This window comes from Stenella coeruleoalba (assembly GCF_951394435.1).
Source record: "Stenella coeruleoalba genome assembly, chromosome: 10".
NCBI lineage: Eukaryota > Metazoa > Chordata > Mammalia > Artiodactyla > Delphinidae > Stenella > Stenella coeruleoalba.
Window position 1 is genome coordinate 1,981,797 of NC_137156.1, and position 140,446 is coordinate 2,122,242.

The window sequence follows — 140,446 nt, forward strand, 5'->3', positions numbered from 1 at the left end:
TACGAGCCGCAGGTGGCTGAGGACTTAACCAAGTGTCCTGCAGTGACGCTCAGTCACCCGCAGAGCATAAGCGGTGACGGACAGGCAGGCAGCTTGAGACCTGCAACCAAATTTTTCTTTACACTATTTGTGAAAATAAAGATTATATTAACATTAACAACGACAACAACAAAATTAAAGTGAAGATTGTTCTGGGGCTTCCCTGGTGGCGCAGTGGTTGAGAGTCCACCTGCCATGCAGGGGACACGGGCTCGTGCCCCGGTCCGGGAGGATCCCACATACCGCGGAGCGGCTGGGCCCGTGAGCCATGGCCGCTGAGCCTGCGCGTCCGGAGCCTGTGCTCCGCAACGGGAGAGGCCACAGCAGTGAGAGGCCCGCATACAGCAAAAAAAAAGATTGTTCTGGAAGAGGTGCACCAAACATTGATGAGGAGAGGGAAAAAGCTAGAGAAAATAATTATACACTGATTGTATTTCAAAAGTAGATTTTTAAAGTTTACAGTTATTCAGAGAAAAAAAATCATTCCTGTTTACATTTGATGCTCTTGTGAAGGAACTGACAATAAGATTAATTAAAATACTATGAAAACATCTCCTGTACAGCAGAGGGAACTCGACTGAATACTCTGTAATGACCTATATGGGAAAAGAATCTAAAAAAGAGTGGATCTATGTATAGGTATAACTGATTCGCTTTGCTGTACACCTGAAACTACCACCACGCTGTAAATCAACTCTACTCCAATAAAATTAATTAGAAAATAGCAGGAAAGCAGAAATAACAACGTATCTTCACCTTCTGTCCTTTGGGCCACCCAGGTGTTTATGTGTTTCCTGGATTCCTCCGCAGCGCTGATAAAGTCCAGCTCTTCCATCTCCGCTTGGTAGAACTTGCGGCAGGCATCTTTGAAAGACTAGGAGACACAGAGCAACATAGTCGCGTGGCTACAAAAACAATCGACGCCAAGAGCCTACTTCCTCACCACCCCAAACCAGAACGCTGATAATTTTATGGTTTACATAGGAATGTACAAATGAACGCGAGGAATTAACCTCAAATCCTTTCTCAGTCTTCAGCTCCACTTAATAATAAATACAAACTAAGAAAAGTCATGGTCTGGATGCCAAATAAACGCCATGGACGCCGCACCAGCGAGGTCAGGACGCTGGCACTGAGACGCAGCAACTGCAGGGCCACGGCCGTGCCCAGTGGGCTCCTACCGTGGTGAGGGCCACTGCTCCCTCGGTGTTTCGGAACCGCCGGCCGTGAACCAGGGCCCGTTGTCCCACAGTAACATGGGAAACCTGCACCCCACGCCACCACTTCCTCAGCGCTCGTGGTGAGGTCCTAAATGCACACCGTTCAGAAGGGCGCCACCTGCGGCCACGGGCACCTGAACTGCAGCCGGTGCCACTGGGGGACTGAATACTTCACTTCACCTGCATTGAATTAACGACACTGGGACATAGTAGCTGCGTGTCCAGTGGCTGCCATCGCGGACGGCAGTGCGCGGGGTCCTGCGTCACCCCACCCGTGTGCGTCTCAGCCCACAGGCCCTCTGCTGCACCACAAGGTCCCCCCAGCCACCTCCCCGCCGCCTTGGTCTCTACCTTCTTAGTAAAAGCAGCGAGTATGACTTACTGGGAGGAAATCATAAGTCTTCTCTCCAAAGAGCCTGTTGGCGGTTCTGAGCAAGTACTGTGTGCCGGTCCTGTTAACTTCGGTGAGGAGGTTCTGGAAATCCTGGTGGACGTCTCCACCTCCGCCGCTGCTTCTGCTTAGAGAAAGTGCCTGAAATCAAAAACAGATAAAAATACACAACTTCCGTGTGCCCTGACTACAGGAAATGGATACAACACTAAAGTCAGCCTAAGGGCCACACTGATCCTCACTGCAGCTTAAAACGAGATTCACCCAGTTAAAGACACAATGCTTCCTGGAAGCCACCCGGCCTCCCTCCCGCAGGGAGTCCGAGCAGTGAGGGCAGGAGCAGAAATGCCCCTTTGCAAGCTCAGTTCCGTGCGCCCACTCCTGTGGTCTGTCTGCAGACAAGGCTGCCCGCCAGGCCTCCCGTCTCCGCACACACACGCCGCGTCCTCGGGTCTGGGCTGGCCCTGGGACGTGCTCTGACCAGCAGAACACAGCAGAGGTGACTCTTCCAGGCCTGGGCCGAAAACGGCCCGGCAGCTCCACGTTCGCTGTCTCGTCCCCCAGCCCTCACGGTCTAGGAAAGTCCCCGCTACCCGTTGGGGGCGTCGCGGACAGCCCTGGGGAGCTGACACTGCTCGGGGAGAGCTCCTTGTGGGAGGACGGAGGCCCCAGCCAACAGCCAGCACCAGGGCCCTTCCTAGATCACGAGTGAGCCCAGCGGGCACCATGGGGCCAGGCCAGAGGCTGAAAAGCTACCGTCGTCATTCGCAGCCACTCAGCTGCGGGGCTGTTTCTTTTGCAGCCATAGAAGGTCCAGGCAGCCGTCCAGGCATGGTTCTCCTGTAACACAAAGCTAGAACGTGGGCGCTGGCTTTGGACCCAGCAGCTGGCCGAGGCTGGGAGGACAGTGCAGACACCACTGCCACCTGCAGCCGCGGGAAGGCTGGCCCTCTCCCCGGGGAACCGTAAGGAGATGCCCGGGAAGAATGCGGCGTCGGTAGCCGCCTGGGAAAGCGTGAGGGAAGAGAAAGACGAGCTGAAGAGGGAGCTATTTCTTTGTCAAGCAGAATTGAAGGAAATATTTGCAACCCAGGACTTGCTGGGTGGAAAGAGAGAATGCTTCTCCCTCCCAGCCTCTCCAGCCAGCAAATGATTCTGAAAGTAAGTGACGGCCTCAGGGCAAAGGTCAAACGCAAAGCACAGGCCTCGGGCAGGATCAGGACACTTGGTTAAACCTTGGAGATTGAGGCAGGGCCCCGAGAGCCTCTCAGCCAGACAACGGGCTTCAGGACATCGTCCCCCAGCCCAACGGAGCCCTGCCTCACGAGCTTGTGCCCGTGCCCCTGCTCAGGGAAGCAGAATTTAAGCTGCTGTTAGAGACCCACACGGTTCAGAAGCAGCCTGGATCCCAGACACCCAGCCTCCAGAGCTGTGAGGAAGGAAACGGCTCCTGCTTAGGCCACTCAGTGTGGGCCTCGTCAGCCTGAGCACGCTGGCACCTCCCCACGGCGCAGGGTGGTCCCTCCCTGTCTCTCCAGGGTGTGCCAGGAGTGGGGCGGCCTTTAGTTCACAGAGCTCTGCACCCAGGAGCCTCAACAGCCCTGTTCCTCCTGGACTTGGAGCCCAAGCCCGGCCCCAAGAAGGGATGAGACCCTGGGCCTTGGGCGGGCTGTGAATGCTGGGCGGGGCCAGAGGACACACTGTGGCTGCCATCGGTGGCCGCAGGAGCTGGACCTTCACGCCCCGCGCAGCCTGCCTCGGGCTGGTCCGGGCTTCACTGCAGGACTGGCCTCGCCAGCCGGGCCTTGGCCAGCGCGTCAGAGCAGAGGCTGGATGAGCGCTTGCTCATTCAAGCGTGTCCTCCTGGAAGTCAGGTACTGAGCTGTCAGGAAGGCCCGGCCACCTGCCAAAGAGACATGGTGCGGGAGGCCCAGGGGACGGGGCAGCACAGAGGGGGTTATGTGTCAAGAGCAAGACCTCTGGGATTTGAAACACGGAGGACCAACTCAACTGACAAAGTAACAGCATTTGCCATCGCCCGGAACTGGTTTCAGGTACGTACCTGGGACATCTGGGCCGCGGTGTCTCCCTGTGCCCCCATGAGGACCATGGCCAGGGCAGAGGAGATGCTGATGGGTGAGATAAACACATTTTGCGAGCTGTCTTCACCCAGATGTTTCAGAAGGGTCAAGGCAAACGTGCCGTTCGCTTCCAACAGAGCATCCATGGCGGCGAGTCTGAAACGATGGATTTAAAATCAGCGTCGCGTAAATCTAGGCTACGCGTCGGCCGTGTCTCACCTGCTGTTAAAAGTTACCGCTGACACTGGTTCAGCGAGCAAATAGGTACAGGCACAAAACTCGATGTCTCTTGCGGGGGCCCTCCGCATTATTTTGTGGGTTTCTAACACTTAGTGAACAGTGACGCGGATAGCACAGCGAGGGAGCGGGAGGGCCCACATCCTGGGTACCTGCTGGGGGCGGGATCGGGGAAGGCGCTATTCGCCTTTGCTTTCATTTCTGTATTGTCTGGTGTGTTGAAGGGCCTATATGTATTATTTCATAATTTAAAAGTCATTCAAAATGATAATCCAACGACACAGTTACACAAGAAAAGATGGTTGAACGCTTCTGTAATGCGGGAGCAAGGCCCCCATTTAGGATAACCGGAAACCTTAAGGTAAAAGACAGATCAAACCACATGCAAAGAGGCACGAAAGCCTTAAAAACAAACACCTCTGACGTGCAGTTCTCCTTCTATGAGGCCTCAGCTCGTGCCAAAGCCCAAATCAAAGGCCCTGTCCCCAGGCCCTTGCTGCCCCCCAGGCCCAGGCCCTCCTTGCCCAGCTCTGGACGAGGGCACTTGGGGACTCACGCAAGAAGCACAGCCTCCAGCATCCCTGATGCAGTCAGACGTCACGACTCAGCCCCCCCCCCAACACACACACACCGCACAGGTCATCCTCTGGCCTGGGGACAGGGCCACCAAGACGGCCAGTCTACCAGGAGACGCTGCAGCCCCAGGGCCCTCCATGAACTGAGGAAGGACAGGGTTGTAGGGCCCTGTGTGTGTTAGGTCTGCTGCAAGGTCACCTGGCCAAGGAGATGTCCCACGAGCCCCTCCCCACCCATCCAGGACTCTATTTCGCCATCTGCACGCATTTCTCCCTCAGATGTCGAAGGAGTGTTGATTCAAACGGAAATGCCAACCTGAGAGACGCCATTAGTAAAGCACCCTGTCTCTGGTAACGTCCAGCAAATCTGCTTCAGGCTCTGACTTTTCTGTCACTGATGTCGAAAAGCACACCTGCCCTCATCGCCGCCCCCCCCCCCCCCCCCCGCCCAGGAAAGCACTGGCCTGGCCAGCCCACGGCATCTACTGGGGCCGCGGAGAAATCAGTGTACTTCTGTGTATTGTGTGAAGGGAACTGGAGGTGAAAGATCAATAGTTCTTCCACAGAAAGCAGCTTTGGTCTTAAACACTGAACTGGGAGAAACAAAGCAGGAGACTCAGAGGAAAAGGCACGGAGACCAGGCTCACAGTCCCAGCTCTGGTGCCCTGGGTCAGTTACCTGATTTCTGCTCCCTCCATGAGGAAGGGGATATACCAGATAATCTGTGTTCTGATGGGGTTGGGGCTGGCCACCCCAAAATACTGAAACAGGACTGAAGCTCTCTTGTGCCTTTTTAAGCTCACCTTGTTTGCCTCACCTGAGCTTATTAATAGACTCATGATCTTTTACAAACAAGGTATTTCAATGAGTCGATGTCTGTTTTCTTCCTGGTGCTCAAATCGTCACAAGTGGGGGCTAGTGGGCTTCTCTTTCATCTACTTTATTTTGAGATGTTGATCTCCAACACCCTCCCTTTACAGCAACAACAAGGTCTTACATCCATTTTGAATTTTTTTCCCAGTCCAAAGACACCAAGTGTCAGGCCCTCTCTTGGCTTCATGGAAAAGTTGTAAAGCACAAAACCGAACCCTTGACTCCTCAAGGAGCGCGTGAGTCTTGGTGCTGCTGCGGCGAAGCTGGGCAGATGCTTCCTCCCAAGCCCCTCACGCACCGCGCTGTGAAGGGGAGACAGCACGTCATCTTTTCCTCCACCACCCCGCCCCCGACTTTCCTCAAACACAGCTGAGCTCAGAGACGCCCACCCGGGCTGCAGTGGTCCCAGCCTCCTATTCGGTTGTACCGACATGTGGATCCCACCGTCTGCCAGCCACGCCGTCCCCACGGTTCCACTGCGGACTCACTGCCCTTCAGCCTGAGCACTGCTGAGCCCCAGACACTCCTTTGGGCCCCGTGTCTTCCTGCTTCACCGTTTACTCCCTTCTTTGATGAAGCGAATCGTCCAGTAGCTTTCTAAGACAGAATACACACGATTTGACTTCTCGCATGTCTGAAAACGTCTTTATCCTCCCATCCCATATGATTGCCGGCTTGGCAGCCAACATCGATGGGCCCCGTTCACTCATTTTGCCGTGCACTTGGTGGGCCCTTTCAATCTAGCAAATCAAGAAAATTTCCCTTCCTCTCTGGGAACTGAACTTTTTTTTTTCCCCATCTTTTGGCCACACTGTGAGGTATGTGGGAATCTTAGCTCCCCAGCCAGGGATCGAACCTGGGCCCCCTGCATTGGAAGCGCAGAGTCTTAACCGCTGGACTGCCAGGGAAGTCCCTCTCTGGGAACTTTCAAGGCGCTTGTCAGTTCCCTTGCAGACCGACTGTTCTCTTTTTCTGGGCCTCATACCTGCACACGTGGCAGGCACAGGTGATATCTGTCGGGCACTTGGGATCGCACGGCTGCTCTCTGCTCTCTGCGTGCAGGAGAGAGCTCTGCTCTCATCTACCCCCCTCTCTTGCATTTTCCATCACAATGACGTTCTGTTCCATTTTCTGGAAGATACTCATGATTTTCTCTTGCAATCTTTCTACTGATTTTTTCCAGTCTCAGCCATCGTATCTTTAATTCCTAAACACTCCTTGTTCTCTGCTGTTCCTTCTTTACTGCCTCCCCCCCACCCCCGCCAGTTCCCTGGAGAACGTCAATCACAGTCTGTGGTGTTGTCTTCTGCTCCCTGTATCGTCTCTCTTCTCCTGGGGTCTTCTGCTATTGTGCTGGTGTTTATATTATTTGGGTCTCTTTCATACACAGGCTTTCCACAAATGCTTGACAATCCTGGGATATCAGTCATATTTAAGAGGGAAACACAAAACGAGGTTGGAAACTGCTCACATGGCAGGATGTGTGCGATAAAGGGGTCAGTAGCTTTTTTTTTACTGAGCAACCAGCAAATGGAGGAGCCCCCTGGTCTGGCTGCAGGCAGGGTAGGGGCTGGGGGGTTTCTACGGGACCCATAATCCCCTCCTCTCAGTCCAATGCCTGGGGGTCCCTGAGTTTGCGCATCAGATCCTGCAGGGGTGAGACCTGATCTCCTACTGGGCTCTGGGTAAGGCAGGGAGGGTGGCTGTCCGCTGCAGAGTAGATGGCCTGTGGGGGTCACATCAGTCTGTGGACACGCTTTCTACCCAGGCCCCATTTGCAGCCCTGCACTCCACCCCTGCCTTTGCTGGCGCTCGGGCCCCAACGTTGAGCCTGTCCGCCCCTTCTGGTCTGTTTCCCCTCCTCGGCACTCAGCCCCTCCCCTGGTCACTCTCCTCCTCCAAAACCTCTGACCTCTCTTGTCCACTCTTTGTCTCCTCTCTCCCTTCTCTGTCCTTGTGTTTTTCATGCTTCACAAGGCCCCTTCATTGTCGTTTTAGCACGGTTTTATGAAAAGAAGATGCTAACCACATGGTCACAAACCCACAAACTATTTTTGTGAGCAAGAGAAAAACATGAAAAGCCATTTCTTCGCCCATTACCCGGTTCCTCTGTTAATTGTGAAATAAATGTCCAAACTCCGAGTCCCATTTATCAAGATCCTTCTTGTCTGTTTGATAATAACCTGCCACATAATCATAAGCTGATTCTCATTATCACTTTGCGATAATATAGAAATCCTTAATAATTAATCATAAAAAGATTAAAGAGGTCTGAATCCTAAAAAAGAAAGAAAAATAGGACCAAATTCAAACAGTTTACCACGAAGACACTCCAGATATCAAAGAAAATTATAGACAATCTAGTGGGGTTTTTATATGGAGGGATAGCTCTTCCCCATTCAATGCACATACCAGTAACAACGATACACGTTTCACAGGATCACACAGCAAACACAACACCTATCAACAGCTTTCCAAGCCCCTACATTTTAGCTTCCGTAGATAAGACAGCCAAGAGTGTCCTTCATATACACACATGCACACACACACTTGCTAAATTCATCATCTATTTCAAAATTATTTACAGCTTCAATAACAATATGCCTTTTAAAATATACTTAATCATGAACATAAAAACCAGCATTAAGGTTTCATTAATGAACTATGCCGTGTGTGTGTGTGTGTGTGTGTGTGTGTGTGTGTGTGTAAAACAAGTCTAACCAATCTACCTTTGGCACCATTTTTTCCCTGTGGCACCATCAGTAACCTTCGGCAGTTAATGTACATAATTGGTTTAATTCAACTGATCAAGTCTTAATAATTTTTTAAGGTGTCACTATTTAATTGTGCTTCTTGTCTTAGGATGCCTTAATTTCCTAGAGGATTTACTATTAAAGATTGGTTTAATGGAGAGCTGGGCTCCTGCTTTGTCCCCACCTGGTCTCTGGGGCAGTGTGTGTGTGTGTGTGTGTGTGCGCGTGTGCGTGTGCGTGTGTGTGTGTTGCCTAATACATAAACGGGATGATTCCTTCCACTTTACAGGTTTACTGTGAGGCACAAGCGGGTATATTCAATAAATGGTGGTAGAACTACACGTTCCTTTCTCTCTGCTGATGTCCAGGCCTGATCTCAGGTCCAGCAAGCTTGTTAGTGTAAGGTGTGTGGCCTTCCCTGGGGTCTAACGACAAACACTGGGTGCGACGGAGGCCACTCTTTGTATAAACAGAAAAGAATGGTGATTCCATTCACTCTAATTTCACTCTATGGTTGCTGGCTGGAGTTACCCACAATAAGCTCAACTGTAACAAAATGCCGTGGATTGGAACTGGCCTCATATATTGCTTTTAAATACTCAGCTTACATGACCAAGTATGACTAAAACTGTGGTCCTTCTCTGGGGGTGGCCTAACGCCGGGGATGCAGCACTCACGAGCCGTGGGGAAGAGCCGGACACGCCGAGAACCCTGAGAACCACAGCCCTTCCTGCTGATGCCGGGGCACATCTCTGAGCCTCGCAGTCCAGAGGCTACTTTTCACACTCCCCCTCCCCACTCGGCCGTAAGGTACACCAGCTGGGCCGGGAGGGGCCGTGCCAACGCTGACCCAGCTTCCCCCAGCACCCGCGTATTCCTGGCGGCACGTGAGGACTAATTTTCCATACTCTCTCCCTCAAAACTGAGCTTTATGGGGGGGGGGGGGGAAGGGGAAGAAAGCAACTGAAGAGCCGACCTCACCCAGCACGCGCAACCCCAGGTATGACTAAAACCTCTCCCCGGTGGTCCTCTTAGCCGTGAAGATGCCGAACCTTGCAACACCGTGCCTGCAGCGAGTTTAACAAACAACACACGTGCCAGGATCCGGAATGGTCCTCACTGAGGCCCCCGAAAGCGCCTGAGCGCCGGCCACCCGGTGGGCGGGAGACCGCTGGGCAGCCGGGCCGCCTGGGCAGCCACCCGGGCTTCTCTCGGGCCCCAGCCCCACCCACGCCCGGGCTCCCAACGCCCGGCGCCCTGCGGCGCCCGCCCGCGGGGGGTCACCTGTGCGCGCGGGGCCCGGAGTGGCCCCCGGGGAGGCTCGGCGCCGCCCCCATGCGAGCGTGCCCGTGACCGAGGGTCCTCTGCCTCCCGGGCGGCGGCGGCCGCCACACTCACCACGCCGTCACTTCCGCCGGATCCGAAAGGAAACCCCAGCTGGACCCGCGCCCCCGTCCACCCCTCCGGTCCTCAGCGGTCACGACCCGGCCGCCCGCCCGCCCGCCTCCCCGCCTCCCCGCCTCGCGCGCAGGCCCAACGCCACAGTCCGAGCAACCCGGACACTCACCGGGCGCGCGGCCGGGGCAGGCGGGGCGGCAGCGGAGGTGACAACGGCCCCGGGGGCCCCAAATACCGCGGCCAGGAGGCGGGGCCGCGCGGGAGGGGCCGCGCGGGGCGGGGCCGCGCGGGGCGCCAGGTGCGTCAGGTGCGCCGCCGAGTCCTTTCCGCTCCCAGGGTGGTGACTGCGTACCCGGGGCCGCCTGGGGCGTGGATGGAACGAAGGCCCGGCTCTCCGGAGGCTTTCAGTGGGGCGACCAGGGTGTCGCTGTGTCTTAGTCCAGAAAAGTGCCCCCCCTGGCACGTGGGCTTGAGTCGCACAGCGCAGAGCAGAGCGCGCTCTTCCTGGGTGTGCAGAGGGCCCAGTTATCCGACCCGTGTGAATCGGACTCCAGGGAACCGACAGATTACACAAATGCTATGGAATCCTGGTCTGCCACCTCGGAGCAGTCTTGGAGAACGGAAAGGGCTCGGGTGACTGCAGTGGGGAAAATGCTATCCTCGTCTTCAAAATGATAAGTTCAATTTTGTAAACCTCAGGTAGTTTAGTGCCTCTTCTGCCCTTAGCCTAAGCCAAGGGCTCTCAATATCGACACTATATTTACCTCTGAGCCGGATAAGTCTTTGCAGGAGGGCTGTCCTGGCCCCTCTACCCACTAGATGCCGGCAGCAAACCCTGCCATCCCTCCCCAGAGTGACTGTTTTAATTTTATTTCTGGAGTAGTAAACATTGACGAAGGTTCGAGATATCTCGCTTCTACCCTTATCTTCTCCAGTCCTTTTCACCCCAAGTTTATTAGCTGAGCTTTATCCTTCCAGCTTATCTTCTTGCAGAAATAAGCAACATAAATATATTGTGACATGAGAAATAAAATTGAGTCACTATGTCACCGGGTTTTAAATGGAGCTGGAAAGCCATCACGGAGGTGGACTTATGCACGGCCTCACCAGGTAGAACGACAAACCTTTGAACTGGGCGGAACCACAAAAGCTCCAAGGAGTCTGCAAGAACAACCTGCAACTTGTCACAGTAAGACCTTTCCCTCCCTCTAGTGATGGCCTTAGCGATCAGTAAGGGTCAGCCAAGACTAGCTACTGCCACCATCGGCAGCTGAAATTCTTAGTACGGCAACCTGCCTTCCGTGCCTTTAAAAGCCCCTGACTCCTTTTACTACTCCCAGCGTGACTCGGTTTGGGTTCCTACCCGAATCTGCGTGCTCCAAATTGCAATACTGTGATCTCAGATTATCACTTTTGGTTTGGTTCTTGCCTCCAAGGTTTCTTCAGGTTAAAAAAAAAAAAAAGTATATGTATATATATTCCACTCCTTTCTTATCAAAAGGGTAGCATTCTGTCTCTCCATCTGTCCATCCGTTATCTGTCGATAGTTCTGCAACTTGCTTTTTTCACTTAACACTCAATTTTGGAGCTCTTTTTAATTTGGCACATAGAGATCATCCTTATTCTTTTTCAAGGCTGCACTGTATTTCATTGTGTGCCGCTGATGGCCATTTGGGTTGTTTCCAGTCTTACGTCATTGCAAATAACGCTGCCATATAAAACCTAGTGCGGGGCTTCTCAAACTGTAATGCACGTGCAAACGGTCTGAGGGTGTTATTGAAATGCAGCTTCCACTATTTACAATAGCCAGGACATGGAAGCAACCTAAGTGTCCATCGCCAGATGAATGGATAAAGAAGATGTGGCACATTTATACAATGGAATATTAGCCATAAAAAGAAACAAAATTGAGTTATTTGTAGATAATGATTGTAAGAGACTGTCATACAGAGCGAAGTAAGTCAGAAAGAGAAAAACAAATACCGTATGCTAACACGTATATATGGAATCTAAAAAAAAATGGTTCTGAAGAACCTAGGGGCAGGACGGGAACAAAGACGCAGACCTACTAGAGAACGGACTTGAGGACACGGGGAGGGGGAAGGGTAAGCTGTGACAAAGCGAGAGAGTGGCATGGACATATATACGCTACCAAACGTAAAATAGATAGCTAGTGGGAAGCAGCTGCATAGCACAGGGAGATCAGCTCGGTGCTTTGTGACTGCCTAGAGGGGTGGGATGGGGAGGGTGGGAGGGAGATGCAAGAGGGAGGAGATATGGGGACATATGTATATGTATAACTGATTCACTTTGTTATACAGCAGCAACTAACACAACAATGTAAAGCAATTATACTCCAATAAAGATGTTAAAAGAAAATGCAGCTTCCAGTTCACTAGATCCTGAGGTGCTGCATTTCTAACACGCTCTCTGGTAGCTGATGCTGCTGGGTCACAGACCACACGTTCAGTAGCAAGAACTTGGTGTGAATATTGTTTTGTATGATTCCTAGATTCTTAGGAATGGGATTGCTAGATCAGAAGTTAAATACAGATATATTTTTATTAGTTATTGTCAAATTGGAATTGTTAGGAATTGTTTCCTCTCACCAGCTATATCCGAGTGCTTCTTCACAGGCTTACTAACAGTGATGCCTGGATATCTTCGGATTTTTACCAATCTGATAGGTCAGAAAAATATTGTCTCAGGTAGTTTAATTAGCATTTCCCTTACTGTGAGTGAGGTTGAACATCATATTCTTTTCATATGTTTAAAAGCCATTGCCTCTTTCTGATTTATTTTTTACCCTGTGACCTGCTCATGACTTCTGTTCGTTTTTAAAAATTGTTTGGTCTTATTCTTCTTGGTTCTTAAGTGCTCTTTATATATTAGCATAATTAGTCTTTGTGATATGTCACACATATTTTCTCCCAGCTTCTCATCTGTCTTCTGACATTGCTTCTGGTGATTTTAGCATATATCTTTTTTATGTAGTCAAATTTAATGATTTTTCCTTTATGGCCTATAGATTTTTGCATCATAATTAAAAGTCTTTCTCCAGATTATAGAGTTCACCAGTGTTTTCTTGCAGTATTTGTATGGTTTTTTTTGTTTTTCTGTTTTTTATTTTAAGGCTTTTTTTTTTTTTTGGATGTTGCGGGTAGGAGTTTATTAATTAATTAATTTATTTTTGCTGTGTTGGGTCTTCGTTTCTGTGCGAGGGCTTTCTCTAGTTGTGGCAAGCGGGGGCCACTCTTCATCGCGGTGCGCGGGCCTCTCACTATCGCGGCCTCTCTTGTTGTGGAGCACAGGCTCCAGACGCGCAGGCTCAGTAGTTGTGGCTCACGGGCCTAGTTGCTCCGCGGCATGTGGGATCCTCCCAGACCAGGGCTCGAACCCGTGTCCCCTGCATTAGCAGGCAGATTCTCAACCACTGCGCCACCAGGGAAGCCCCTGTTTTTCTGGTTTGTTTTGTTTTTTACATTTAGACTGCTGATCCATTTAGAGTTGATCCTGGTGTTTGGGAAATGTAGATCCAACTTTTACTCTTTCACATGGCTTTCCGGTTGTTCCAACTCCATTTGTTACAAAGGCTGTATTTTCACTGACGATTTGACAGGCCACCTTTATTACACACCAAGTAGCTGTCTGCACGTTTCTGGACCCATATCCTGTTTCTGTATATGCCTGGCTCTGAACGTTATATCCAGCCACATCTGTCACTCTTTCAACTACAGAGCTTTCCTGATGCGAGTCGCTACCTGGTGCGGGGCAGTCTCCTCATCGCTCCTCTCTTTCAGGGTTTTCCTGGCTTTCTCTGCTTCTTTATTTTCCCCTATGAACTTGAGAGTCAACTTGTCTAACTCTAAAAAAAAAAAAAGTGTTGGTATATTTGTTAGAATCATACTGAATTTACCTGTGCTGAATTAACATTGCTTCCTGATTTAGCTATCCTCTCTGAAGGGGAGCAGAACATGCCACCCCAAAATGTGCCCCCCTGGCATGTGGATTATTTTGAGCAGAAGGCAACCAAGACCCAGCAGACTCAGGAAAACCTTTACCTCTCCCTTAACTGCCTAAAAGAATGTAGATAGGGGGCCTAGCCCAGAAAGAGAGCTGTGACCAGAGATAACTTTTCACCTGAAAGACTTACCTGCACAGCGGGGCAGACATCTGCTCTCCTTACTGTCCAGTGAATGCCCCCACGCCCCGCCCCGTGAAGCCCCGCCCCACCCCATTCCTTAGCTCAGGATGGCATATAAGCCTCAACTGCCTGCCTGTCTTTGGGTCTTATATTTTCATGGGACTCCCATATATGAAACTAAATTTGTCTTTCTTCTGTTAATCTATCTTATGTCAATTCAACTATTAGACCAGCCAAAGGACCCAGACAAGTAGAAGGGAAACTCTGACGGTCCCCTGCACAGCCGAGAACAGGCTCTGTCTGTTTGCTCAAATATATTTTTTTGTTTTTCAGGACTGTTGAAGGTTTCTTCATAGAAGATTGGCACATTTATTATTTAGTTTATTCCTAGTTATTTTATCTTTCCGGTGATATTATAAGTAAGCACGTTTCTTCCATTATGTTTTACAGCTGGCTTCTGTTTGAATAGGAGAACATTGTTTTTATGTGTGAACTTTATAACTTGCTGCCTTACTGAATTTTCTTACTATTTGGATGAGTTTTTTTTTTAATTGATTCTTTTGAGTCCTTGAGTCCTACAGCTATATTATATCACCTGCAAATAGAGATAGTTGTATTTCTTCCTCCGATTTTCATGTCTCTGACTGTTTTCTCCTGTTTGATTGCAGTGGCTAATACCTCTGATAGAGTAAATTACTTAACCTACCTACATTTTAGTATGCTAATACCTAGAAAATAAAAAAATAAGCACAGGAAGCCAGCATGACTCCACAAAAGAACAAGCCATTCCTAACCTCATTTGCTTTTTCTAAAAATAGGTTTGGGCTTCCCTGGTGGAGCAGTGGTTGAGAGTCTGCCTGCCGATGCAGGGGACGCGGGTTCGTGCCCCGCTCCGGGAGGATCCCACGTGCTGCGGAACGGCTGGGCCCGTGAGCCGTGGCCGCTGAGCCTGCGCGTCCGGAGCCTGTGTTCCGCAGTGGGAGAGACCGCAGCGGTGAGAGGCCCGCGTACCGCAAAAAGATAAAAAATAAAAAAAATAAAAAATAAATAAAAATAGGTTTACTTGGCAGGGAGACCTAGGCAGGGGTTCTGTAGACCAGTATTCTCTACCACCCTGTCTGGATTCAAATTAGGTTGGAGAACTGTTTCCAAATTATGTAGGCTAATAATTCTAGGCTCAGTATCCTTCTAGAAAGATTTCTCTTAGCATAAAGTTGTTGAATGCATATTTATCACATTTCATAACTTAATATCTTAACAGGCTTTTAATGAAAAACAGAATCAAACCCAAAAGTAATCAGATATTTAAAAATAGATGATATGAGTACACAATTGAAGAACTACTCCGATCACAGGTCGTGTGTGACAAAGGCCTGGGTCTCCATTGTCTCTAACCAAGCATGAAACACCAGCTTGATGTGGTATCACTGGAAATGCTTGTGGGATTTCCACCCCACCCCCCCATTAGCCACTGATTTACAGAGGGAAGAGGTTGCTGGCATTCTTTAAACAAGACCCCTGGCAAACAGTCTCCAGAGCCTCACGGCTGAGATCTAAAGGTCATCACTCCACCGTTCCTCAGAGCTCTTCCGTGCTTTTTCTCCGCTCTTCCTGATTCCTGTTGTTCAGTCATTAACTCGCCGATGGAGAGTGTCACACTCTCTCTGGACCACAGGCCACGAGGAGGATGGAAAGGCAAGGAACTCCTGCGTCTCACCCACATCTTCGTTTCCCTCAAGGCTTTTCCGTGTTTGGACCTTCACTCACAGAATGAGCCATGGTAATTGTCTTGGAAGCTGAGTTTGGGGGGGTCAATGGTGAGGAAAGAGCACCCCAGCCTGTTTGCAGAAGGACGCACACAGTTATTGCTCAGTAGGACTTGGTGATTAACTGGTGTCTAATGTTTACAGAATTCACCTCAGATATAACAATGATGTCAACAAAAATGACTCCAGAGAATGCCGTTTTCTTTCTGATCCCAGCTAATTGGTCCCTGCTGCCAACGCTGACAGAACATCTGGCCTTCACTCAGCAATAAAATGGCATTTTCTTTCCCCAAATGTCCCTGGATTGGGAACTGGTTTGAAGTCCATTTCAAAGGACTTCAGTACTCACTGTAAGATAAAAGGAAACAGAGCCTTTCAGGTGTGGATCAAGCGGTCTGCATTTACAGTCAGTCATGTGGAAACAGATGAACAAAATCTTGATCATGGTTTCTAAACACAGCTCATTTTATTTATGAATTTGGGATTGTTACAGGTCAATGTTTTCTTTCATTGTGTTTTATTTTTGAAAATAATCCTTCTTTCAAATGTTGGAAATAATTTGTTGGACAAAACACTCAAAAAGCATGTTGTGACCCGTATCCAGGTCATTTAACACAGGTCAGTTTTGACATTAGAGCACACGCAGCAACTCACGCACGACCCGACCACAGAGCAGCCAGTAAACATCTCCCTGAGCCAGTGCATTTGTCCTGCTGACATTTCAGCTCCAACACAAAAGCAGGAGAGGGTGGTCCTCTCCTAACTCTGGGCCTCTCACTGTGACTCTTGTGTCATTAATGCGTTCCACGTGCATTTTTCAGTATCGCGTGGATTGACTGACTTGCAAAACGTAAAGAGCGTTTCTGCTTTACGTGCGTGGTAGGGATGGACTTGGATTGACTTAGCCACGTCTTTTAGAAATCAGACCACAGTGAATGAGCCAAGGAAGGTCGTCTCTAAATAGTCAACTGGGGCCTTAGATAAGCAACAAAAACTTACCCTAATGGGTTAGCCATCCATGATTAGGTCAATTGCTTACTAACCCAAGCTAATTACATGGATATTTACCACACATCTATAATGCAAAACTCTGAGGCTGGTCCAGGGCTAGCTAGAACCTCTGCTCTCCAAACGGGGGCATAAAATAAGTTCCAGGCAACTATCTACATCTATCCGGTTTCCGTAGAGACAGTGAACACTGCAATGTTTCCTACAAACAACAGAAGTCCTCCAAATGACATAGAGCATGTTCTGTCAGCAACCTATGATACTTAGCTCTTCATATCTTTTTATTTTGGCTGCGTTGGGTCTTCGTTGCTGCGTGCTGGCTTTCTCTAGTTGCAGCGAGCGGGGGCTACTCTTTGTTGAGGTGCGTGGGCTTCTCACTGCAGTGGCTTCTCGTTGCAGAGCGCGGGCTCTAGGCGCGTGGGCTTCAGTAGTTGTGGCATATGGGCTCAGTAGTTGTGGCATGTGGGCTTAGTTGCTCCGCAGCATGTGGGATCTTCCCGGACCAGGGCTCGAACCCGTGTCCCCTGCATTGGCAGGCGGATTCTTAACCACTGCGCCACCAGGGAAGCCCCCAGTGACTTCCTTTCAAAGGAAGCCACCTTTCACATTCAGGTGCTTGGACTCATAGCACCTTCGTACCCTTGAAGCCCCACTAGGTAGCAGAGCTGCAAAGCCCCAAACTCCATGTGTTAGACGTTTATTGTACTGAGTACTGTATCAGGTCATGCCCCACTAGGTAGCAGAGCTGGAAAGCCCCAAACTCCATGTGTTAGACGTTTATTGTACTGAGTACTGTATCAGGTCATGCCCCACTAGGTAGCAGAGCTGGAAAGCCCCAAACTCCATGTGTTAGACGTTTATTGTACTGAGTACTGTATCAGGTCATAATGGAGTTGAGGAATAAAACACGGTCCTTTCCCTTCTCGCCGTTCAGATGGATGGGAAAAAGAGATTGTGTCTCAGTGTAGTGGGCGGCGGCTCTGATGGGCACGCACACAGCGTGATGGGAACAGAAGGACGGAGCCAGCGATGATGCCGTGGGGCTTGGGACAGATTCACGGGGGTGTCAGGGGAGCTGGGTCTTGGGGGAGGGGTGACTGTCCAGGTGGAGAGAGGAAGAGGAGCCGCCCAGGCAGGGTCAATCCCGGGAGTGTGTGAAAGGGCTCCGGGGAGGTGCTTTCAGGGTGGGGTACAGGATGTGGGCCGGGGAGTGGCCAAGGTGAGGCCAAGTAGGGTTGAAAGGGTCGGGCTGGGCTGGGCTGGACTGGAAAAAGCCCCGAGGCCGTCCTGAGGACCTGGGGTCTTATCTGTCAAGCAATGAGGAACCGTTGTAGGATTCTAACTGAAGGAGTAACATGACTCATTCTTTTATTCACTCATTCGTTTCCTTCCCTCCCTCCCTTTTCACCTGACTCTAGCACTGACCTTGGGATGGGTTGGACGCAGAGCAAGGAGTAGCAGGGCCACTTAGGAGTGGCCCTCAGGGACATGAGCACAGGCAGGTGGGCCTCAACCCACCGGCGGTAATGCTGGTGAGGCCGGGGCTGATGAGGGGGCAGAAATCGCAGGATCTGATGACCAGGTGGCCTGCGGGGAGGGACCAGGGAAAGAGTGGTGTTCCAATTACCCAACTCGGATAATTGAATTCAAGGTGATGTAATTACCTGAGAGAATACGAGGGGAGGAGAGGGGAAGGTCAGATGAAGAATTGGTTTGAGTCAGAAGGGGCTCATGGTGAAGGTGTCCAGGAGACGGTAGGAACAGACTCAGGTACGGGATGAAGGTGCTGGAAGCCGTGTGCGGGTTGTGCTGGCCCACAGCCAGGAAGATGGAGGCGGGGGCAGGAAGATGCTGGGCTGTGGGAAGCAGGGCCGGTAGGTATAGCATCAGCTGCTGGTCCTGGAGGAAGCAGAGAGTGAGGACGGGAAGAGGCCGCTTCTCGCTGCAGGTCAGCAGTCCCCTCAGTGACAGTGGGACAAACACCAGGGTGCGTGGGATCCGGGCACGGAGAGGTGTGGAGGTAGCTCTTTGGGAGAGGGAGAGGGTGCTGGCCAGAGCTGCGGGTAAGCTGGAAGGAAGGTGTGTGTTTTAAGGACGGAACAGAGCTGAGCACGTCATTTGCTTTCCAAAGAGCAACAATCAGAAACAACCGTAAGGTACTAGGAACTTAGGAAATTGATTTAAAGGAAACTCTAAACTGAAAAATGATTGTTCTGTCCAGAGGACAATAGTGAAGCAAAGCAACGCTGCTTATTTCGAGCTTGATAAGTATTTGTGTTATTTAGGTCTTTCATCTAATGGCTCAGATGAAAGTTGCACTTTCCAGCCTGATACATTAACCCAGCACCTGAAGGACAGGTGCCCAGAGGTGAGGCTCTGCAAGGCTCAGAGGGGGCTCATCTATGCTGTGAATGACCTGAAACCTGGAAGATGTTCTTCAGAATCTGGGTTTCAGTCATTTTACTTTATTCAATTATTTTGCAATTATACTGTCACTTAAAATCTGAGTTAAATTAAGAGAATCTTGTTACTTGAGTTTTTTTAATATTCCTGATCATAAATTTTTAAGACATAGTTAAGTAACTGAATAGAGGTTTCTCTCGCTCGCTCTCTCACTTTTTCTCTCTCTTTTTTCTCATCTAGAGAAGCTGACTTTCTCATCTGGTCGGGAATCACCTGGGCGATCCATTTCACAATGCAACGCAGAGCGAGATGAACCAGAACCTGCTGTCTGGGATAGGGTCTGCGAGGGTGCAGCTGACTCTGGCAGCCTTGCCCTGAGGCCCCAGGTCACTGCTGAAGGGAGCTGGATGAATCTGCATGAGGAACTCAAGAACTGCCTCCTCAGATGCCAAATGAGCAGACCTAGTGGCTTGACCAGAGCAGTCCTGATGGGGCCCTGTGGCGACGAAGCTGCTCAAACTAAACAAGCAAACAAAAAAAAACTCTGGCGAGCAGGGCTCAGCTGTCACAAGGCCACTTTCAGCCAGTCTGTGCTGCCTGGGGAGCACCAAGACCCCCCAGCTGCTGCCCCCATGGCACGGGGGCTGGAATGGGACCTGCTTTACAGAGCAGTGGCCTTGGAGATCCAGGAGGGTGCCTTCTCGGCCGGGCTTAGTGCTCGGGGAGTGGGATGCCCTTGAAGACTCACTGGGTTTCCCACAAAGGGCAGGGGGGTTGATTGCAAAATGCAGGCTTGGGTACGTTGACCTGAAGCAAATAGATGGCCAGGTATTCTCCAGCAAAGATGAGTTTATTCAGGATCAGCAGAGAATTGCAATTCGGGGGCTCAACCATGGCAGCCACGTGCAAGTGCCCACACGGCAGAGGAAGGAGACACTTATAGGCGGGACAAGGGAGGAGGCGGGCTTAGTAAGCAGAGCCGCAGCCTTTCATTGGCTGAGTCCTGGCGGGAAAGAATGGGAGTCTTTCTTCTGTTGAGCTGGGCTGTCAGTGCAGGGGTAAGAGCGCCCCCTGCTGGTCTCCCGACTCTGTTTAACAGGTTTCCGTTCATTAATGTTTTACAGCAGTCACAGGACAAAAGCCAAAAGGGACCTGAGACATGCATTTTCATTATTCCTGCGTGGGGAGGGTGGTCAGAACATTGTCCTTTTTAAACAAAGCAAGTGGTTCCAGCATATTCTAGACTCCCATCCAGCCTGAGGTAGAGAACCTCAGCCCCTCATCAGGAAGAAGGGCAAGGGTCGAGGGAGGGGCTCCATCATCCGCCCCTCTGTCATTCTGCCGCGTTCCCCTCCCCGACCCCAACTGCCACCAGCACACATGCTTCCTCTCTCTTCCCAGGGCCATCCCACCTCCAAGGCAACGTGAGACCTGCACGAGGACCCTGGGGCGCTCTCCTCCTGTGGGCTGTCTGAGCAGCACCACGGCCAGGTCCTGGGGTCATCTACGGCGTTATTCCTGGCGAACTTGACGTTTGCGCATCGCCTTTAATAACTTTATTACCTGAACCACCCAGCATGCATGAAATGGCAACCGTGACGCACTAGCTGGTGCTGTGACTGTTTATTCATTCCACAAACTTTTATTGAGCACCTACTCTATAGACCAGGAGTTACACTAGGGTCTGGAGACGTCGTGGTAGGGGACACGGTCCCTGGCCTCACGATACCAGATAGATATTGTGAGATAATAGAAAAAATGTGCACTGGAGTCTGCCACCGGTTCCTGGCACAGGGCTCCGGAGCCCTTGTAATTTCCTAAGTGATGAGAACACGAGGAGCATCTCTTGTTCTAATATTTGGTCTTTGATCCCCGTTCCTGACACGGAGCTCCTGAAACCCTGGTAATATCCTGGGTGATAGGAGTGTCTTTTGTTCTAATGAGGTGACTCTGGGCGGGCTCCTGGTTGAGGGCTGCTCACTGGAAAGACCCACCCGTGATTAGAAGCTTGGAATCTTCAGCCCCACCACCCCACATTCTCTTGAGAAGGGAGAAGATCTGAAAAATGGAATTAATAATGGATCATGCCCACGTGAGGAAGCCTCCGTACGTAAAATCCCACTAGCGTGGGGTTCAGAGAGCTTCCAGGTGGGTGAGCACAGCCACACGGAGGGGGGTGACGCACCCCAACTCCAGGGGGACAGAGGCTCCTGCGCTCAGGACCCTCCCAGACCTCGCCCTGTGCATCTCTTCATCTGTCCTTTACTATATCCTTTCATAAACTGGTAAACGTTCGTGTTTCCCTGAATTCTTTGAGGCACTGCAACAAATTAACCCACCCTGAGGAGGGGGTCGTGGGAACCTCTGATTTGTAGCCAAATCCTACAGAAGGTGTGGGTAACTTGGGGACTTGTGACCGTCATCTGTGGGACAGGGAGCAGCCTTGGGGGGCTGAGCCCTTAACCTGTGGGATCTGACGCTGTCTCCAGGTACACAGTGTTAGAATTGACTTAAATTGCAGGACACCCAGCTGGTGTCATGGGAATTGCTTGGTGTGGTGTGGGAAAACCTCCCACACATTTGGTGACCAGAAGCGTCAGAAGTGAGGTGCTTTGTACGAGGAATAAAGAAGAGAAACATGGGAGGGAAGAACCGGGTTATTCTCTATTCGGGAAAAGACCGAACAGAGGTTTTTCCTTATACGGATATGCAAATAAATGACAGTTGACGTGGTATGTGCTGTAGTGACGCTAAGCCTGAGGGGCAGGAAAAGGAGAAGCAGCTAGAAGTCTGGCTGGGGAGTTAAGAAGGGGTCCCAGAATCCATGACACTCAGCTGAGATCTGAAGAATGAGGATGAGCCCAGGGGACACCCAGGAGGAGAGAATTCCAAACTAGGGATGGGGAAACTCATCAAAGTGCTCATGGTTGAGGAGACAGATAACCTACTATTGCCGGACCACTAAACATGAGGCAGTTCAGGCTGGACACCTATGAAGGGCCTCATCTGTCAGGCCAATAAATTCGTGTTTTATCTTACAGGCTGCGGAGAGTCCCTGAAGAATTCCGAGCTGCGGGGTCACGGAAGCAGAGTTATGCATCGGGAAAACGGCTCTGCAGCAACGCAGACAGATGGGATGCAGAGGTCAGGAGTATCTGGGCCGCCATGCTTCGGGTGAAAGGTGGCAGGTGGTGAGCAGGGCTGTGGCCCGGGGTGGAGGGCATGGAAGGGAGAGCTGGTTAAGAAGAACTCAGACAGGTCCTGGGGGTTGTTGGGGAGGGGGGAGGGGGACCTAGCATGATTTCCAGATTGCTCACTTGGACCAGCAGATGGTTGGCCATGATATTCCTCTGAAATTGTTCTACTTTTTCCTGGAACAAATGAGGTTAGCAGAGCGTGACTATAATCTACTGTCCCTAAGGTCTGGGAAAAACACAGGCAATATACATTTGCACTGAGGTAGAGCACGTAACATCAGCAGAATCGTCTCCACTTAAAGCCTCTTTATTTAAAAAGCCTAACATGAATTAAAAATGCACACAGGTGCCTTTGGGATGATTGCTCAATATCACAGCTTATAATTGGTAGGACTTTGCTCTGAACACTTCCCTACTTCAGGTTTAACCAGAAGGAAGTAGGTACGGACGTGAGAATGAACAAACCAGTTTCCCTGGAACATAGTTCCCACGAGGGCAGGAGAAGCAGTTCCTTTAGAGCTTAGGTGAGAAACAGTCAAAGGGAAGACTGAGTGCAAGGCTAAAATTTTTTAAATTAATTCTACAAGCAATAGGAAGACAGGCAAGCTTTCTGAGTGTTGTGTGACAGAGAAAAGAAATGATTTAGAAAACATAATTACCCATGACATTTGGAATGGCCAGAATATGGGAAAGTCTATTGCAGGGAAATAAATTAAGAAACTGTTACAACATATCATTACGAGGTGGTGTGGGCCTGAATTAAATTATACATAATCCTTAATTCCCCAGATTCCCCTCGATGACCCCACAAACCAAGTATCTCAGTTTAATGTTAACTTTTCAAAAAAAAGAAAAAAGAAAACCTCTCAACAAAGAAAAGGCCAGGACCAGGTAGCCCACTGGTGAATTCTAACACTGAGGCTTCTCAAATTCTTCTAAAAAATTAAAGAGGAGGGAGGACTTCTGAACTCATACCCTGATATCAAAGCAAGACAAAGACATCACAAGAAAATAAAACTGCAGGGTAATATTCCTTATGAATATTGATGCAAAAATCCTCAACAAAATACTAGCAAATTGCATCCAACAAGATATTAACAGGATTATACATCATGACCAAGTGGGATTCAGTCCAAGAATGCAAGGGTGGTTCAACATAAGAAAATCTGTCACTGTCATACATCACATGAATAGTATAAAGAGAAAAAAACCACATGATCATCTTGTGAAAATGAAAAAAAGAAACCTCGTTTAAAACATTTATAGTCAGTTGATTTTGATAAGGGTGCCAAGTCCATTCAAGGCGGTAAAGAATATTCTCTTCCATGGAAGATGCTGGGACAACTGGATTCCCACTCACAAGGATGAAGTTCTACCCTTACTTCACACCACATACAAAAATAACTCAGAATTGATCAACAACCTAAATACAAGGCTAGAACTATACAATTGTTAGAAGAAAACATAGGAGTAAATGTTCATGACCTTGGGTTTGGCAATGGGCTCTTAGATATGACACCAAAAGCTCAAAGCAAAAACAACAAAAATAAATAAAATAAATAAATTGGATTTCATCAAAATTAAACATTTTTACGTGTCAAAGGACATTAGCAAGAAAGTAAAAGACATTGGAAAGCAGGCTTGAATTAAGGGCCAACCAAGATGCATGCAGACACAGGTGTGCTGTATACGTACTTTGAATCGCGTTAATGTGCTTCGAAGGCTACTCCGGCACCCTTACAGGGGGGCAGAGTTCGTTCTATGGTCGTTGCTGTTGTTTGCTGCTGCCTGCAAAGCCGAGCAGAGGATACAAAGAGGTGCTCATCTCAGCACGCCTTCAATTCTCAGCTCCTTGCGAAATAGACTCCATTTTTATACAGTTTGTGGTTTTGATTTACGGGGTTTTTTTTAATCTTATGAAAAATGAATAACCTCCTACTTCCCTACACCCGCTTTTAGCCCTATCATTGGGGATACTTCTCTTTAACTCATTATCATAGTTAAAGGTGGGCTCTGGAGCCAGACTGCTTTGCATCTTAACTAGACTCTTTGGACCTCAGTTTTCTCATCTGTAAAATGGAAGTAACAGTAGGAACTGCATTATGGTGCTGTTGGGATTAAGTCAGATAACCCATGTAAAGAACCTTCCACACTGATAGAACACAGTAAGTACTCTGTAAGTGCTAATGGGCATTACCCCATACTATTCTTATTTCTAATAATTACCCAGAAATATTAAGTGCCCTTTTAGCTTGTCCTCGAGTAGCAGGGAGCAGTCAGTTCACATTCCCTCACCCAAGGTTCATTACTGAGTCATAGATAAAGTAGGAAGAAAAGTCATAGAACAGAATTTTGGCTTAATTATATTTGCAATTCCAGTGGTACAATCTTGAAAGTACCCTTTCCTTCTAATTTTTAAGCAAACTTCCACCCATCATACATCACTGTGTACCATGAGAGCCTAATAACTCTAATCATACGGTTGCCAAAATGCTCTGACTGGTTTGGGGTGGAGAGAGGGAGCTCAAGCTTTGCTTGGGTCCAGGTATTACATGCAAAGGTAATTTTGAAAAGCATGTTAAAGTTGCCAGTATTTGGTTGTCAACTAAATCTTAGTTAAAATGTGAGAAGCTTTTGTTCTCATTTTTTAAAAATTTATTTATTTATTTTTGGCTGTGTTGGGTCTTCGTTGCTGCGCGTGGGCTTTCTCTAGTTGCGGTGAGCGGGGGCTACTCTTCGTTGCGGTGCGCGGGCGTCTCATTGCGGTGGCTTCTCTTGTTGCGGAGCACGGGCTCTAGGCACGCGGGCTTCAGTAGTTGTGGCGCACAGACTCAGTAGTTGCTGCACACTGCCTCTAGAGCGCAGGCTCGGTAGTTGTGGTGCACGGGCTTCATTGCTCCGCGGCATGTGGGATCTTCTCGGACCAGGGCTCGAACCCGTGTCCCCTGCAGTGGCAGGCGGATTCTTAACCACTGCGCCACCGGGGAAGCCCTGTTCTCATTTTTGATGAGTCAGTTATTCATGGCATGACTGGCCATTTAACATCAAAAACCTATTTAATCACAAAGAGCTTTTTATTTGAATCTAATCTCTAGATTACCATTTTGTTGGGACAATATCCACTTAAGACTTATTAATGCAAAAAGCCAATTCATGATATGTTGTCATTAGAATTCCAGCCACAGCTTTTGAGGAATCAAGATTGATCACTCTCGACAAGCAGCAGACGGTCCCAAAGCACCGCAGGAAGTGAAAGTTCTCAGAAAGCAGGGGTTTTGTTAGGAAATCAACACAATAGCTCATTTCCTAATGAAGCTAGCAGGGGTCAGTGTCTTTTAGTTATGTTTGAGAAAAACCATAAAATTGCCTCATGAGATTTCAGAGTTTGGACGATCTTCAGTTGGAGACAAAAGACACCTTGAAAACACAAAACATCTACTCACCCCAAAATGTCCAAAGAAACCTGAAAATATTCAGACACCCAACATGTTCCCTGAACACGTTCCCTGCCTGTGCCTCCAAACCACCTCCAAGTTCTTTTCCTTGGGAACTCAGCAGCAAGGTAGAAGTAACAATAGAAAGGAACTAAGAAAAAACTCTGGTCAATTGTTTTTAGAGGAATAGGGCCAAAAAATAGTGAAAGGCAACCTACAGAATGGGAGAAAATATTTGCAAATTATACATCTGATACTATCCAGAATGTATAAAGAACTCTTATCATTCAACAACAAACAACCCAATTAAACAATGGGCAAAGGACTTGCATAGACATTTCACCAAAGAAGGTGTACAAATGGCCAATGAGCCCAAGAAAAGATGCTCAACATCATTAGTCATCAGGGAAATGCAAAACAAAACCACAGTGAGACACCCCTTCAGACGTTAGGACCGGTATAATGATAACCAAAAAAGCGACATAACAAATGTGGGTGAGAAACGTGGAGGAATCAGTGGGAATGTAAAGCGGGGGAGCCACTGTGAAAACCAGTTGGGCAATTCCCAGATGACCCAAGTGTCCATCAACACATGAAAGGATAAACAAAATGTGGTCTATTCATAAACTGGAAGTGTACTCAGCCATAGAAAGGAATGCAGCTCTGATACATGTTACGATACGGATGAACCTTGAAAACTTTTTTTTTTTTTTTTGCGGTACGCGGGCCTCTCACTGTTGTGGCCTCTCCCGTTGCGGAGCACAGGCTCCGGACGCGCAGGCTCAGCGGCCATGGCTCACGGGCCCAGCCGCTCCGCGGCATGTGGGATCCTCCCGGACCGGGGCACGAACCCGTGTCCCCTGCATCGGCAGGCGGACTCTCAACCACTGCGCCACCAGGGAAGGCCAACCTTGAAAACATTTTGCTAAGTGAAGTAAGCCAGACACAAAAGGCCACCTATTGTATGATTCCATTTGTATGAAATATCTAGAACAGGCGAATTCATGGAGACAGAAAGGAGATTATATGTTACCAGGACCTGGGTGGACGGGGGAGTTACTGCTTAATGGTTACTGAGTTTCTGTTTGGGGTGATGAAGAATTTTTGGAAATACAACTAGTGATGTTGCATAACATTGTGAATGTAATTAATGTCACAGAATTGTGAACTTAAAGTGGTTGAAATGGCGAATCTTATACAGATTTTACTACAATAAAAAAATAACTATGTTATTGGGAAGAGTGTGTTTCCAAAAAGAAAGGGGATGCTGTTAGCAGAGGGAAAGAAAAGTCATTAAATAAAACCAAAAGTAACTACTTCTCTAGGAGAAAGTTCAGGCTACTTCGATTAGTCTTAAGGTAGCCCTCGATGTTAACTTTCATCTGAAACACAAACAGGGGGAGTTGGGGAGAAGAGGTAGTATACAGCTGGCTTAACTGCCCCCTTGCCTGGGATGCCTAAGCCTGTGCCTGCATTTCTTCACAGCAAGGGGAGCCCCTAGAGGCGATGCTTATTGCTGATGCTAAACCTATTTATCTCGTTTTAAGAGCACCACCTCCTCCTTGGACTCAGGATACAAATGCGGTTCCATCTTATTTGTTTGCAGTAAATGCCAGATTAGCACGGAGTTCTGTTATTTCCCTTTGCCGGACGGGCTCCTACTGAATCAATCACTGGCTCTTCCGCCATCCTGAAGGCCAAGGGAAGGAGGGCCGGCCAGCTGCCCTTCCCCACCGGCAACGCTCCATCCACACCTGTGATTCCTCGAGCGGCCACAAGATGGTGCTGTCGCGTGGCGGCCTTGAACCAAAGCGCGGCCCCAGGCGCTCCCTGCACCTGCTGGTTTTCAGAGGTGATGTCGCATCTTAGTCTCTCTTAGAGCTCAGCGCTTTCATTCCCACACCAAGGACTGGACGGCTCCCGGGCTGGTTCCAGCACCTGCTGCTCCACAGTTACCGGGTCCTCCCACGGGATCCACACCACCCGGAGGTCTGGCTGTTTTCCTTATAGGTCCTCGTAGCACAAAAGACGTGAACACACCCCTCCCACGGGACAACAGCGTCACTCGCCCTCCTTGTAAGGAAGCCTACCTTCAGTTATTTCAGAGCGCCTACATCTACCTTTCTTAGTTGCACTCATTTACTTTCTGAGACACAAAGATGATATGAGGACATCATCTCAGTGAGTCTTACAAGAAAGCGGGGAGAACAACCAAATTTCATCTTTGAGGACATTCTAATACATTCGGAAATGCCTCTACAACTTTTCATTCGGATAAAGGTCATTCTAAAATGAAAACGTCCCCCCGGACCTCCTGGGCTCACAAGACAAGGTGGCCTGTCTCCTGCTGGCACGAGAGCATGTCACAGCGAGGCCATGTCCTCACTTCTGAACCCAAGGAAAACATCAGCCGCAGACAGACCACCCCCTGACGCTGGTGTGCAAACAGCAGCTGCAGTTATTTTCATTAGGAACATTACACAAGCGGGAAAAATCTGCCTTCTGCTCTGTAGGGCCATCCCAGGACACCGGAAATCAAGGCAGAGCGTTTGGGGAGGGTCCTTGGGTGGGTCGCAATGGCAGGTGGGCTACCAAATTAGGTGTTACAAGCCAGAAAGTGCTGGAAAAGGGGAAAAGGAGAAAATTAACCCAAACTGCTCACCAGCACCCCTCGCCCACACATCCACAGGCTACGGTTCTGTACCTCTCTGCCTTCTAGGGGCTCTCCTTGGCCTTGAACCTTCATCCTATGTGCTCTTTACCCAGCCTCCCCAATAGAAACATCTGGCCAAACCACAGTACAACGTCACCACCAGGATGCGGTCACACACCGAACATTCCCATCACCACAAGGTCCCTCTTATAATCACACCCACCCCCCAAACCCTGGCAACCACTTATCTGTTCTCCGTTTCTAGAATTTCTCATCTCGAAAATGTTACATAAATGGAATCGTACAGGACGGACCATTTGGGGATTGGCATTTTTCGTTCATAATTCTCTGCAGACTCGCACAGGCTGCTGGGTGCATCAATAGTTCATCATTTTTATCGTTGTTATGCCGCGACCTTCAGACGTTACCCTGGACACCCGCCTGGGGGTGGAGGAGACGTGAGGCGCGGGCAGGGGCGCCCCCATCTTCCCAGCACTACAATCCCTCCAGCCACCACCGCGCGGAGCCACCGCGTCCCGCTCGAATACGAGGGCCCGGGCAGGCGCTGGGCAGAGCCCGGGGGCGGGGACAGGGCAGGGGCGGGGCGCCGAGTGCGGGGAGAGATCCTGACTGGTCGGGCTTGGGGGCGGGGCGGGGATAGGGGCCGGGCTGCGCTCGGGGGCGGGGCGTAGTCTAGGGCGAGGTGGGGCGGTGTTCGTGGGCGTGGCCAGGGCTGCGCTCGGGGCGGGGTCCCGCTGACAGACTCCCAGCGTCCGCTTCGCAAAGCGCGTCCGCCCGCCGACGTCTGCGAGTGCGTGGCCCGCGCGGCCAGAACGTGTCGTGGACGTCGGACGTTCTTCCGGAGGAAGTCCGAGTCCTGCCCTTGTCCTGGGCGCGGGCGCTGGCTGCGGTGAGCGTCTGCGCCCACCGGGGAGCGGGCTTGGGGACCCTACCCAGGGCGAGGGTCTCTGCGGGTTCCCACTCCCCGCGTGCCCGAGGCTCCTCTTCTGCAGGTACGAGGCTGGGGCACAGGGTGAGCAGGCCCTTCGCTGCCATCAGCCGCTGCCCTCCGCCCTGGACTCGGGCTGCGCCGACCCCAGTTGCGGACGGGAAGTGGGCAGCCTGGGGTCAGCGAGTGGGCGTCGCGGTGACCCGGCCTGGTTCCGGCTCGGCCTCTGCCCCGCGTACCGTCCAGTCTGTACCAGGCCCTGGAACTCAGCTTCTTTAACTTTAGTCCCTGAGATTCTCAGCCAGAGAAATTCGAGAAGAGAAACGTGTACTCAGTGTATGCTGCCTGCACGGCTATTTCTAGTTCTAGGGGGGATGGAAAGAACACAAGTGTAGGAAGAGAGAAACGGTCGCAGAGATTAGGATGAAGTAATGTACATCAAATTATCAGCCCATTTGATGTGATATATAGAGTTTAACAACCACGTGGCTCTTTTTTCCTGTTGACCTGGTAAGTGTATTAATTTCCGAGGAAGGGGAAAGTACCCCTGCTGTGCAGGGGCAGTAGGTAGGGAAGGTCAGTGGGGAAAGTGTTGGGCTAGTAGCCGACTTCTGGGGCCTCAGTTTCTTATTCTGTACAACTAGGAGAATTGACCAGAGCGGGAGTCAGAAACTCAGTGGCCTCCAGGGGCCTGGCGGGTGATGTAAATAGGTAAACTGGGCCCAGCAAAGCAAGAGGGGAATGCATGCCCTGCTGTAGGCATTAAAATTAAATGGTTTTTAACCAAACCAAAATGTCTTTGGGCCCTGGCCCTAGGGATCTCAGGATGAGGTGTTCCCTGAGTCTGGAGTGACACTGCTGACCTGTCCGAGGTGATCAGGTCCCATCACTCTCCTGCATAACATGCTCCAATGGCTTTCTTTTAGGCTCAGGGTAAAGTCTTTGCCCCTGTCCTGCAGACCCACCCATCTCTTGGACCGAATCTCCCACCACCCAGCGCTCTGTTTTAACCCCAGCTGCCTCATGCAGGCTTCCTTGAACACCTGGCTTCCACTCCCACCGCGCGCCTTACCCTCGCTCTTCCCTCTGCCTGAACCTGTCTGTGGCTGTGCCTCGACCTCTCCCCCTGCCCCTCAGTGTTTGTTTTCTCTTCTAGATTGTTGGGGTCACTGAGGAGAGTGATTGTCCCTGAGAGCCCAGGCCCCACCACACGCAGTCCTTCTGTGCCCAGAGTTCACTGCAGACCCTCCTCTTGGCAGCATCCGGAGAGAAAAATACCCATCTTCTAGAATATGGCAGGTGACTATTAGCCATGGGGGAGTTAAGCTTTTTTAAATTAAAATTTTAGTTAGAAATTGAATACCTTGTTATAAAAACTCCAGACAGCACTGAAGTGTATAAAACTTGTTTATAATGTGCACTGCTATCTGGAATTCTCTCGTTTTGTGTTTCCTTACTGTCCACTTCAGCCCCATCAAAATCTAATGCTTATCCTGTCTTTGCTTTGCCTCCAGCCTCTGGGATGACCACCAGGACATAGTAGGTGCTCAATAAATAGATATTGAGTGAATGAGCCCCAAGAGTTACAACGGTTAAAGATTCAGCACGACGCACACCCATCCCATTCTGTGACATCTCTTTATTTCAACAAAAGATGAAAACCCTTTCATTTCAGAACATACACGTTCGCGTTATTTCACACGTCGCGTTGTCCGTTAGCGTTTGTCAGCCTCGGCACTGCTGACCTCTGGGGCTAGATCGCCCTGTGTTGTGGGACCTGTCTGTACCTGTAGGATGTTTAGCAGCAGCCTTGGGCTCTGTCTCCCGTATGCCAGCCTTGCCTCCCTCTGGAAGTGACAGCCAGAAACGTCTCCAAACCTCGTGAAATAGCTCCTGGGAGGCAACACTCTCCCCAGTTCGTGTGTATCCTTTTTCCTTTTAAGTCACCAAGTAGAGTTCCTTTATGACAGATGAGTCTGAGAGGTTAAAATAAAACTGTTAATCATTAATTTCACTTGTGGGATTCAACCTTTACACTCAGCTGAATGCCCCAGAGCTGTTTGCTTCCAACTGACGTTTATATTTTCTCCTTAAGGGCCTAAAGAGAATAATATAAAACAAGAGTTTAAACATTTTGGTCTCAGACGTTCCCAGGAAAGACTTAAACAAATCCCCACAGCTGCCTTCGGTACCTAAGCTCACAGAACCTTCCGAACGAGGAAAGGACTGCTCCACAGGCTGTTGGTATTAATGACACGGCCAGGCCCTGTAATGCTGGTCTTCTTAGAGCCTCTTGCCCTCAGCCTCCCCCCCAAAAGCGGGGCTTGATGCAGGCTCTGCCTCTCCCATGAGACTAGGGATCTGATTTTTGATGTCTTAAGTGTCAGTTTTTGATGGAGGGGAAGGAAGCAGAGTGGCAGTGTCAGTGTGAGAAGTGTCAGAAGTGTCAGTGGCTGATGCCTTCCAACAAAGGGTTAGCAGAAAAGATCAGTCACGGTAGTTTCTTATGATATTAGGCAACACAGGTGAAACTTACGGAGGATAACCAAAACAGATTGGGCTTTTAAGGAACTCAGTTGTGTTACTCTTGAGGAATTGTAACTTGACTCGTTGTATATTTGTGTGTTAGCAAACTCAAGTAATGATGAACTATGACATAGTTAGATTTTTCTTAAATGCTCATTGTTTTAAACGTGTCACCCATAAAAAGCGTTGGTCTTTCTCGCTTGGCTTCAGCCATGGTGGTGCACCTACATGTTTCATTGTCGTCTTAGTCCTTGTTGCATTTTGACAAAGAGGAATTGTTCTTCAAGAGAAATGGTTTCTTGTCCGGATTTAGGTAAGAAAGTGCTCATCGTCTACGCGCACCAAGAGCCCAGGTCTTTCAACGGGTCCCTGAAGGATGTGGCGGTTGCGGAACTGAGCCGGCAGGGCTGCACCGTCACCGTTTCTGATCTCTATGCCATGGACTTTGAGCCTAGGGCCACGAGGAAAGATATCACTGGTGAGTCATGGAATAAATGCTCTGGTTTTTTAAACTTTCTTCTCTGTGTGTGTCTTCTTACTGAGGTATAATTGACATAACGTTGTATTCGTTTCAGGTGTGTAACATAAGGATGCGATGTTGGTATATGTTGCAAAATGATGACAAGTCCAGTTAACATTCGTCACCACACAATTTCACTTTTCTCCCCTCTTGATGAGAGCTTTCAAGATCCGCTCCTTCATATATGCAGCGTCCTAACTGTAGTCGCCGTGCTGTGTGTGACATCCCCATGACTCAGTCATTTGTAACTGTAAGTTTGCTCTTTCGGCTCTCTCTACCTGTATTACGCACACCCTCCAGCCCCTGCCCCAGGCAGCCACCAATCTGTTTTCTGTATTCACGAGCTCAGTTATTTTTTTGTTTTGTTTTTTAAGATTCCGCATATAAGTGAGATCATACAGTATTTGTCTTTTTCTGCCTGACTTATTTCACTTAGCATGATACCCTCCAAGTCCATCCATGTTGCTGCAAACGGCAAGGTTTCTTTCTTTGTGGCTGAATGATATTCCATTGTGTTTATATATCACCTTTTCTTCATCCATTGATGGGCATTTAGGTTGTTTTCGTATCTTGGCTGTTGTGAATAACGCTTCAGTGAACAGGGGTGCAGATATCTTCGTTTCTTTTTATGGCTGAATGATATTCCATTGTGTTTATATATCACCTTTTCTTCATCCATTGATGGGCATTTAGGTTGTTTTCGTATCTTGGCTGTTGTGAATAACGCTTCAGTGAACAGGGGTGCAGATATCTTTGTGAGTTACTGTGTCGCTTTTCTTTGGGTAGATACCCAGAAGTGGGATTGCTGGATAGTGGCTCTACTTTTAATCTTGGGGAGGAAACCTCTGCACTGTCCTCCACAGTGGCTTGCACGTCGCATTCCCACCAACAGTGCACGAGGGTCCCCTTTTTTCTACATCCTCACCCGCGCTTGTTGTCTCTTGTCTTTTTGACGATGGCCATTCTGACCGGTGTGAAGTGACATCTCACTGTGCTTTTGATTTGCATCCCTGATGATTATGATGTCGAGCATCTTTTCACGTGCCTGTTGGCCATCTGTGTGTTTTCTTCAGAAAGATGTCTGTTCAGATCCTCTGCCCATTTTTAAATCAGATTGTTTGGGGGATTTTGCCTTCTTTGTAATTTTTTTAATTATAACAAGTTTGAAAACAAAGCTTATCATTGCACATGATGGAGAGTTCTCAAGTCAAAAAGGCCTCAGGGCAAGTCCTTTCCCCCGTCCCCGGCCACCCGGTTCCTCTGCCCCCAAGGAAACCAGTGTCACCCATTACCTGTGCATCTTTCTGGAGTGAGTCTGCGCTATCTCTGGATGTACCTAAAACAATTAAGGGCAGAGTCTCCATTTTCCCTCCGCTTTTTAAAAAATGGGAACATGTTACATATGTTGTTTTCTTTTTTCCTGCTGCGGAGTCCCCCATTGTATGGAGGAGCCATGGTTTGAGTAGCTGCCACTAATGGGCATTTTTGGTTGTTTCTCACTTTTGCTGTGATAACAGAGCTGCAGCACACGGTCACGGCCATACATGTTTTCCTATCTGTGCTGGTATATCTAGAATGGAGTTGCTGGTCAGAGGGAATGTGCGTTTTGAATTTTCGTAGATAATATCAAATTGCCTTCTGTAGGTGCTGTACCAGTTTACCCCCAGCAGTGTTTGCAAGTGCTCGTTTCCTCATTTAACCAATTTTTTGATAATTGCCAGTCTGACAGGTGGAAAAATGGTCCCTGAGTACATACACAGTTTTGTATATGAATTGTAAATATATTTTTACCTATTTTTTTTTTTTTTTTTAGTTTTGACTTTACTATTGTGGCTTTTTTCATGCAGAATTTCATTTACTTTTGTTTAGTTGGCTTTTGACCTGTGTGTTTTGTGTCATGTAAACTCTAAGCTTATTTTTTAAAGGTGTTATAGTTTCTGGTATTTGACAGGTTCCACTTTTTTTTTTTTTTGCGGTACGCGGGCCTCTCACTGTTGTGGCCTCTCCCGTTGCAGAGCACAGGCTCCGGATGCGCAGCCTCAGTGGCCATGGCTCACGGGCCCAGCCGCTTCGTGGCATGTGGGATCTTCCCGGACCGGGGCACGAACCCGTGTCCCCTGCATCGGCAGGCGGACTCTCAACCACTGCGCAACCAGGGAAGCCCTCCACTTTTCAAATTTAAGTATGTTCTCTATTCAGAATTTACTTTGGTGTATGATGTGAGGTGTGGGTCGTTTTTCCCAAGTACTTACCCAGCTCTCTCATCACCATTTATTACATGATCCAGCTATTTGCCCCAATTTAAAAGGCCACCTTCATTGTGATCTGAATTCCCACATGTTTTATTCTCTTCTAAACTTTGTATTCTGCTTTTGTTTTCCTATCCATGACTCAGTACCACATGGCTTTAATTATTTTGGCAAATAATTTATTTAATATCTGATAGAGTTAGGTCACCCTCACTTGTCTTATTTTCTATTTTTTTCTGACTAGTTTTACTTTTCCATAAAATCTTTTGAATTAGCTTTCCAGATTGTCGACTGAAAAAAAAATGCACAACATGAGGGTTGTGAGTTAAGTTTCTTTTGGGGCAAAATGAGGACTATAGCCCAGGAGGCAGCCTCTCCGAGAGCTCTGAGGAACTGCTCCGAAGAGGTAGTGGGGGGAAGTCAGGATATGTGTGAGTTTGGTGAAGGGGGTGCGTGCAGTTGAGCACACAGTTCGGCAGAAGGTTGCTGCTGGTCACGAGGAGCACACGTCTCCATTAGTGACGTTAGTGCTTTTCTAGATACGAAGAGATGCAAGAATTGGGCTCATAAACTCTTCTCCGGGAAAGATCTAACTCTCTGAAGACCTGTTCTGCCAGGTTTTCCGGGAGCACGGGGCGCCTCATTCCTGATCTCCACCCTGAACCCCTTTCAGGGCGTGTTGAAGGTCAGTGGTCACAGCAGTTTGTGACTTAATCCTTGTAGAGGCAGATGGCAAGTGCTAACCTTTGGCTGGCAAGATTCAAAAGGTAACAGATGATCTTTTTTTTAACATCTTGATTGGAGTATAATTGCTTTACAATGGTGTGTTAGTTTCTGCTTTATAACGAAGTGAATCAGTTATACATATACATATGTCCCCATATCCCCTCCCTCTTGCATCTCCCTCCCACCCTCCCTATCCCACCCCTCTAGGTGGTCACAGAGCACCGAGCTGATCTCCCTGTGCTATGCGGCTGCTTCCCGCTAGCTATCTTACGTTTGGTAGTGTACATATGTCCATGCCACTCTCTCACTTTGTCACAGCTTACCCTTCCCCTCCCCGTGTCCTCAAGTCCATTCTCTTGTAGGTCTGTGTCTTTATTCCCATCTTACCCCTGGGTTCTTCATGACCTTTTTTTTCTTTTTTTTCCCTTAGATTCCATATATATATGTGTTAGCATATGGTATTTGTCCTTCTCTTTCTGACTTACTTCACTCTGTATGACAGACTCTGGGTCCATCCACCTCACTACAGATAACTCAATTTCGTTTCTTTTTATGGCTGAGTCATATTCCATTGTACATATGTGCCACATCTTTATCCATTCATCTGATGAAGGACACTAACAGATCTCTTCATTGAGGTCCCATTAAGTTTACAGACGACTCAGCCTCGTGAAGTTCTTTGTGTCCCAGTGACAGGCGTGGCTCCTCATTTGCTCGTGGGCTCTTACAGCCTTCCAGGTCTGTTTACGGGTTTTCTTCATGCAGATCTCACGTAATTCTTACTAACTGGGTTTTGCTCCTCTGTGTCAGCAGGTCCCCGGCCTTATGACACCAGGGCTGGGTCTCGTGGAAGACAGTGTTTCCATGGACTGGGGCGAGGGATGGTTCAGGCGGTGATGCGGGCCATGGGGAGCGGCTGTAAATGCAGATGAAGCTTCTCTCCCTCGCCCGCCGCTCACCTCCTGCTGTGCAGCCCAGTTACTAACAGGCCGAGGACCGGTACCAGTCCGCGGCCAGGGGGTTGGGGACCCCTGCTCCACGTGAAGAGGACTCATCTGTGTGTGCGTGTATGTGGCTGCTACTAATTTTCTTACTGTTTGTAGTTTTCAGCTGATTCTCTGGGGCTTTCCTGATACACAGTCAGATCATCTGCAAATAATGATAATTTCACCTGTGGTTTTCCAGGAATTTTAATTTTAAATTAATTACCTTTAATTTCCTTCTGTTTGCAGTTGGGTTAACAAGATCCCCAGATTTAGTATTTAGTGCTGATGGTGATAGCTGACATCCTTGTCTTTTCTTGTCTTCCCTTTTTTTAAAAAAATTTTTTTTATTGATTTATTTTTTTGGCTGCGTTGCGTCTGCGTTGCTGCGCGCGGGCTTCCTCTAGTTGCGGCGAGCGGGGGCTTCTCATTGCGGTGGCTTCTCTTGTTGCAGAGTACAGGCTCTAGGCATGCAGGCTTCTGTAGTTGCAGTGCGCAGGCTCAGTAGTTGTGGCTCGCGGGCTCTAGAGCGCAGGATCAGTAGTTGTGGAGCACGGGCTCAGTTGCTTCGCGGCATGTGGGATCTTCCCGGACCGGGGCTCGAACCTGTGTCCCCTGCATTGGCAGGCGGATTCTCAACCACTGCGCCACCAGGGGAGCCCTTCCCTTTTTAAAAAAAAACAATATTTATTTATTTTGGCTGCGCGGGGTCTTAGTTGTGGCATGTGGGATCTGATTCCCTGACCAGGGATCGAACCCGAGCCCCCTGCATTGGGAGCATGGAGTCTTACCCACTGGACCACCGGAGAGGTCCCTGTCTATTCCCTTTTAATAAACCAAACATTCTTTTCACTGAGCGAACAGCAAAGCAGGGACTGGGGAGATAGAGGATTATGTGGGGGAGCCACTGGTTTTCAGTGAATCGGGTGACACAGGCTCCTTGTATAAAGTATCTTAAATGTGGTGAACAGGTGGGCAGAGGGTGGAAACAACAAGCCCTTCACATGCCCTCCTGGTCCCACATGGCCCCCAGGGACAAGCAGGCGGAGCTTTGTGGTGTGGATCGTTGTAGGTCTTACAAATATCGACAAAATGTGTGTCTGTGTGGAGCTTAGACTCTCCAGTACAGGCGGAAGTGGGGATTTGCTTGATTCACTAGAGCTTCCGGGAGCCTCTCTATGACTGCAGGGCACTTCGCGGCACCTGCTGTAACTTACCAGTTCCCCTGTTGACTTAGGCTTACTTTGTCTCCAGCTTTCGTTTCAAGCTGAGCCAGTATGTTTCCATGGCTCTGGACTTCCTGTCTTACTAAGAAAGTCCTCTCCATCTCCTCACTTATAAAAATATTCTCATTTTCCCATGACATTTGGATACCTTTGCTTTGATATTTACTTTTATCTAGAGTACACGTGGCCCATGCACATTTTATTGTCCGTTTACCATTATCAGAAGCACCCCGTGTCCTCTGTGGGCTCCACACCCGGTGGGCGGCAGCCTGCCTGAGACACAGGCTCTCCTGCTCAGGGTCTCTGGTCGGTACAGAACCTCATGCACAGAAGGGTCCCAACAGGTGCTTTGAATGAAAATGAACCCCGGGGAGGCTGAGGGAGGAAGCAGAGCCCTGGCATGTTCTCAGCTGTGGCTGCTGAAGGGCTGGCCTCTCCTTGGGCTCCTCTGCAGGCCGCGTGCTGCAGGGGCCGCACCTGGGCCTCCCGTCGTCCCCTCTGCTGCCGTGTGGGACCCGTGGCCTTGAGCTCGGCCCTCAGCCTTCATCTCCTCTCTGGTCGGTTGGGAATTACCCAGCCTGTCGGGTTGTTACGAACATAGAAAGGTGATGCTGCAGAGCAGTGGTACGTGGGGATCCTCAGCCACTGGTGACTGTTGTTAACACTGATCAGTGCGGTTGGGTGAGTCATGATGCTTGAAGAGAACCCACTGAAGGCCTACATCAAAGTGTTAACTTGGCTCTCAGCCTAGTTGTCGAGAGTTAGGGTTAGAGGGTTAGGGTTACGGTTGGGGTCGGGTTAGGGTTAGAGGGTTAGGGTTAGAGGGTTAGGGTTGGGGGTTAGGGTTAGGGGGTCAGGGTTAGGAGTTAGAGTTAGAGGGTTAGGGTTAGGGGTTAGGGTTAGGGTTGGGGTCGGGGTTAGGGTCGGGTTAGGGTTAGAGGATTAGGGTTGAGGGTCGGGGATAGGGTTAGGGTTAGGGTTGGGGGTCAGGGTTAAGGGTTAGGGTTAGCGGGTTAGGGTTAGGGGGTTAGGGTTAGGGGGTCAGAGTTAGGGTTGGGGTCGGGGTTAGGGTTGGGTTAGGGTTAGAGGGTTAGGGTTAGAGGGTTAGGGGGTCAGGGTTAGGGTTGGGGTCGGGGTTAGGGTCGGGTTAGGGTTAGAGGGTTAGGGTTGGGGGTCGGGGATGGGTTGGGGTTAGGGTTAGGGGGTTAGGGTTGGGGGTCAGGGTTAAGGGTTAGGGTTAGAGGGTTAGGGTTGGGGGTTAGGGGTTAGGGTTGGGGTCAGGGGTTAGGGGTCAGGGTCAGGGTTTAGGGTTAGGGGTTAGGGTTGGGCTGGGGTCAGGGGTTAGGGGTTAGGGCTTTGGGGTTAGGGTCAGGAGTTAGGGTCAGGGGTTAGGGTTAGGTGCTGCAGGTTCCAGCCCAACCCCTCCCCACCCCTGCTGCTGCTGCCTGAGCCCCTCCCCTACCAGGCCTTCTCCTGAATCGCTGAGGCCACAGTGAGCTTTTCCAGAGCTGAATTGGAGCATTCACTATATACATGGGGAGCAGACCCCTGTGTGCAGGAGAAGCTTAAGCCCCTCGGCCGGGCTCACAAGCCCTGGTCCGTTCCTGCAGTCACATCACCTGCGGGCCTCCCGGCCTCTCACCGCAGGTCCTCGGCTGTGCTCCCAGTGGCCCACTCCTGGGCTGGCCAAGTTGTCCCGTCTGCGTCTTCTGCCCAGAAGGTCCCCTGCTTCTCCTGGCTGCCCGAAACTCCTACTCCATCGTCAGAACCCTGACTCATCCCCAGGGTGCGCTCCTGACCCGCCCCCGCAGAGCTGCAGCGCTTGTTACATGCGCAGAGTGAGGCCCGCTGCTTCTGGGCCGTGGGGTGTGAGGCCCGTCTGCCGTAACGTTACACCTAGCAAGCTGCGTGGTCGTGTTCTGTGTGTTACCGTGTGGTTGCTCATCCACATCTCCTACCGGACTGTGAGTCCCTTAGGAGAAGGTCAGGACATAGCTTGCTCTCTTTGCGTCCACAGTCTGACCCCAGGGCCTGGCGCGTGCTCAGGTCTCCGTGACTGCCCGGTGACCTGCCGGGGGTGGGGAGTTACGTCCAGGCAGCAGTGGCGCTGGTGGGATTGGCGGGATGGGCCGCGGCTGTCCCTGCGTGAGAACCCCTGTTCTGTTCTTCCAGGCGCCCTCTCCCGCCCCGAGTTCTTCAGCTATGGTGTGGAAGCGTACGAGGCCTGGAAGAAGAGGTCTCTGACCAGCGACATAATCGCGGAGCAGAAGAAGGTCCAGGAGGCCGACCTAGTGATGTTTCAGGTTTGGTTCCCCTCAGATTATGGTAACGAATTTGGTTTGTCCTGTGTGCAGGGTCTTTCCCGGTACTGAGTTCACGCTCCTGGCGGTGGTGCTACGATCTGCACGCTTACTTCTGTCTCGTTGGGTCCGGAGACCCAGGGAGCCCATACCACCCGTTCAGATCCTGGCCCCCAAGTAAACAGCAGGGATTTCCCTTTAGCCTGTGGGTCCCGAAACGTCTGACCCTGCAGACGGTGCTGCCTTCGTTCTCTGATCCCCAGCCCGGGAGGTGCTGGGCTGCATGGAAACCAGTTTGTCTGCGTGGGTGTTTGTCAGAGTAATTTAGGCCAGATGCAACTGCTGCCTTAAGTATCCTGGTCGTCAAGCCCCGTGGGTGGCCTCACCCCCCACCCTCACCTGGTGCGCACTCACCTTTGTCCCAGGCAGGCTTCACTGCACGAGAGCTGCCCAGGACGCTACGTACACGGCCAGCCAGGCGGGCATCATGGCAGCAGAGTAAATGTGCTTTTGGGGAGTCGTTGGGTGGATAGAAATCCAAGTCAGGCCAGGAGAGAAGGGGATTTATCGAAAGGGTCCTGATCGCTTGGGTCCCAGAAACCCGAGGACAGGCCGTGGCGGGCCTCAGGGCAGTGGCACGGGGTGTGGGGTGTCTGTTCCCTTCCCCATGGCAGCTGCTTCTCTCCGATCTGGCCGCTCTGCCTCTGCCCCACGTCACTAGATCCAGCCTCCCAGGAAGGGATCTCCTGGGTCCACATCGTCTCTGTTTTCCAACCTGCTGAGGGGCGGGACGTGGGCGGGAGAACAGGACCACCCTTGCGGTGGGCGCAGAGCCAGCTTCCAGACACAGCGCAGAAACACCCCGTAGACTACACCCGTGCACGCGGAGGCGGCAGTCCCGCGCCCGCCCCGCGTCTGCCCCGCCCGCCCCGCGTCTGCCCCGCCCGCCCCGCGTCTGCCCCGCCCGCCCCGCGTCTGCCCCGCCCGCCCCGCGTCTGCCCCGCCCGCCCCGCGTCTGCCCCGCCCGCCCCGCGTCTGCCCCGCCCGCCCCGCGTCTGCCCCGCCCGCCCCGCGTCGCCCCGCCCCGCGTCGCCCCGCCCCGCGTCGCCCCGCCCCGCGTCGCCCCGCCCCGCGTCGCCCCGCCCCGCGTCGCCCCGCCCCGCGTCTGCCCGCCCCGCGTCTGCCTCCCCGCGACCTTGACTGCGGGTGTGGTCCAAGTGCGGCCTTGCTTCCATCCTCCTCACACCCGAGTGCCCGCGGCTCCCCACCGGCACGCTGGTAGTCACGCAGGACCGTGCAGCCGTGTGACGATGCCCAGCAGTCCGGCCCCTGGTCCGAGCAGAACCCCACGCAGCTCTGTCTCCCCTTCGCTGCGGCTCCCGGCTGAGCACACGGAGCCCGAGGCTTCCCCCTCCCCCTCTCCTGTAACTGGAAGGTGAACACCTGCCGAGGCCTGTTCCTTCTGTGAGAGTCTTTCTTTACTCTGCCTCTTTTCACTTGTTTTTTCCCCACCCCACCCCTTTCCCCATACTCTGCCCAGAGCCTCTGCATATATGTTTATTTTTTTTTTGCTCAACACTGATAAAAATGTCATTCACCACGATCACTGCTACTATGACCATAGCTCACCACTCACTGAGCATTTACCCTGTTCTGAGCACTGTGATGTGTCATTGAACCCTCACCACAGTGCTGTGAATGATTTGCAAATCAGGCTAAGGAGGCCCAGAGAGGTTAAGTAACTTGCCAACGTCACACAGCAGTAGGTTGTGGAGCTGGGATTTCAGTGCCAAGTCCTGAGTTAGATTCATAGTGAAAGCACGTGAAACACGGGCTTCCTTCTAGCTTTGGTAACAGGTTATTGCACGTGTTCATCTCTTTTCATTGATATTGTTGGATATGGTGTTAGGGCTTCTAACCCTAACGGGAGTGGACTCCAGGAAGACCGTGCTGCTGGTGTGTGGAATCTGAGGATCAGACTTCTCATAACCTACCCCAGCCCGACTCCCAGATGCCGTGTCTCATCCCCAGGTGGGGAAACGGGCAAACTCTTTCCCACACCCTCCCTCTGGCCCCGTGGCTGGGGGTCAGCACCTCCCGGCCCACTCAGTCAGGGGCAAGCAGTTGGAGGCCGTCACGGGGGACGCAGAGCCACCTGTGACAGGGACCAGGACGCTGTCGGCTTTGCCCGCCCCGCCAGCCGTCACCGCCACACCGTGCGCCTAAGAGAAGGGGGAGAAGCCTCCCCATCGTGTTGGTGACATCTGCCTGCCCGGGCCAGGGAGGAGGCTCCCCTGAACCCCCAGGCAGAGGAATGCGGAAGTGACCCCAGCGCTCCCTGCCTGTTCCACTTGCAGTTCCCGCTGTACTGGTTCAGCGTGCCGGCTGTCCTGAAGGGCTGGATGGACAGGGTGCTGTGCCAGGGCTTTGCCTTCGACATCCCGGGATTCTACGACGACGGCCTCCTCAAGGTACGGCCGGATGAGGGGCGGCGTCCATCGGGGATGGAGGGGGCGTCTCACCATCGGGGATGGAGGGGGCGTCTCAGCAAGTCACTCCTAGTTTGCATTTTTTAACCAAACACTGAGCGCCAACCGTGTGTAAGGCCCCGTGTGGTTACATGGGCGAGAAAGCGTCGCTCCCGAGGTCATGGGCTTTTCTTCCAGTAAGGAACACAGAGCGTCCACGTCTGTCTGTGTGCTCAGCCAGGGTGGCCTGGGGACGGCTGCCGAGGGGCACCTGCTCCACGATGCGGGCTCATCACTGGCCACGCACCGGTTCACCTCTGAGCGTCATGTAACCACCTTGAAAACAGGATAATGCCTTGCCCCCAGGGAAGAGGTTGCGGGGAACCTGGCAGGTGCATAGGACGTGGTAGCTATGGATTTCCCACTAAAACAAATGACATTTTTAATTCTGAGATCCTCAGAAAATAAGTGCATATAAAGAAAACACTGAGTCATGAGATTCGTCTCGGACCGTGAAAAGATGCCACCCTTTGCTGAGTGGCCCCAGGAGCCGGGCACTGCGGGCGGTACCATTTGCCCTCCCAGCCGCTCCAGGGTCTGGCCTCCGCCTCATCCACTCCTCCTCTGCGTCCCTGATGCCTGCTCTCCACCACCCCCGGGACCTGTCAGCTCTGTGTGCACCCCATCCGTTCCTCTGGTTGTCCCCTGCTCTCTCCATTTGATGTAGCTGTCACCTGCAGTTGGGCTGGACGGAGATGGGAATGTGTGTCTTTCCATCAGGGAAGGGTGCAGGGGAGCTGGCCTCGGGTTTTCCCTCCCGGTCGTTAGAAACCTCTGGGCTGGAGTCACAGTGGCCTTTACTACCCTGTCCTCTGGGGTCCCACCAGAGCGTGTGCTGTGTCCTCCTCAGGGTAAACTGGCCATCCTGTCCATAACCACGGGCGGCACGGCCGACATGTACTGGAAAACTGGAGCCAACGGAGACTTCCGATACTTCCTGTGGCCCCTCCAGGTACGCCACACCCTTCCCTGAGCCGCACCTCCCCTGGCACAAGTGAGGTGTGACATAGGCCTGGAGGCCAGACCGTTCGGACTTCCCTGGGTTCAGGAAGGGACAGCCTCTGCCCTCTTTCCTGATTTACTTGGCAGCACTGGAAAGGCTGGCCAGTGAGGAAACACGTGTTATCAGGATAGCCTCTGCCATCGTTTGGTTAGAGGCCAGGCCAAACCTAGTTGGCTGGTGTGCTCTGGGGCACACAGGAGCCCCACGGTGGCCCGTGTGTGTCACGATTCGGGAGGGCAGAGCCATCCACACTCCGGCTCTGCTTCCCGAGGCAGCATCGCCTGGAACCCTGGCAAAAGGCTCCCCGGCCCGCAACCGGCAGCCTTGTGAGTGGGCATGTTTCCATGGAGCCAGCGGCTGGGCGCCTCCCCAGAGCCCACCCCGCCTCCAGGAGCCCGGGACTCAGCTCCGGGCCGCGCTCCCAGGTGGACGCTGGGCTGCCTCTGCGCCCTGGGCCCGGGGTCGGCGAGGACGGCGGTCAGCGGAAGTGCCCTGGTGAGGGGCAGAGCCAAGGAAGGGAGCTGGGGGCCCTGTCCCAGCCCCCCTGTGCTGTAGGGAACTCCTGGGAGACCCAGAGACCTGCATGGAAGCTGCCCATCTAGGTCGTTAGGGGTGTGTGTTGAGCTCGGAAGGGATCACGTAGCTAAGGGTTCGTGCGCTTTAGAAATGCAGGCGGTGGCGTGGGTCCCGGCCTCCCACCCACCTGATGGGGCAGGCCTGGACAGGGTGTGGGTTTAGGGAAGGAGTGCAGACGGAGGACAGTGATATTTCTAGAAGAACGATCTCTGAAAGGAGACGGGATAGTCGTTCCATGTAGTGATGCTCAGCTGCAGAAGCCCGAGCTTCCTCTGCAGAGGCCGAGGGGCCTCTTAGGTGCCATTAGCCAGGCCTAAATTCTTGCTTTTAAAAAATCTTCACCTTTATTTCAGTTTGCAGAAGTACATATCATAGAAAAAAGTGAGATTAGAAAATACAAAAATAGTCCCCTTAATTTCTCCCTTAAAAATAATCACTTTGAATGATTTGATGTATTTCTTTACAGCCCATATATATTTTTAAATATATACTTTTAATGATTAGGCTTATCATGTTTATCTTTTTACATAAACCGTGTGCCACAAATACTGCTTCACGTTTCTTCTTGCTGTTTACATTTAATGCATATCTTGAACAGCCTTCCATGGTGGCACATTGTAGCTAAAATAACCTCATTCTAGAATATTCCATCACATGACTTGCCATAACTTGCCTAACCAGTCAAAACCTAAACTTCAGTGTCTGACTCAACAGCAGAGATTAAAGATTAATGTCAGTTATCAGAGTAGAATTTGGAACTTGCCGCTGCCCAGCACTCTTCACCTCCCTGGTAGCGGCCGTGTCCTGAGGTTCTGGGGCAGTTCCGTTGTTTTCGATTAACTGGTAGCATGAAAGGTGTTCTGTCCCCTTTGGTGACTGAACGGATGGCGTGTGCAGGGCGGCTTCTCATCGCTCCCCTTTCTTTGCGGCTATAGCACGGCACGCTGCACTTCTGTGGATTTAAAGTCCTTGCCCCTCATATCAGTTTTGCTCCTGAATATGCATCAGAAGAAGAAAGAAAGGGGATGGTGGCCTCCTGGGCGCAGAGGCTGAAGACCATCTGGAACGAGGAGCCCATCCCCTGCTCACCCCCCTGGTACTTCGGGCAGTGACCTCGGGGCCACGCTGGGAGGTGCTGGTGTGTGTAATAAACGACGGCACAACAGAGCAGCAGGTGTGTGGGGTGATGTGACTGCGTCTCCAGGGTCCTGTAGGCCGACTCGCGGCTCCCGTCACCCGCTGGTTGTCCCGGATTCTCTCCTGACAGATGTCCGTATTCTCCCAGGCTTTCTTTTCATTTCTAATATTTTTCCATCTCCCTGTCTTCAGCCTTCACGGGTAGTGGTGTTTTTCTGTAGTTCTGGCTTGGAACTGGATTTGTTAGGTTTTGTTTTGTTTAATTCCATAACTCAACTTGAATTTCTCTTTGCATAGAAAAGTGAAGTCTGTTCACAGCTCGTGTTTGAGTGCTCTGTTTGGACTTACTTCTTCCATCTTTTTTTTTTTTTTTTTTTTTTTAACTTGCATCATGACTGTGAAGTTTTAATTGATCAGCCACTTAACATAGTTTTACAATCCCTGCGTGCCCGCGACAACGAGGTTTCCAAGCAGTAGTGAGAAGGCATCCTGTCAGTGTGTGCGAGCTCGGGGAACACGACTGACAGTAACCTCAAGGTGTGGGCACGTGTAGGTGGAGTGTCTCCCCCAAAGCAGGTTTGAGGAATTAGATCCCTTCCCCCCACCCCCTCCCCCCATCGTCACGGTCATCGTCACTGCCCAGGACAGAGCAGCTGCCTGGGGTCAGGGCCCTTCTGCTTAGTATCCCAGCCCCGCCCCCATCAGACTGTCCCAGCTTCCCGCTGGATCCCCCTCGTCACACACCTTTCACCTTCCTCTCCCCCTCCCCCGCCCCTCCACCCCCCACCATCTTCAGACCCTTTTCCATCCTCATTTTCTTTCTTCTCTTTTTCACCTAATGCATCACCTGATAGTATTTCTTTTTGTTTTGTTTTTAATATTTACTTATTTATCTTTGGTTGCACCAGGTCTTAGTTGCGGCTTGCAGGCTCCTTAGTTGTGACCTGCGAACTCTTAGTTGCGGCGTGTGGGATCTAGTTCCCTGACCAGGGATTGAACCTGGGCTCCCTGCTTTGGGAGCACGGAGTCGTGTCCACTGTGCCACCAGGGAAGCCGCCACCAGATAGTATTTCGTGTGCATCCTCTTCCTTTCATCTGAACCTTCCCTCACTCAGAGCTGTTATCCTCAAATCAGCATCTGATCTCTCAGGGTCATTTCTTTCTGACTCTTTTTTTTTTTTTTTTTTTTTTTTTTTTGCTGTACGCGGGCCTCTCACTGTTGTGGCCTCTCCCGTTACAGAGCACAGGCTCCGGACGCGCAGGCTCAGCCGCTCCGCGGCATGTGGGATCCTCCCGGACCAGGGCACGAACCCGCGTCCCCTGCATCGGCAGGCAGACTCTCAACCACTGTGCCACCGGGGAAGCCCTCTGACTCCTTTTTGACGCCACTTTCTTCAGACTTTTTCAGAACAGTCCTCAGATTCTCTTTCTTCCATCCTCCTCAGACCCTTTTTGGGGCTGTCCTCCTCAGATTCCTTCTCAGGGTCACCTCCAAAGCCATTCTTGAAAAGCAAAAACAATACCTTCTCAGCAAACTTGGGTTGGAAGAAATGTCCCCAACCTGATAGAGAGCATCTAAAAACCTACAGCTAATGTTAAACTTTTCTGATAAAATAAGGACTAGAGCAAGGATGTCCACTTCCACCACCCCTGTCCCACATCACACAGGAAGAACTAGTCAGTGCACGTACTGGAAAGGAAAAACTAAAACTGCCACTGTTTGCAGATTATATGATTGTCTACATAGAAAATTTCAAAGATCTACAGAAAAGATGGTCTAGAACTAATAAGAGAGTTTAGCAAGGTCACAAGATACAAGGTCAACCAGCAAAGGCAAACTGTATTTCTATATACGAGCAAGGTACAGTTGGAAACCAAAAGTAAAACAACATTTATGATAGAAAAATGAAATAATCTCACAAAACATGTACACCGTCTCTGTACTGAAAACTGCAAACAGCTGATAAAAAATTAGAATAGCTCTTTAAATAGAGAAACCCATCATATTCGTGGATTGGAAGAATCAGTAGTGTTAAGATGTCAATTCTCCCCATTCATCCATTGTACATCCCCTTATACATTCCCTTATACATCCGTTTAATACAGTTCCAGTCAAAATCCTAGAGAATTTCTGGTAAATATAGACAAGTTGATTCTAAAATGTACAGAGAAAGGCAGAGAAGCTAGAATAGTTAAAACAATTTTGAGAAAGCATACATTTGGCTCCACAGTGCGCAATATGAAGACCTACCCTAAAGCTACAGTAATGAACACAATGTGGCGTAGCAAAGGAATAGATACAAGGTCAACTGAAGAGGGGAGAGAGAGAGGAATAGACCCACACAAGTACAGCTAACTGATTTTTTTTAGCATTTTAAAAATTAATAGACCATTTTAAAGAACAGTTTAGATTTATAGAAAAATTGAAAGAAACTACAGTTTCCATATACCGTATGGATAGTTTCCCCTTTATTATCTTAGCATGACACATTTGTTACAATTAATGAACCAACACTGATACATTATTATTAACGAAAGTCCATAGTTCAGATGACCTTGGTTTTTACCTAATGTCTTTTCTTCTGTTCCAGCCTCCCATCCATGATACCATGTTACATTTATTTGTCATGTCTTCTTAGGCTTCTCTCACCTGTGAGATTTCTCAGAGATTCTTGGCTTTGATGACCTTGAGGGTTTTGAAGAATACTGGTCAGGTATACCCGTTGTCCCTCTACTGGAATGTGCCTTTTTTCCTCATGATTCGCCTGGAGTTATGGTTTTGGGGAGAAAGCTCACAGAGGGAAAGTGCTATTTTCATCACATCATATCAAGGACACATACTATCAATACGGTTTATGATGGTTGATGTTGAACTTGATCTGATCAGCTGGCTGAAGCAGTTGTATTGTTTCGCCCTTTCCATGCTGTGTGATTTGGAAAGAAGTCACTTTGTGGAGCCCACACTTAAAGAGTGGGAGTTATACTCCAACTCGCTTAGACTGGAATACATACATAATTTATTTGGAATTCTGCGTAGGAGATCTGTTTCCCCTCCATTTATTTATTCAGTCACTTATCTGTATCAATATGCACTCATGGATATGATTTTCTACCTTAGGTTATAATCCAGTGCTACGTTTTAAGTTATCTTGCTCATTGTCTTCCAACTTTGGCCATTGGGGACCCTTTTAGAAACAAGATCTGGTCACTAGGTGTGCTGGTTGCTATGGTACAGTGTGATTTCTTTCAGGCTCCCTTAGCTGGTAGAGCAAAGAAATGTATGTGTGCCACCAACTCACGTGTATGCATGTATGTGTAGATATTTTTATATGTAGCCATCTGTGCCTACATTGTTTTACCATCATCAACTCTGTCCCTTACATGTGGATTATTCTAGCCTCCTCCCCTTTCTAATCTGTAAATTCCCATTCTAATGACAAGAACCCTGGCTTTCACCATCCACTACTCAATTGTTCAGGTCCAGCAAACACGTATGGCAGTGTCAGAATTGTTAACGTGTGTACCGTGGGAATCGACTTTATCAATTAGAGCGTCGTCCCGTGTGCAGTTCCTTTTGCCTTTAGCCTATGGACTCCAAAGTGACTGAAGTCCCTTCCCCCTGCCCCCACCCTCCTTGGGGTGGTTGTTTCATACTTTTGTAATACAATTAGACTCCCTTGTCACAGTCTACATTTTTTCCTGGAATCTCCAGACCTCCTAAATTATTATTTTTCTAAATCGCATACATTAAAGTTCACTCTTCGTGTAGTAAAGTTTTACGGGTTTTGACAAATGTCTGGTATTATGTATCTACTATTACAGTATCATAGAATAGTTTCACTGTAATAAAATTCCCTGTGCTTCAACTATTCATCCCTCCCCTCCATCCCCACACCTCTGACCACCACTGATTTTTGTTTTTTAACCACTGATCTTTTTTTGTATGTATAGTTTGCCTTTTCCAAAATGTCATAGAATTGGAATCCAACAACATGTAGCCTTTTCAGACTGGCTTCTGTTACGGAGAAATACGCATTTAAGTTTCCTCCATGTGTTTCTGTGGCTTGAGAGCTCATTTCTTCTTATTGCTGAATAATATTGCATGTATGTACCATAGTTTATCCTTCATCTATTAAAGGACATCTTGGTTGCTTTCAGCTTTGGGCAGTTATGGACAAAGCTGCTATAAACATCCATGTTCAGGTTTTTGTGTGGACATGAGTTTTCAGTTCATTTGGGTAAATAAGTAGGAGTATAATTGATGGATCACAGGTAAGACTGTGTTTCGCTTTTTAAGAAAGTGCCGAACTTTCTTGCACAGTGGCTGCACCATTTTACATTCCTCACAGCAGTGAAAAAGCTACTTATTTTCCATATCCTCTCCAGCAATTGGTATTTTTGTGTTTTGTTTCTGATTTTAGCCATTCTAAAAGGTGTGTAGTGATGAAAATAAGTAAACAACTCATTGTTGCTTTAATTTGTAATTCCCTGATGACAAATGACGTTAAGCACCTTTTCATGTTTTTTGCCATCTGTATATTGTTTTCGGTGAGCTGTCCAGATATTTTGCCCATTTTTAATAGAGTTGTTTGTTTTTGTATTGTTGAGTTTTAAGAGTTTTTAAAGAATATTTGAATACAAATCCTCTATCAGATACGTGCTTTGCAAATATTTTCTCCCAGTATGTTGTCTCTCTTCATTCCCTTAATAGTTTCTTTCCACAGCAGAATTTTTTTTTTTTTTTTTTTTTTTTTTGTGGTACGCGGGCCTCTCACTGCCGTGGCCTCTCCCGTTGCGGAGCACAGGCTCTGGAGGCGCAGGCTCAGCGGCCATGGCTCACGGGCCCAGCCGCTCTGCGGCATGTGGGATTCTCCTGGACCAGGGCACGAACCCATGTCCCCTGCATAGGCAGGCGGACTCTCAACCACTGTGCCCCCAGGGAAGCCCCCTATTCCTTTTTAAATGCATAAACTCTCACCCTTTGAGATGGTCACAGGACACCCAATGCACTTCACTCCTGTCTCTTCTGACTGAGACTTGATAAGAGATATTACAATATTGTAAAGGCCTAATTATTTCAATTAAGAATAACTGTATTTTGGTAGAGCAATCTTTTTAGCGTCTCTCAGAAAATGAAGACCTTAAGAATCACACCTTGCAACCTAGAGATTTCATCTACTGGAGTAATTACCTCCAGAAAAACTCTCTTCAACCTTGCTGGAAAGGCCCCTATCAAGTACTGCTAAACCAACCCTTGTGCCACCAAACTACAAGGAATTGACTCTTGGATTCACATGACACACTTAAAGAAAGTGCCAAGCCCTGACTAGACCTGCACATCACCTGGTGACCTGAAAGTCAAGATTTCCCAGAATTGAAGCAGATGACATCCGATGAGACATCTTTCCCAAAATATCCATTCCAGGCCTGTTGGAGTTTGTCACCAAACCTTTGATGATGACATGCTCAGATGATCTCCAGTGTCTATGATCTTGGTAACATATGAACTTTAGATGAAAAGTGCCTCACAGTTCTCTCTGCTCCTCTTCAATACTCAAATGTAATCTCAGTAGGTTTGAAATCTGCATTTTCCCTCTGATGTGAGACTGTACACAGGAAAGGTCCTCCCTGGCACTGAGGTACAAAAAGCCACTGACACCAAAAAAACCCTCATGCTTGATCAGATGCTTTCAGAGAAAGATTTTGATCAAAAGGGGGAAATGTAAAAAACACAAACAAAAAAGAACAGAAACCTCAATGAAAGAGAGTCAGGAGGTCATAAAGGGGAAGGGGGAAGTCTCACACCCTGCAAAAATAGCAGGGACCTTTTCTTTCCTGGCAACAACTCAGCCAATGAAAAGCAATGGACTGTTGGTTTTTTTTTTTTTTTTTTTACTACATCCCTCCCAACTTCCTTTCCCCACATAAAAGTGTCCTCCTTTCCATTTTTGCTGGGAACTTGCATGCAGGTTCCCATCGTGGTAGCCCCCAAATTGCAGTTCTTTTTATAATAAACCTGTTTTTGCTGGAGAAATAGTTGGCAATTTATTTTAGATCAACAGTAGGTAGTGGTATCTCATTGGTTTTTCAAATTTACAATTTCCTAATACCCTATAATACTGAGCATCTTTTCATATACTTATTTGCAGTCTGTATGGTGAGGTGTCTGTTGAGATCTTTTGCCCATTTTCAACTGCGTTTTTCCTTTTCTTGCACTTTTAGTATATTTTGGGTAACTTTTATCAGATATGCCTTTTGCAAATATTTTTATCTTGTGGCATCTCATTCTCTTGATGTATGTATCTTTTTACAGTATATAATCACGCTGTGAATATAATTAGCTTTTTAACGTAACACTATAGCAAACATTTCCCATTTGGCTTGAGACTTCCCAGTCACCTTTGTATAGGGCTGCAAAATAAGTACCCAGTTTCTTCCTCCACAGCCCGACAGAGCAGATTATCCCCACTTTACAGGTGAAGGAGATGAGAGACTGGTAGCTACCTGCCTAAGGTTTCAGCGCTGCTGACCCGCAGAGCTCACAATCCCCTGGGTAAGCAACCCAGTGCCTCCCGAGCTGCCTGTCCCGCCTGGGAGGTTTCCGTGAGTGGTTTCTATGGCTCGGCGCACTAACTCTCTTCTCTTGGCCTCCCAATCCCGCTCTGAAACACAGCAAAGCCGCGATCCTCTGGGTTTTAAAAAGCGGCCAGGAGGCCCCGCCGGGCGCGGGGCGGGCACTCTCGTCGTCCTCCTCCGGGGCAGGAGCGGGCGCGGAGGCGGAGCGAGCAGTCCACGCCTTCCGCCAGCCAAGCTCCTTCAGTCGGCCCGCAGGCGACGTGGACACCGGACCGGCCTCCCGGAGCGCGGGGCCCGGCGACACACCCGGAGGGGAGCCGGAGCGCGCTGACGCGCTGGGTTCCACGCGGCGGACAGCAGGCCCGCGGAGCCGGGCGCGGTGAGCTGACTGCTCCGCCCCGGCGACCCCCCCCCCCGCCCCCGGGTCAGGCTCGGCTCGCACCCCAGCCCCGCGCCGGCGAGGCTGCCGGGCGTCGGAGCAACTCCGGGCTTTCCCCGCCGCCTCTTCCCTCACCCGGTCTCGGGCCTGGGGAAGTTTCCCGCGGAAGCGAAAGCGAATCCTTTCGCGAAAGCGAAAGCGAAGCGGTGGCGCAGATAGTCTCGCGGGTCGGCCTCCGACCACGGTCGGGGCTTCCGCTCCGGCGCACGGGCGGTGGGCGGGCGACGACGCTCCCGGAGGTCAGGCGGTGGGCGTGATCCGTGGCGTTCCGGGAAGTCGGGCGCAGAAGAGACGGGCTCATTTCTGGCTGGGGGTTTCGGTCTGTCCGGACAGGGCGGACACCTGCCTTGGGCGCGATAACGGCGTGAAGTAGGAACAGACTGTCGGGTGGCCACCGTTGTTTTGGGGGATGGTGGGTTTTCCTTGCTGTGCCCTTAAGCCTCAGCGGTGCCTGCTCTCGCCGCAACAGGGTTACGCAGGCGTCCCAGGCCGGGCCTCCTCCCCCGCCCTTCGGAAGGACCTTTGACTGGGGCGCTGGGGTCGCCGCGAACTGCGAAGCAGTCAGAAGTGTTTCCGCGTTGTCTTAGACGTGTGCTGGCAAGTGGGAAAGGAGGGTTAACGGCGACGAAGGGGAGGTTGCTGTCACCCTAGAAGGCGTCTTCTGTTCGGTGGTCAGTGGCGTGTGCTTTTACGAAATGTTCATAATCTCTTGAGAGTTTTTGTTTTTGTTTCTGTTTTAACATCTTTATTGGAGTATAATTGCTTTACAGTGGTGTGTTAGTTTCTGCTGTATAACAAAGTGAATCAGCTATACATATACGTATATCCCCATGTTTACTCCCTCTTGCGTCTCCCTCCCTCCCACCCTCCCTATCCCACCCCTCTAGGTGGTCACAAAGCACCGAGCTGATCTCCCTGTGCTATTCGGCTGCTTCCCACTAGCTATCTATTTTACGTTTGGTAGTGTGTATATATGTCCATGCCACTCTCTCACTTCGTCCCAGCTTACCCTTCTCCCTCCCTGTGTCCTGAAGTCCATTCTCTAGTCTGCGTCTTTATTCCTGCCCTGCCCCTAGGTTCTTCAGAACCTTTTTTTTTTTTTTTTTAGATTCCATATATATGTGTTAGCATACGGTGTTTGTTTTTCTCTTTCTGACTTCTCTCAGTATGACAGACTCTAGGTCCATCCACCTCACTACAAATAACAATTTTGTTCCTTTTTATGGCTGAGTAATATTCCATTGTATATATGTGCCACATCTTCTTTATCCATTCATCTGTCAAGGGATACTTAGGTTGCTTCCATGTCCTGACTACACACATACATTTCTATTCTTCGTTAGGCTTGTTCTTGGTTTCTTGAGAGTTTTGTAGAGGATAAATTACATCCTTTTTTCCTAAGCATCGGACAAAACCCCACAAAGGGGGTGTTCATTTCTTTGTCTCCTGCTGATCGTCTGGCTCTTCCTTGCTCGTGTATCTTGGACAAAGCCTGAGACTGTTATATTCAACCAACTTTCCAGAAGTCCTTTGGTCTTTAGACCACTATTACTTCTCCCCCGATTTACACATGAAGAAATCAAGGCAGGAGTGAGCTTTGGAGCGTAGAGTGACTTCTTACCTGATCTGCATTTTGTAACCATCAGGTAGGTGCAAGAGTAGAGAGGAAATTATAGTCTATTATAAATTTGGAAAACTGCAGCCCTTCTAAACACAAAAGGTGAAGACTGAGCTTGCTTAAAATATTTGGGGGTATATCATCCTCATCACTATTATTACTGATAAAACAGCAATAACAGTTAACTTTCATTTTCCTCTGTCTGAGCTATATTGCACACCAGAGCTATACTGTACTTTCAGGTTTGTGACTATTAATGAGAATTAAGAAAAAAATCCCTAAATAGCAATTTCCAAAATCGCACATTACTACTGGGTGCTTATTAATCCACAACATGTTAATACCACCAGTATGATCTGGGAATTTGAAAAATACAGAGCTTCCCATGCTTTGGTTGGATATCATACTCTGGCAAAAATGATCATGTTAGTTAACCTGTAGAATATTGATTTCGAACCACTTAGTTTCATATGTTTTTTAAATTTAGTCTGTACGTTCCCTATGTTTCTGACTGTCGCATACTTATTTAGTATAGGTGAGCAGTTGTAAGATGAAGTCTTTGCATCTGATTTTAACAAAGACATTATTGGTTGCTCTCTAGAGAAGTAGCATGTGTTAGTGAGCTGATAGAAGTTTGCGTGAAGAGATAAAGGCTGAGTTCCAGGATCTGCTACTTCAGGTGAAGCATTAAACTCCAGATTTTAGTTTCTTTATTTGTAAATCGGAACGGTGTAAATTGGTACGTCAGAGGGTCATAATGTGGTAACGTACATTATAACGCTGGGTTGAACTCTTCCAGTCTCTTCTCTCTTGCTCAGCATTTAGATCTTCCTTGCGCAGAGCTCTTGTTTATCTGGGGCAAAGTATCAAGCAGTTATAATCAAAGAACCTTGAGAGATCCCCATTGGATACCTGAGTAAAAACAGAGTTCTGTTAGCAGGAAAAAGGGGGGCGTGACAGATAGGCAGCCAGCATTTTCTGTCAGACTCATTATGTATGGTCATCACTGAAAAGTTGAAAAAACAGTCCTCTACCACTTAAAGGTAAATATGAATATTTTTTAAAGTTTAAAAAAAATTTTTTTGAGGTATAACATACACAGAAAAGTACACAAGTCATAACTGTTCAGCTGTATTAAGTATCACAAAGTAAACATTAAGAAGAAATGAGACATTGCCATCACTCCTGAAGCCCCTGCGCTTTCTGTGATTCACAGCCTCCTGCTTCCACCTAATAGGAACTACTGTCTTGACTGTGGATATTGTAGATGAGTTTTGCCTGTTTTTTTGGTATTATATATTGTTAATAATTTGTATTTTCCCCCATTTTTACTGAGGTATAATTGACAAAATTGAATATAGATATGAATATTTTGATATATAGACTTACCCTGCCTCAGAAGATAATTTGTGAAGTTTCTTGGGATTTTCAGTTAATTTCAATGGAAAAGATTTGCTTCCCTAAGTCCCTGAATTAAATATACAGAAAACAATAAATTCCATTAAAATAGATACATTCTTTGTTGAAATTAATCATAAGACGACATAACAGGCTAGTGTGCCTTCATTAAGTACCCTGTAACATGGCTTTGTAATGTAGTTTTCTACCTGCCTACATTCAGTGTTTTTGTGACTCTTGGGTATCTAAGTTACTCACAAGTCCTTCCTAAGATAGTCAGTGCTTATAAAGTTGAATCATTCATGGAGAAATAGTGGGGGAAACAGTAAAAACAAAAGAAATCATTGGAAACCATGCAAAAGGTGCATAAGGTTAAGTAAGACCAGACTAAACCAGCAAACCGCAGACTGAGGAGAACCAGCTGGGGTCAGGAGCCAGCCTCACAAAGTGCAGCCGACCCGTGAGGAAGCTCCCCTCCCCTGAGCTCCGTCGCACTTGTAGGAGGCACTGCAGGTCCTAGTTGGTCTTGGCAGCTCTGAGGAGACAAGACCTGGGCTGAAGCAGAGAGCTGAATCTTAATACCCCATGGGCATATTTCAGGGCATGGTTATAATTCCTTCCTGTTTCTTTACTCTGTCTGTGAGCCTTTTTTTTTTTTTTTTTTTTTTGCGGTACACAGGCTTCTCACTGTTGTGGCCTCTCCCGTTGCGGAGCACAGGCTCTGGACGCGCAGGCTCAGCGGCCATGGCTCACGGGCCCAGCCGCTCCGTGGCATGTGGGATCTTCCCGGACCGGGGCACGAACCCGTGTCCCCTGCATCGGCAGGCGGACTCTCAACCACTGCGCCACCAGGGAAGCTCTGTGAGCCTTTTTTAATGTTACTAAACATTGATACATAACGTCATTTTTGAAAACTGCTAGATGTATTTCATAGTGTGAATGGGTCATAACTTATTCTCCCTTATCCTGTATCTGTCAGTTGTTTTATGTGCTTTTGCTGTTTTACCTAATGTTACTGGGAACATCCTTGTACATACTCTGTATCAGCATCTCTGATTTCATTCCTTAGAATAAAGAACTACTGAGTGAAGGAATTATTCCCTTTTAAAAAATAAATGTTATTATAAAGGTAATTCATGTTTATTGTAGAAAATTTGGAAAATGTAGTAGAAATGTAAAGAAGTAAAAATCACCCAACCATCCAGATATCCTTGCTAACATTTTCGTGTCTTACACTGTGTCTTTTTTCCTGTACATATGTCTATATGTATAGCTAGCCATCTACCTGTTAATATATTGGTTGTATAATATTACATCTTATGAATGTTCTATAATTCGTTTAACTATATTCTTTATTTTTGGATGATTAAATAATTCTTGTATTTAAAAAATTATGTATTTAATGACCAACTGCCATATGTCAGGTTCTGTGCTGGGCACTGTAGACAGTGCATAAGACAGACAGTTTCCTGCCTTCTGTGAGCTTAATTGAAATGACTCCCAAATTACAGCTGTCCTGTTTCAAAGGGGAAGTACTGGGTGCTGTGAAAATGTCTAATGGGAAGATGTAGGATGGCTTTCCTGAGGAAATGACGTTTCTGAGACCCGAAGGAGGAACAGCTTCTAGCCAGGAGAAGAATGTGCCCTCAGAGGGCTTGTAGGGGAGAGTGGGACAGATAACTCAATCTCCCCCCACCCCACCCCACGCTCACAAGGACTGGTCAGTAGAGAGCTGCTGAGAAGAGTGATCCCAGATGCACACTCGTATTCTGAAAGCCTGGGAAACAGGATGAACGTGGAAGCGCATGGCTCGGTGGGCCGATCGTAGCCAGAACTGTAAAGCAGGCAACACATGTGTTTTCACATATTTTTTCTCACATAATCCTTAGCAGTCTTGTGAGGCAGTCATTATTATTCCTTTTGCCAATGAGGAAATTGAGGCTTATGTAAGTTACCCAAGACACAGGGCTGATAAATGAGAGCTAGAGTTCATATGAGAGAAAAGCCTGTGCTCTTTGCACCATCATAATGGCTTCTGGTACTTCACCTTCAGTCCGTGACTCACCCCTGTCCCCTCCATCTTTATGCCCTTTATCTGGGCAGCCTCCCTCAACCCCTGTCTCTGCCCCGCAGATGTGCTTCTTTCCAGAGGGTACTTCCTCTTGCTTGGAAAGTCTCCTGTTACAGGAAAATGGTTCATAGCATCATCTTCCGTGCTGATATGTGAGCTTTGTTGGGGTGGCAGGGCCCACCGAAACCTTTGTACAGGATGTAGATGGTTGGTTGCCTGAGCCAGACTGCAGCAGCCCCATTGCACAGGATTGCTGTCAGCCTAGGCATTTTCAGAAATCCCTTCAGGTACTTTCAAACAAACAAACAACTTCCTGCCCCCAACATTTCATTAAGAAAAATTTCAAAGTGCAAAGTTAAAAAGATTTTACACCTGCAGCTAACATCATACTCAACAGTGAAAAACTGAAAGCTTTTCCTCTAAGATCAGAAACAAGACAGGAATTCCCTGGCGGTCCAGTGGTTAGGACTCTGCACTCTCACTGCTGAGGGCCAGGATACAATCCCTGGTCTGGGAACTAAGATCCCACAAGCTGCATGCATGCAAGTTGCGGCAAAACCAAAAAAAACAGAATCAGTTACAAGACAAGGATGTCCACTCTTGCCACTTTTATTTAACATAGTATTGGAAGTCCTAGCCAGAACTATTAGGCAAGAAAAAGAAAAGGCATACCAATTGGAAAGAAAGCAATAAAGCTGTCACTGTTTGCAGGTGGCGTGATATTTTGCATAGAAAACTAAAGACCCCATCAAAAAACTGTTAGAACTAATGAACAATTTCAGCAATGTTGTAGGATACAAAATCAGTATACAAAAATATTTTGCATTTTTATATACTAATAATGAGCTATTAGAAAGAGAAATTAAGAAAACAGTCCCATTTATAATTGCATCAAAAAGAGTAAAATATCTAGGAATAAATTTAACCAGGGAGATGAAAGACTTATATACTGAAAACTTCAAGATATTGAGGAAAGAAATTGAAGAAGACACAAATAAATGGAAATAGTCCATGCTCGTGAATGGGGAGAATTAATATTGTTAAAATGTCCATACCACAGATTCAGTGCAGTTCCCATAAAAATTCCAATGACATTTTTCATAGAAATTGAACAGATAATCCTAAAATTTCTATAGAAACACAAAAGACCCCAAGTCATCAAAACAATCTTGAGAAAGAACAAAGCTGGAGATAACACACTTCCCAAACTGTATTACAAAGTTATAGTAATCAAAACAGTATAGCACCAGCATAAACACACATATACATCAATGGAACAGAATAGACAGCCCAGAAATAAGCCCACACATAAATGATCAGTTAACTTACAAAAGAGCCAAGAATACAGATGGTCCACAACTTATGATGGTTTGACTTATAATTTTTTAACTTTATGATGGTGCAAAGCAATAGGCATTAAGTAGAAATCATACTTTGAATTTTTATCTTTTCCCAGGCTAGTGGTATGTGGTATGAAATTCTCTTATGATGCTGGGCAGCAGCAGGGAGCTGCAGCTCCTGGTCAGCCATGCAGTCACGAGGATAAATAGCCAATACACTTACAACCATTCTGTACCCATACAGCTATTCTGTTTCAGTATTCATCAAATTATAAGAGATATTCAACACTTTTTCATACAACAGACTTTTTGTTAGATGAGTTTGCCCAACTGTAGGCTAGTGTAAGTGTTTTGAGCATATTTAAGGTAGGCTAGGCTGAAAATGGGGAAAGGACTGTGTCTTCAATAAATGGTGTTGAGAAAATTGGACAGCCACATGCTAAAGAATTAAACTGGATCACTGTTTTACACCATACACGATAACTAACTCAAGATGGATTAAAGATTTGAATGCAAAACCTGAAACCATAAATCTCCTCGAGGAAAACATAGACAGTAAGCTCCTTGACATTGGTCTTGGTGACGATTTTTCAAAAATGACATCAAAAGTAAAAGCAATGAAAGCAAAAATAAGCAAGTGGGACTATCAAACTAAAAAGCTTCTGGACATCAAAGGAAACCATCAACAAGATAAAAAGGGAGCCTACTGAATGGAAAAAAATATTTGCAAATCATGTATCTGATAAGGGGTTATTAAAAAATATATAAAGAACTCATACAACTCAATAACAACAAAAAAATATGTTTAAAAAATGGGCAGAATATCTGAATAGACTTTTTAAGAAGATATTTATTTATTTATTTATTTATTTATTTACTTGGTTGCACTGGGTCTTAGTTGTGGCAGGCTGGCACCTCAGTTGTGGCTCACTGGCTTCTTAGTTGTGGCACTCAGGCTCCTTAGTTGTGGCATGCAAACTCAGTTGCAGCATGCATGTGGGATCTAGTTCCCTGACCAGTGATCGAACCCAGGCATTGGGAGCTTGGCGTCTTAACCACTGCCCCACCAGGGAAGTCCCTGAAAAGACATTTTTCTTAAGAAGACATCCAGGTGGTAAAGAGGCAGGTGAAAAGATGCTCAACAATATTATCATCAGGGAAGTGCAAATCAAAATCACAATGAGATACCACCTCACACCTTTAGAATGGCTATTATCAAAAAGAAAAATAACTTTTGGCGAGGATATGGAGAAAAGGGAACTCTTGTGCATTGTTGTTGGGAGTATAAATTGGTGCAGCCACTATGGAAAACAGTACAGAAGGTCCTCAAAAAATTAAGCATAGAACTACCATATGATCCAGCAATTCCACTCTTGGCTATTTACCTGAAGAACATGAAAACACTCACTTAAAAAGATATATGCATCCCTATGTTCATTGCAGCACTATTTATAACAGCCAAGATATGGAAACAACCTAAGTGTCCATCGATGGATGAATGGATAAAGAAGATGTGGTCTACATACAATGGAATATTACTCAGCCATAAAAAGAATGAAATCTTGCCATTTGCAGCAATATGGAAGGACCTCAAGGGCATTATGCTGAGTGAGATAAGTCAGACAGAGAAACAAATATTGCATGATCTCATGTATATGTGATATCTTAAATTTAAAGAAACAAGCTCATTGACACAGACAACAGATTGGTGGTTACCAGAGGAAGGGAGTTGGTGTGGGTGGGAGAAATGGGTGAAGGGGTCACAAGGTAAAAAAAAAAAAAAACAAAACAATAAAAAATCAAGAGCTACAAAGTGCAGTGTGGTATCCTGGATTGGATCCTGGAGCAAAAAAGGAAATTAGTAGAAAAACTGGTGAAATCAGAAAAAAGTAGAGTGTTTAGTTAATGGCGACATACCAATGTTAGTTTCTTAGTTTTGACAAATGTACTATTAGGACAAATGGGTGAGGGGTGTATGGGAAAAGAAAATTAAATATGTAGAAACAAAAAAGTAAAATTAAAGATTTTACAGTGAACTCTCATATATGCAGTATTTATATCATTTTACTCTGCTTGCTCTATCATATAATTGTCCATATACTTACCCGTCTCTCTGTCCACCAGGCTATCGGTCTGCAAGGTAAATTGTCCATAAATATTTCAGCATGCATACCACTAACAAGTTCAGCATGTTTACAGATTTTTCTCGATGTAAAATTTGCCTGCGGTTCTGCAGTGTACATTTGTTGGGTGTTGACAGATGGTTTTGCTTGTGTAACCCAAACCCCCACTGAGATGGTAGAACATTACCTTCACCCCCAGAATGGTCCCTCGCCCCGTCCCTGGGCAACCGGTTTCCACCACAGATGAGTCTGACTGTTCTAAAACTTCATGTAAATGAAGTTATATACTATGGATCCTTTGATATCTTCTCTACCTTAGCATAATGTTCTTGTTACTCTTCCACATTGTTGTGTGTATTAGGTCATTGCTTTTTATTGCTGAGTAGTAGAGTCCATCTGTGAACACACCACAGGGTGCTTTTTTGGCCCATTCTCCTACTGATGGACAACTGTTTCCAGTTTTGGATGGTCATGACTAAAGCTGCTCTGAGCATTGTACAGGTCTTTGGGGACATATGCTTACATTTCCCTTGGGATTTTCTCAGGTGATTGTACCATTTTGTGTTCCCACCAGCAGCGTGTGAGGATTCCGGCTCACTGGCATGCGGTGGTGGCCGTTTTAATTCTGGATACTCCGGTGGGTGTGTACTGGTGTCACATGTTGGGCCCCAAGGATTTTTATTTTTCATTTCAGTTTGGGAAAGATAAATGAATGAAGGAAGAAAGAAAGAAGGATGAAGCAAATAGCTGTGTTTTGAGATTACACATACTGCATACTTTCCGGCCCTGTGTTCAAAGTCTCCAATCCTCGTCCTTTCCATATCTTCCTACTCTTTTTAGATAGTGCATTGTTCTCTTTGTATTCTTCAAACTCCTTTTCTTTTGTTCATAATTACTTTAAACCTGTTTATTTCTAAGGATATTCAGTAGTTTAATTACCTGAACAATTGGGGCCTAATACTGCTGTTTGTTGTATATGCTGGGTTTGGCTCCTGGTGGACTTTTTTTTTCCGGTGTTTTATAGTTTTGGAAAGGGAGCACATGTTAAGTTAGGCTTTATTTGTTGGAATCCTGTCTGGTCTGCCTTGGGGGTGTCTAGTTTGCTTTAACCTTATAACCCAGGGATGTCATCAGCCTGTGACCATTTTCTGTATAAAAGTTCTTAATTTGGGGGATCCTGGCCATAAGAGGTAGGAGGAGTGTAAATTTAAAGCCCAAATCTATTTGAAGACAAACCCAAGGTTATGAATTTACACGGAGACTTTTTTTTATACCCCAAGCTCAGTCTAAGACAAACAAGTCCCTTTGCTAGTGGACTGCTTTTTTTGTAGTCCATCCTTTCATTGTGGGGTAGGGTAGCACATTGAGAAGGGCCACGTTAAGGGCAGAGTCTTTGTTCCAACCCTCTTTTCTTGCATGTCCTGACCTCAGCTCCTGTCTGTGGCTGGGTTTTAAACCCTGACCTTTGGATGTTGAGGTTGGTGGTGCCCCACAGGGCCACTTCTTAGCCGGCTGCTGTAACACGTTACCATAGACTGGGCGGCTTAAACAACAGACATTTATTTCTCGCAGTTCTGGAGGCTGGAAGTCCAAGGTCAAAGCACCAGCAGATCCAGTGTCTAGTGAGGGCCTGCTTCCTGGTGTGCAGATGGCCGGCCATCCTCTCCTTCTACTCTCACATGGTGGAGAGAAAGGGGGATGGGTGCAGAGAGAGGAGAGGAAGCAAGCTCTCTCCTGTCCTTTTATAAGGCCTCGTGGATGACTAACGTCGTTCCTGAGGCCTCCTTCGTGGCCTAATCGCCTCCCAAAGGCCCCACCTCCTAATACTGTCAGAGCTCGGGCTTCAACATACGAAACTGGGGGGCACACGGACGTTCAGCCCACGGCAGCCATCGCGTGGCCCTTGCCCCACATGCTGTTTGTTTTCCGTCCCTGGGGCTCTTTGCCTTCTGCTGAGCCTAGCTGCGCACTTGAATGGTGTTTGTACTATGTTATCCAATGCATACGGGTCCTTTGTAGCAGGAGAGTTTTTAGTCTTTCATGTTGCTAGAAATGAAAGTCTAAGGAAGAAAGATTTGTGGTTGTCTGTGATTGTCTGTGATTCCTGGAAATATGAAAACTTTCATCTGAGAGACTATAAATCTATCTTCAAAAAATAAAGGCACACCAAGCGCGTGGTGGAACGTTACATACATCTTTTGAATAATGATTTTTTTGCACTGATGTGTCCTCTTATTTTCTTCACAGGGCACAGCTCTGAGGGGAAAAAAACAGTTGTGTATTTTGGGGGCATTCTGAGCCTTCAGAAGGAAAGCAGACATGTCCTTGGATGACATTAGGATGAGCTCTACCGAATTCCTGAAGCAGGAGGACCTGGACAGCGGGGGCTTCGGGAAGGTGTCTCTGTGTTTACACAGCTCCCATGAACTCGTGGTCCTGAAGAAGGTGTACACGGGCCCCAAGCGCACCGAGTGAGTTGGGGGCAGAGGCAGATGGGCCACGTGACTGGTCAGGGCGGTGGATACGGGCAGCACAGGCTTTAGAATGAGACAGATGAGGTGCAAGGGTCAGCACCTGGGCTTTATGTCAGATAACCTGAAGGGTGGATATTAACATCCTTGAATCGCTGATGAGGGTTCGGAGGCCGGCTAGGGAAGAGCTCAGGGCTGGTAAATAACGGAAGAAAGCTGAAGAGGAGGCAAAGAGAAAGGGAAGAAGACGCAGGGCAACGCAGGGACCGCAGGGGCTGATGGAAAGGGAATGGGAGGGAGCAGGGAAGGCGGATGGAAGCCCTTGCTTCACCTTGTTGGTGAGAACCAGCCCTAAGTACAGGAACAAAAAGCTGGTTCATGAATTAGAGGTTCCAGGAACCTTCTCTTTAAGGCAGTTGGTGGCATTGTTTTACTTCCCTCTGTTCTCGCCAGAGTGGTTATGAGAGAGACCGCGTTTTTTATTACACTGTCCAGCACAGTCCTTTTTTCCGGCCGCATTTCGCTGCTGCTGTTCATGTATTGATACTTTGCGTTGATTCGTTCATCCGTGTAACATTTCTTGAGCACTCGCTGCTGGTCACTGGGAGAGAGGAATGTAGAGTGAACGAGCAACCGCTTCGCCTTCCGGAGCTTGTGGTCTGTGTCTGGTAGAGACCAGCAGGTGCACAAGGGGTGACAGAGCGTGTGCGGGGATGCCCCAAGGAGTCCCAAGCCGTGGCGTTTCTGGGGGCAGGAAGGGAGCGGGGCTGCCTCTGTCTGCCTGAACCCCTTTCCTCCCCCAGGTACGACGAGGCCCTCCTGGAGGAGGGCAGGATGAGGCACAGGCTGCGGCACAGCCGCGTGGTGAAGCTGCTGGGCGTCATCATGGAGGACGGGAACTACTCGCTGGTGATGGAGTACGTGGAGAAGGGCGACCTCATGCGCGCGCTCAAGGCCCAGGTACCCAGGCCCGAGCGCGCGCCCTGCCAGCCCCTTGGTGCACAAGAATCCTTTGTGAATGGCTGGATATTCGGGATTTTCTAAAGTCAGCCCCTCATTAAATCTTCCTTGACTTTCCATGCCCAGAAGGTGGGCTCGCCCTCCTCTCAGTGCCTACAGACAGGTGTCCATCCCTCTCTCGGAGGGTCATCTCTAGGTCTCAGTGTGGTAGGAGGCTTTTGTCAGCCACTCTCAGATCCACAGTTCAGAGGCAGGCACTGTCTTTACGAAGCACGTGGTCTGATGGGTGCGTGCATAATGGATTACAATTAAATATTGATTGATTAAAAGATGTACACTATAGGGCTTCCCTGGTGGCGCAGTGGTTGGGAGTCTGCCTGCCGATGCAGGGGACACGGGTTCGTGCCCCGGCCCGGGAGGATCCCACATGCCGCGGAGCGGCTGGGCCCGTGAGCCATGGCCGCTGAGCCTGCGCGTCCAGAGCCTGTGCTCCGCAACGGGAGAGGCCACAGCAGTGAGAGCCCCGCGTACCACCAAAAAAAAAAAAAAAAAAGATGTACACTATAATTGACTGTATGAGAAGATGGAATATTAGTGATTGCATTTTGATGCCATTGAAGAAGCTTATAGGTTAAATATAGAACATTAGAATAACAATACTGGGTAAGGAAGGCTTAGAACAGGAAGGTTAATATTGCTTTTACCAAAGACAGATAACTTTAAAGCAGTTTTAAAAGTGTACATACCTGTTAAGAGCAAGGCCTTGTGCTCTTTGCCCAGGAAGCAATAGCAAATGTGACACAGACAAGTAACGGGACAGGAAATGAACATCTGGTGTGGTGGTGTTTTGATAGACACGCTCATAGCGAGCTCTGGGAACACAGAAGAGGGGCTCTCTCCCCAGCGTGGGATGGATGGGAAGGGATTCCAGAAGAAGGAGGCTGGAGCGGGAGTGTGACGGACAAGCAGAGGGTTTGAAGCAGAGAACTGGGGAGTAAGTCACCGTTCCAGGCAGAGGGAAGGGCATGAGTGAAGGAACTAGAGCCTGGCTGGTGTGGGGAACGCAAAGAACTGGGGAGGGCATAGTAGAGAGTGCCCGCGGGGGAGCTACCACTGTCCTTATGCAGATATTCCTCCCTCTTCCCGTCTTCTCCCCTCCCCACCCCCCAGCTGCCTGAAGCTATGTCAGTTCTTCAGTTCTTTTTCAGTCGGACAAATCTCACAGATAGTTGCGGGCAAAGGTAAACGATAGTCACTTACTGGTTGTATTGTAATTTGATCAGACTTCTCTTCTTCCCCATCAAGATATGATCTGTGAAACAAGTAGGCATTTTGATTGGGAGATAAATCGTTTGGGACAAGAGACCTTCTGTGGGATGGATCAGGCTAAGATAAGGTGCATCCGTTGGGGCTCAAGAAGAAATTCAGGAGGATATGAGGGAGACAAACAAAAAGAGGGAAAAGGGGGGATCTACTTGGCGTGCTCAGAATTTTTTCCCAAGTCCAGAGGTGTACCAAGGAAAAAGGCAGAATCTCTGGCCTTTGTTTCTTCTGTGTGTGGTGATCAGGCTACTGATGCTGTAGTGCAGCCACATGGTGGCTTCAGATGTTTGGGGGATTGACTTGGGAAGCTAACTTCCATCATTTAAATTTTTTTCCTGTTTATCAGCAACTAACATACACATAAATTTTTAGGAAACAGCCTATTTGTAAACTAGGGACTGCACACATACACACAGACACAGACACACACACACACACAGAGTGAGAGTTTGTGTTTTTCAATGTTAAGCAAAACTGTTTAATAGAAACTGAAATTGTCTGTATTAACATTGATATTCATATAACTAGAATACAATGTTAAGTGAGAGTGACCGGAGAATCTACAAAGGCTTGACGTATCTGATACCAAATCACCAAACAGATGTTAAATTCACTTTAGCATTGTTTTAACCACATCGTGTCATCTCATAGATTAATCTTTACATGTTTTTTTTTTTTTTTTTTTGCGGTACACGGGCCTCTCTCTGTTGTGGCCTCTCCCGTTGCGGAGCCCAGGCTCCGGACGCGCAGGCTCAGCGGCCATGGCTCACGGGCCCAGCTGCTTCGCGGCATGTGGGATCTTCCCGGACCGGGCCACGAACCTGCATCCCCTGCATTGGCAGGCGGACTCTCAACCACTGCGCCACCAGGGAAGCCCTAATCTTTACATGTTTTTGATCAATGTGAGCACATTCCCTTGTATTCTTTTTTCTCTTAACCTTATTTCATACATACATTTTTATGACACTGTTTACATATTTAATATATAGTAGCACATCATATTAGTACGCCATTGAGAATATTTGTGTTTTTTGTATATATATGCATTCATTCAACAGATATTACAGGCACCATGCAAGGTAGTCAGGACACATCTTAAGTAAATAATAATAATATAGTTTCGTTCTCAAGGAGCTTAATTTTGTAGCATTTTTGCATATTACCATATTGGCGTGGAAGTTTTATTTGTACACTGACAAAGCACAGCACGAACACCCTCAGCAGTTGGGATGAAATCTCTCTTAAAGGGGGGCTTGTTTTGCAATGACAGCCGTGCTGCAGGGCCTGATAGAAGGAAACCTGGTCTCTCTGTCCTAAGGTTCAGACCCCACTACTCTTGAAGGAAACGGTTGCTTTGGCCTCTTTGATTACCTTTCCATTCACGGACTTACTATCACTCGTTTTAGATCAGTATCCCTCTCTCTGTGAAAGGAAGGATAATTATGGAGACCATTGAAGGAATGCGCTACTTACACGGAGAAGGTGTGATACACAAGGACCTCAAGCCTGAAAATATCCTCGTCGATGGTGACTTTCACATTAAGGTAAACCATAGTCAAGGCTTCTGGAGGATTGGGGTAATTTTAGTTTGTAATTGTCCGCTGTAAATCCATTTTCAGACGTGATACATGCTAAAAGAAGAGCTAGCGCAGCTCGTAACTGGTGATGGTGGTGCCGGAAAGCGCTACCAAGGAAGGAAAAGCAAGATGCAGATTTGATGGAGTTGATATTTTTTATTTATTCACTTTCATCTCCTTTTTTATTTTTAGTATTTATTTATTTACTTATTTGGCTGTACCCGTGGCATGCGGGATCTTCGTTGCCATGAGCGGGATCTTTAGTTGAGGTATTTGAGCTCTTAGTTCCCCGACGAGGGATAGAACCTGGGCCCCCTGCATTGAGAGTGTGGAGTCTTACCCGCTGGACCACCAGGGAAGTCCCGTCATCTCCTTTTTCAAACTCAGTTTCCTGTTGAAAACTCTCTTTCCACTGTAGTAAAAGGAAGAAGGCAAAGGGTTTTTCTTTTGCTCACTCAGGAGCAAGCACTCACTAGGCGGAGCATCACATCTAGTTGGCTCTGGCAGCAGGAATCCAAGCGCAAGCATCTGAAAGGGGAAGTGGCGTCTGGCGGAGGACTCGGGAACTGCTTACACAGGCATCCCTTCACCAGACGATTCTGCTTCTCACACTCTGTTCTAGTCCTGGACGGGGGTTTTTATTCCTGTGTCTTTAAAAGAAGGTTCTTCTTTACATTAATAACTTATCTGTTATGGTCTGGGTTAGAATTTGAGGATTTTAGATAATCACGTGCCAGAAATCATCCCCAAATGCTTGGATTCCTTGAGGCAAAAGTGAAACTGTCACCTCTGATGTCTTAACTGTAGTGTTCTGTCATTCTGCCCTGCCACCTCCCTCTTTGTTCCTGGTAGTTTTTCTTTGCTTTTTCGTCTGTTTTTCCCTCCTTCTCATCCCACCTTCTCTTAGGTTCAGAACAGGTAGCACTGCAGTCCTTATCCTCAGTGTTGGGATCCTCGGAAATTCGCATCCTTGGGCTTCTGGACACCATTTGGGAGAATAGACGATGCAGTACCATCTGCTATACAAATCTGCTGGGAAGAAAGTACCTGTTTTTTCCTAACCTCAGAAATAGTTGAAAAATATATGCAGAATAAATGAGGAATTAGAATGAACATGTTTTGTTGTGTTCATCTCAGAAACATCTTCTGCTTTTCTCACCCCACCCCCAGGTTTTATTGCATAAGAATTGAGATACCAGAATTTCACACAGACATTTCTGTTTTGTTTCCTTTTTTATAAATTTGTTTCTTTTTTTGGCTGTGTTTGATTTTTGTTGCTGCGTGCGGGCTTTCTCTAGTTGTGGCGAGCGGGGGCTACTCTTCTTTGCGGTGTGTGGGCTTCTCATTGCGGTGGCTTCTCTTGTTGTGGAGCACAGGCTCTAGGCACGTGGGCTCAGTAGTTGTGGTGCACGGGCTTGGTTGCTCCACGGCATGTGGGATCTTCCCGGACCAGGGCTTGAACCTGGCGCATAGACATTTCGTAAGGGAGATTTTCTAGATGGCTGAGGACATACAGTTGCTACTTCTGAGCATTAGCTGTTTTAAACTTATCTAGTGCAACCATTTGGAAATGTTACTGTACCTCACATCTACTGAAGAAGCTCCAGATTTGAAGGCAAATCTGATTTGCTTGTAGCCTTCACAGAACAATCCCGTGGGTTTGCTCCCTTGCAGATAGCTGACCTTGGCCTTGCCTCCCTTAAGACGTGGAGTGAGCTGATGAAAGAGGAGCTTACTGCGCAGAGGAGAGGAAACAGCACCGCGAAGAACGGCGGCACCCTCCACTACATGGCCCCCGAGCACCTGAGCGACGTCAGCTCGAGGCCCTCCGAGAAGTCGGACGTGTTCAGCTTCGCCATAGTGCTCTGGGCCGTCTTTGCCAACAAGGAGCCGTATGAAAGTAAGGCAGTTACAGAGGAGTGGGATTGGGTACTAATCAAAGTTGTTCAACAGAAGATGAGCCTTCATGGAGTCAGTTAAGATGTGCCATTGTTTGTTCATTTAATGTCTGTCTTACCGACTGGACTATAAGCTCCACAAGGGCCAGGACCACATCTGTTCCATTCACTGCTGTTTCCCCAGTATCTACGCATACAGTACCTGGAACGTAGTAGGTGCTCAGGAAGTGTTCGTTGAAAGCATGAGTCATCTCAGTTTAGGAGTCAGGGATCGTAGGACAGGTAGGAGCCGTGGTAACGCGTCTAAGCTTGGGAGGTGCTGTAACATTCCATAATTCCTGCCGGACAGGAAGGCTTGCCGGCTTCTGCTTATGAGGGGTTAACCCTTTCAGGGCATACACTCCATACTTTCATTCATCCCCTAATCCTTCATTCATTCAGAAATTGTTTCTTTTCAGTACTTACTGTGGGACTTTAGTCAGAATTGAGAATATAAAGATGAGAAAGTCGTGGTTTGTGCAGGAGAACAGATTAGCCGTTCTTCAGTCTGTTAAGTATCTAAACTAATGGACGTTGTCCTGCCCATTCTTCCTGGGTGATTATCAGCTCCCATGGTTTAATGATCACCTCTTTGCTGACGCCTCCCAAATCCCCAGCCCTGGCCTGGGTATCCACTTGTCTATTAGTCAGACCCAGTCCACATACCAGGGGAACCCCAAAGCAGCGTCCCCCCAAAACAAAGCCATCTCCTCCGTGCCGTCCTAGTAGCTCATTCAGCTTTGCTCTTGTGTTCAGAAAACGGAATCACCAACCACCAGCCGAGCTGCCCAACCAGAAATTTTAGTCATCCCGTACTCAGCCTTGCCCCTCATCTCCCACCTCCGATCAGACACCAAAACCTATGAATTCGGGACGTCCCTGGCGGTCCAGTGGTTAGAACTCCTCACTTTCACTGCTGAAGGCCCAGGTTTAATCCCTGGTCGGGAAACTAAGATCCCGTAAGCCATGTGGCGTGGCCGGGAAAAAAACAAAAAACAAAAAAACAACAACTGTGAACTCAAGGTGTATCTGATTCCAGGTACATCCGCTTCTCCCCACCCCCACAGGGCCCTCACTAGGTCAGACCCTCTGTGTTCTGTGGCAGTCTCCCCGCACCGCCCGCCATTCACACTGCAGCCAAACAGCTCGACCTAAGAAGCAAATGAGACCGTCTCACCCATCTGTTTAAAATCCTGCCAAGGCACCCTTGACATCCAGGGTAAAGTTCAGATTCCTCAGTGTGGAGTACAGGGTCCTTTCTGATTTGGCTTTTGTTTCTCTCTCTAACCTTATTCCTTCCTCACTTCCTTTGGTCAATATGCCCAGTTACACTGAACTATTCATAATTTCTGGGATGCATCATGATTTCTGCAACTTCCAGTCTATTCATATCCTGCTTTCTTAGCCTGGATCCTCCTCTCTGAATCCTCCTTCCCACTTCTTTACCTGGATAATTCCTGCCTATTGTTCTGCACTCAACAAAGCCTTCTCTGACCTTCTTCTAGTGGTGGTCCTGTTACCAGAACCCTTTGTACTTACTTCTCGAGTAGCCATTATCACTCTACATCTTAAGTCACTCTTATTAAACTGAGCTCCTCCAAGGCAAGCGCTGTCCCGTATTTGTCTTTGTATGAAAATCTGGAGTGTGGCATTGGCTTTATTCACATATTCCATTTGCTCTACGAGGAGTCAGCTTTGCTGTGAATTCTCTCTTGCATCTGCAGAAACTAAAATGCTGTTTGATCATCTCTTCAGTGGAATTCATCAGCTCGTTGTCACAGGGCCGTTCTGCCCCTGCTGGACGCGGCGGCTGTACTGGGAGCGTCCCCTAGGCAGAGAGGCTTCGTCCAAGTTCTCTTACCTCCCTGCCTGAGAGGAGCAGGACCTGAGAGCTCAGCTTAAGCTCCTCTTTGTTTTATAGATGCTGTCTGTGAGCAGCAGCTGATAATGCGCATTAAATCTGGGAGCAGGCCGGACGTGGAGGACATCACTGGGCACTGCCCGCGGGAGGCCGTCAGCATCATGGAGCAGTGCTGGGCGGTGAATCCAGAAGATCGGCCGACGTTTGCTGGTGAGCATCTTCCATGGCTGCACAGTCTCCGCGTGGTGACCTTCCTAGTGAGATGCCGACAGGAAGTTGCTTTGAGTTTTTAGAAAACTGAGTTCCACTTGTGATTTCAACTGACTTTCTAGATTCCAACCACTTTGTTCAATGAAAAGTTGTCATCCCTCCCCAGAGCATGAAGGCATGAAGGTCCTCTTGTTTCTTTGTGGGGTTTTTTTGCCCATAATTAACTTTTTAAAAACTGTGTTAGAATGTACGTGACACATAGTTTACCATTTTAACCATTTTCAGGTGTACAGTTGAGCGACCTTAAGTACACTCACAATGTTTGCACCCGTCACCACGATCCGTCTCCAAAACTTTTTCATCTTCCCCAGCTGAAACTGTATCTATTAAACAATAACCCCCTCACCTCCTCTCCCCCAGCCCCTGGCACCCATCGTTCTACTTTCTGTCTCTGTGAATTTGGCTACTCCGGGACCTCATATAAGTGGAATCACAGTATTTGTCCTTTTGTGACTGGCTTATCTCACTGTGCGCAGTATCTTCAGGGTTCATCCACGTTGTAGCCTGTGTCAGAATCTCCTCCCTTTTCACTGCCGAGTGGCACTCTGTGGTATGTAGACCACATTTTGTCTAACCATTCATCTGCTGAATGGGTTGCTTCCACAGGCCTTCTTATTTCTTAGCCTTTATTTCATTGCCCTTCCCTTGTGAAGCTGGCATCTCTGGAAATGTGATTTTGTCATTTGGATTGGGCCAATAATAGAAGGAGAAGGAAAGGGACATGGACATCCCACATCTGTGTACCTCCTCTCATTCCCTTGTGTTGCCCAGGATCTTGCTAAAGTCCTAGAGGCAGAGGAAAGAAGAAAATCAGAGGAAAGGGGCAGAGGAAATAAGAAAATCAGGTGAGGAAAAAATAAATAGCAGGAAGGAACGTAGGAGCCTACAAAGGATTTTGCTCTCATATTTCTGCTATGAGAAAACAGAATTGAAGCCCTACCTACCACTCCCACCAAAGGGTTAGAGGGGTGATTGATTTAGTTGCCTGTTTTCTTATTTGCTGAATCTTATCCTGGCTTGCTTTCTTCTCTCATGCCTTTTTCACTTTTTTAAACTAAAATTCTTATTTTGAGGTAATTGTAGATTTACATGCAGTTGTAAGAAATAACACAGATATCCCATGCACCCTTTACCTCGTTTCCCCCACTGATAACATCTGGCCAGACTACAGGACTGCATTACCACTGGGATATTGACACTGACACAGTCAGATACAGAACCTTTCCATCACCACAAGGGTCCCTCCTGTTGCTCTTTCATAGGAGTAAAGCTGCTGTAAATATTCATGTTGCAGGTTTTTGTGTGAATATAAGTCTTTGTTTCTCTGGAATAAAAATACCCCGGAGTGAAAGAACTAGGTCATATGGTAGGTTCATGTTTAGGGTTTTTTTTTAAACAAACTGCCAAACTGGGAATTCCCTGGCGGTCCAGTGGTTAGGACTCCATGCTCTCACTGCCAAAGGCCCAGGTTCAGTCCCTGGTCGGGGGACTATGATCCCACAAGCCGCGTGGCACGGCCAAAAAAACCCCAAAAAACAAGATCACACATGCCAACAACAACAACAACAAAACAAAGCAAAACAAAACTGCCCAACTGTTTTCCAGAGTGGCTGTACCATTTTATATTCTCACCAGCTTCTCTGCATCCTTACCAGCATTTGGTGGTGTTGCTGTTTTTTAATTTTAGCCACTCTGATAGGTATGTAGTGATATCTCATTGTGGTTTTAATTTGGATTTCTGTAATGGCTAATGTTGGTGAATGTCTTTCCATGTTCTTATTTGCCATCTGTGTATCTTCCTTGGTGAAAAATGTTGCTCTATGGCTTTTGCCCATTTTCTAATTGGATTTTGTTTTTTCACTGTTGAATTTAGAGTGTTCTTTATATATTCTATATATAGTATTCCTTTCTTGGACATGTGGTTTTCAAATATTTTCTCCCAGTCCGTAGCTTGGTTTTTTTCATCCTTTTAGTAGGGTCTTTCACAGAGCAAAAGTTTTTTATTTTGATGGAGACTCATTCATTAATTTTTCCTTTTATGTATTATACTTTTGGTGTCAAGTCTAAGGACACTGTCAGGGTTAGATCCCAAATTTTTTTTTCTGTTTTGTTCTAAAATTCTTACGGTTTTACATTTAAGTCTCTGTTAAGTTTTTTTTGTTTGTTTTTTTTTTTGTTGTCAAGGAAAATTTATTATTGCTAACATAAGAATGGTAACACAGAACTAAATATTGGTTGTTTTTCTTGCCAGTTATTTAATTTATGTCTTACTGGGAAAATACCATGATCCATTTTGAGTTAATTTTTGTATAAGGTGTGAGACTTAGGTTGAAGTTTGCTTTTTTTTTTTCTTTTTGCCTCATTCCAACGCCATTTGTTGAAAGGCTGCCCTTCTTCCCTTGCATTGTTTTTTGTCCTTTGTCAGAAATCAGTTGGGATATTTGTGTGGGTCTATTTCTGGGTTCTCTGTTCTGGTCCATTAATCTATGCATCTATCCCTACTCCAGTACCTACGGTCTTAATTACTCTAGTGACATAAGTTCTTGAAATTGGATGGACTGATTTCTCCCACTTTTTTCTTCATTTAAAAAGTTATTTTAACTTTAGTTCCTGTCTTTCCATATAAAATTTAGAAAAATCTTGTCTATGTCTAAAAAAAAGAATCTTACTGGGATTTTGATAGGAATTGTGTTAAACCTGTGTATCCATTTGGGGAGAATTGACATCTTTACTATATTGAGTCTTCTAATCCATGAACACAATATGTCTCTCCATTTATTTAGATTGTCTTTGATTTCATTATCAGTGTTGTATAGTTTTCAACATACAAGTCCTATATATCTATTTCCTTTTTTTTTTTTAGCAATTATAAGTAGGTTGTATTTTTAACTTAGGTGTCCATTTGTTCATTGCTAGAATATAGAAGTAGAGTTGATTTTTTATATGTTAATCTTATATCCTGTGACCTTGTTGAACTCACTAACTGGTTCTAGGAGTTTTTTTGGAGATTTTTTTAGATTTTCATGTCATTTCCAAACAGGGACATTTTCATTTCTTTCTTTCTGATCTGTTTAGTTTTTATTTCCTTTTCTTGCTTTATTGCACTGGCTAGAATTTCCATTCATTTTTATTGTTCTGTCTTCCATTTCACTGACTTTCCTCTTTCTCCTCCATTTTGCTGTAGAGTTCATCCACTGAGCTTTTTATTTGCCTTATTTTATTTTTCAGTTCTAAAATTTCACTGAAATTTCTTTCATATCTTCTGTTTCTTTGTTGATGTTTTCTATTTTTTCATTTGTTTCAAGCATGTTCATAATTGCTTCTCGAAGCATTTTTATCATGGCTGTTTAAAAATCTTCGATGTGTAATCCTAATGTCTCTGTCATCTTGATGTTGGCATCTGTTAGTTGTCTTTTGTCATTCAGTTTGTGACCTTACTGGGTCTTAGTATGATGAATGATTTTTCTATTGAAACTTGTACACTCTCTTACTATGAAGCCTTCTGTTTTTAACTGGCCTCTTCTGACATGGCTTTGATAAAGAAAGGGTGACTGCCACCTTGTTAGCACCAGGTGAAAGGAAGTCAGTTTCCCCACTTGGCCCTGTTGACACCTGAAGTGGGAGGCTTTTCGTTACTACTGGTCAGGGGTGAGGGTTTCAGTGGAGTCCACATGGTCTCCATAGACACTGCAATGGAGGTAAAGTCCCGACTCACCCAAGGCCTCTTCTGATAGTTCCCCATCGGGATAGGGAAGGAGCATCTTATTACTGCAAGGTGAGGATGCAAGTTCAGTCTACCCTTGTTGTCCACTGACACCACAGGAGTAGAGGGGCTATTACCACCTGACTGGAAGGAAAGTTCTGGCCTCCTGTTTGGCCTTCTCTGACATCACCCTGGTGGGGTGTTGGAGCACCCTGTCAGTGTCTTCTGGGGTCGGGAGTCTCAACTCCCCACTCAGTCTTTGCTGGTGGGGGTGGGGGATGGAGTCATGATTTTTCTATGGCATTTGGCTGGAGAGTGGTTATGGACTAAGCACTCTGCCTTGCTAGGCTGCCCCTTGCTTAGCCCTCTGGCCAGAAAGAACAGGTTTTTTGTTTTTTGTTTTTTTTTAAGAACAGGCTTTTGTTGGGCTTTTTTGTTGGGTTGCTAGCTTCTTCAGGTCCAAGTCTGAGATCTGTGCAGCAAAAGAAAAAAAAAAAAAAAAATCCAGTAAGCTCACTGCCATATCTTTCCTCAGATCCCAAAGTCCCTAGCTAGTCTGACTTTGTCTCTCCTCCTTTCAGTCTCCTTATGTTTGTTTTATATATAATATAACATATAGGGGTTCTTGTCATACTTAGTGGGAGAAATAAGGAAAAGTATGTCTATTCCATCTTCCCAAAAATGGAAATTACATTTTTCTTTTAAGGCCAACAGCTCTAACTTTATACCAGATCCTTATTCTGAGTGTTGCACCCTATAGTAACTCAGATGCCAAAGGGACAGAAACAAGGAGTCCACCCATCTTTTTTCATTTGGAAATTAACTCGTATTAGGTAGGGCTTTGTGCTGCAGCCAGAGAAACTGTCTATTATTAGGCAGGAGTCCTGGGTTTCCAGTGATATCCTATCCTTCGTTCTGTCTGTGTAATAGTCTTGTTAGTCTCTTTATGAAAGTCAGTGATTTGGCATTTAAGTTTATATTTCCCTGCTTTGCCCACAGATTACGGTAAGTAATTCAAAGATAATAGATTGGTAATATTTTAATTTTATTCTAGAAAATACTTAAGAAATTTAAAGTACTATTTTTTTTATATATAGGCATTGAAGAGAAATTTAGGCCTTTTTATTTAAATCAATTAGAAGAACATGTAGAAGAGGATGTGAAGAGTTTAAAGGTAGGTAACATAGCAGCTGCTCAAAATGCTAACATATTGAAGCATATATATTGTCAGTCATGAAAACCAAAGCATTATACTTTATTACTGAGATTTGAGGTAAGCTAGCTTGGTAACCACAAAAAACAAAATAGGCAGTTTTATGCAGATATCATCAAGTTAGCATACCGGACCCGTTCCTCTGTCAAAACTAATGAAATGAGAGAAAAATATATCTACCAATATGAAAACAAAAGCACAACATTACTGGAACAGGATGGAAAGTACCATAGGTGGGTCAGTCATTTTGAGGAATTCTTGAAAGATAAAAAGCCAACAGAATTATTTATATCTGTTGAGACATAAAACAGGAAAAAAGTTTTAAAAGGCTGCCCCAAACATGATAATCAAGAAGTCACAGAGGAAGACGTCTCGGGTCAGCGTGTAGAAGAAGTGGGTGGTCACACGGGACGTTGGTAGGCGTCGTCATTTGGGAGCCATGGTTGTGTCAGTTTTAAAAGTTGGCTCCTCCCTGCTCACGTCTTGTGCCAAAGCAGCAGATGGAAGCAGCATGTGCCCAGGGCTGAAGCAGTGAGTTTGGTGCCTGAGATCAGAGAGGTATGTCAGAGACTGTTGCCAACTAACCAACCAAGAGGAACAGAGACCTCCCCTCCTCACACACTCAGGAAACAAGCTGTTAGCTGTTATCTTAAGTCTTACAGCAACGTGCTGCTATAATCGTGAAAGGGAGACTGCAGTAGATAAAACAGGCAGGCAGACAGAGATTTTAAGATATACACACACACACACACAGTCAGATGGTCAAGAATTGCCAGGCTGGCCATCATCAAAAAATCTACAAACAATGAATGCTGGAGAGGGTGTGGAGAAAAGGGAAGAACCCTCTTGCACTGCTGGTGGGAATGTAAATTGATACAGCCACTGTGGAGAACAGTACGGAGGTTCCTTAAAAAACTGAAAACAGAACTACCATACAACCCAGCAATCCCACTCCTGGGCATAGACCCTGAGAAAACCATAATTCAAAAAGAGTCATGTACCAAAATGTTCATTGCAGCTCTATTTACAATAGCCAGGACATGGAAGCAACCTAAGTGTCCATCAACAGATGAGTGGATAAAGATGATGTGGCGCATATATACAATGGAATATCACTCAGCCATAAAAAAGGAATGAAATAGTGCCTTTTGTAGAGATGTGGATAGACCTAGGGACAGAGTGAAGTAAGTCAGAAAGAGAAAAACAAATACTGTATAATATCGCTTATATGTGGAATCTAGAAAAATGGTACAGATGAACCTAGTTCCAGGATAGGAATAGAGATGTAGACGTAGAGAACAGACATGTGGACACGGGGTGGGAAGGGGAGGGTGGGATGAATTGGGAGATCTGGATTGACGTATATACACTACCATGTGTAAAATAGACAGCTAGTAGGAACCTGCTGTATAGCACAGGAAGCTCAGCTTGGTGCTCTGCGACGACCTCGATGGTTGGGATGGGGGGTGGGAGGGAGGTCCAAGAGGGAGGGGATATAGGTGTACATATAGCTGATTCACTTCGTTGTACAGCAGAAACTAACACAACATTGTAAAGCAGTTATACTCCAATTAAAGAAAAAAACAAAATTAAAATAACATAAAAATGCCTATGTGTTAAGTAAAAAGCAACATACAAAATGCTACAAACTGTACACATAGTTAATATCCTGTGTCATTCTCCCCTAAATCACTCATATGTTGATTCTGTGTATTTTTGATCATCTACCTACGCAGCAGGCACTCTGTTAAGACCATAGTGCAAATATGACCAGGGGAAAAAACTTGTAGGAAATACAAAACGTTAATTTTTTCACTTGAGTAGGTTTCTATTTAAAGATAATCCTATACATTTTCTATATCTTTTATAATGAGTATTATTATTTTTATAAGGGAAGAAGTTTTTTTTTAATTGTAGTAAAATATACATAACATAAAATTTACCGTCTTAACCAGTTTTTAAGTATACAATTCAGTGGCATTACGTATACTCACAATGTTGTACCACCACGACCAGTATCCATTTCCATTTGTATCATCCCAAACAGAAGCTCTGTATCCCAAGCAACAGCTCCCCATTCCTTCCTCTCCCCAGCCCCTGGTAAGCTCTATTCTAATTTCTGTCTCTATGAATGTGACTATTCTAGGCGCCTCATAGACGTGGGATCATACAATTTGTCTTTTGTGTCTAGCATATTTCACCTAGCGTAATGTTTTCAAGGTTCATCCATTTTGTAGCGTGTATCAGAACTTCGTTCCTTTTTAAGGCTGAATAATATTCCATTGTACGTATACGTCACATTTTGATTATTCATTCATCTTTGATGGATACTTGAGTTGTTTCCACCTTTTGTCTATAATGAATAATGCTGCTATGAACATTGGTATACAAGTGTCTTTCTGAGTCTTCGCTTTTAATTATTTGGGGTATATACCTACGTGTGGAATTGCTGGATTGTATGATAATTATACATTAAACATTTGAGGAACCATCAAACTGTTTTCCATAATATCTACACCATTTTATATTCCCACCATCAACTTACAAGGGTTCCAATTTCTCTACCTTCTCACTAACACTTTTCATTTTCTGGGTTTTGTTTTGTTTTGATAATAGCCATTGTAATGAATGGCAGTTTTGATTTGCATTTCTCTTTGAGTAATGATGTTGAGCATCTTTTCATGTGCTTCTTGGCCATCTGTATGTCTTCTTTGGAGAAATATCTATTCAAGTCCTTTGCCTGTTTTTGAACTGGGTTGCTTCTTTTTTGTTGTTGAATTATAGGAATTCTTTATATAATCTGGATATTCATCCCTTATATTTATGTGATTTACAAAAATTTTTCCCTACTCTGTGGGTTGTCTGTTCTCTCTCTTGATAGTGTCCTTTGATGTACAGAAGGTTTTAATTTTGATGTAGTCCAGTTACCTATTTTGTTGCCTGTGCTTTTGGTGTTATATCCAAGAAATCATTGTCAAATCAATGTCATGAAGCTTTTCTCCTATGTTTTCTTCTTATATAATTTTAGCTCTTAAGCTTAGGTCTTTGATCCATTTGAGGTAATTTTTATATATGTTTGTGTATGTTGAAAGGTAAGGATCTAACTTAATTCTTTCACATGTAGATACCAGTGTTCCCCCACTGAATGGTCGTGGCCCTCTTGTCAAAAATCAATTGGCCAGGGACTTCCCTGGCGGTCCAGTGGTTAAGACTTGGTGTTTCCACTGCAGGGGGCAGGGGTTCCATCTCTGGTTGGGGATCCCGCATGCTGTACGGCAAAAGTAAATAAATAAATAATAAAAAATAAAAATAAAAAATCAATTGGCCATATATGCAAGGGTTTATTTCTGGGTTCATTATATTCCATTGGTCTGTATGTCTTTCCTTAGGCCAATACCACACTGTTTTGATTACTGTAGCTATGTAGTGAGTTTTGAAATCAGGAAGTGTGAGCTCTCCAACTTTGTTCTTTTTTAAGATTGTTTTGGCTATTTAGGGAAAAAAGTTTATTTTCTTAAAGAAGTATTTACTGCTTGTAAGAGCTATGTGAAATTTCTACCTTCTGAAAAATTCGTTCTTCCTTACAACAATTTTCTGGAATTTTTTGGCCAACCCAGTATTTTCTGCTGCTTACTAAAGTATGTCTTTATGTTCTTAATTCTAGAAAGAGTATCTGGGCCAAAATGAAATTGTAAAGAGAATGAAGTCTCTCCAAATTGGTTGCATAGCAGTGTCTCCAAGCAGGTCAAATTCAGGTAACTTATACTGTGATTGAAAATCTATTTATTCACTTATTTGTTTGTTCATTCACTCACTGTACTGTCTAAAAGGCTATTTACAACTATATGAGAAACAGAAGAAGCGATAAAATGTAACAGCTGGCTTAAAGGACTTTCTAATATATTCGGAGTTAAGGTACATATATTTGAAATATTAGGTAACAACATGTTCACCAAAATCATAAAGTATCCTGAACACAAGAGGCCTAATATATCTGATAGGGAGGAAGTGACAGCTCAGGAAAAAGACGGGAACCTATGTGGGAGCAAAGTCCTTGAGAAGGTCAGGGATGACTGGGTCCAGAGTACATGCAGAGAGGTTGGCCTCAGATTCAAGCAGGGATACTTTTTTCATTTAATAGAAGGGAAAGCAGAGTATAGGATATGGAAGCCACTTATCAGCTGTCTGTTCTGAGGCACATCACCTGACTTCTTGTAAGCCCCGTCCATCATTGTAGTAATAAGTGTTCCTACTCTTATAGGACTTTTAAAGAACAAAAGAATCCACGGAAGTGCTTAGCTCAGAACTGCTGCCATTCTTATTTTCCAGCCCTGCGTCACAACAAGGGGACACGTTCTCTGCTCCAACACAAGTCCTTTTCTTCCTTGGTCACTCCTACAACAGCCACTTTTCTGCTGCTTGGTTGTAGCTTCTCTCGTGCTCTCACACTGCCAGGCAGGGACGGCTGCTTATTACCTGTGTAACTCACAGGAGGAAAAGCACCTGGTAAACGCTTTTTCTTTGTTCTCAGAGTTTTCAGTGTGTTACTCCAAGGTACAGATTCACGACTGTGCTCAGGTTTTTACTCTTAACGTTTCATGAAACTCTTTCTGACGCTGATTCATTTGTTTTCAGCCACAGAACAGCCCAGTTCGCTGCACAGTTCACGGGGATTTGGGCTGGGTCCTGTGGAGGACTCCTGGTTCGCTCCCTCCCCAGAGCAGCAGGAGGAGGACCTCCTGCTGCACAGTAAACTCCAGGAGGAGGCCAACTACCATCTTTATGGCAGCCGCATGGACAGGCATACGGAAGAGCAGCCCAGACAGAATGTGGCTGACAGGAGACAGGAAGAGAGGAGACGGCGGGTCTCCCATGACCCTTTTGCACAGCAGAGACCTTATGAGAATGCTCAGAACCCAGGGCTGAAAGGCCTTGCTTATTCCGGTGCAACCAATCATGGTAGTGCGGTACAGCAACCAGCAGGGCTAACCAGCCAGCCCCAGTTACCACACTGGAGAAATGGATTGTGTACATCACTCGGTTTTGGAGCAAGACCAGTGGATCTGAGAACCGCAGGTCCAGGAGTTTGGGATGGGCCAAATCCAGGCCACATGCCAAGCCTGTATAAAACTCCAGTGCCTGAGACCAACCTACTGGGAAACACACCCACCATTCCATTCAGCTCCTTCCCATCAAGAGGTAAACAGGCCTTTCAGTCACACTGTTCTATTTTGTAACCTTTCCTGAAAGTAAAGCAGCCATTAGCTCTGTTGTAGACTATAAGTGAACAAAGGACAAGCTGTTTGGGGTCTTCAGCCACCAGACACACCTTGCCTTCTCGGAATAAGTCTCCATCAGACCACCTGGCCTAGGCTCTTGGTTTGGGTAGAAGTCAGTGCAGCTGCCCACAAGTGTCAGGCCACAGGTCTTTGCATCTAGTAGGCATCTTCCACTCTAACCCGAATCTCAGTAGCTCCTCTATGTCTGATCTCTGATGTAAGTGAAGGTATCTGCTTGTATTCTTCCGCTTGCTTGCTGTTTTCTGAAGGTAAGAAATAAATCTTGGATATTTTCACTTTTTATCTCATATAGGCCAAGGACTACCACTGGTGATGAAAACCACGTTGTTGGGCAACCATCACCACCATCCACCTCCAGAACTCTTTCTTCTTCCCAAACTGAAACTGTACCCATCAGACAATAACTCCCCATTCTCCTTCCTCCCAGCCCCTGGCAACCAGCCTTCTACTTTCTGTCTCTATGAATTTGATGGCTCTAGGGACCTCATATAAGTGGAATCATATGGTGTTTGTCCTTCTGTGACTGGGTTATTCACTGAGCACAATGTCGTCAAGGTCCACCCATGTTACAGCCTGTGTCAGAATTTCCTTCTTTTCTAAGGCTGAATAGTATTCCATTGTATGGATGGACCACATTTTGTTTATCCATTCATCCGCTGTTGGACACTTGGGTGCCTTCCACTTTTTGGCAATTATGAATAATGCTATGAACATGGGTGTATAAATATCTGATTGAGACCCTGCTTTCAGTTCATTGGGGTATATACCCGGTAGAATTGCTGGATTGTATGGTAATTCTATTTTTAATTTTTTGAGGAACCACCATACTGGTTACCACAGTGGCTGTACCATTTTATATTTCCACCAGCAGTGCATACGGGTTCCAATTGCTCCACAACTTTGCCAACACTTATTATTTTCTATACTTTTGATAGTTGCCATCCTAATGGATGTGAGATGATTCAGCCACCTTTTAAAGAAGAAAATTTCAAAGGGTGGCATAGGATAAATAATTTAACTTAAGCATTTGGAGTAAAACCCTGCCCCTTTACCACATAGTACTTTTTTCTCTTGCTTTCAGTCTAGATGTACTTACCTGTGTGTTTCTCTCTAATCAGATGAGTCTTTAAAATATGGCATATACAACTGTTCTGGCGTTCAGATTGGAAACAATAATTTTATGGAGATTGGCGGAATGAGTCCATTGGTACTGGACAGCACGTACATGAACTTGAAAGAAGACCCAGCTTCTAAGTACCGAGATATCTTTGGTAAGATGCCCTTGAAGGACCCATCTATAGTAACCTTGAACTGTCTTATCTAATATTTCACTAATTATTCTCTGTGAAAGTGCCCTATCTTTCCTCTCTAAAATAGCTCTGTAATTTCCATGTAATTGCTTTGTAACTTATTTATGTTTACTCTGGAGATAATTAGAATATCTAATTCATGGATTTGCTGTGAAAGTTAAACGAGTCAATATGAATAAAGAGCTTAGTACACTGCCTGGCACATTATAAGATATACAAGTGTTAAACACACCATCATCATCATCGCATCAGTATTAGTACCTAGACCTAGCAGCAGTAGCTCCCTCAGGTCCTCGTCCAAAGGGATTCTGTAAAAGGTAGAAGACTATGCCCTCAGCTGCACATGCATAATAAAATAAGAGGGCTTTCTCTTGTGGCGTTCCACCATGCAGCCTCATAACATTAATCCCAAAACGCAACCTGGGAAAAGCAGTCACGAGGCCAAAGCAATGTGATTTAAGAACCCAGCTTTCTAATTGACCCTAGGATGGGCAGTTTTTTTAAATCAAGGGCCAGGTAGTAAATGTTCTAGGCTTCACTGGTCCTGAGGTCTCTGTTGCAGCTACTCAGCTAACACTGTAGTACAGCAGCAGCCACAGACAGTATGTACACGAATGGGCGTCGCTGTGTTCTAATAAAACGGTTTACAAAACAAGCAGCGGGCTGGATTTGGCCCGTGGGCCATAGTTTGACAATCCCCGGTCTAAGCCATTTGAAGGCTAGTCTTTAAAATCTAGAGCCGAAGTTCCTAATTTTGGGGGTGACAGGGGTACCTTTGAGAATCTGATGAAACCCAGCGTCCCTCTCCTGGCGAAGCGTTGACGGAATTTTGGACGCCTGGCGTCCAGTGGTGATGGCAGAAGCTGCGCTGTGGGGAGTTGGGGAAAATGAGGTATCTTTTTTCTCATATTCAGCTTACTGAGGTTGGACGAGGATCAAGAAATTGGGTTTGTTTGTGGTGTTTTGGTGGTTTTATACTTTTATTTTGCTTCATTTTATTATTTTTACGAAGGCCTGAGAGGAAGGAACAAGTAGAAAGAGAGAGGTTATGGCTGTAGGAGGAAAGAGGACAGCACTTGGGGTAGGGGAGGGATAAGTCCAAAAATACCTCATCCATTAAAAGACAAGGGAAGGCAGTGTAATGAAACCAGTTCGCAGCCGGTGGTCTCAGTTTCCTTGATTAAGTAAGAGGAAAGCAAACTGTTGGGTGAAGGGTATCCTGAGTTGAATGACCTTAACTCTGGCCAGATGTAAGTGGAAAATGCCCAAAAGGAACAAAAATGGTGTCTTCCCCCTTTACATCAGGAATGTGTGACATAAACAAGGGCTGTGGCTCAGGTTGTACACAACAGCCTAGTAACCAGAGGGGTTTCGCTCTCTAAGCCTCGGGCTGTGCCTCAGACCTGCACCTCCCGGGGCGGGGGAAGAGGTTCCTCCACATGGGCTGGCAGACAGGTAAAGTATCAACCGATGAGCCCACAACCATAGCATGAAGAAGGTATCTTTTTCACCGTCTCCTGGGACTCTTCACTTTATACAGGTCTTTGAAGCTAGACGTTCAAATGGCCATAGCTTGATGCCTTCTTCTCTTTTCTATTTGGCAGATAATACCACTAGTCTGACTGATAAACACCTGGACCCAGTCAGAGAAAATCTGGGCAGGCAGTGGAAAGACTGTGCCCGTAAGCTGGGCTTCTCCCAATCTCAGATTGATGAAATTGACCATGACTATGAGCGAGATGGACTAAAAGAAAAGGTTTACCAGATGCTCCAAAAGTGGCTGATGAGGGAAGGCAGCAAGGGGGCCACCGTGGGAAAGCTGGCCTTTGCGCTCTACCAGTGTTCCAGGCTAGACCTGCTGAGCCACCTGACACACAGCAGCCAGAACTAAGCCCGCAGGGGCTCCTGCAGCAGGAGGCCCTCTCCTCACGAGGTGAGCGACCCACCGAAAGCCTGCTGCCTCAGAAGGTTCAGAATTCTTTCCTCACTGATGCGGGTTCTGTGCGTAAAAACCATTTCCTGCCTTTCATAGCTGGAGGATGGGAAAAGAAATCTACAGCAAACAACCCACTGCACAGGAAGACCTATTCATGGCCAAGGTCCAATCAAAACAGAAGCCTAATAGCGTTTTGAAAGGGAGAGAGATTCAAGGGAGATCATTTTCTTTCAGATTATTCCGTAACCTTCAGTGATGCTGTTCATTCAGTTTCTTGACGTTTTGCTTGAGCAAGGAAAAAAAAATTAATATTTTAGAATATAAACTAAATCAGCTTTCTAATTCTGCACTGTCTTCTCTACATAGGCTCCTGTTGTAGCCGAAGCACTGTAAAATGCTGCATTCTCGTCAAATGGGATTTTTTTCTATCACAACCACAGTTCATTCCAAAATTATAGGGTCTCTTAACTTCAGGATCAAATTCTGTGTCAGTCACTACAGGCTTCAGGAGTTATATGCTATCTTCACTCTGTAAATTAACGGAAGCGATTTTAAGGAGTACAGACAAGGGGGGAAAAATAGAGAACAAAAACAGGAGACTTTCCCAGGCTCTCATTGCACAGAATTGCTACTAATTCTGACGAGTACAAAGGTTCTTTCCTAGCATTCTGACACTTCAGGTACTTTTCCAACCTGCGTGCCCTGGAGACGGAGCAGGTGTGCTGGGAGTACTGATCGCTTCACCCCTGGCTACGGCTGGAGCCTCAGGGCAGATCAGTGTTGAGCAGCTTCCTCAGTTTATCCCAGGATACTGTAGAAATAATTTCATTTTTTCCTGTGAGCTAGGCTGTAAAAGGACAGGTTCCGAGTCTGCTAGCTGTGCCTGTAGCACTCAACCTTTCAAAGCCCGCCTGGAACCAAGAAGGAGTGAAGGCACTCGAGGGCTAGGAGACTGACGTGACCAGGCCACCCAGCATCACCGCCCGCCCTTTGCTCGGCAGAGCAGGTGTGCCACTGTGCTCAGCCCTCCCGGGAGGGAGGCACACAGGGTGCGGTAAGGCCATCTGGCTGCCAGAACAGATCCTAGTGTTTGGTGGGTTCATAACAGTACTGTTGGTTCTGATTCTAAATCTCCTCCAGTCAGTGGTACTGTAAAGCAGAATTTCTTCACCTTGGCACTATTGGCATCTAGGGCCACGTAGCTCTTTGTTGTGGAGGGCTGTCCCGTGCATCGTAGGGCATTTGGAAGCAACCCTGGCCTCTCCCTGTGAGATGCCAATAGTGCTTTTCTCCCCCTCCTCCCATCTCTAGTTGTGACAAACAGCAATGTCTCTGGACGTTTCCAGATGTTCCCTGGAGGGGCAAAACTGCCCTAGTTGAAGACAGCACTGCTATAAAGTAGTGAACCTGTTTTCCTATCCACACATATCCAGGCTCACTACTTGGTTGCCACACAGCATTGGATCACATGGCCCAAAAGGAAAACTGGAGGGGCAGACAGTCCCAGGCTTGCTGGAGGGGGCTGGATGATTTCTTTTCTAAATGCATCCCTTGTGCCTCTCTTCTAAATTCCAAAGAGGTTGCATGATCAATGTTCAGAGGCAAAAAGCGTAAGATATCTTTAATGGACTTTTTAAAATAAAATTTTGTACCTCAAATGTAAGCCATGTGTTTGTATAAATGAAACAGCTTGAGATTCTCCACTGTGACTTTACCACATGGGTTGGCATTTCCTTTTCACCCCTGCTATTGGCAGGAGAGAGGAAGCTGCTGATAGAAGAGGAGCTTCTTGACATTGCATTTTGACTTTCAAGATGAAAAACGCACTGATCCGAGAGCCTGCGGCACTGCCGTCCTTCACACCTGGCTCAGAGGCCCTTCCTTCAGCCTCCACGCTCTAAAAACTGGGCTGAAAAGGGCCAAATTTATACCTGAGGAGTTTCAATACAAGGCCCAAGCACCACAAAAACACTGGTCTTGGGCAGAAACCAATTAAATGAGACGACATAGACTACAACTTGAGAAATAAGACTATCCATCTTGGCTCCGAAAAAGGTATTCAGACCCTAAGGTTGACACTGCTAAATAAGACCCGCTTCCAGGTCACGCATCATGCTAAGGAGAGTCTCCACTTGATGCTATGGTCATGACCTTTGCTTTGGGTCCATAATATGAAGTTAGATCTTCAGCAACAAGGAGTTATTTCTCACAAAACATTTTAAATAGTATTTTGATGTACATTTTAATGTGTGGTGTTTATTTTTTTCTAATTACAGTAGTCATGTAAATAAAAATAGGTATTTATATGGTCAAGGTTTTAGAAGCATCTGATTACAAGGAAATCACTGAAGGATTAGTTCTATGGTATAATCCAGGTACAGGGTTCTGAAATCAAGCAGGCTTAAATTCCCCTCTGCCGCTCTGGCTGTGTACCTGGGGCCTGCTTCCTAACTTCTCTTAGCCTCAGTTTCCTCATCTATAAATAGGGCAATAGTACATAAGGTTGATGTGAGGATTAAAAGAATGCATCACAAGGTGCCTGGCACAAAAATAGTAGTTATTTTTTAAATTAATTTTTATTGGAGTATAGTTGATTTACAATGTTGTGTTAGTTTCAGGTGTGCAGCAAAGTGAATCAGTTATACATATACATACATCCACTCTTTTTAAGATTCTTTTCCCATATAGGCCATTATAGAGTATTGAGTAGAGTTCCCTGTGCTGTACAGCAGGTCCTTATTAGTCATCTGTTTTACATATAGTAGTGTATATATGTCAATCCCAATCTCCCGATTTATCCTTCCCCCCATTTTCCCCCAGTAACCATAAGATTGTTTTCTACATCTGTGACTCTAACAAATAGTAGTTATTTTTTAAACTGCACAGTAGTGTTATATACACAGAGCTACTTCTCAAGTGTGTACTTAAAAATTGTTACACCAATAGGCTAAACCTCAGCACTACCATTTTTGCTGACCAGTAGGATAACTGGTGTTAAAATTGTACAATTATTTTTAACCCTGATATTTCTGACAAGAGATCCCAATCAACATTTCAGGAAAACATAAGAAAATGTCGACCCCACCCAAGATTCTGAACGTCAAACAATAGTAGCTGGAATATTACATATTTCTCTTTCTTTCTATGCAGGAAATTGATGTGATAGCTTTATGTTGAAAGAACATAAATATTTTAGCATAACCCATATTTAAGCCAAACCTGCCTTTACTGCTCAAGAAACTCCAATGGGCCAGTGAGGACACTGCAGGTAACAGAACTTTGCATGGCTGTAACACGTAGAAGCACTGTGCCTACAGGACTATTACAGTGGAAGGGTGTCTGGGAGGAGAAATAACGTAACGTGCAAGGAAGCGGTTGGAATCTCCAATTCCAGCCAAGGCTAAGCAGCAGCCACGAATGTGCCAGGTATTTTCAGTTCAGGTAGGGCAGGAGAGTAGCCAGAATTAAAGGGTAGTTGTTTTTTTTCCCTACTGAATCTTCGATTGCAGATAATGTTTATAACCTTTAAAGCTTGAATTGGTCTGAAGAGGAAAAAAAATTCAATAGTGGTGAAATACACATAAAATTTGCCATCTTAACCATCTTTATGTGCACAGCCTGTAACCTGCTGAGATCCCGGGCCTGGTGCTCTGCCCACCGACGCCCCCTCCAGCCGCGCGGGTCCTGAGGGAGTGGGAGGGAGGGAAGGGGGAGCACAAGTAAAGGCCTGACCTCCGACCCGGCACCCCTGGGGGCGGCTGGGGGAGGGGAGGAGTTCCTACACCCAGCGGGACCCACCCACGGTTAGGGGTCCAGCAGCGAAGACAGCGAAGACGGGGGAGACATGGGGAGATGATGGGGGGACACGAAGGAACGGGAGGGAACGCGGCCAGCGCTTTCCCTGTTCACTTAGGCCCCAGGGAGCCTGTTGGGCTCCCGGGCCTAATCCTCTGCCTTCGGAGCCTCCCTCCTGCCCCGCAGAGCCAAGGGCCCCCCCCAACCTCTACACTTCGAAACCCCATCCAAAGTGCTGTGCCTAAACCCCACCCACACACCCTCACCCAGGGCCTTACCTCCAAACCCCGGAACTCCGCCCTCCAGACGCCCTCCCTTCCACAAGCTGCCTCTCCCCTTCTGCGCAGGTCCTAAGCAGAAGCCCTGCCCCACGCTTGAACATCGCCCCGCCTAGGCCCCACCCCACGCTCAAACGGCACCGCCCCCACAGCCGCCTAGGTCCCGCCCCACCTTAAACCCCGCCCCTGCCTAAGTTCCACCCCACCACCTAAACTCCACCCCCATAGCCAAGGCTTTGTTTTCTTTTTCATTTTTCCTCTTTTCGATTGGAGTTCGGTTTTACCGTGTTGATTCATTGTTGTTAATTCTTTTATATTTTTCCTAATACTTTTATTTTTCTAATTTTATTTTATTCTTTATACTTCATTATTGTTCTCTCCTTTTGGCTTGTTCCCCACCCCCCATTTTTTTTCTTTTTTCTGTTGTGGCTTCATTTTACCTTGTTGTGGTAGCTTCAATTATAGCTTTATTTTTCCTAATATATATATTTTTAAATTTTATTTATTTTTATTTTTGGCTGCATTGGGTCTTTGTTGCTGCACATGGGCTTTCTCTAGTTGTGGCAAGCGGGGGCTACTCTTCATTGTGCTGTGCGGGCCTCTCATTGCGGTGGTTCTCTTGTTGCAGAGCATGGGCTCTAGGCACGTGGGCTTCAGTAGTTGTGCCTTGCGGCCTCTAGAAAACAGGCTCAGTAGTTGTGGCACATGGTCTCAGTAGTTGTGGCTCACAGGCTCTAGAGCACAGGCTCAGTAGTTGTGTCTTACGGGCTTAGTTGCTCCACAGCATGTGGGATCGTCCCAGACCAGGGCTCGAACCCACGTCACCTGCATTGGCAGGTGGATTCTTAACCACTGCGCCACCAGGGAAGCCCCCCTAATATATTTTTTTATCTTTCTAATTTTATTTTGTTTTTTATTCTTTGACATTGTACTGCTCCTTTTTTCTTTCTATCTTTTCTTTTTTTTTTTTTTAACCGCACCATGAAGCTTGCAGGATCTTGATTCCCAGGCTGGAGGTTGGGCCCAACCTCCTGTGGTGGGAGCTCCAAGTCCAAACTGCTGGACTAACAGAGAACCTCAGACCCCAGGGAATATTAATCAGAGTGAGACCTGCCGGAGGTCCTCATCTCATCACCAAGACCCGGCTCTATCCAACTGCCTGCAAACTCCAGTGCTGGACCTCTCAGGCCAAACAACCAGTAAGACTGGAATACAGCACCACCCATCAAAAAAAACAAAAATGAAACGACAAAAAAATATGTCACAAAGGAGCAAGGTAAAAACTTACAAGACCAAATAAATGAAGATGAAATAGGCAACCTACCTGAAAAAGAATTCAGAGTAATGATAGTAAAGATGATCCAAAATCTCAGAAACAGAATGCAGAAAATACAAGAAACATTTAACAAAGATCTAGAAGAACTAAAGAGCAAACAGGGCTTCCCTGGTGGCGCAGTGGTTGAGAGTCCGCCTGCCGATGCAGGGGACACGAGTCCGTGCCCCGGTCCGGGAGGATCCCACATGCCGCGGAGCGGCTGGGCCCGTGAGCCATGGCCGCTGAGCCTGCGCGTCCGGAGCCTGTGCTCCGCAACGGGAGAGGTCACAACAGTGAGAGAGGCCCGCGTACCGCAAAAATAAGTAAATAAATAAAGAGCAAACAAACAGTGATGAAAAACACAAAAACTGAAAGTAAAAATACTCTAGAAGGAATCAATAGCAGAATAACTGAGGCAGAAGAACGGATAAGTGACCTGGAAGGTAAAATGGTGGAAATAACTGCCAGGGTGCAGAATAAAGAAAAAAGAATGAAAAGAATTGAGGACAGTCTCAGAGACCTCTGAGGCAACATCAAATGCACCAACATCCGAATTATAGGGGTCCCAGAAGACGAAGAGAAAAAGAAAGGGTCTGAGAAAATATTTGAAGAGATTACAGTTGAAAACTTCCCTAACATGGGAAAGGAAATAGTCAAGTCCAGGAAGCACAGATAGTCCCATACAGGATAAACCCAAGGAGAAATATGCCAAGACATATATTAATCAAACTATCAAAAATTAACTACAAAGAAAAAAATATTAAAAGCAGCAAAGGAAAAGTAACAAATAACGTACAAGGGAATCCCCATAAGGTTAACAGCTGATCTTTCAGCAGAAACTCTGCAAGCCAGAAGGGAGTGGCAGGACATATTTAAAGTGATGAAAGGGAAAAACCTACAACCAAGATTACTCTACCCAGCAAGGATCTAGTTCAGATTTGATAGAGAAATTAAAACCTTTATACAGGTAAGCAAAAGTTAAGAGAATTCAGCACCACCAAACCAGCTTTACAACAAATGCTAAAGGAACTTCTCTAGGCAGGAAACACAAGAGAAGGAAAAGACCTACAATAACAAACCCAAAACAATTAAGAAAATGGTAATAGGAACATACCTATCATTAATTACCTTAAATGTAAATGGATTAAATGCTCCAACCAAAAGACGTAGACTGGCTGAATGGATACAAAAACAAGAGCTGTACATATGCTGTCTACAAGAGACCCACTTCAGACCTGGGGACACATACAGACTGAAAGTGAGGGGATGGAAAAAGATATTCCATGCAAAAATGAAAATCAAAAGAAAGCTGGAGTAGCAATTCTTATATCAGACAAAGTAGACTTTAAAAAAAAGGCTATTACAAGAGACAAAGAAGGACACTACATAATGATCAAGGGATCAATCCAAGAAGAAGATGTAACAATTGTAAATATTTATGCACTCAACATAGGAGCACCTCAATACATAAGGCAAATGCTAACAGCCATAAAAGGGGAAATTGTTGGTGGGAATGTAAATTGATACAGCCACTATGGAGAACAGTATGGATGTTCCTTAAAAAACTAAAAATAGAACTACCATACGACCCAGCAATCCCACTACTGGGCATATACCCTGAGAAAACCATAATTCAAAAAGAGTCATGTACCACAATGTTCATTGCAGCTCTATTTACAATAGCCAGGACGTGGAAGCAACCTAAGTGTCCATCAACAGATGAGTGGATAAAGGATAAAGAGGATAAGATAAAGGATAGAGGATAAAGGACAGAGGATAAAGAAGATGTGGCACATACATACCGTGGAGTATTACTCAGCCATAAAAAGAAACGAAATTGAGTTATTTGTAGTGAGGTGGATGGACCTAGAGTCTGTCATACAGAGTGAAGTAAGTCAGAAAAACAAATGCTGTATGCTAACGCATATACATGGAATCTAAAAAAAAAAATGGTTCTGATGAACCTAGGGGCAGGACAGGAATAAAGACGCAGACCTACTAGAGAGCGGACTTGAGGATACGAGCAGGGGGAAGGATACGCTGAGATGAAGTGAGAGACTGGCATGGACATATGTACACTACCAAATGTAAAACAGATAGCTAGTGGGAAGCAGCCGCATAGCACAGGGAGATCAGCTTAGTGATTTGTGTCTACCTAGAGGGGTGGGATAGAGAGGGGGGGAGGGAGGGAGACGCAATAGGGAAGAGATATGGGAACATATGTATATGTATAACAGATTCACCTTGTGATAAAGCAGAAACTAACACACCATTGTAAAGCAATTATACTCCAATAAAGATGTTAAAAAAAAAAAAGGTACAGCCTGTGGCGTTAAGGACATTCACATCGTTGTGCTGTCATCAGCACCATCCTCTCCAGAGCTCCTTTCTTCTTGCAAAACTGAGTCTCTGACCCATTAGACACTAATTCCCCCTCCCCCAGCCCCTGATACCCACAGTCCTACTTTCCGTCTCTGAACCTCCCGTGAGTAACGCTGGGAAGCGGAGCGCAGGTACCCGAGGCCTTGCTTGTCTGCAGGATAGAACGGAAGCTCTAATTTAATTTTCGCGGCCCCCCCTCCCCCGCACCACTCTCCACGCCCTCGTCGACACTCATTAATTTCTGGGATTTCTGAGGACGCGGATCCTAGTGGGTGTGAGGCGGTGGGAAGAAAATAAACCAACCCCATCATCCCAGTCAGCAGCCAGGCCGGGGGCCCCGGGCCCACTCCTCCGTGAGGGCGAGACGCCGGTCACCGCTGAGCCAGAGCTGGCACCCAGGGAAGACGCTCTGTGCCGGCGCCTCCGGGGATCGCGAGCCCAGTTCCTGTCAGGGACCAGCGAGAAGCCAAGGGGTTCCGGCCATGAGCCTAGACCGGTCGCCAAGCGGCGACGGCTGCCTGTGGGTCCGGCGCATGCGTGATCGGGGCGGTTGGGCAGGTGCGGGCTCAGTGCTGCCAGGAGACCCGGCGCACGCGCGCCTCCGGCGCGGCGGGGGGCGCTCAGGGATGCCAGGGGCCCGGCGCATGCGTGCTCGGGGCGGCGCGGTGGGGCGGGCTCAGGGTGGCCGGGAGACCCGACGCATGCGCGCTTCCGGCGCGAGCGCGACCAGTGACCATGGTGGCGGCGGCGGCGGCGGCGGCGGCGCAGGCCCTCTCGAGCGCGCGGCGGCTGCGGCTCTTCCTCTCCACGCTGAAGCCCGGGGTCCACGTTCCCCAGGCTGAGCCCGTGGCTGCGTTCAGGTAATGGCGTCGCTCCCCTTCGGGAGCCCCCGCGTCGTTGTCCGCGCGCTCGGGGCGGCGTGAGGGGAGCCGCTGGCCAGGGGCCGGGCTGAGGACACGCGTGGTCATGGCCTCCCCGGCCCCTTGCCCTTTAACCCGTGACCCGAGCGCGGGCGGCGGGGCGGTGCGCTGGGCCGAAGTGCGGCGCCGGGCCGAGGTGCGGCGCCGGGAGCGGCGAGGGTCCGGCGGTGGGAGACCCTCGCTCCCGGCCCGCGTTCCGCGCAGCCCTTCACGCCTGCGGGCAGTGCTCGCGCGCGCTCCTGTCAGGCCAGCCTGGCAGTGCCTGCGCCCCATCAGCTCTCGGAGTCGCGGGCCCCAAGGCCCTGGGTCTCCTTCGCCCCGCTTGCCCGCCTCGAGCTTTAATGTTCAGAAGAATCACCTCGGGAAGCGGGGAGATGGCTCCCCGAGGTGCTGAGGGCACAGGTTGTGGAGACGCCCAGGAATCTGCCTTTCTGTCTTGTGACATGCCCTCCCGCACAGGCTTTGTCTCTGACCCACAGTCTTAAAAGTGGGTGCTGTCGGTCTCAAGGGAGAGTGCGCAGGATATGCGGTTGGAGCAGCGTGAAGCTTGATTTACTTTATTTCCTGCGTACCTGCCTACACACACACACACCCCACACACACCCCCCACACACACACCCCTGGTGCTGGGTCAGTTCCACTCATGACTAGGAAGGTACCTGGCCTTCAGAACCTCACCTGTTGGGAAGCTTCTCATTTGGAAGGAGAAAGGAGAGATCTGACCATGCAGCTCTGTAAGTCAACGTTGAAAAATGCCTATTTATCCAGTGTCCCATTTGCAGAAAGCGATTGAAATGGGGTTCCTGTGATGGCGCCAGTGTCGGTTACGATAAGTTATTAAATGATTGCAAGAAGGCCCCGTCCACTTAGCAGTGCAAATCGTTCCTCCTAAAATATCTCTGAAAAACAGGTTTCTCTGGATTTTCAACTGCCGTTTTATAAATGCAGTTGCAAATTGATATGATCTGTGATGGGGAAAACAAGCAGTGGTGTTGGTTAATCCGGAAACAAGAAGGCAGTCCGGTGTTAAGTAGGCAAAAGCACTCCTGTAAGACCTTTGCTTCAGAACAGCAGGTGCCTAACCTACAATTGAGTTGCATTCCAAAACCTTCCCTGTAAGTCTGCTGTTTGGAACTCTGACTCTTTGTATTTCATAATCTGCAAAGTGGTTTATCCCAGGGCCTGGGCAGGAAAGCCTTTTCCACCTGAAATTGTGTGTTACGTGCATTTACAATATTAATAACTTTACAGAACCTAACAGCCTGCCTGAAGAGAGATGTTTTCCAGTCCAACCTGGGCATGCTCTGTCTGAGCATCAGAGACCCGCCTTCCCCTGGCGCCTGCCCTCACCTTCTGTCCAGCAGTCAGGGTGAATGTGGCCCCGGTGCCTAGCCCCGCTGGGGACTCTGTTCGGCCGGGAGGTTACAGAAGAAGCACCAACAGGAGCAAGTTACTTACCCTCTCTAAGCCTCGTGCCCTGCAGAATTGTTCTGAGGGTTTGAGACAATGAGCGTAAAAGGCCTGGGACATAATAGGAGTTAAGTAATTAGTAGTTACAATTAATAATGATACAAATATGAATATCTAAATAATAATACAGTGTATAGAAGATGTAAAAATAAGTCCTCCAAATTCATGTTAATCCAAGCCCTGGGCATCGCTAATGCTTTATTGTAGCTAATGGTTACTTTGGAAAAAATGTACAAAAGAAATAGCTGAACATACAAGGTACAGAGAATATGGAGGACTTATTAGGTGGCCCCCATTTTAATTCCTAAGCAAAGTGTGACATTCCAGGTGTCGACATTCAGGCGCTCATTTTGGCTTTGCAAGTTACCAGCAGAGTGACTGGGGCCAGTTACCTAAGTAAGCTCTATTCCTCAGCGGTAAAATTAGGTTGAGTCTAATGTGCATCACACAGCAAAATGAATGAGATAAGTAAGCTCTTATCAGAGGACATTATCTAGTTTAACAATTAAACTGTATGTTAGTTCTAGTTTAATTCTTTGCCCCAGATGGTTACATTCTTGCCTGCTCCCACAGGGATCTCTCCCTCCTGACGGGAGGGGGCAGCTCAGCCCCCTCATCAGGAAGTACTTGCTGTTGTATTGCTTCTGACCCCCTTCCCTTCCACAAACTTGCTTGTCCGGCCTCCCAAAAGGAGGGATTCCAGGACAAAAGTGAGGCAGGATCTGGGCTCTTCTGGCTGAGCATGCCTTCCTGCAGGCTGTTTTTAAAAAAGGAGACAGGATTTTTCTCTCCTCTAAGAAATTAACTCAATACAAACTTTCTCAACCTCGGTTGTCTATTGGAGTCTCTTGGAGAACTTAAAAACTACAGATGCCTGGGTACCAGCCCAGAGGTTTTGATTTAACGCAGCTTGGGCATCTGGAGATTTGAAGGTTTGCCAGATGATTCAAATCTAAGTTTGAGTCCCACTGGTATAGTGGGGGCAGGAAATGCTCTCATAAAAGGGGCCGAGCGTGTAGCTGTGTAGGTGTTGCTGCGGGTGTGGTGAACGTGTTGTCTGCTGCGCGCACCCCAGTGTCTCCTCACACTTGGCAAAGTGCGTAGTACTGCTGGTTGCAGATTGAACTGTCTTGCCTGCCGCCTCCCAGGCAACATGGAGCACCCAGCCCAAAGTAGGGGTTCAGGATATACGTGAACGAGTGAATAATATTTCAGAGTTTCGGTGTTTTAGAAAGCACATGCCACGGCTCTACCCCAGAATTACTGAGTGGGTCTCCCAGGATTGTCCCAGGCAGGTGTTTTGTTTTGTTTTTTTTTTGCGGTACACGGGCCTCTCACTGTTGTGGCCTCTCCTGTCGCGGAGCACAGGCTCTGGACGCATAGGCTCAGCAGCCATGGCCCACGGGCCCAGCCGCTCCGTGGCATGTGGGATCTTCCCGGACCGGGGCACGAACCCGTGTCCCCTGCATCGGCAGGCGTACTCTCAACCACTGCACCACCAGGGAAGCCCCAGGCAGGTGTATGTTTAACTCCACAGGTGATTGTAATGAACACATCTGCTTAAGAACATCTGGGTTAGAGAAGTGATTAATGGGAGGGAGAAATTGATAGCCCAAGAGAAAGGGGTTCATTTTTCTTTAAGTTTTCTATCTATCCTTTTTCCTACCTGAGAGTTTGGAAAATTTGGTGTCTTGAATGGGGTTCAAAGTGATGAGCCCATGTCAGGGCCATTCCAAGGCCTGGGCTCTGCAGCCTGCTTTTGTCTCAGCGCTCTTTTAACAATGTTATCGGAGGCCTGACTCATCTGAGAGCCCTTTGATAAGCTGGAGGGAAAATGCAACACTCCTTTCAAGTATATTTATGTGGAAGATCATTCAATAACTATTATTTTTTCAAATAAAACTTTTTTCTTATGTTTGAAATTGATTTGCTTTTGTACACGAACAGTCTTCTGTCCTGTTTCCCCAACCTGGGGATGGATGCAAGGTTTTGGGAGCCTCCAGTAACCCCAGGGGTAGACTGGTGGATAATGGCAGGTCCCTCAGGTGTGACGACAGACAAGGTGTTGGTGACAGAACGCCAGGCACATTTCCTGCCCGATAGCCTGGCTGCAAACCCCTTCCCCACTTGGCCCCAACCTTTGCTCCCTCTCCGCCCCCGTGCTCTTGCCAGGCTGAGCTTGCCCGGTCCCCACGTGTGTCCCCAACCCCTGGGCCTTTGGTCATGCCATTTCTTCTTGTACAAGCACCCTCCCCATCACATTCTTTCTTCAGAGTTGTACCCATCTTGGAAGTTCATCTCAGATGCTGCTTTTTCAGTCTGTTCCAGGTACCTCCACCCAAGCCTGATAGAATCTCTCCATCTCTCTGAAGCCACCTTCAAAGTCCTCCGCCCTAGTAACCCTTCCCTGCCATTGAGCTCCCATCACGCCCAATTCTAGACTGCCAGGTTTTATCTCTATCTTCTTAGGCAGCCAGAAGAATGTGGGATGGGGATAATTAGAAGAAAAGAAATTTGGAATGGGGAATCAAAACACCAATACGGCAGAGCACAGAGGGAAGTCCAAGGCCTCTGGCTGGAGAGACTTCGGACTGGCCACGAAAGGGAAGCCCGTGTGAGCCCGGCCCTGGAGGGGTACAGGCCTGAGAGCCAGCAGCCCCTGGGTGTGAAACCCAGTGGCTCAGACCTCGAGAGAGATGGGGGGGCCTCATTATACATGACGTCTTCACGGTGCAAAATGCCTCTTCAAGCATGTCCTTCACACTGCTGGGAAGGGGGCCTCTCGAGAACCTGGAGGGCACGAGGAGTGATAGAGGTGCACAGTCTCCCTTAGCTGAGCTGAGCGAGCGCTGGGCACCTGTGTCTGTCTGGGGAGCTGCCTCGTTTCCTGTGCTGAACGCAGGCGTCTGACAGCTTCTCCCCTCCCTGAGGGTGTGCAGACGACGCTTCCTCTTGCCGATGAATGGATGTAAACCATGTTTCCTGAAATGACTCTGTCAGTGGAGCCTTATTCGCCTTATCTTGATTCTGGAGCTGTGCGAGGAGCAGGATGTTACTCACAAGTAACAGCAGGGTCTGTGCGACACGACCATGGCTCGGTGCTGCTATTATTGCTCCTCCCGTAATATTTCTGAGGATGACGAGCTCGTATCAGTAGTTATGTCAGGCCTTACTACCACTCAGGTCTGTCACATTTTTCCAGAAGTTGTGTGTTAAGACTCGATGTGCCTGTATCTGGCACGTTTGTTGCAGCACCTGTCCTGGCGCGCCTTTCCGTCCCTTCCGCGTGTCCCGCAGCCGTCTGGGGAGTTGATGGGAGGCTCCTAGGGCCTGATGCAGGGCCCTGTATGTGCCGTGTTGGTGTGCACCCTCACGTTGCCATCCTGGAGCTTCCGCGAGAGCAGTTGAGGACGCTGCCCAGGGCAGAGCCCCTGGGGTGGCACACGGTTAGATGCTGCAGCGTGGGAGGTCTTGGGCCAGGGAGGGCTGGCGTGGGGAGGGCTTTGATATGGACCTGCCTATCTAACAGTCAACGCAGAAACATTTCAACATCTTAAAACCAGTCTGGCCACATTGGTGCAGACGGGCATTCCTGACCAGGGGGCCCTCATGTGGCTGGCTGGAGAATGGAGAGGCCAGATGCCTACAGGACAGCCTCGGGATCAGGGCCTTCCCCCTGGACCCTGAGACCAGCCTCATCCTTGGGAACGCCACCAATGCAGCTTAAGGTCCGGCTGCCTCCTCTGGACCTGCTGAGGCCTAGACGAGTGGCTCCAGGGTCTGTGCTGGTGCCCACCTGGCATTCCACGGCGGGGGCTCCCACATCAGCCTGCACCTTGGCACCCCAGCGTGGGCCTGTAGGGTGGCCTGTGTGGCCATTGACTTCAGCAGGCCTCTCGGTGCCTCTGTGGGATAAGCCCTGAGCTGGTGCTGTAGGGTGTGCAAACATGGAGACGCAGCCCAGATCTGCAGTGTGGTGGGGAGGGGACACACGGGTCCCTTTTAGGTCTGGAAGACTGAAGCATGCATCAGGATAATCCGAGGGACCCGGGGAGGGCGCTGCAGGCGATTCGCGTATAAAAGCCTGGCTCTGTCCTCACATTTGTGCTGCTCAGTAGTTTTCCTCTGGGGATGGGGCTTTTCTCTTCCAGCTCCTCTGTGACCTCCGCCAAAGTGGCTGTGAACGGCGTCCACCTGCACTACCTGCGGACTGGAGGTGGAGAGCACGCGGTCCTGCTGCTCCCAGGAATGTTGGGTCTGGAGGTTTTTACCGAATGCTCTGCATGCTGTGTCATCTGTGCTGCGTTCACAATCCCAGATGCCCAGGCTTGATGATTAACTTTCGTGCTTTGCTGAGATGCTTTAAGTAATACTTGCTACAGTCAGTTTTAGGTGATGTAGAAAGATACCTTTCTACTTTATGCAGTTTTTATTCCTTTAAATACCCAGTTTTCTCCCATGCAAGTCCAACACTGTGTAGTTGCTTACAACTTAGGGGGATGACGGGTCAAGGAAAGCATTGTGGGAAGAAGGGATGGGTGAAGGAAGGAGATGAGTGGGTGACCAGCAGCCCAGTTTGCCTGGAATTGAGGGGTTCCAGGATGTGAGACTTCTGCTGCTCAAAGTTGGACTGATTGCCCTGTTGTACTTGACTATATGTTCAGCTAAGATCAGAGCTAAGAACAAAACTGGGCTTAAAGACTTTTTGAAGGTCGGAATTAGTTTGGCGTGAACGGAGCGTGGTAAAGCCAGGTGGGTTGCGATCTCCTCTTATAGATGAGTAGTTTAGATGTAGAAAGTTCGGGGTGGGGGAGAATTTCCAGTGATCCCAGGGCATCTCAAATTTGGTTTTAAGGGTTTTAGTATTGTTTTATTTTTAATTTAGTTAAGTAATCCCAGTATATACTTATTTCCTTATGATTTGCTTCCTTCTCTTAAAAGTAAAATGCTAAAATTTTTCAGTCACATGATGGTTCAGCTCGATGTAGCCTCAGCTGACAGTGGCACTGTTGTGGCTATTGAGGCGTCTCTGTCCAGATAGTATTTAGTATCTTTTTCCCTTGAGCTGTTGTAATGGAGGACCATATTTCCTCCAATGGCTGACGTAGAGCTAAAGCAATGAACAGTTTGCCATTGTTTCAGTATTGCTGTCATTATCCAGGTATAAAAAGCTTTTGGCAATTTAGTTTTTGCTTGTGTAGAACATTAACCTGATTCAAAAATCGAACAGCAAGTTTCTCCCCTAAACTACTGTCCCCCAGCACGCGGTTCCCCTACCCACGGGCAACCAGTGTTGATGTGTTTCTGTCTCAGGTATCATGTATCGGTAACTATTCCTTAAAGTCATTTCATTAAGGTTTTAGTATTCAAATGGTCTTTGCACTGGTCTTCAAATGTATACCTGTGTGCCAGGTATTATTGTTTCCGCAGCTGGTCTTTAGTTACACTGTTGCCTTTTCCCACCTTCTCACCTCCTGCCCCTCTGTCAGCACAGTTCCCTGGAAGACCCTCCAGTTCAGTGATCATGAGAGAAGCTTGAGATGTCAGAGCAGTAGACGTGTGCTGGAAATCCAGTTACGTTTTCAGCTTGGGTTTTCTGGGTGATTTACCTGATGCTGAGGAAGGTATATCTTGTCAGAAAGAGTGACATCATCATCCTTGATGACATTAAATGATCCTGCAGCATTGAAAGACATTTTCTAATAATTGCCCGTTTATTAAGTGAGATGTTTAGTATCCATTTGTGACCGGAGCTGTGAGTCCCCAGAAATCAAGCAGAGCTTAGAAATGAGATGCTGACTTGCCCTTGGACTGGGCTCCTTGGGAGTCTGGCCTTCCACACTGTGTGGACCACACAAGGCACGCCTGCCTGTGCACACGGTGGCCGTGACCGTGTGGGCAGGCTGGGGGCTGCCGGTCAGGTCCGCCGCCGGCCTGAGAACGTGGCTCTACTTGCTAAGATACGCTGGTTCATACAGTTGTCATGAAACAAACTTGATTTCTTCCCTCCACACCCTTCCCTCGCCCCTCATTTCAGTGTTTGAGTTTAATTTTCTGGTTTCTAGTTATAACCATAAAATAAAACCTTCAGGGCTATTCACATTAGCTTAGTAAAAGACATCTGGGATTTTAGAATTCTGCTTTGAATGACTAGGATCAAATCTCATTAATGTGTCTACACATATTATTAAGATCTCTCTCATTTGTAACAGTCATTTTTTAAAAAAAGAAAGAAAAAATAACCCAGAAGCATGTTGTATCAGTAAGTTTATTTCTATGCAGTTTCATGATTTTTTTTTTTTTTTAATAAAAAGCACGAATAAGCTGAAGACAGATCAAACGTGCTGAAATGATACAGGACCAAATGAAAAATCAGGACCTCTGTCCTTCTCATAGTAGCCACTAGGGGGAGGTGGGGGGTAGGTCTGAACTCCAGCAGGAAAGGAAGCTGCTTTGCTGGTTACAGCTGAGGTCTAACTTTGAGTAGAAACTATAGTTACTTTAAGTTTGTAGTTGTTTCTGCTTCTGATGTAGTGTGCTTGAAACAATGAAAGCATTTACTGGAGTGTAACCAAGTGACTGCTTTTAGGAAGTGGAGAGACTGATTTTGGACCTCAGATTGAGAACCTGAATAAGAAGCTCTTCACGGTGGTTGCCTGGGATCCCCGAGGGTACGGACATTCCAGACCCCCAGATCGAGATTTCCCAGTAGAATTTTTTGAAAGGGATGCAAAAGATGCTGTTGATTTGATGAAGGTGGGTCTCTTAGGCAAGAGCCCAGAGGAGGAGGGTGGCTGGGCCTGTCTTCATTTATTTTGTTTTTGTTTGTTGTTTCTTCAAGGGTAATACCATGTTACTCCTATAGAGAATTCAGGGTTCAAATGGGTATAAAGAGGAAAACAGATATATCAAACAATCTAACTATTTAGAGGTACTGCTGCCAAGACTTTGAGGCTCTACCTTTCTGGGCAATCTTATTACATGGATAAGCACACAGTCCTGTATGGATGGCATCCTACTATACCTAATGATTTTCCAGCTTACTGTTCATTGAACAGTTGATCAAGGAGTTACTTCCATGCCAATAAATACAAATTTACTTCAGTTTTATAATAGGCACTTAGTATTCTGTTGTATGGATACACTGTGTCTTAACCCCCCTCTCCTGATGGTAGCTAAATCATCTCTAAGTTGCCTTGTGTGTGTGTGTGTGTGTGTGCGTGTGCGTGTGCGTGTGCGCGTGCATGCAATTATACACGGAAGTGCGGTGACCATTGTGTTGTGCATGGAAGTTGTGGCGCTCATGTTTTGCTATTGCAGACAGTGCTGGTGTGGGCTTCCTGGACCTGTCCTGGTACATGTGTGTGAGAGCTCCGTGCACGTTTAGGAGATGACTTGCTGAGTGGCGGGAGATGCAGATATTCATTCTACAGGATAGTGCCAAAGTGTTACCCACAGTAGTCACACCAATCTAGAGTCCCGTCAGCAGGTGTCTTGGACTGATATTCGTTACTTCTTTAAATTTCCCCAGTCATTCGGTGTTTACTTCTCGCCAGCATCTCTGAGATGCTCATCTTCCCTGTCAAACACATTCTTGGAGCCTGGCTGATCACCCGAAGATCAGTGTAACCACCATCATTCTTTCCCGGCCTTCCTGTAGCCAGTTCTTCCCATAGTTGCAGTCAGTGGCTTTACCAGATGCAGCGACTGTCCTGTTTCCCTCTCTGATCTGCATACCTGTCCTCAAAGTCTTCGCTCAGACCTGCACGGACGCACACACGTTGTCACGTCCAAGTACAGCTGATCTCCACTGTTTCTGGTTCCTTGAGACTTTATCCAACCAGAAGATGTAGTCCCCTCATCATTCAAAACAGTACTATGTACTTAGTTTTTATGACCATCATATTTGCACCACAACTAATTGAGAGAAGCATTTGTGTCGTCAAATGGTGGACTCTAGGATTTTTCTTTAATGGCCAGTTGACACTCCACACACCACAGCTGTGTCGATTCTGATACTTGAGGATGATCAAGCTCTCTCCGCGGCGAGGAGCCATGACCTGTGCATTTCGTGGTATTTGTCACAGATGCTGAAGTTTAAGAAGGTCTCTTTGCTGGGGTGGAGTGATGGTGGGATAACAGCCCTCATTGCAGCTGCAAGATACCCGTCCTACATCAACAAGATGGTGATCTGGGGGGCCAACGCCTACGTGACCGACCAGGACGAGGAGATTTATCGGGGTAAGTCCCTCCACCTGGAGAGCAGCCTCCCCTCCCCCGACCTTTCTCAGGCCTTGTTTTGATGTGAGTTGACAAGTCATGTCTCATCCGTTTCCTCGGCTGTAATGTGGGAAGGTGGTGAGTTCTCAGGAGAGTAATGCAATTTAACTAGTCTGTATTTTCAAGTTTCCTATTTCCAGAAGTGACACTTTATATGAGTCAGGAAAAGGCTAATAAGTAAAGTTCGTATTTACATTTCCTGCTGTGATAGTGACCCTCAAGGAAGGAGGGGGTTGACATGAAGTGTTATTTACAGGCTCATTTCAAGTAGTGAGTGTGGAAGGGAACATTGTATTCAAACGTGAACCCGCATACTTTGATAAAGAATCGTTGTGCTAGTCACACTTTTTAAGGTTGTCCTTCAAGCTTATCTCTGAGGATTTTTAGAGACTTTTTTAGAGACGGGGAACAGGGGCTGGCAGAGTGCAGCCCGTGGGCAGACCTGGCCCACTGCCTGTTGGTGTCAAGCTGAGGCTCTGGTAGAGGGGACCAGCGCTGTGACTGCTGGGGACCCAGAGGGGTGCTTGCCTCCAGCCTGGGCTTGCTACCCAGGCCTGTACTGGGGGCCTCCTCGCCCACCAGGCGTTCCAGCTGTGGCAACTCAGGAGTCGTGGCGCCCCCAGCAAGCTGCCCAGATTGAGAGCACTGGGCTCGCGGGACGAGAGGAGGGCGCACTGAGGTCTGGGGGCCCCTGGGGCGAAAGTGCAACTGACTGAGGCTTCCCCCACTTTCCTGGCTCCAGCCTTCGGCCCCTCTGTTTCTCTTCAGGAGGCGACAGCAGGTGTGTGGGTGATGACGCCCGGCCCCGCCGTGGCTTCCCTCCTGCGTCGCCACTGCTCCTGAGGCTCCATTGCCCCAATTTGTCAGCGTGTTTTCTTAACAGAACTAAGAAACAAAACCCTCCTCGGGAAGGCCTCCTCACCGAGGCGGACATCCCGTCGTTTACTTCCGCTCCTTCTTAAATGTGTTATAAGGTAATACACTTTAAAATATGTATTTTAGCATATATCTTATATAATAGGATATATACTATAAAACAATGTATATTTATAAAACAAATATTTTATATACTTAATTTTATATAAATAACGCATACATGTATAGCATCTCTATAAATTAAATGTCGAACATATAATAGATAATATTTTTATTTTGATTATTTCATAGCTGAAGTTTTAGTTTAACTGTATAATATTTGACCCATATAAGGCAACACCTGCGACGTGAATGGACCCACCAAGGAGCACAAGGTCAGTCACTGCTGGCCCGCGCGCTGCTTCCAGCCTGAGTTGTCCATCCATGTGCCGTCTTGAAGACAGTATCGTCACATACATTCATATCCCTAAACGACACATAATTTAGTTTTATTTGTTTTTGAGCTAAACAGGGTGCCTTCATACTATATGGCATTTTCTGTGACTCACTTTTTACACATAGTTTTCTTAGAACGCCGTTTCTGAGGTTCGTTCGTGACGTTGCTGTGTGGCGTTCTGTTGGGCACACCTGTTGCACTTTATCCTCCCTCTCTTTCCTCCTAGTGTTGCTGTGAGCATCCTTGTGTGCGTGCTCGGCGTGTGAGCAGACCTCCCTGGGGAGGATGCCCGTGCTGGGGCGGCTGCGCCGTGCTTGCAGATGTGCCCTTTCAGGTGGCAGATCATTTTCCAGCAAAAGAAGCTTACACTTCCACCACCTTAGCTTAGATCCTCAACAGGAACTTGGAACTATCAGAGCTCTTAATTCTGGCCAAATGGGTGTAAGATGGTATTTTATCGGAGGTCTTAATTTGCATTTTCCTGTTACTAATGAAATTGAGAATCTTTTCATGTGTTTATGCACCACTGGGGTTTCTTCTTTTGCATTTTACCTATTTGTGCCTTTTTACTGGTTTTTAAATTTTTATTGTGTAATATATGATACATGTAAATAACACAGTATGTTTCACAGGTGTATGTTGGGAAGTGTAACAACAGAACCAGCACCCAGGAGACCCCACCCAACTCAAGCATAGAGCACTTCTGATATGAGCACAGTGTTATTGATGTGCAGTGTTACTTTGTTTTTTGGTTTTTAGTAACCTGATGACTAACTCCTTGCTGGTGAGTCATTGTGTTAGTAGTTGTGCTACCAGTGTGTGACTTGTCTTTTTGCTTTCTTTCTGGACAGAACTATTTAATTTTCGTGTGAGGAAATGGTACAATGTTTTATTTTCTCATTGCCTTGGTGAGTTTTTAGTTGAGGCATAAATGACCTGTAACGTTGAGCTGCTCTTACGTTTGCCGACGCGTCTGTCAGCTCTTTGCTCACCTTTCTTCCTTCCCCCTCACATGTCCCTTCTAAGGCCCTCTCTCTTCTCCCTGAAATTGTTCTTCAGAAGTTCTTTAAGGGCAGGTCCGGTAATAGTCAATTCAGCTCTTACTTAAAAATGTTTATTTCACGCGCACTCTTGAAACACGGTTTGGCTATAAGTACAGAAATAGAAGTGGAAGCGCATCTTCTCTGCTGTTCTGGCGTCTTCTGCCTTCCGTACCTGCTGTGTGGGTCTGACTGTCCTTCCTTTGGAGTGATATGTCTGATCTCTGGCCCTTTTTCAGATTTTCTCTTTTTCTTTGGTACACTTCTGTTTTACTACCCCGTGTTGGATTTCTTTTTGTTTATCCTATTTGGGCTACATTTAACTTTTGTCTGGATTCTTTTATCAGTTCTGAGACACACTGTCACCTGCTGATTCCCTCTGACAGTGAGTCCCCTTCCCCCCCCACCTTCCCCCTCTTGTCCCTCCTCCCTCTCCTCCTTTGGGGACTGATTAAACTTTGTAGACCGAGCATTTCCATCTCCCCGTTTCTATTCATCTCTGTGTCTCTGTGTGTAGGGCTCTGCATAATTTCTTAAGCTTTCTCTTCCAATTTTCTAGTTGTTTCGTTATCTTTACAAAGATTCTGATTGCCTTGTGGTCTTTTTTTTTTTTTTTTTTTTTTTTTTTTGCGGTACACGGGCCTCTCACTGCTGTGGCCTCTCCTGTTGCGGAGCACAGGCTCCGGACGCGCAGGCTCAGCGGCCATGGCTCACGGGCCCAACCGCTCCGCGGCATGTGGAATCTTCCCGGACCGGGTCACGAACCCGCGTCCCCTGCATCGGCAGGCGGACTCTCAACCACTGCGCCACCAGGGAAGCCCGCCTTGTGATCTTTGATGAGGAGTGGATATTTGCTTACTCTTAATCTGAAAACAAACAAAAAAGACAGTGAGCATAAGTTGAGAACACTTTCCTTCAGAGAGGATGTCCATTTGCTCCTCTTGGGAACTATGGATGGTACCAGGTTGGGACCATTTCCATCTCAGGTTCAGCTGTGTCCTCCCTCCGCCAGCCAACAGTCACCTTCCCCTGAAGCAACCCTGCCTTTGAGTGGTCTTACCACTCTTTGCTCTGTTTTCAGGATTCTCTTACACACAGACACACACACACACACACGCATACACACACACACACATACACACTCTAGTTTCCATCAATTACTGCAAACTCCAGCAGTGCAACAAAAATTATATATTATGAAAGAGCTAGTTGTTCCACTGCAAGAGGGCCTTCCCGAGGATGTGGTCTGCTACACAGCCAAGGGCAGAGCCATCTCTGGGGCATTTCTCACGGGCCGTCTTCATGCCGTCGTGCCAGCCCCTCTCTCCTCTTCCTTCTTCCCAGGTCTCCTGCCACCTCTTCATTTTCTGGCTTCTTCTCTGCATCTCCCCACCAACCCCGCCCTTGACCCCATCTGGAGTCTTCTCAGTTTTGTGCAGAGCAGTTCAGCGTCCTCAGCCTCTGGACTCAACCCTGGGCGTCCGTCTGCGGGTTCAGAAGAGTGAGCAAGTGAAAGGCAGGCACTGTCTCTATCAGGGTCAGCCTGCCTCAGACGGCAGTTCACTTTAAAGGTGGCTTTTAGCCGTTATTTCCTTTCTTAACAGAGAGTCATCTGTAATATAGTTTGTAGTTAGTAGTTACACCCATGTGCCTTCAGTGGCAGAAATTAGAATGAATGATGTGTGTGCATTTCTCAACGTACATAAATGCAGTTCAGAAAAAACTCCTGTTATAAATAATGTCATTTTCACTTAGATGACCCTAATTAGGGGAATGTCTGCTTTTATCTTATACCTTTAACAGAAAGCATTAATTTTAGATCAGTTTCATTCACTTGGTAAGAATCTACTGGTCCCTCTTTTGTGCCTGAGGGCCACAGTGGGGGACAAAACAAAGCAAAACCCCACACACAGAGCTCACATCTTGGTGGGGACCCAGCACTTGACCCTCACCACGGACACAGAAGCCACTGAAAGTGACCAGCCCTGAGCAGAGTGATGGAGGGCAGGGTCGGGGAAGGCCTGGCCGACCTGGGCGAAGCCAGCGTGAGCCACGTGGAGACTGGGGGAACACTGCCAGCTGGCAGGACAGCCAGTGCCACAGCTCTGAGTGCACTGCGCTTGGAGTATTTACAGATGAACTCTAGTCTGAGACTAAACCCATTCTTGCCCACACATCTGTCTTTCAGGTATCCGAGACGTGTCTAAATGGAGTGAGAGAACAAGAAAGCCTCTGGAAGCCCTCTATGGGTTCGACTACTTGGCCAGAACCTGTGAAAAGTGGGTGGATGGCATAAAGCAGTTTAAGCATCTTCCAGATGGTAGGTTACGTGAGCTATTCAACGGTCCCTTTGCTCATTAGAGAGGCTGCTTGAGTCCCCCAGATGCTCGAGGATTCCTCGGGGATTAACGCGCTCGCCCACTGTCCTTCCACAGTGATGTGTGAACAGAGGGTGCTGGTGATCGTGTACAATGCGAGTTCTTGTGTGATAGACCCGCCTTGCACCAGAGACAGACCATGCGCACAAAGGGTCACATTGTTGAGTCTCTCGTAGCAGACTGTTCTTTTTCCTCCGAATCCTTTGTGTGTATGATGGCAAAATCATTCTCCAGAAGCCTCAGATACTCTTCCCTTTCTAATTCCAGGATGGGTAATGAGAAAACAGACACCAGATTTTCTCTTTTTCACATTTAGAGGTGCACCCCACGACATCTTCTGTTACTAGGACAGAAAAGGAGGGATTCTCTGTCATGACCTTCAGCCCCAGAAGAATTAGTATGAGGCAGAAAGTATTCAGTCCTTTCCCAAGTTCCGAGCTAAGTTGTGTCACTTTAGCTGTGACAGATGTCTTCCTGTCTTTATCTGAAAAATTAACATGGTTTCCAATAACAGGAAGAATTGACATCCTGAAGAGAAATTCTGAATTAAAGTCTATTTTTTATAGCTATTTACATTTGTAGTCTCTCACTTTTCTAATTGCTAAAAGAATCGAGACTAGGTAAGATCTAATCTTGAAGCACATTCAGTTACAAAATTGTTGTGATTCAGGTACCAGTTTGGTCTATTCAGTAATCATTTCCAGAATGAGTCATCTGTCAAAACTTTCATAATGAGAAGGACATTTGGAAATGTTACTTTTTTGGTTTAAGTTCAAAATAGCAAGTATATCCTGTTCAAATGCAGTATCCACCCATAGAAACAGGTCCTTGAAATGTATTTCAGGAGAATGAAAAGACAACTACAGACTGGGAGAAAATATTCGCTAAAGGACTTGTATCCAAATATACAAAAAACTCTTAAAACTGAACAATAAGAAAACAACCCGAATAAAAGATGGGCCAGACAACAACGAGATCCCACTGTACACCTCTTAGAGTAGCCACACAGAGGAATTTTAGGACAGTGAAAATGCTCTGTATAATATCATCATTGCATCCACGTCATTATGCATTTGTTCAGACCCACCAAATGTGTCCACCAAGACTGTGTGCCCGGGGAATACCCCGGACTCAGGGAGGTGATGGGGCGTCCGTGCAGGTTCATCTGTTGTAAGAAGTGTCTGACGGGGTATCGACGATGGAGGAGGTTGTGCGTGTGTGGGGTTAGGGGTACGTGGGAGCTCTCTGCCTCCCACTCAGTCCTGCTGTAACCCTGAAACTCTAAAAAATGCAGTGTATTAAAGAGGGAAAGTGAGGGAGAAAGTGTCATGACACAGAGAATCTGGAAATGTATGAATCGTCTACGGCAAGGCTGTTAACAAACTTATCTCCCCTCAGTACTGATTCCTCTGACAGGAGCCCTGGTCTTGTACGCGAGGCTATGGCTGCTCAGTTCAGTTTCGGGATTGAGCGCCAGATCTGGAGTCAGGCCCGGGGGCGGAGTCTGGCTTTGCCACGTGGCTGCCGTTTGAGTGGGTTCAGGCAGGTCGCTTAGCCTCTCTGAGCAGCAGTTCCGGGTCTGTGAACTGGAGATACTGGGAACTACCCCAGGAAGCTGCTGGGAGGATGATATACGTGAGGTGAGGTGTTTTTATACATACACACGTGTATATAAGGTAGGTGAGGTTTTGTATACTATGTGAGGTTACATACGTGAGGTTTTATGTATATATTCCACGTGAGGTTGTACATGTGAGGCTTCACGTGTATACTCACACGTGAGGTTCCGTACGCGCGGCTTTGGTACAGTACCAGCTCCAGGGTGAGTGCTCAGGAAAAGGTTAACCGCTACTACTGTAAAAGTACTTGAGTTACGAGCAGTTGTGCTACTGTACGAGTTAAAGCCTGGACCTCCTGTGGCTCACGGGTGCCGAGTCACTGGGACGGCTCCTGACACGCGGGGTGGGCTCGGGAACACTGGCGTTAATCGCCACGGGGCTGCTCAGTGGCGGGTGCGGCCCCCCCCAGGGCCAGCAGGCAGTGACCCCCACCCAAGAGGAGGGAGGAGCCACTGCCTGGACAGCACTCAGGGACCCCGGCTTTCTCAGGGCAGCTGGGGAGGACAGGGCTAGCTCTGGGGTGCCTGCTGGGAGCAGGGCACCGCCTCTTAGCGGTACAGCCACCCCGGGGATGTATGATTGTCCCTGACCAACCGAGAGAGGCCAAAAAACTCATGGAGTTAGGGCACCCCCAAGATTTCCCCAGCAGGAAATGGCAGGACAGGAAGTGGAACCTGACTTGTGCCATGTGAGCCTTAGAAATGCTGCCACACATCAGGGTGAGAGCCTCTGTCAGGGGTGTTGGGGCGGGACGGATGGACGGCAGCTTCTGCACAGCTGCAGTTGTATCTTCACCGTGAGGGACACAGGCTTGAGGGCCAGAGGGCCCCACTGAAGACACTATTTCACGGGAGGAGCTTTTCAGGTAGCAAGCGCCTACCATCGTTCGGCAGACAGCGAACGGCCCCACGTAATATAGAGACTTGTGGGGTTTTTGTTTGTTTTAACTACTGTTTTCATGAATTATGAATTTAAATCAGGCAAGAGTGCTTGTTCACTGGTAGAGCTTAAAAGAAAAAAGCCAGGAGAGAAACAGAAAAGGAAACCCAAAGAATGTCAGAGCTGGAAGGCACTCAGACCCCGACTGATCCAGGCCAGTCTCGTAGAGACAGATGCTAAGGGCGGGGGGTGGGGGTGGGGGAGGTTTGTCCGCGCTCTGCGCCTCCCCACCCCTAGGAGGGTCACGGGAAAACAGAGTCTCCGTGTCTTTCAGGTAACATCTGTCGGCACCTGCTGCCCCTGGTTCAGTGCCCCACCCTAATCGTGCACGGTGAGAAGGACCCTCTGGTCCCGAGCTTCCATGCCGACTTCATACACAAACACGTGAAGGGGTCACGGTGAGTCCAGCGTGAGCCAGCACTCTGCCCTGGGGGCTTGGGAGGCAACCGGGAGAAGCTCTAGGAAGAGAAGAAGCATGAGGGTTGGGTTTTTCAGGTGCATCCGCCCGAGAGGAGGGATTTTTGTCCCGTGTGAACCAACAGTCCTGCTGTATTTAGGGAACAGGGGGCCAAGGAGCCCTGGCATCCGAGGGCAGGAGCTCTGAGGGCTGCAGCACATCAGCCTAAACAGTCACCTATCATTTGGGAACTTTCGTTATAAAAGCACTGCTCACCCAGTAAAGAAGGTTTGTAAAATCAAAAGAAGAAAGCAATCGCCGTTGCTTACCATCCATTTAACTACCTCCATTAATAGCAGTTTTGTGCACTACTCCTTTCTAGTTCTTTTAACATAGATACAGTCATATTCAACTCTGATTCCTGCTTTTTTCCCACTTAAAATTATGTTGTAAACTTTTCGTGTTATTTCAGCCTTAAATATGTACACATCAGAGGAGAACCTGTTATTCAGAATCACAAAACAGCAGCGTCTGCCAAGCCAGCTGTGTTGGTGGCCCATTCGATTAAATGGCAGAGACACATTCCTTGTCTGTGTAGCCCCGTTTCTGCCAGCCAGCCTGGGGACGCCAGAGAACCTAATAAGACATGTCAGCAGAAATTCTGTTCTTCAATCCCATTTGTTTTTATATGGAACAGAAATTTATAATTTAAATACTTTGGCTGACACGGGAGCCAGCTTCTGCTGTTGCTTATATCAAGATGAAAATTCCACGTTGAGCAAGCTCAGAATTTCCTTGATATGCAGTGATGCACATCCTGAAGGAGAAAATGGGATGTGACCAGGAGCTGGTGGCCTGGCTTTGTTTTTTTTAAGCAAACCTACTGGAAAATAAACACCCAAGTGAGCCTTGATCCCTTCAGAGACTGTATATGAATTCCAGAGCTGCTGTCATTAGTCAGGACGTCTTTGGAATTGTACAGAATTCTTTGGAAATTGGCGTTGTTAGTGACCTAAGAACACCCTCCCACCCCCCCGCCCCCGCCCTGACCTTCCATGAGCCGATTCCGATGCCCTGCAGGCCAGCCCTGCCTGGTAGGTCAGCAGTGGTCCCTGAGCTGAGAGTCCCCACGGTCCAGCAGGGAGAGTAGAAACAGCTCCTCTACCTCCTAATCATACTAGTTATTCCGTGATCGATTTTAACAAATGTCTCAGAGAATTTTTAAATGTGGGAGACACGCTTCTTATTCTGCAGTAAAACAGCATTCCTACAATTCCTGTCTAATTCCTGTGTCCAAAGAGCATTTTATATTTAAAAGGCATTTCACATATGATTACATACTTCACAACAACCTTATGGGAAAAGATTTTGTCCCAATTTACAGATGAGAAAATCAAGGCTGAGACGTGTTAAGTAATCTTCCAAGGTTGCATGGCTAGTAAACGACAAATCCTGGGGTTTTTTCGTCCTAATACAGTGCGTTCCCCCACAGCACAGCTGCCTCTCATAAACATACTCTTATTTTAATATGATGGTAAGATGCCTGTGTCATATGCTTGCTGACCTGGTTAATTGTCTTCTAACTTCAGAAATGACAGGGTTTTGCACAGTGAGTCTCATGATAAATGCAGTGTGTCCCTTAGAGAGCCAGATTCAGTAAAAGTCTGCAGGAAAGTTTAATTTAGGAATTCTGCTCCAGACCCATCTCCTAGCAACAGGATACATCAATATGGGAGAAGAATATTCCCTTGCCATTCAGATGTTAATGGTTTTAGTACACTCTCTTGTGGAAGGTCATTTTCTTAGAGCAGGATTCTTTGGAAAAAATGAGTTGAGAGTAAAGTGTTACACTTGCTCCCTTCCTCTGCCAGAAGAGCCCTTTATGTTGGGCGTGAACCTAAAACACGGTGGTTGATTCTGGACCCACAAAAAGAGGGTCGATTCCTTGAGCACCAAGGTCGCCCTCCGACTGTGCACAGGCCTCTCACCCCAGGGGGGCAACTCCGAGTGCAGGTGCTTCCGACGAACTTGGGGTTTCATTTCCCTGCCAGGTACATTTATGATTAAAGAATTAAAGGCACAAGTGTGTCGCTCAAAGATTGTACTACAAATAGATAATCAGGTGTGAAACGAATGCCTTTCTCTCCTGGAAGGGGGCTGAGCGCAGGGTGGGTGCTCAGCAGGCCCACTTCCTGCCTGTGACAATTGTCTCTCTCTGTTCTCTTTGCTGGAGAAGAACCACAGCATCTCCTGGAGACAGAGACCTCAGAGATCACTCAAGTTCAGTGATTTTAGATTTTGTTTTTAGGCAGTTGAGCCCCTCCTCCTAACAAACTCTTCTGCAGAAGTTCCAGATACAAAGCATAAGATAGTGGCCGCTGTGATTTTCCCCCGCTCGGCCAGCCCTCCCTCCTAGATCGCACAGCACTGACACCGCCGCCTGCCTGTCTAGCCAGCCTCTGCTTGAGCGCCTCCAGTTGCCGAGCACGCCTGGTCCTCGGGGCCACCCAGCTTGCTGTCACAGTTGGCGCCGAGCAGAGCCTGCGCCCTTCGGACCCTTCGGGGCTGGCGTGGACGGGCCCCTGGAAGCAGAAGGGCTGATCTGGCTCAGGAGAGGGTGAGGCTTCACGGAGGGTGTGACCACCGCGCTGCAGTGGAGACACGGGGTGCTCGCCGTGCGTGGTCGTCAGCTCCGGCTGCTGTGACAAAGACCGCACACTGGGCGGCTGAAACTACGGACATTGAGGCCCTCACAGTCTAGAGGCTGGACGTCCAAGATCAGGGTGGCAAGGGGTTGGTCTGTCCCGAGGCCTTTCTCCTTGGTGTGCAGGTGCCACGTTCTCCCTGTGTCCTCACACGGTCGTCGCTCTGTGTGGGCATCTGTGTCCTGATCTCTTCTCATAAGGACACCCATCAGATTAGATTAGGGCCCACCTGTGTGACCTCACTTTAACATAATACCTCTTTAAAGACCTGATATCCAAGCACGGTCACACTGAGGTACTGGGGTTAGGACTTCAACATGCGAATTGGGAGGCGCGGCTCAGCCCACAACAGTACGTTTCTGAGGAGGTTCTCAGATCTCAGAAATTGGGGGCCCAGCAGAGATCAGGATCTGGGTTCAGACCCGGCTACGCGTGACCAGCCCCTTGCCCCTTCCCTGCCTGGAGTCCCGCGCCCCTTGCCCCTTCCCTGCCTGGCCAGGGCCACCCAGCCTCCGGGCACAGCTTGGCTGTCTCTTTCTGCTCCTCCACTTACTCACCGTTCTGAGGCCACGCGGCCCCTTACTGGCACCTTACTAGCAGCAGCGAGCAGGCCATCCTCTGTCCCGGACGCGGTCTAGTTCGGCCTCAAGGCACTTGGTACACGGTGAAAGGAAGAATGCGAGCATCGCACGGCCACATCTGTGGGTGGCAGGGGTCCCTGAGTGGTGACTCAGGCCCGGAAAGTGTGTTGTGGAGTCCACCTGCAGGTTCTGGGGCCAGAGAACAGACCCGGAAGGAAGGACGAGGGCCGGAGTCCACGTGTGCAGAGAGGTGGGGCCTTGGGCTCTGTGTGGGCCAGAGGGGAGGGGTGGGAAACGGAGTCGCACCTGGAGACCAGAGTCAGGGTTTGGGGGCCCTGAGCAGCATTCGCAGCCGCGGTGGCTACAGCACAGCAGGGGCTCAGATGGACCCGGGGGGGGGGGCGGTGCTGGTGATGAATCGTGCCCGTAAGCAGGTGGACGTGTTTCTGTACCTCTGTTTCCTGTGTGTCACATGGGGATGGTGATGCCTGTCATCTCAGATAACTTTGTGAGGAATGAATGGGGATGTATGTGCACGTTCAGACGAATAAGAATTCGGCACACGGTAGCTGCCTTCATGGATGGAATGCTGGTGTGGGTGTAGGTGGTCTGGGGCCCAGGAGACAGCAGGGTAGAGCTCGATGGGCAGTCAGGCACATTGCCCTCGGTCAGCTGTACGTGTGCACACACACGTATTTATATATCGTATGCGTGTGTGGACATGTAATATATCTATAGTGAGAGAGGATTGACTTACTATGGGAGTCAGGCATTGGCTTGTGCAGCTACAGAGGCTGAGAAGTCCAAGATCTGCAGTCAGCAGCTGGAGGCCCAGGAGAGCTCATGCTGTGGTTCAGTCTGACTCTGAAGACCAGAGAACCAGAAAGAGCTGATGTTGCAGTGCAAGTCTGAAGGCAGGAAAAAGCCAGTGCCCCAGTTTGAAGACAGGCAGGAGGAGTTCCTCTTGCTCAGGAGAGGGCCAGCCGTTTGTGCTATTCGGGCCGTCAACTGATTGGATGAGGCCCACCCACGTGGGGAGGGCAGTCTGCTGTGCTCAGTCTGCTGATTCAGATGTGACTCTCATCCTGAAACACCCTCACACACACACCCAGAATCATGTCTGACCAAAGGCACCTGTGGCTCAGCCAAGTTGACACGTAAACCCAGCCCTGGCTGAGGGCAGCTGGCAGGAGCTGTCCTCAGAGGTCTTGGCCTGGCGGTGGGAGCGCTAAGGGTGCCTGGGTTCCCCAGGTCGTGGGTCAGGTGCTGGCCTCTGTCTGATCACAGGAGGGAGGAGGGGCCTCGCTCTGCAGCTTCCTGGCCTTGTCCAGTCTGGCCAGCGGTGGGAAGATGGCCCCAGACCTCCAAGGTGAGCAGGGGGGTGGCGTGCCCCTGCGGGCGCGAAGTAAAACGGTCTTGTGCTGGCAGCAGGTTCGTTCCGGTTCCGTGGAGAGGGGGTCCGGCAGACACCGAAGGAAGGGGGACGCACCCCCCTCAGCTGCCCGGATGACCCTTCCCACCCCCTCCTCAGCTGCTGTTTCTAGTTCCTCCTCTCTGACTGCAGGCAGCTCAAGAACCGCTTTAGGGCCAGGTTCCAGGATTAACTCCAAACAGGACCAGCCTCATCCTTACAAAGCCGGGTCCTGGTGTCTCACAGTGGGGGGAAGGGAGGGGCTCATCCTTTCTAGACAAATCTCACCCATGACATTTTCTAAAATCATTTTTTAACACCTCTATTGGAGTATAATTGCTTTACAATGGTGTGTTAGTTTCTGCTGTATAACAAAGTGAATCAGCTATACATACACGTATATCCCCATATCCCCTCCCTCTTGCGTCTCCCTCTCACCCTCCCTATTCCACCCCTCTAGGTGGTCACAGAGCACCAAGCTGATCTCCCTGTGCTATGCGGCTGCTTCCCACTAGCTATCTGTTTTACATTTGATAGTGTAAATATGTCCATGCCACTCTCTCACTTCGTCCCAGCTATCCTTTCCCCCTGCTGTGTCCTCAAGTTCGTTCTCTACGTTTGCATCTTTATTCCTGTCCTGCCTCTAGGTTCATGAGAACCATTTTTATTTTAGATTCCATATATATGTGTCAGCATACGGTATTTGTTTTTCTCTTTCTGACTGACTTCACTCTGTATGACAGACTCTAGGTCCATCCATCTCACTACAAATAACTCAATTCCATTTCTCTTTATGGCTGAGTAATATTCCATTGTATATATGTGCCACATCTTCTTTATCCATTCATCTGTTGATGGACACTTAGGCTGCTTCCATGTCCTGGCTATTGTAAATAGAGCTGCAATGAACATTGTGCTACATGACTCTTTTTGAATTACGGTTTTCTCAGGGTCTATGCCCAGTAGTGGGATTGCTGGGTCGTATGGTAGTTCTATTTTTAGCTTTTTAAGGAACCTCCATACTGTTCTCCATAGTGGCTGTATCAATTTACATTCCCACCAACAGTGCAAGAGGGTTCCCTTTTCTCCACACCCTCTCCAGCATTTATTGTTTGTAGATTTTTTGATGATAGCCATTCTGACTGGTGTGAGGTGATACCTCATTGTGGTTTTGATTTGCGTTTCTCTAATGATTAGTGATGTTGAGCATCCTTTCATGTGTTTGTTGGCAATCCGTATTTCGTCTTTGGAGAAATGTCTGTTTAGGTCTTCTGCCCATTTTTGGATTGGATGGTTTCTTTTTTTGATATTGAGCTGTATGAGCTGCTTGTATATTTTGGAGATTAATCCTTTGTCAGTTGCTTCGTTTGCAAATATTTTCTCCCATTCTGAGAGTTGTCTTTTCGTCTTGTTTATGGTTTCCTTTGCTCTGCAAAAGCTTTTAAGTTTCATTAGGTCCCATTTATTTTCATTTCTCTAGGAGGTGGTTCAAAAAGGATCTTGCTGTGATTTATGCCATAGAGTGTCCTACCTACGTTTTCCTCTAAGAGTTTTATAGTGTCTGGCCTTACATTTAGGTCTAAAATCTCTTTAAGGTAAGAATTTTCCAATTGCGGTCGATTGTGGTCGCCAGCAAACGTAAATAAATTGTCTCCTAGTTGGAACATTTTGTTGATACGCTGTACATAACTGGAACCTTCATAACGACTTTCTTACATTGTGAAGCACAATACAGATAGAATAATGGACGAATAGCAAACGTGTATTAAGTGTCTACTGTGCGCCCAGAGATAATTTCATCTTCAGAATAACCCTCTGGGGTGGACACTGTTACTGTCCCCACTTTCCAGGTGAGCAGCTGCGGTTCAGGGAGATGCTGTCGCTTGCTGGTAAAGAGCCTACGTTGGTCAGACTGGGTTGTCTTGCCCCCATAATAGCCAGCGCCTTCAGCCTGTTTCTCCTTCGCCCACTCGCACGTAGGGAGCATCGTCCAAGGACTGTCCAGGAGAGGTGGAGGGAGACTAGAGGGACTTGAATTCCTCAAAAGGTCTAGAGTCACATTTCTTTTTCTAAAGGTGCTAAATGCAGTGAGGAACCTGCCCCAGCAAATAGGATCTAGCATCTACCCCCGAGGGGTCCATCCTCTCCAGCTGAGCCGTGTGTCTGGCAGTGGGGAATTTCCTACTCGTTTTCCTGGAAAGTGTGATTGTTTGAACACCACTCTCCAGGAGCGCGTGATGTGATCCTTTGTTAAGTGGGTGAGAGTCTGGGTCAGCAGCAGTGGCCACGCTGCCTTGGCAGCCCCGTGTTTACAGCCGTCCGGGGCAGCGCTGCCCCAAGAGGAGCACATGGCAGGGATCGTGCCCTCTGTATCAGACCTCAGGGAGGGCTGTGTTGAGGACCCCGCAATGACCCCACAGCTATCCAGGAGCAGAGCTGTCTTAGTCATACCCTCATTTATCCATCTGTCTGTCCGTCCCTCTGTCTGCCCATCCTCAGTCCAGTGCAGTTCTGAATGCAGATGCCTCGGAGCAGGGCTCCCCTATTTTTAACGAGGGGCCCAGTTGTTATTTCCCGAGACTGAGATTACTACTGGGAGAACACAGACAGCACTGAGGCTAAAAGACGGGATCGCAGCTGCTGTCTCTCCTTCCTTCTTGGGCGTCTGAACAAATAATGGGAGTGGGTTGGCTCCCCGCACAGGAGGACTTGCAGGTTTGGCAGGGTGGGTCTCTGCTTCAGAGTCCAGCTTGGTCCACGTTGGAAGGTGCAGGGTATCCCAGACATGCCCTTCTGTGACTGCCAGCATCCTCGGCAGTTGGTTCTTTTCTGTCTCCTGAGAACAGAGGCCGTGACTGTCCCTGTGAGCCCCGTCCCTCTGGAGGGCAGCTGGTCCCTTCTCTGGGGTGGTGCAGCTCATACTTCTTTTCTGAATAGCATTAACGTTGACTTGGAAATGCCCTGGTTATTGTTAATGGCGTTATTAACCTTCCCCAGGGCCTCAGAAAGATGCCAGCAACAGATCCTCCTTTCAAGCCAGTGATCTTGATAGTCTGGGTTCCCTCACACCCCCGCAGTCCCCGTGCGGTTGTTTGCAGGAGGCCCAGCATCGCACAGGGACAGCTCTGTTCCAAGCTCCCTCTTGCCATGCGTCCTCCCTCATGTTCACTGAGGTCCCTAGAGCTCTCAGCTCCCCACCCCGTGGAAAGCACAGAGAAGCAGGAAAAGCAGTAACTGGCAGTTTGCCCCAGTGTAGTCCTTTTAACGTCTAACTGTATTGTGGACAGAACAAGTCAGACTTGTGCTTATATCCTAGAACCTTTGTTTAAAACTTATTGTCTGCACTTTTATAGTCAATAAATAGAATGTGTAACTCAGAAGTCTGCCTTTATTAAAGAAACTGCAGACCAGCCACATTTGACCAAAGCCCTGTTGAAAGGAAGAAGCCTCCCGAGGATGGTGAGGTGTCTTGACAGCTGCACAACCAAGGGCGGGTGGCTAATGCAGGTTCCTGCTACCCTCACAAGCTTCAGGAACATTTACTTACCCTTCGTCTGGTGGCTTGTATGCAGACCTGCTCAATCCTCCAAAATGACGGGGTGATTTGGAACCTTGAACAACAGGCCTACAGGGGCTGTGAATTCTGGTTTGGGTTTTCCCACTACATAGATATTCCAAGAGGTTCCAATCCAGTGGATCCTGCACACTTCCTCTTTTTATCATCTTTCCAACCCTCTCTCTCAAAACCAATGTTATTAAAAAGATTTTTTTTCTTAGGTAACCACCAATTACATCTCCCACTCTGTCAGGTTTGCAGTCAAACTATTTCTTACCTGATTCAATTCCAAGCACAGTGTGTGTGCTCTGTCACTGTTATGTCTCTCTTCTGGGACCATTCGTAAGATGTACCTTACACTTTCTTCCTAATAGAGGTGATGGAAAAAAAACCAGGGCAGTTTCTCACTTGAGGTTTTCATGAAACAATAGGGAGGGTAACAGGTTTTTAGGTGATGTGCCGCTAACCATAATCTTTTTTTTTAGGTTGCATCTGATGCCAGAGGGCAAGCACAACCTGCATTTACGTTTTGCAGGTGAATTCAACAAGTTAGCGGAAGACTTCCTGCAGTGACAGTGTCCCCGAGGACATGTGACCTGTGAATCCCGAGCCTGGGGCTTGAGCCTGGTGCTGCCTTGGAAACCCACCTGCGGGTCACCCCCCAGTTCACCTGCCTTTCCAGGCTCCCCGCGCCTCCCCACAAACGGCTCCTAATCCAACAGCAATGATAAGCATCCTCTAGCTTTCATAGCTACAAAAATTAAACCTGATTTTTCAGTGTTGTTAATTTCTACCATTGTCTTAAAAAATAAATTGCTATCATGATTTACTTTACTTTCAGGTTAACGTTCAGTGAAGCATTTGTAGTGTTCACGACCGCTCCTCTAAGATGAGTTGAATTTACGCGGTGCCTTTTATCTGAGAGGTGCAAGCGTGCACTGGTCTTTGTATTCATCACATTGTTCACAGAGAAGTGGCTAAGCTGAAGACAGCCCTCGCCCGGGGCCCTGGATTCCACACGTTCACGGGGTTGCTGCAACCACAGCAAGCCGAGGAGGAAGGTCGGCTTTGTCCCCAGATCTCTATCCACCTCCACACACCTGGGCTCCTTTCCTTGAATACTTTGGGTCAGTGAAGCTAAAAATATGCCTTCTGGTCTCTCTTTATTAAAAGAGAGGAAAGGCTATTAATTAAAAACATGAAAGTAGAAATCCTGTTTTCTTAAAACTACTAAACCTGGAAACACTTAGGAAACATTTAGTGAAAGAATAAAAATTGTTTGCAATAAAAATTAAGAGACCACGGGATTTGGACACATGCTTTTTTATTAGTATAGATATCTTAGACAACACTGCAGTTTCCAGAGGAGTCCCACGTTATTACACCAACAGTGTGAATTTCTGACAGAGGCAAGACTGAGCACCATAGTATACAAATAGAAGGACCATGCTTGATTGAGGACAACAGAAGTTCACTAAGGATGCACGACCTATTTCAGAAGTTCTCAGGCCTCCCCCTCGCTCTCCTCCTGGCCTCCGGCCACGTCCAGCCGCACACGGGGCTCAGGCCTCGTCCTCGCCCTCCTCCTCCTCAAACTCCCCCTGCTCGTCGGCCGTGGCGTCCTGGTACTGCTGGTACTCGGACACCAGGTCGTTCATGTTGCTCTCGGCCTCGGTGAACTCCATCTCGTCCATGCCCTCGCCCGTGTACCAGTGCAGGAAGGCCTTGCGGCGGAACATGGCCGTGAACTGCTCCGAGATGCGCTTGAACAGCTCCTGGATGGCCGTGCTGTTGCCGATGAAGGTGGCCGACATCTTGAGCCCGCGGGGCGGGATGTCGCACACGGCCGTCTTCACGTTGTTGGGGATCCACTCGACGAAGTAGCTGCTGTTCTTGTTCTGCACGTTGAGCATCTGCTCGTCCACCTCCTTCATGGACATGCGGCCCCGGAAGATGGCGGCCACGGTCAGGTAGCGGCCGTGGCGCGGGTCGCAGGCGGCCATCATGTTCTTGGAGTCGAACATCTGCTGCGTGAGCTCGGGCACCGTCAGCGCGCGGTACTGCTGGCTGCCCCGGCTGGTCAGCGGCGCGAAGCCGGGCATGAAGAAGTGCAGGCGCGGGAAGGGCACCATGTTCACGGCCAGCTTGCGCAGGTCGGCGTTGAGCTGGCCCGGGAAGCGCAGGCACGTGGTGACCCCGCTCATGGTGGCCGACACCAGGTGGTTGAGGTCCCCGTAGGTGGGCGTGGTCAGCTTCAGGGTGCGGAAGCAGATGTCGTACAGCGCCTCGTTGTCAATGGAGTAGGTCTCGTCCGTGTTCTCCACCAGCTGGTGCACGGACAGCGTGGCGTTGTAGGGCTCCACCACCGTGTCCGACACCTTGGGCGAGGGCATCACGCTGAAGGTGTTCATGATGCGGTCGGGGTACTCCTCGCGGATCTTGCTGATGAGGAGGGTGCCCATCCCGGACCCGGTGCCGCCCCCCAGCGAGTGGGTCAGCTGGAAGCCCTGCAGACAGTCACAGCTTTCTGACTCCTTCCGGACCACGTCCAGGACCGAGTCCACCAGCTCCGCGCCCTCCGTGTAGTGGCCCTTGGCCCAGTTGTTGCCGGCACCGCTCTGGCCTGCCGGAGGGAAAGGAGAATATCAGACACGAAAACTAGCAAGGAATTCCAGATTCTGTCATTTTGACTCTGCACTAGATTTAGAGATGACAGATTCTTCTCTTTCAGAAACCCTTCCTACCTACAAACAATTTTTCTATACCAGTGACCCGCAAAAACACTGGAGATCTAATAAAGCAAAAAGGTTAGTTCATATGAGGCAGTTAATTAAGAAGATGGTTTAACAAAACCCAATTGGTTTAAAATTAAGAACAAAGAACCTTATGTAAATACTTAAATCAGCTACAAGGAACAGGCAGGGTGGAGGCACACGTGATCAGAAGAGGCCACTCCAAGCAGCTGTCTCAGCCGCTCCTAACCTGTGCCTTTGGCCTTCGCTCCAGGAAATGCTTGCCTGTTGTCACTGGTCCTCTGAGATGACCAGTCACCTGGGAGCTGCTGTTGGAAGCTTCCCTTCGCTCTTTATTCTCTGCCCTCCCCAGGCTGCTCTGCCGTGGGACGGACCCTCTGCAGGCGGACCCCGTCCTTTGAGCTGTGCGGAGAGGGACCAGAGGAGCGACAGCCCGTGGACTGGGGGCAGTTAGGCCAGGACTCAGGGCCTCTGTGGACACGCAGCCTCCAGCGGGGCACTCAGCAGTGAGCTGTGACCTCCACGGGATTTAGAAGGAAGTGGGCCTCCCGAGCCAGTCCCGGGGACCACGCTACATACCGAACACGAAGTTGTCGGGCCTGAAGATCTGGCCGAAGGGTCCAGACCTGACCGAGTCCATGGTGCCCGGCTCCAGATCCACCAGGATGGCCCGAGGCACGTATTTGTTACCTGCGGGGACAGAGCAGGACTCAGAGCTGCGGTAGGCAAAGGAATCACAGACAGCGCCCTGCTCTCTGGGCCTCTTACGGCAGAATTCAGCAGGGAAAATTCCAGATGAGACAAAAGTAGGAGATTAGAGGCGGCTTCTGCTCTACAAAGGGAGATAATGGCCTGCCTCGTCATGACAAACATGCAGGAGACTTCAGGAGCTCTGAAGTGTGTTTTTGAGCAGTTAAAAATGCATGCAGGAAGCCTTTCTTTGTCATTTGCATGTTCCTAATACATTGCGTCTGCCGCAGAACAGAAAGCAAGGTGAGGGGGCAGGAAAGCTTCCAATAATCACCGGCAGCTTCATTGTAGTACACGTTGATTCTCTCCAGCTGCAGGTCACTGTCTCCATGGTAACTGCCCGTGGGGTCGATCCCATGCTCATCGCTGATGACCTCCCAAAACTGGAAATAAAGAAAACCGCTTGACGGCCTGGCATCCGAAGTATCAGTAAAAATGGCTCCCTTCTCCCTCTCCTGTCCTTGGAACGGCGGCGTTGTGGTCAGACAGTCGAGGAGACCCAGACAGACCAATAGCTGCCTGCCCTGATCCTCCAGCAGCTGCTGCTGAGGGGCTCAGGAATCCGCCGCGCATCAGCCCTATGATGGCGACAGGCTGAAAAGCTGGGAGGAGCCCTGAAGGAGGAGAGTGGCCACAGCCGCGGGGGTGTCACCCCCGGCAGGGCTGAGTGTCAGCACCCCAGCTGATGGACGGGTCCTGGCAGGACCCACACAGGTGGACCCCGCCCTGCGCCTGCCGGCAGGGATCCGTGTTTCCTGGCACAAACCCGACCCAGCTCTCCAAGCGGCTTAGTGTTAGGCGCTGACATCTTACTGCCCTCCGGCCACTGACTGCAGCAGCGGAATGGTGGGGTAGCGCGGGCAGGAGCCCAGGAGCACGCGGCGGGCAGTGGCTGGAGCTGGCCACGGTGCGGGCGCAGGCTGCAGGCTGCATTGTGAATTTGCAGCAGGAAAGGGGGTGGGGGGGCTGGGGGGCAATATGGCGGTTCTGAAAGAGACCACGTCCTCGTGCAGGCGCCCGCCCACACCCATGCACCATGCCCGTGGCGCCTCGCCCACTGCGGGCGACAGTCACAGCCCAGGACGGCCACCTGCCGCCGCGCAGGCGGGAATCAGACTCCGACGTTATACGTCATTCTGTCTAGCTGGTGCTCGCATTAAGGGATCTAACATCCCTGTCTTTCGGACCCACGAGAAGTCTCCATAACATCTGTCACCCAATGACACTGCATTTTTTCATTCAAACTACAGACAAAATATACAAATTAAATTCCATATGAGGCCACTGGATTATCACGACCAAAGGCCCTATCCAAATCTCAGAGGCTAGTCAACCAGGGAAATACCAACCGCGTCCCTCAGAAGGGCCGGGTCCGAGGAAATTTCAAAGGGGCCTTGATTAATCACACACAGCTGCGTCGCCGCGCGCACCGCGGCAGGTTCTGTGGTTCCTGGGCCCCGCCCCGAGACCGCGCCGAGAACGCGCCACCCGGGGCGGCGGCCCCCTCCCGGGCCCTGGCGCGCACCCTGGGGACCTGCCACCCCCCTCCCGCCCCTCGCGCGCACCCGGGGCCCCGCCACCCTTCCCCGACCCCTCCTCGGTCTTCACCCTGGGGACCCGTCGCCCCCTCCCGGGCCCTGGCGCGCACCCTGCGGATCCGCCGCCCCTTCCCCGGCCCCTCCCGGGCCCTGGCGCACACCCTGGGGACCCGCCACCCCTCCCCGACCCCCTCCTCGGTCTTCACCCTGGGTACCCGCCGCCCCCTCCCGGGCCCCTCCCGGGCCATGGCGCGCACCCTGCGGACCCGCCGCCCCCTCCCCGGCCCTGGAGCGCACCCTGGGGACCCGCCATCCCTCCCTGACACCTCTTCGGTCTTCACCCTGGGGACCCACCACCCCTCCCCGACCCCTCCTCGGTCTTCACCCTGGGGACCCGCCACCCCTCCCCGACCCCTCCTCGGTCTTCACCCTGGGGACCCGCCACCCCTCCCCGGCCCCTCCTCGGTTTTCACCCTGGGGACCCGCCACCCCTTCCCGGCCCCTCACGCGCACCCTGGGGACCCGCCACCCCTTCCCGGCCCCTCACGCGCACCCTGGGGACCCGCCACCCCTTCCCGACCCCTCCTAGGTCTTCACCCTGGGGACCCAACGCCCCCTGCCCGGCCCGCCCCGGCGCGCACCTTGGCGCCGATCTGGTTGCCGCACTGGCCCGCCTGGATGTGCACGATCTCGCGCATGGTGCCGGCTGCGGAGCGGGTGGAGGCGCGGGCCCTAGGCTAGGCTGTGCGCAGCGCAAGGCGGCGGACACGGGCGCAGAAACCTGCCGCCGCCCCTCCGGCCGCGCCTTTTATAGCGGATGCCCCGCCCCCGCTCGGTGACGTCAGCGGGCGGGGCGCGGGGGCGGCGCGGAGGGGCGAGGGGACTGCGGCACCGCGAGGGGGAGCCGGGGCGCGGCGCGAGGTTCCGGCCGGGGTGGGCTGCGCGGGGTGCCCGTGGTGGGCAGCCCAGCCTTTCCCGTAGGGTTTGCGGCGTCCCTAGGCTCCCTGCCTCCCGGGCAGGGTCCCGGGCCCGCGGCCTCGATCTCCTCCTTTTCGGGGTGGGAATGGCGGCGGGTGCAACCGCGGGGAGGGGGTGCGGGGTGGGGAGGATGGGGGTCCCGGTGCGGGCCGAGAATGGCTGTCTTCGGGGGGCCGGGGATGGCGGGGTGGGCGCCCTCCGCCTCTGCCCACGTGTGGAAGGCGGTCGGTGGGGGAGGGGCCTGGAGAAGTGCCTGGGCGCCTGGGCCTGTCTCGCGTGTGCTTTGGGTCCTGGGTCCTCGCACAGGCCGCTTGCATGTGCAGAATATCGCGTGCGCGCCTGGGTGTCCCAGCGAGCACGGCATCCCGGCGTCAGCCCGAGCACGTGCCTTCCACGCGTTATGTCCCCTCGTGCCCACAGCCACCGTATGGGGCTCGACCTCCAGCTCCAGGCCACCAGCCGCATGTGGCCACTCAACACCTGAACCCTGGGAGTCTGAACTGGGGTGTGCTTTCGTGTAAAATACTCATGCGGTTTCATGGACTCACGAAGTTTAAAGAATGTAAAATATTCCATTACTAATTTTGTATATTGATTACTTATCAAAAGAATATCTTGGATATATTTTTGAAATTAATTTCACTTGCTTCTGTTAAATTTTTTAAATGACTGCCAGACGCACAGTGACGACTAGAAAATTTTAAATTACCTACGTGGCTCACATTCTATTTCTGCTGTTCTAGAGTAAACATTATTACCATCCCAAGTTCACGGCTTGGAAAAGGAGGCTCAAAGAGTTGACCAGCCACCAGCCACAAAGCCTGTAAGTGAAGGCATCTAGCTTCCTTCTACGAAGAGAAAGCCCAGGTGAGTTTCAAAGGCTTAGTCAGGGTGAGGTAAGATCCAACCGTAATTATCCCTACGAACCATCCTGAACGGGTGGCCAGGGAGTGGAGACCAGGGACTGCTTCCTTCTCTTTCTCTCTGAGACCAGTTTCTCCAGCTATAAAATGATAATTATAGGTGCCCTGCAGCCAGCTTTGTGAGTAGGAAACGAGAAGCTCTATATGAAAGCGGGTCAAGTTTATGGAGCAAAAATGCCCGCATAAAACCCAAGGTGATCCTGTCCTTATACATATTAAGCCCATTTGTCATGTTACTGGTGGGCAAAGTCACAGCTTCATCACCCCTGCTTCGGGAAGCCAGTCCTCGGAGTCCCTCTGCGGGCAGGCAGGTGCCTGGTTCCCCCTCCTGGGATGGGGGTGTATCTCTTAGGCTCCCTCCTCCTCTCTCCCTCCCGGTGCTGCTGGGCTCCCCTCGCTCAGCCCATCCCACTGATGGCTGTACCCCCATGCCTAGGGCTTGGCTCGACCTTCTCACCACCGCTACCCCCAGCTTCCGCTCCCTGGGCTCTTCACGACCAGCTGGAGCCTTCCAGAACCTCTCCAGAGAACAGCTCTGCTCCAGGTAACTTCTGTGATTACACAGTTCCACGAAGATTTTCTAGAGATGACTGTGTCTTGGCCTTCATTGTTTCATTCAAGGTGGGGATTTGGGGCCGAGTAGAAGCAGAAGATGAGACCTGGAAGGGATGGTACTGGGGACAAGGGGACCTTAACAGGTGGGCATCTCTCTACGCGTGGAGGGTGTCCACTTCTCTGTGTCCCGGTCGGGTCGTTTTGTTACGTTGTGAAGATGAGAGACGCTTATTCGCTGAATGCTCAGTTCACAAATATTAAGTGACAGCATTGATTCCAGCAGGCCGGGGCCCCTGGGGATCCCTGGCAGCAAAGGCTGCCTCACTGCCACCCAGTGTGCACCCGGCCTGCTTCCTCCCTGGCACCCGCCCCATGTCTGTTCCTGTATAATCAGAGAAGCACGCGGGCAGAGTTGGAAATAGCGCTTGCCCGACCTAAGGTGACACACCCGAGGACTCTGAGCTGCCCTCCTCTGCCATATGCGTGACCCAAACGCCACCACATGGGCACACGGCACCTGTGCAGACAACAGCAGGAAATGGGGCCCACGGAACCTCTGTTCCCTGGCTTAGGCTTTGACGAGGTCTGGGGCGAAGGGGGTTGTTGCTGGCTTCTCTGTGTGTCTAAAAGGAACAGCTCTTCTGGCTGTCGGGCAGGGTGATGGGGGAGGTGAGTCAGTGTCTGCCTACCGTGGGCCATTTCCTGCTTTGGGCCTGATGTCATCGACTGCGTCTGGGCCACTCCCACCCCTAAGGGACTTTGGGGTGACGATGACAAAATTCAGACTGGAGGGGGAAGGTGTGAGTTCCCTGTGGAAGGCTAGGCCTGTGTCTTACTAAAGGGCTCTGCCTGCCCTTCCCCCTCTCCTGCCTCCGCTGAGAGCCTCTTAGTGAAAGTACCCTCTGAATGCCTGGCACCGTGATGGTGGTAATTACCGTTGCTTGATGCGTTGCTAAGTGACTGATGGGATCTAGTTGAAATATATTAGCTGGGGTCCTGAAATTTTGAGAACATCAGCTTCCTCTGTAGAATAATGAAAACCCAAGAACCATCTTAGCAATAAAATTGTATCCATTATCCTGGAACAGTCACATCCTATTTGTTTGTGCCCTCGGAGAAGGCCCAAGGGGTGAGGCACCTCGATCTCTCTTTCCCCTGAAACATCTGAAATAGCCTCGCCGCTCCCTTGACTGCGCACATTTCCAGGCTTTTAGTAAAAGCATCTCTTGATGAAGATGGAGGAATTTTGCTGGAAGCATTTGAGGTGCTTCCTTTTTAAAAAGACTGTCTAAAGCAGAAACAGTCTGAACTCCAGTTTAATTTACTTTAAAGATGTCAGCTCCACCAGTTTATACATTTTTGCCCCAGACAGTAATAATTTAGAGTAAATATATGTAATGTTTCTCAGCTATCTTCTGGAATGTTTCATGTCCCAGTACGAATTATTTTTACTAGAATTGTCAATCGGGACCTTTCATAATTGAAAACAATGTATAGTGCACCGTGTGTGTAACGTACACATACATTGTATGTACGTATATATTTTTATTGTGGTAAGAACGCATTTCATGTATACATATTTTCTGAATACAAAATTAGAAAATTTATAAAATACTAAAGAACACAAGTGTGTCTTTCCACACTCCTCTAGATGTATTTTTTTCACTGTTCACGTTTGATATTTTCCTTTTTTTCCCTTTCGTGGGTTATTTAGATATTTTTGTTTGTTCCTTTAAAACATGGTTTCAGTCATTTTTGCCTTGGACATTAAGAATGAAAGATACTGTTATTCTTACGCTATGACTTAAATGAGACATAATCTCACAAATTCTCAAATATGTGTAACCTTTTCCCAACCCCTACCATTTTCCCCATAACCTAGAGAACCTGGACCGTACCAAATTCTCTGAGCAAACTCTGCTTCCCATGGCCAAGGCTGTTCACAGGACTGGAGTGAATTTCCCCTATTCAGCCCACCCCACATTCCCTGAGTGGTTAAGAGCACAGGCCCTGGATGGATGGAGTGGGTGCAAATCCTGACTCTGCCACTTATTAGCTGTGTGATCTAGGGCAAGTTACTTGACCTCTCTGTGCCTCTATTGCCTCATCTGTAAAGCGGAATAATAACAGTACCTGCTTCCTGGGGTTGTTTCGAGGACTGAGTGAATTAATATGGGACAGCACCTAGAAGACCCCCCGACCGCACAAGTGAGGGGGTCCCGGAGACTGTATAGTGTTATAGCAATCTTAGCTATTGCAGTTGGCATCATTGTTTCCTTCCCTCCTTCCAGGGAGCTCTTCTCCATAAATCAGGGCTCAGTGCCAATGTCAGTCTCTCCACGATGTGCCGTCCTCTGTGCCTCGTAATACAGTGCACACACTTCCATGTTACAATCCTGGCCCCTAGTCCACGAGGCTGTGCACAGCAAGGAAGGGTGTTGTGGGAACGACGAGCTGCAGAGCTCCTAAGCGGGGAGCTGAGGATGTTCCTCCCCACCCCCAAACCCTGAGGGTCTGCAGGTCGATGGGCGTCCCCGAGCTGTGCAGGGCAGTTCTGAGCACAGGCACCCCGAGGGCAGGGCACGGACTGGACCAGCCCCTGCAGGAGGCATGAAACCTGAGAGAGCCTTTTCCCCCCACTTTCCAACTTTCTGGCTCCCTCGCCACCTGTCTTCTGAATGCAGGCTTTCTTCACACCAAAATCTGAGTTGCCAGAGACTTTTGGTGAGGCCAGCCGTGCTGATGGCCACGGGGCCAAGCTGGGCACAGACGGGGTGCTGGTCATTTTCTCGGAAGCTCCAGAGCCCAGGGTTTGCTCTGTTTCAAGGCAAACAGATTATGGAAAAGACTGACGTCGGTATTCCCCTCTCCGAGGTGAGAAAGCCAGTAAGCCCTGCAGAGCCTAATCATTCTGTCTTCTGCTGAAAGTGTGCAGGGCAGAGGTGAACAGCAAGTAGGCATTTGGTATCCAGCCAGGCTGCTGCGGTCCTGTTCCCTCCGTCACCGCCCTCTGCTCTCCGGGGGCTCCCTGGCTCACCCATGCCCCATCCCAACTGCCAGGCTTTTCACCTGTAACACAAGACTCCAGGCCCACACTGTGCCCCCCACCACGTGGTCTGCACAGCTTTCTCTAGAATAGTCTTTGCAGAGGGGCGAGCAGCCACCTACCACCAAACTTGTAAAATCCGCCAGGGAAGATGCACTTGAAATATGCAGTGCCTTTTTGAACTATAAAATCATATTGAGGTACATCTTAAGAGTGTTTATCGGACCTTCGAGCACTGAAGTTCTGGAAAAATACAGTCTCCGGGACCTCCTCACTTGTGCGGCCAAGAGTCTTCAGAGAAACCCCCAGATTGTTTTCCTGTTCACAGTTCCCTCCTTTGTTTGCCAGCTAAGTCCCAGACATGCTTTATTTGACTGTGAAGAAATGCTACTTGTTTATCATCAGTTATTATCTATTCCTAGTTGTCATGTGGTACAAAACCAGTAACAAGCATCATTTCAACTACGGGGCGGATTAATTTTGTTACATTTATTACTGATGATACCAAATTTTGTTGAACACTCGTAGTCTGATGCTTTTGTAACTTGCTGCCAATATTTTCTTGTTTTTCTTAATTAGAAGAAGTATTTGTTAGGTCTACTCTTTTAATCTTATCAGCAAAGCCAGTTTTCCACTGGGTACCTGTAAGCATAGCCCGTGCTAGTTTTCAGGACCTGAGGAGATGGGGTGTGGAGGTGACAACTCCAAAATATGAAAAGAAAAACCTGCAATAGTTAAATTAATGTTTAATTAAATGAAACATAGCACATCAATTAGTCAAATGCAACTTACCTTTTATATCATAACATATAAGTTATAATAAAGTAAAAACTTTACAAAACGGAAATGTAAATACTTTTGATATGGTATGGGTGGCGCCTCCAGGAGCAGGAGTATCTTAGATGTACACAGCCCTTAAACAACTGGATCATCCATCCTTCACAATTAGTATCATTGTCTGGATATAAAGGAATACTTAAAAATTTTTTGATAACTAGAAGAAAGATGGAGATTAAAGAAGATAGAGACGCATTATATAGGAAAGGGATGCCCTGAGAGAGCTCGAACAGAGCTGTGAAGAGGGAGGGTGAGAGGCACGTGCGTGCGCTTTGCCTGGGAGGAAACCAGACGTCTTGGACCAGTCATTTCCCCTCACTGGCCGGCAGGGGGCGCATGGCCGAGGACCGCTTGCTTGCTTTGGGTGAAGCGGGGAGAGATTTGGTGAATTACAGGATAGAGAAGCAATGTGCAGCCAGACACTTCTGTGTACTGGGCGTTGCACAGTCAAATTTTAGTTAACTCGTGGAGTACGTGTATGCCGTGCAGATTCGCAGGTGACTTTTACAGTTGCATAGTTTTGTGGGGTTTTTTTTAACATCTTTATTGGAGTATCATTGCTTTACAATGGTGTGTTAGTTTCTGCTTTATAACAAAGTGAATCAGCTATACGTATACATATGTCCCCATATCCCCTCCCTCTTGTGTCTCCCTCCCACCCTCCCTATCCCACCCCTCTAGGTGGCCACAAAGCACCGAGCTGATCTCCTTGTGCTATGCGGCTGCTTCCCACTAGCTATCTATTTTACGTTTGGTAGTGTATATAAGTCCATGCCACTCTCTCACTTTGTCCCAGTGTATCCTTCCCCCTCCCCATGTCCTCAAGTCCATTCTCTACATCTGTGTCTTTGTTCCTGTCCTGCCCCTAGGTTCTTCACAACCTTTTTTTTTTTTTTAGATTCCATATATATGTGTTAGCATATGGTATTTGTTTTTCTCTTTCTGACTGACTTCACTCTGTATGACAGAGTCTAGGTCCATCCACCTCACTACAAATAACTCAGTTTCGTTTCTTTTTATGGCTGAGTAATATTACATTGTATATATGTGCCACAGCTTCTTTATCCATTCATCTGTCGATGGACACTTAGGTTGCTTCCATGTCCTGGCTATTGTACATAGAGCTGCAATGAACATTGTGGTACATGACCCTTTTTGAATTCTGGTTTTCTCAGGGTATATGCCCAGTAGTGGGATTGCTGGGTTGTATGGTAGTTCCATTTTTAGTTTTTTAAGGAACCTCCATACTGTTCTCCATAGTGGCTGAATCAATTTACACTCCCACCAACAGTGCAAGAGGGTTCGCTTTTCTCCACACCCTCTCCAGCATTTATTGTTTGTAGATTTCTTGATGATGGCCGTTCTGACTAGTGTGAGATGATATCTCATTGTAGTTTTGATTTGCATTTCTCTAATGATCAGTGATGTCGAGCATCCTTTCATGTGTTAGTTGGCAATCTGTATATCTTCTTTGGAGAAATGTCTGTTCAGGTCTTCTGCCCATGTTTGGATTGGGTTGTTTGTTTGTTTATAGCTGCTTGTATATTTTGGAGGTTAATCCTTTGTCAGTTCCTTCATTTGCAAATATTTTCTCCCATTCTGAGGGTTGTCTTTTCATTTTGTTTATGGTTTCCTTTGCTGTGCAAAAGCTTTTAAGTTCCATTGGGTCGCATTTGTTTTTATTTCCATTTCTCTCGGAGGTGGGTCAAAAAGGATCTTGCGGTGATTTACGTCATAGATGTTCTGCCTATGTTTTCCTCTGAGAGTTGTGCAGCGTCTGGTCTTACATTTAGGTCTTTAATCCATTTTGAGTTTATTTTTGTGTATGATATTAGGAAGTGTTCTCATTTCATTGGTTGCATAGTTTTGTAATTCATGCGAGCTTGGGTCCCTCTGAGATCCCAGGACTGAGGTCGGAGGAATGAAGCCGAGGATGGGGCACAGGTGAGCTGTCGAGGCTGACCAGTGTTAACGCAGGCCCAGACCTGCTCTCCGGCCTTACTGCTGGGCTGGAAGGAGGTGATGAGAAAGCAAGACAAGGGAACCAGGAAGCGCAGGCGTACGTCCGAGTGGGGCCTGTCCCTGCGGGGCTGCTGCCGCGAGTCCAGAGCCTAAGACAGAAGTTTCCGTCCTAACTTCCTGCACTGGCAAATTTGAACCACTGAACTGGAGCCAGTCCTCAGGGAGGTTGCAAGGCTGGCTCAGCTGCCTTTTTCATTTTTGCCCACCTCTTGCTGCCCTTCCCCCACCTTGAGCACACAGGCTCCACCCCCTCATGAAAATCCTTACCAAGAAGATAATTTAATACCAATCCATTAAGGCCTTATTCTGATGAGCAAGTATATTAACTCTTCCAAGAATGATCACGTAGAGGCATAGACTTCTGTGGTCAAAGGGACCTGAAAATCAAATATTCAAACAGTGAAAGATATTCCAGAACTAGCCTGTCTCGGTCCCCCGCGCAGAATTCCTGACAAGAAGCCACAAAGCCTGTTCTGAAGCAGCTTCCTGGACAGGACTAAGGCTCAGAGAGATTAAAATACTTGCCTAAAGCCCTACAGCTACTAAGTAGAAAACTCACGTCCTTTATGAACGCAGATCCAGATCGTCGGAACCGAGGTTCCAGGAACCATGTTTGTTTCGGTCCCCAAGCTGTCCGTTCCTGGTAGGCAGAACTCGAAGCCCCAAAGTTCACCAGCCCCGGGTGCACACACCTTTTCCCAGTTATTCAATCAAACGCTAATCTCAGTGCTGTGGGAAGGGATTCTGCAGGTGTAATTCAGGCCCCAAATCAGTTGACCTTAAAATAGGGAGATTACCTGGCCGCGCCTTCACTAATCACGTGAGCCCTTTAAGGGAGAATTTGCTCCAGCTGGTGGCAGAAGCCTTCAGAGTTTCAGTGCAGTGGAGGTCCTCTCCTGGTGGCCTTGAAGGTGAGGCTGCCGGGTTGCGGGCCACGTACTGGTGTCGGCGGGCACCTCCAGGAGCTGAGCACGGCCTCTGGCCGACCGCCAGGAAGCCAGCAGGGGCCTCAGACCCCAGACTGCGGGCAACTGGATTCTGCTAACCACCTGAGGGGTGCTGGGGGACCCGAGCTGCAGATGGAGCAGCCTGGACGGTCGGCTGTGCATGGCCCCCAGCAGAGAACCTGCTGCACCCCGCCAGACACCGTAAGTTTGTTATGAGGGTCCCGCCATCGGGCTGCGGCAGCGTGTTGCACACAGTGCACGAGAAAAGTGCACCACGGCCTCCCCTTTGGTCTGAGGTCAGTGCCCCTGCCCTGAAACAAGGATTTTACTCTATTCGTTTTAATTATAAAATGCTCTTTTTAAATATTTTATTACTTTATTGAAGTATAGTTGATTTACAGTATTGCGTTTCAGGTGAACAGCAAAGTGATTCAGTTTTATATATATTTCTTTTTCAGATTCTTTTCCGTTATAGGTTATTACAAGCTGTTGAATATAGTTCCCTGTGCTATACAGGAAATCCTCGTTGCTTATCTATTTTATATATAGTAGTGTGTATATGTTAATCCCAAGCTCCTAATTTATCCCTCCCCCTCCCCCTTTCCCTTTTGGAAACCGTAAGTTTGTTTTCTATGTCTGTGAGTCTGTTTCTGTTTTGTAAATAAATTCATTTGTATTATTTTTTTAGATTCCACATATAAGTGATATACAGTATTTGTCTTTCTCTGTCTGACTTACTTCACTTAGTATAATATCCTCTAGGTCCATCCATGTTGCTGCAAATGGCAGAATTTCATTCTTTGTTATGGCTGAGTAATATTCCATTGTATACAGAGACCACATCTTCTTTATCCGTTCATCTATCGGTGGACATTTAGGTTGCTTTTATATCTTGGCTATTGTAAATAGTGCTGCTATGAACATTAGGGTACATGTATCTTTTCAGATTAGAGTTTTTGTCTTTTCTGGATATACACCCAGGAGTTGAATTGCTGGGACCATATGGTGACTCTATTTTTAGCTTTTTGAGGAACCTCCATACTGTTCTCTGTGGTGGCTGTACCGATTCACAGCCCCACCAACAGTGCAAGAGGGCTCCCTTTTCTCCACACCGTCTCCAGCATTTATTATTTGCAGACGTTTTGATGATGGCCGTTCTGACTGGTGGGAGGTGATACCTCATTGTAGTTTTGATTTGCATTTCTCTGATAATTGGCGATGTTGAGCATATCCTCATGTGTTTGTTGGCCACCTGTATATCTTTGGAGAAATGTCTGTTTAGGTCTTCTCATTTTTTGATTGAGTTGTTTGTTCTTTTTTTGATATTGAGCTGTATGAGCTGTTTACGTATTTTGGAATTAACCCCTCGTTGGTTGCATTATTTGCATGTATTTTTTTCCAGTCTATAGGTTGTCTTTTCGTTTTGTTTATGGTTTCCTTTGCTTTTAAGTTTGATTAGGTCCTATTTGTTTATTTTTGCTTTTATTTCTATTGCCTTGGGAGACTGACCTAAGAAAATATTGCTACGATTTATGTCAGAGAATGTTTTGCCTATGGTCTCTTCTAGGAGTTTTATGGTGTCATGTCTGTGTTTAAGTCTTTAAGCCATTTCAAGTTTATTGTTCTGTGTGTTGAGAGGGTGTGTTCTAACTTCATTGATTTACACACGGCTGTCCAGTTTTCCCATCACCACTTGCTGAAGAGATGCTTTTCTCCGTTGTATGTTCTTGCCTCCTTTGTCGAAGATTGACTGTAGGTGGTTGGATTTATTTCTGGGCCTGAGACAAGGATTTGAGTGGAAGTTTGTTAGGGGGCTGATCCCAGGAAGCCTGGGAGGGCAATGGGGACGGAGCAGGGAAAGGAAGGAAGGAAGCGGCATTCTGCACTGGGGTCCGTAAGAGACCCCATCACTGAGTTGCCCCCCTGAGTCAGGGAAGCTGGGCTATTTAGCCTCCAGCCTGTCCTTGACTGGTCTCCTTCCAGAGGGGTGTTACAGGCAAGACACGCAGAAGGGGGCCTGGGAAGGACAGTCAGCTATGGAGGTGCTCATTCGGAGGTACCTCCCCGTCTAGCGACACAGGCCACGTAGCCCGGGGTCCTGGTCGGGGCCCTTAGCTGGTGACGCTGTCTTCTCCGTGCTTTTCAGTTCCTGCAGTTTTCATGCTCCCCAGGTGCTCTTTTCACTAGCTAAGCATCTCCAGTCTCTTCCTGGACCCCCATGAAACAGGAATCCGAGTCCTTTACAATCTGGGGTCGGGTGGGGGGACTTTGCACCCAGAACTGACTGGGTGGCTCCCAGCTGAGAGCTGTCACCAGCGCTGCTCTGACCGCGTCAGCTTCCAGGCAGCCGCCTCATTCTGGCGACTCAGGTGAAGCTGTCCTGCTTCTTTGTGGGGCTGCAAAGACCACGTCGCGCTTCCTGCCACTCTGCCAGTAGTGCTGGGATCGTAGGGGAAGGACGTTTCATTACTGGGTGGACCTGGGCCTGCGTCTGGGGGAAGGGCCTCGTGTTCACGGCCGGTTTGCTCAGGCCTGCGTTCAGTATTTAAAATACTTAAATCAGCTACTAGGAGCAGGCAGGGTGGAGGCACACGTGATCAGAAGAGGCCACTCCAAGCAGCTGTCTCAGCCGCTCCTAACCTGTGCCTTTGGCCTTCGCTCCAGGAAATGCTTGCCTGTTGTCACTGGTCCTCTGAGATGACCAGTCACCTGGGAGCTGCTGTTGGAAGCTTCCCTTCGCTCTTTATTCTCTGCCCTCCCCAGGCTGCTCTGCCGTGGGACGGACCCTCTGCAGGCGGACCCCGTCCTTTGAGCTGTGCGGAGAGGGACCAGAGGAGCGACAGCCCGTGGACCGGGGGCAGTTAGGCCAGGACTCAGGGCCTCTGTGGACACGCAGCCTCCAGCGGGGCACTCAGCAGTGAGCTGTGACCTCCACGGGATTTAGAAGGAAGTGGGCCTCCCGAGCCAGTCCCGGGGACCACGCTACATACCGAACACGAAGTTGTCGGGCCTGAAGATCTGGCCGAAGGGTCCAGACCTGACCGAGTCCATGGTGCCCGGCTCCAGATCCACCAGGATGGCCCGAGGCACGTATTTGTTACCTGCGGGGACAGAGCAGGACTCAGACCTGCGGTAGGCAAAAGAATCACAGACAGCGCCCTGCTCTCTGGGCCTCTTACGGCAGAATTCAGCAGGGAAAATTCCAGATGAGACAAAAGTAGGAGATTAGAGGCGGTTTCTGCTCTACAAAGGGAGATAATGGCCTGCCTCGTCATGACAAACATGCAGGAGACTTCAGGAGCTCTGAAGTGTGTTTTTGAGCAGTTAAAAATGCATGCAGGAAGCCTTTCTTTGTCATTTGCATGTTCCTAATACATTGCGTCTGCCGCAGAACAGAAAGCAAGGTGAGGGGGCAGGAAAGCTTCCAATAATCACCGGCAGCTTCATTGTAGTACACGTTGATTCTCTCCAGCTGCAGGTCACTGTCTCCATGGTAACTGCCCGTGGGGTCGATCCCATGCTCATCGCTGATGACCTCCCAAAACTGGAAATAAAGAAAACCGCTTGACGGCCTGGCATCCGAAGTATCAGTAAAAATGGCTCCCTTCTCCCTCTCCTGTCCTTGGAACGGCGGCGTTGTGGTCAGACAGTCGAGGAGACCCAGACAGACCAATAGCTGCCTGCCCTGATCCTCCAGCAGCTGCTGCTGAGGGGCTCAGGAATCCGCCGCGCATCAGCCCTATGATGGCGACAGGCTGAAAAGCTGGGAGGAGCCCTGAAGGAGGAGAGTGGCCACAGCCGCGGGGGTGTCACCCCCGGCAGGGCTGAGTGTCAGCACCCCAGCTGATGGACGGGTCACCCGTGGGGGCAGTGGCCAGAGCTGGGACCCTACTGTCGAGTAAGACACATTCAGACTTAGAGATGGAGCGACTTTAATGGAAAAGAGTGTTACCGTAGGGGGAGTGCTCCGATCTCAGAAGCGTGCAACACGCATGCGGGATGGAGGAGGACAGGCTTTTCTCTGCAGGGAGGGGTGAACAGGGCGAGCGTGAACTTTGTGGGCAGGGAGGAAGAGAGGGTGGGACAAGCAGACGTGAAGTCAGCTCGCTGCAGCCGGAAGAGGGTTCTGTCGTCAGCAGACCCTCAGCCTGTTACAGGTGCAGCGTTCACCTGTGTGCTTGCTTCAGCCTGGGGGCCGTGGAGGCGGGACGGACTGCAGTTTGGTAAGAGGTGGGCAATTGTGAACACCTGGTCGTCGCCCCTGTTGTTTCATACAGACAAAATCTGTGGTTAAACGCTACTAGGGATGAATAAGTGTGAGGTTGACGTGAGTTCGGTTAGCTGTCAGGGCTGGGTGGGCTTCCAGGTTCCTGGTGGCCCTGGAGGACCAGCTGTTACCATCTGCTGAGCACGTTCCTGGACTGGCAGGTGTTAGAGGCTCTTAGAGACCAGGGGTTTCACGAGAGGTATGCTTAGGAGTATTATTTTTAAAAAATACTACAGGTTAAATGAGGGAGTAAAAACACAATCTGAAGTTGGAAGGCAGTTGGTTGAGAAGGCTGTGAGACGTTGGGCCTGGAGCGTATTTAAATGGCAGCGTGAGAGCGACAGTGGCAATCTGATGGATTTCTCGGTTTGCGGTAAATATTTCGGGCGGCGGCATAGACATTTATGGGATTGCGGTTTGCGGTAAATATTTCGGGGGGTGGCATAGACATTTATGGGATTGCATGCACAGCCGTTACTCCTGACCTCTGCCCCAGGGCCCCTTTGGGCAGCCCAGAGCATGCCCAATGGCAGACGACTGTTGAGGACCGTTCACTGAGTTCCTGGAGTTCTCTCGTGTTGCTGTGTGTCCTCGGTAAGACTGTGCACGGTGCTGGTCACTTCCTGAAGCAGAGGAGGAAAGCGTAGAGGTTCTGGCAAACTGGCTGCGTGGCCCACCGGCCGCAGCTCCAGACACACATGTCCGCACGTGATCTGCACGGTCAAGCCTTTTGAGAGCCCTCCCAGTCCCTTAGCCTCTTGTTCTAAGGCTTCTTGAGAACCTGGCAAGGAAGGAGGGTCAGAGCCTCTTTCTGCAGCCAGGATTCTGCAGGTGGACTTGTGGCTGTAGCATGCTTCTGCCCCATGAAGATAGCCACAGGTAGCTTTTGGATCATCTAGTGCCTGAAAGCTGAAATCAGAGGTAATAGTGCAGTTATGGTGATGGAAGAAAGCAGTCTGGTTAAAAATTTGATAAGGGCCAGTAAGATTTGCTAGTAACAGGATCTGATCCAACCGCAGGCATGATCTTCCCAGTTTGGGCCCTGCCCTGCCCCATGGGAGACATTTATAGAGCCAAGAGGTCATATCCACCAGACCCTGCACCATGTGCCACATCCTAGGGTGTCTGAACTTCCTGCCTAGTCTGCTCCAAGCCCACTTCTAGCGCAGAGATGAGCCTCTCTCCCAGCCCAGGGTCTTCCTGAGGGCAGGTTATTGAAACTTAGTACAGAAAAGGTGCCTGCCGTGTGCACCCCTAGGACCAAGGGGAGGCCGTGTGGGGAGAGGGAGTGGTGGGGTTTGGCGTGTGGGCTGGGATGTCCACGAACACGCCCCTGAAGCCCAAGAGAAACTCTGAACACGGAGCTCCAGGCGAGCGCCCCAGGCTGGCAATACTCCGTGCACAGTGTCACACGTGGATGCAGGGCAGTGACGTGTCCTGACTCCATGGAAGGACAACAGAAGCCCTGTGTCTGGTTCATCTCTGGACTCAGCCCTTTGCGTTCTTCCCTTGGCTGATCTTAGCCTGTATCCTTTCCCTGTGAAAACAAAACAGAACTGTCACTGCGAGGGTAACAGCTTTCGGTAAAGTTCTGAGTCCTCCTAGTGAATTACCAAACCTGAGGGTGCTCTTGGGGACCTTTGACCTTGCAGTTGGTATCTGAAGCAAGAATAGTCTTGGAGACCGTTCCCTCCAACCTCACAGTTGGCCCAGATGCTTCACAGTTGGTGTCAGAAGTGACATTTGCTCGTGTGACCCTGACTCACGGAAACATATGGTTCAAGAAGAGGGGGGATGATGGGGTGGGGGGTGATGAACCTGTGGTTCCTAGGGGACCCCAGGTCAGCCAAGGTGTAGAACTGGAGCTGTGCCGCACTTAGTTATCAGAGGTAAAAGTCTCACCATGGCTCCAGCCCCTGAGTGGTTAGCTCACTGGACGCGTGAGAAAATGTGGAGTAACAAAGGACAAGCGAATGAGTGTCCGTCCTGCGTGTTGTTCTCTGCAATAAGCCAAGTGAAAGTGGGGTGTCAGGATGCATCTTGAGGCTGCGCCACGCTTGGATTCGGGCTGCTCCGAGCTAACTCAGGGCTGCCACCCAACGGGATAGTTAAGCCAAAGACACAGATAGCTGAGATCTGCAAGATAATGGGGAAGAGACAACGGGGAAAGTCGGAGCCGGTCCCAGTGGGGCTCAAATCTGTGAGCGGTTCCTATTGGAGAAGTTAAGCAGACGTTGATGGGATCAGAATAAAGGTCTTGCTGCAGCACTCTCAGAAGTCAGATGGACCCATGGGAGCCTCTGCTGGTTCCTCCACATTGAAGGGCCCTACATCTGCTTCATTTGCCTTGGTTTGGAGGAATTTTAAAAGCTGGAAGGCACAGATGACAATGAGACAGCTGACCAAGAATTTCATGAGGTGACGGCCCCATAGTCTAATCAGGGCACAGACTGGCTAAGAGCCCAGGTCTCTTGGGCAATCCCCCTCCCCTGCCCCGAGCTGGGAGCCCAGGATGTGTGCCCGTGAGGGGGCAGAAGGCTCGGGGTGGGGGGGGGGCGGGGGGAGGAGGTGCTTTGGGAGATCCTTGACACGGGGGCCGTGCACTCTGCTACCAGAGCTACAGTTAGAGTCGGAGGATACGGGGAGGAAAGAGTCGGTGGGACTGAGGTGAAAGTTTGGATGAAAACTGAATGTTCCGGCAGACTCTGTGAAGTGGTTGTGTGTCCTTTACCTGAATGCTTCATGGGGACAGATGTTGTGTCTGACTGGAGAATGCCTCCCCTTCTAGTATTATAAACCAGGAGGCAGGTAAAGCCCTCCCCCCAGCTTTATTGCTGTTGATTCGACAGCCGAGGGGTAGTCACCGAGATGGCCTGAGCCCCCAGCTTGCTCACGCGACCGGGGCGAAGTACGGAGAGGTTATCTGTACGGTGACCCGCGTCGGGTGCAGACCGGGGCTTACGGCAGAAGCCTGTGGATCCCGCCTGGCAGTGACCGCTGGGATTCCCGCTGGAGAATTCCGGAAAATTTCCATTGCAAAGATCATTCCTAGCCTGCTTTGAACATTACTTGAAACTGCCCCGATGGCTGAAGGAACTAAGATAACCTCGAACCTGAAAGACCCGGAATGT

The 140,446-nt window shown here is 48.4% G+C and overlaps 5 protein-coding genes and 1 long non-coding RNA gene across 23 annotated transcripts in view; 4 read left to right on the forward strand and 2 right to left on the reverse strand.

Moving 5' to 3' along the window:
* Positions 1-11,228, reverse strand: part of LOC307192115 (serpin B6-like) — a 13,950-nt gene extending 2,722 nt beyond the window's left edge. Inside the window, exons 1-4 of one of the 3 annotated variants that reach the window (XM_079932685.1) lie at positions 10,332-11,228; positions 3,713-3,887; positions 1,642-1,791; positions 796-913 (exon numbers count right to left, since the gene is read on the reverse strand). In XM_079932685.1, the coding sequence (XP_079788811.1) occupies positions 796-913; positions 1,642-1,791; positions 3,713-3,877 (433 nt within the window). In that variant the 5' untranslated portion in view covers positions 3,878-3,887; positions 10,332-11,228. Of the gene's footprint in view, positions 1-795; positions 914-1,641; positions 1,792-3,712; positions 3,888-9,453; positions 9,614-9,736; positions 9,953-10,331 lie in introns of those variants that run through there. The other 2 variants (XM_079932684.1, XM_079932683.1) reach the window with 2 other exon arrangements.
* Positions 11,229-28,995: 17,767 nt separating this feature from the next.
* Positions 28,996-62,831, forward strand: NQO2 (N-ribosyldihydronicotinamide:quinone dehydrogenase 2). 6 transcript variants are annotated; one of them, XM_079935676.1, is made up of 9 exons: positions 28,996-29,185; positions 30,278-30,420; positions 30,636-30,660; positions 31,961-32,125; positions 39,524-39,654; positions 42,009-42,122; positions 43,030-43,131; positions 44,694-44,932; positions 62,708-62,831. In XM_079935676.1, exons 4-8 carry the CDS (start codon positions 32,086-32,088, stop codon positions 44,868-44,870), a joined length of 564 nt encoding a protein of 187 aa, XP_079791802.1. In that variant the 5' UTR covers positions 28,996-29,185; positions 30,278-30,420; positions 30,636-30,660; positions 31,961-32,085; the 3' UTR covers positions 44,871-44,932; positions 62,708-62,831. The 6 variants fall into 6 exon arrangements, with proteins under 6 accessions (XP_079791802.1, XP_079791799.1, XP_079791798.1 ...); XM_079935673.1 differs by lacking the exon at positions 30,636-30,660 and having other exon boundaries at positions 28,996-29,631; XM_079935672.1 differs by lacking the exon at positions 30,636-30,660.
* Positions 44,819-86,628, forward strand: RIPK1 (receptor interacting serine/threonine kinase 1). 7 transcript variants are annotated; one of them, XM_079935663.1, is made up of 13 exons: positions 51,897-52,581; positions 53,434-54,571; positions 55,606-55,787; positions 62,708-62,931; positions 63,735-63,891; positions 66,621-66,758; positions 68,466-68,691; positions 70,650-70,799; positions 75,660-75,736; positions 79,440-79,530; positions 80,411-80,974; positions 82,194-82,346; positions 83,990-86,626. In XM_079935663.1, exons 4-13 carry the CDS (start codon positions 62,780-62,782, stop codon positions 84,274-84,276), a joined length of 1,995 nt encoding a protein of 664 aa, XP_079791789.1. In that variant the 5' UTR covers positions 51,897-52,581; positions 53,434-54,571; positions 55,606-55,787; positions 62,708-62,779; the 3' UTR covers positions 84,277-86,626. The 7 variants fall into 7 exon arrangements, with proteins under 7 accessions (XP_079791792.1, XP_079791788.1, XP_079791789.1 ...); XM_079935665.1 differs by having other exon boundaries at positions 51,897-52,149; positions 52,380-52,581; positions 53,434-55,787; XM_079935666.1 differs by lacking the exons at positions 51,897-52,581; positions 53,434-54,571; positions 55,606-55,787 and adding an exon at positions 44,819-44,932.
* Positions 86,629-97,793: 11,165 nt separating this feature from the next.
* On the forward strand, positions 97,794-119,820 carry BPHL (biphenyl hydrolase like). 4 transcript variants are annotated; one of them, XM_079934100.1, is made up of 6 exons: positions 97,804-98,736; positions 101,071-101,237; positions 102,569-102,722; positions 107,302-107,433; positions 110,324-110,447; positions 119,235-119,820. In XM_079934100.1, the coding sequence occupies exons 1-6, from the start codon at positions 98,613-98,615 to the stop codon at positions 119,236-119,238; spliced, it is 705 nt and encodes a 234-aa protein (XP_079790226.1). In that variant the 5' UTR covers positions 97,804-98,612; the 3' UTR covers positions 119,239-119,820. The 4 variants fall into 4 exon arrangements, with proteins under 4 accessions (XP_079790227.1, XP_079790228.1, XP_079790226.1 ...); XM_079934099.1 differs by having other exon boundaries at positions 97,813-98,736; positions 119,185-119,820; XM_079934101.1 differs by lacking the exons at positions 110,324-110,447; positions 119,235-119,820 and adding an exon at positions 103,530-103,735 and having other exon boundaries at positions 97,794-98,736; positions 107,302-107,396.
* Positions 119,821-120,012: 192 nt separating this feature from the next.
* Positions 120,013-124,571, reverse strand: TUBB2A (tubulin beta 2A class IIa). Of its 2 annotated transcripts, XM_079934097.1 has the most exons (4): positions 124,382-124,571; positions 122,477-122,585; positions 122,032-122,142; positions 120,013-121,322 (listed from the first exon to the last, which is right to left on the reverse strand). In XM_079934097.1, the coding sequence occupies exons 1-4, from the start codon at positions 124,436-124,438 to the stop codon at positions 120,262-120,264; spliced, it is 1,338 nt and encodes a 445-aa protein (XP_079790223.1). In that variant the 5' UTR covers positions 124,439-124,571; the 3' UTR covers positions 120,013-120,261. The 2 variants fall into 2 exon arrangements, with proteins under 2 accessions (XP_079790223.1, XP_079790224.1); XM_079934098.1 differs by lacking the exons at positions 122,032-122,142; positions 122,477-122,585; positions 124,382-124,571 and adding an exon at positions 121,682-121,693.
* Positions 124,572-124,667: 96 nt separating this feature from the next.
* Positions 124,668-137,117, forward strand: LOC307192802. Its single transcript, XR_013830172.1, has 5 exons — positions 124,668-124,797; positions 125,462-125,585; positions 126,078-126,185; positions 135,812-136,134; positions 136,521-137,117. It is a non-coding gene; the product is annotated as an uncharacterized lncRNA (long non-coding RNA).
* Positions 137,118-140,446: the final 3,329 nt, after the last annotated feature.

Coding starts and splice junctions, on each gene's coding strand:
- RIPK1 (XM_079935666.1), top strand. CDS start 62,780: ATGTCCTTGGATGACATTAGGATGAGCTCTACCGAATTCCTGAAGCAG. Junction 75,737..79,439: donor AGGATGTGAAGAGTTTAAAG/GTAGGTAACATA, acceptor TCTTAATTCTAG/AAAGAGTATCTGGGCCAAAA. Junction 80,975..82,193: donor CAGCTCCTTCCCATCAAGAG/GTAAACAGGCCT, acceptor CTCTCTAATCAG/ATGAGTCTTTAAAATATGGC.
- TUBB2A (XM_079934097.1), bottom strand. CDS start 124,438: ATGCGCGAGATCGTGCACATCCAGGCGGGCCAGTGCGGCAACCAGATC. Junction 122,586..124,381: donor GCAACCAGATCGGCGCCAAG/GTGCGCGCCGGG, acceptor CTTTATTTCCAG/TTTTGGGAGGTCATCAGCGA. Junction 121,323..122,031: donor GCCCGACAACTTCGTGTTCG/GTATGTAGCGTG, acceptor TCCCTCCGGCAG/GCCAGAGCGGTGCCGGCAAC.
- BPHL (XM_079934099.1), top strand. CDS start 98,613: ATGGGGCTTTTCTCTTCCAGCTCCTCTGTGACCTCCGCCAAAGTGGCT. Junction 98,737..101,070: donor GCTGCTCCCAGGAATGTTGG/GTCTGGAGGTTT, acceptor GACTGCTTTTAG/GAAGTGGAGAGACTGATTTT. Junction 102,723..107,301: donor GGACGAGGAGATTTATCGGG/GTAAGTCCCTCC, acceptor TCTGTCTTTCAG/GTATCCGAGACGTGTCTAAA.
- NQO2 (XM_079935671.1), top strand. CDS start 31,876: ATGTTTCATTGTCGTCTTAGTCCTTGTTGCATTTTGACAAAGAGGAAT. Junction 39,655..42,008: donor CCGACCTAGTGATGTTTCAG/GTTTGGTTCCCC, acceptor TTCCACTTGCAG/TTCCCGCTGTACTGGTTCAG. Junction 43,132..44,693: donor ACTTCCTGTGGCCCCTCCAG/GTACGCCACACC, acceptor TTGCGGCTATAG/CACGGCACGCTGCACTTCTG.